At 45.7% G+C, this 114,220-nt stretch overlaps 3 protein-coding genes across 9 annotated transcripts; 1 reads left to right on the forward strand and 2 right to left on the reverse strand.

Moving 5' to 3' along the window:
* Window positions 1-17,988: 17,988 nt before the first annotated feature.
* Window positions 17,989-24,623, reverse strand: LOC102966150 (DLA class I histocompatibility antigen, A9/A9 alpha chain-like). Of its 2 annotated transcripts, none has more exons than XM_042985929.1 (8): window positions 24,487-24,623; window positions 23,932-24,201; window positions 23,460-23,735; window positions 22,582-22,857; window positions 22,360-22,467; window positions 21,895-21,927; window positions 21,703-21,750; window positions 17,989-20,297 (listed from the first exon to the last, which is right to left on the reverse strand). In XM_042985929.1, the coding sequence occupies exons 1-8, from the start codon at window positions 24,557-24,559 to the stop codon at window positions 20,221-20,223; spliced, it is 1,161 nt and encodes a 386-aa protein (XP_042841863.1). In that variant the 5' UTR covers window positions 24,560-24,623; the 3' UTR covers window positions 17,989-20,220. The 2 variants fall into 2 exon arrangements, with proteins under 2 accessions (XP_042841863.1, XP_042841864.1); XM_042985930.1 differs by lacking the exon at window positions 17,989-20,297 and adding an exon at window positions 21,200-21,572 and having other exon boundaries at window positions 24,487-24,619.
* Window positions 24,624-24,680: 57 nt separating this feature from the next.
* LOC107181244 (spliceosome RNA helicase DDX39B-like) lies at window positions 24,681-86,789 on the forward strand. Of its 6 annotated transcripts, none has more exons than XR_001512054.2 (5): window positions 83,204-83,423; window positions 85,636-85,743; window positions 85,859-85,987; window positions 86,129-86,274; window positions 86,616-86,789. XR_001512054.2 is itself a non-coding variant. In XM_042985942.1 (4 exons), exons 2-4 carry the CDS (start codon window positions 27,343-27,345, stop codon window positions 28,103-28,105), a joined length of 282 nt encoding a protein of 93 aa, XP_042841876.1. In that variant the 5' UTR covers window positions 24,681-24,908; window positions 27,286-27,342; the 3' UTR covers window positions 28,106-28,209. The 6 variants fall into 6 exon arrangements, 1 of the variants encoding a protein (XP_042841876.1); XR_006217549.1 differs by having other exon boundaries at window positions 85,862-85,987; XM_042985942.1 differs by lacking the exons at window positions 83,204-83,423; window positions 85,636-85,743; window positions 85,859-85,987; window positions 86,129-86,274; window positions 86,616-86,789 and adding exons at window positions 24,681-24,908; window positions 27,286-27,407; window positions 27,550-27,686; window positions 28,026-28,209.
* On the reverse strand, window positions 79,759-83,137 carry LOC122238582 (DLA class I histocompatibility antigen, A9/A9 alpha chain-like). The gene is made up of 8 exons (XM_042985931.1): window positions 82,998-83,137; window positions 82,442-82,711; window positions 81,984-82,259; window positions 81,127-81,402; window positions 80,905-81,012; window positions 80,440-80,472; window positions 80,257-80,304; window positions 79,759-80,127 (listed from the first exon to the last, which is right to left on the reverse strand). Exons 1-8 carry the CDS (start codon window positions 83,068-83,070, stop codon window positions 80,123-80,125), a joined length of 1,089 nt encoding a protein of 362 aa, XP_042841865.1. The 5' UTR covers window positions 83,071-83,137; the 3' UTR covers window positions 79,759-80,122.
* Window positions 86,790-114,220: the final 27,431 nt, after the last annotated feature.

Below are 114,220 nucleotides of genomic sequence, written 5' to 3' on the forward strand. Positions count from 1 at the left end.
AAACTCTATCAGTAGAACTGTCTCTGAGAAAGAACTGATGCAAACCTACTAGACAAAGACCTTAAGGCAACAGTCGTACAGACCCTCAAGCTGCAGGCAGGAGTGGAGACCAGGGGCTCCCAATGCTTGCCTTTCAGGAAAAAAACAAAACCAAAAAATCAAAAGTTAAAAATATGACATAAATAAATAAATAAAAAGTAGCGCACACCCCTTGCTTCTGTAAAATCACCAACACAAACAACTAAACAACCACAAATTGTGACATGGCCTTGGGAAAACCCTAGGCCATCACGAGGACACAGCACAACCCTGTGGAGCACAAGAACCATAGGTTGCTGCACAGAAAATCAGGGAAAACACTTCACCTGTGTCACCCCCTCCTTCAGTCTGGACCAACTCAGCACCAAGGAAGAAGCCATCAGAAGGATTTCACCTGCAGGGAAGGAGAACAGGAGGACTCCAGCCATCCTGGTCACCTGTGCACAACCATAGGTCAAAGACTAAATCAAAAAGGAAATTTAAAAAATCTTGAGAAAAACAAAAATGGAAACAAAACAGAGATATAAATCTCACAAGATGCAGGAAATCAGTCCTTAAGAGCAACGTTTGTAGCCATAAGTGCCTATGTAAAGAAAGTCACAAATAAACAACCTAACATTACACCTCAAGGAACTAGAAAATAAGAACAAACTAAGCCCAAAGTTTAGAAGGATGAAAATAACAAATATCTGAATGAAAATAAATGAAATAGCAAGTAAAAACACATCATAAAAAGATAAATGAAATGAAGAGTTGGTTTTTGTTAAGCTAAAAAAAAGCTCACAAACTGTTAGCTACACTAAGAAAAAATGGAGGTGACTCAAATAAAGAAAATTATAAACAAAAGTATAGAACTGTGGGATGCCTTGCTGGCTCAGTTGGTTGAGTGTCCGACTCTTGATTTTGGTTCAGGTCATGATCGCATGGTTCAGTTTGTGAGACTGAGCCCCATGCTGTCCTCTGCGCTGACAGCACTGAGCCTTCTTGGGATTCGGTCTCTCCCCCTTTCTCTTCCCCTCCCCCCTTTCTCAAATTAAATAAATATATGTTGAAAAAAAAAGCTACAGAACTGATTCCACAAATTTTCAAAGGTCATAATATTTACTATGACAATAAATGGCAACAAATTAGATCACCGAGAGATATTGGATACATTCCTGAAAACATACAAGTCCCCATGGGACTTGTACTGAATCATGTACTCCCACTGAATCATGGACAAAAACAGAGAATCTGGACAGACCAATTACTAGTAGCAGATTGAGTGAAGAATAAAAAGTCCCCCAACACAGTAAAGCACCCAGGTGGCTTTACTGGTGAATTCTATCACACATTAAGATGGATTAATACCAATCTTTCTCAAAATCTTTAAAAATATTAAAGAGGAAGAAATACTTCCAAACTCATTTAATGAAGCCAATAGTACCCTGGTAGCAAAACCAGACAAGGACACTACAAGAAAAGAAAATTACAGCCAATATCACCTATGAATAAAGATGCCAAAGTCCTCAACAAAATGCTCGCAAAATGAATTCAACAGCTTTTAAATTTATTTTAATGTTTATTAATTTTTAAGAAAGCATGACATAGAGACAGAGCATGAGCAGGGGAGAGGCATGGAGAGAGGGAGACACAGAATCTGAAGCAGGCTCCAGGCTCTGAGCTGTCAGCACAGAGCCCGATGCGGGGCTCAAACCCACCAACCATGAGATCATGACCTAAGCTGAAGCCAGACGCTTAAATGACTGAGCCGCGCTGGTGCCCCCAAATGCTTTTTAAAAGGAATATAAACCATGATCAAGTGGGGCTTATGTCTGGGGTCCAGTGATGGTTCAATACACACAAATCAATAAACGCACACCACATGAACAGAGAGGGTTACAAATCACAGGATCATCTCAATAAACACAGAGACAACATTTGACAAAGTTGAATATCATTTCATGATAAAAAGTCCCAAGGAGTCGCATATAGAAGGAATGGACATCAACATAATAAAGGCCATAACGCCAAGCCCACAGCTAACATCATCCTCAATGGTGAAAAGCAAAGGCCTTTGCTCCAAGATCAGGAACAAGACAGGGATGCTCATTCTCACCGCTTCTATTCATCATTGTACCAGAAGTCCTAGCCAGAGCACAAAGGTGAGGAAAAGAAATAAAAGGAATCCAAATTGGAAATGAAGAACTGAACATGTCTCTGTTTGCAGATGACATGATTTTTTCCTTTCAAGATTTACTCTCTTAGCAACTTTCAGATAGACAATGCAGTATCATTAACTATACTCACCATGCTGTACATGACATCCCCAAAGCTTCTTTTATAAGTGGAAATTTGTGCCTCTCAACCCCCTTCACCTGTTTCACTCACCTTCCCGAGCCCACCTCTGGCCACCACAGATCTGTTCACTGTATTCTTGAGCACAATGCTTTGTTTCTCTTTTTAGGGGTGCTGTTTGTTGGTTGTTGTTGCTGCTGCTGTTTTTAGGTTCCACATGTGAGATCATGTGGTATCCGTCTTTTGCTTTCTGACTTATTTTACTTAGCGTGGTGTCCTCAGAGTCCCTCCATGTTTACACAAATGGCAAGGTTTCATTACTTTACATGGCTGACTAATATTCCACTTTAGGTTTTTTCCATATCTTGACAAAGATATAATCATATATAGAAAATCCTAAAGTCTCCCACCAAACAACAACAACAACAACAACAACAACAACAACAAAACCAAACATTAGCACTAATAACAAATTCAGTGAGGCTGCAGGATACAAGATCAATCTATAAGAATACGTTATGTTTACACACCGACAACAAAATACCTAAAGAGGAATTCAGAAACCAAACCATTTACAGTGGCATCAAAACCAATAAAATACTTAGGAATATATGTAACCATTGAAAGACATGCACCTGCAAAACTATAAGATTTAGATGAAAAACATTTAAGAAGAGACAAATAAATGAAAAACTATCCAATGTCCTTGGGTTGCAAGAATTAATATTGCTAAACTATCCGTAGTGTCAAAGTGATCTACAGATTCAATGCAATCCCAAACAAAATCACAATGGCAGCTTTCAAAGCAACTGAAAACACCATCCCCAAATTCATGTGGAAGCACAAAAGACCCCAAAGGCCAAAATAATGTTGAGAAAGAACAACAGATCTGGAGGCACTACATGTCCTGATTTCAAACTATGTTACAAAGCCATAGCAATCAAAACAGTATGGTACTGGCATGAAAGCAGGATATAGAACAATGGAACAGGACACAGAGCCCAGAAATAAACCCCACGTGTATGGAAAACTCACCTTTGTCAAGGGTACGGACAACATACAATGGGCAAAGAATAGTCTCTTCGGTAAATGGTGATAGGAAACTGGATATCCACATGCAATCAGTGACAATGTAAGTTGCAGTGTAACTGTGTTACATCACTGACAAAGATTAACCTGAATGGGTTAAAGACTTGAATGTAAGAAGTGAAACCATAAAACTTCTAGGGGAAAAGATAGGGAAAAAGCTCCTTGTCGTTGGTATTAGCAATGATTTGGGGGATATCACAGCAAAAACACAGGGCAAAGGAGCTAAAGTAAACACGTGGGGCTACATCAACTGAAAAGTTTCTACACAGAAAAGAAAACTATTAATAAACTCTAAAGGAACCCTACATAATGTGAGAAAATATTGGCCACTCATTATCAGAAAAGAGTTTAATATCCAAAATATATAAGTAACACATAGAAATCAAGAAGAAACCAGATAACAAAATTCACAAATAGCAGACCTGAATAGACATTTTTTTCAAAGAAGACACACAAATTGTCAACAGGTACATGAAAAGGTGCTCGATATCACTAGTCATCAGGAAAATGCCAATCCAAACCCCAATGAGATGTCATCTTGCACCTGTTAGGATGGATATAAAAGAGGCCAGAGAACAAATGTCGGTGAAGGTGTGGAGGAAGGGAACACTTGTTGGTCACTGCTGGTGGTACGGAAAACATTATGGAGCTTTGTGAAAAAAATTTTAAGTAGAACTACCACATGATCCAGAAATCCCACTCCAGAGTACACATCATAGAGAGTGAAATATGAATCAAAACACACTTTATTTTTTAAAATGTTTAAGTTTATTATTTATTTTGAGAGAGAAAGAGCATATGAGCAAGTAAGGGAGGGTCAGAGAGAGAGGGAGAGAAAATCTCAAGCGGGGTCCACACTGCCAGTGCAGAGCCTGACATGGGGCTTGAACCCACCAACCGTGAGATCATGACCAGAGCTGAAATCAAGAGTTGGACACTTAACCAACTGAGCCATTTTGGCACCCCAAACACACTTTAAATAAAAAGGTTACAAAACACAAAGAAAATTACATACTAATACATCTTTCAATACAAGAAGATAAAATAATCATAAACTTTTACACACCTAATAACACATACTCAAAATATGTGAGGCAAAACCAGACAGACTAAAGGTGGAAATACACAGTTCTATAATAATAGTTGGAGGCTTCCATACCCCTATTTCAAGATGGACAGAACAACCAGACACTAGACAGAAATAGAGGACACAGAGGACATGAACCACATGCAATGATCCCGCTGGATGTAACCCCATACACACAACACTCTAAACCCAAACAACAGAATATACAGTATCTCAAATGCACCTGGATGTTCTCCAGTGTTGATCATATACTGGGCTACAAATTCATTCTCAATAGGTTTGAAAGATATCACACAAACTCTCCAATATATCACAAGGGAAAGTAGGAAGTATTTAAAGACAAACAAAAGTGGAAGCACCACACAACAACACTCATGGGATGCAGTGAATGCAGTGCTAATGGGGAAATTTATAGTTAAAATGCTTACATTAAAAAAGAGGAGAGGACTCTGGCGAAAGATGGCAGCATAGGAGGGCGCTTGGCTCACCGCATCCTGCTGATCACTTAGATTCCACCCACACCTGCCTAAATAACCCGGAAAACCACCAGGAGACTAGCATAATGGACTCTCTGGAGCCAAGCATAGATAAGAGGCCTAGGGAAGAGGGTGGAAGGGCAGAGAGGTGGTGCATGCTACACACACTGGCGGGAGGGAGCTGGGGCACTGGAGGGGCAGCCCACCCTGCAAGGCAGAGTCCCCAAGTCTGGCTTGCAAAAGCGGAGGGGCCGGACTCCATGAGTTCTGGCAGCCAGCAGAAATTAACATCTGGAATGTTAAAAGTCAACAGGTCTGCTCTGAGAGCAGTAGGGCGGGGGGACACCAGGAGGGAGAGTTGTTGAGCCCCAGAAGACAAAGCTCAGCTCTATGGGGAACAAAGATGCTGGCAAGCACAATCTCCCTCTCCCATCCCCAGCCGAAATCCCAAAAGGAACCAGTTCCCATCACCGAACTTGCTTGCACTGCGCAAACACCCAATGCTGTGCTTTAGTGGATCCATCCTTCAGACCTGTCGCCTTCCTCCTCGTGCTGCAGGGCCCCTCCCACAAGGGACCACCAATGGCAAAGCGAGCTAAGCCTGCCCGTCCCACCCCTGTGCACCTTGTGGATCCACACCAGCTAATACACCAGATCCCATCAAAGCAGCACCACAAGCCTGGCAGTGTGCAAGTAGCCTGGACAGGGGCCACACCACTCCACAGTGAGTCCTGCCCCTGGGAGGTGGGAAGATAAGGTACACACCAGTCTGACTGTGGCCCAACGGTGGGCTGGGGACAGACAACCAGTCAGACTGCGGCCCCACCCACCAATACAAGTTACTCCAGACAACACAGAGGAAGTGCCCTGCAGTTGGGCGCCACCTCAGGGATTACCCTTAATGACTAAACACAAGAACTCTCCTCAAAAGACACTCCAGGAAGTAGCGACAACTAACAAATTGAGCAAAAATTTTTAAATTTAAGATTTAAAAAGATTTAAAAGATTTAAAAGATTTAAAAGATTTAAAAAGATTAAAAAAGATTTAAGCAATATAATGGAACAAGAATTTAGAATAATAGTCACAAAATTAATCTCTGGGCTTGAAAAAAGCATAGAGGACAGCAGACAATCTATTGCTACAGAGATCAAGGGACTAAGAAATAGTCATGAGGAGCTTAAAAACACTATAAATGAGGGGCAAAATAAAACGGAGGTGACCACAGCTCAAATTGAAGAGGCAGAGGAGAGAATAGGTGAATTAGAAGATAAAATTATGGAAAATGAGGAAGCTGAGAAAAAGAGAGATAAAAAAAATCCAGGAGTATGAGGGTAGAATTAGAGAACTAAGTGATGCAGTCAAACGGAACAATATCCATATAATAGGAATTCCAGAAGAGGAAGAGAGAGAGAAAGGGGCTGAAGGTGTACTTGAACAAATCATAGCTGAGAACTTCCCTGATCTGGGGAAGGAAAAAGGCATTGAAATCCAAGAGGCACAGAGAACTCCCTTCAGATGTAACTTGAATCGACTTTCTGCATGACATATCATAGTGAAACTGGCAAAATATAAGAATAAAGAGAAAATTCTGAAAGCAGCTAGGTCCTTATACACTAATAATGAAGCAACAGAAAGACAAATAAAGAAACTGATCCCATTCACAATTGCACCAAGAAGCATAAAATACCTAGGAATAAATCTAACTGAAGATGTAAAAGATCTGTATGCTGAAAACTCTAGAAAGCTTAAGAAGGAAATTGAAGAAGATATAAAGAAATGGAAAAACATTCCATGCTCATGGATTGGAAGAATAAATATTGTCAAAATGTCAATACTACCCAAAGCTATCTACACATTCAATGCAATCCCAATCAAAATTGCACCAGCATTCTTCTCGAAACTAGAACAAGCAATCCTAAAATTCATATGGAACCACAAAAGGCCCCGAATAGCCAAAGTAATTTTGAAGAAGACCAAAGCAGGAGGCATCACAATCCCAGACTTTAGCCTCTACTACAAAGCTGTAATCATCAAGACAGCATGGTATTGGCACAAAAACAGACACATAGACCAATGGAATAAAATAGAAACCCCAGAACTAGACCCACAAACATATGGCCAACTAATCTTCGACAAAGCAGGAAAGACCATCCAATGGAAGAAAGACAGTCTCTTTAACAAATGGTGCTGGGAGAACTGGACAGCAACATGCAGAAGATTGAAACTAGACCACTTTCTCACACCATTCACAAAAATAAACTCAAAATGGATACAGGACCTGAAAGTGAGACAGGACACCATCAAAACCCTAGAGGAGAAAGCAGGAAAAGACCACTCTGACCTCAGCCGTAGCAATTTCTTACTTGACACATCCCCAAAGGCAAGGGAATTAAAAGCAAAAATGAACTAGTGGCGCCTTATGAAGCTAAAAAGCTTCTGCTGAAATGCCCAGAGTCTAAGAGACCCCCAAAAACGAACCACCAGAGTCCAGAGTCAAAGCTAAGCAGCAAGGGTCATTTATTGCAGGTTCGAACCTGAACCTCTGCGCCCTCGTTGCCGGTGACGCCGAGAGGTCCTGAGAGAGGTTTTTACACCCCTTTTATAGACAGGTACAAACAAGTCATGGGGAAATCAGGAATTTTCCACAGTTACAGAGCTGCGATTGGTTGGTGTTTAAAGTTGGACACTTAACAGTATTCGATTGGTTCCTGCCTTTAGGTCAGACCACAACCGGGGGTACGGGTATCACAATGATTGATCAGGAATACACGGATGTGCCAGGCAACAATGATTGATCAGGAATACATGGGCGCATCAAGCAATTGTACAGAAGCGGAACAAGCTGGTTAAGCTTGGTTAGGTTTCAGTTTCCCATAACTTAAGCTTTTAAGTTTTAATTTTCTCAGGCCTCTCGCTGCACTGCAAAGGAAACAACCAACAAAACTAAAAGGCAACCAACCGAATGGGAAAAGATATTTGCAAATGACATATCGGACAAAGGGCTAGTATCCAAACTCTATAAAGAGCTCACCAAACTCCACACCCGAAAAACAAATAATCCAGTGAAGAAATGGGCAGAAAACATGAATAGACACTTCTCTAAAGAAGACATCCGGATGGCCAACAGGCACATGAAAAGATGCTCAACATCGCTCCTCATCAGGGAAATACAAATCAAAACCACACTCAGATATCACCTCATGCCAGTCAGAGTGGCCAAAATGAACAAATCAGGAGACTATCGATGCAGGCGAGGATGTGGAGAAACAGGAACCCTCTTGCACTGTTGGTGGGAATGCAAATTGGTGCAGCCACTCCGGTAAACAGTGTGAAGTTTCCTCAAAAAATTAAAAATAGACCTACCCTATCACCCAGAAATAGCACTGCTAGGAATTTACCCAAGGAATACAGGAGTGCTGAAGCATAGGGGCACTTGTACCCCAATGTGTATAGCAGCACTCTCAACAATAGCCAAATTATGGAAAGAGCCTAAATGTCCACCAACTGATGAATGGATAAAGAAATTGTGGTTTATATACACAATGGAATTCTACGTGGCAATGAGAAAGAATGAAATATGGCCCTCTGTAGCAACGTGGATAGAACTGGAGAGTGTTATGTTAAGTGAAATAAGCCGTACAGAGAAAGACAGATACCATATGGTTTCACTCTCATGTGGATCCTGAGAAACTTAACAGAAACCCATGGGGGAGGGGAAGGGAAAAAAAAAGAGGTTAGAGTGGAAGAAAGCCAAAATATAAGAGACTCTTAAAAAGTGAGAACAAACTGAGGGTTGACGGGGGGTGGGAGGGAGGGGAGGGTGGGTGATGGGTACTGAGGAGGGCACCTTTTGGGATGAGCACTGGGTGTTGTATGGAAACCAATTTGACAATAAACTTCATATATTGGAAAAAAAATGAAAGCAGCTAGGGATAAACATGCTCTAACATATGAAAGGAGACCCATAAGACTAGTGGCAGACCTATCTACTAAAACTTGGCCGGCCAGAAAGGAATAGCAGGAAATCTTCAATGTGATGAACAGAAAAAAATATGCAGCCAAGAAACCTTTATCCAGCAAATCTGTAATTGAGAATAGAAGAAGACATAAATAAACAAACAAAAACTGAAGGAATTCATCGCCACTAAACCCGCCCTACAAGAGATCCTAAGGGGGATCCTGTGAGACAAAGTACCAGAGACATCACTACAAGCATGAAACCTATGGACATCACAATGACTCTAAACCCATATCTTTCTATACTAACACTGAATGTAAATGGACTAAATGCTCCAACCAAAAGACATAGGGTATCAGAATGGATTAAAAAAGAAAAACAAGACCCATTTAATTGCTGTCTACAAGAGACTCATTTTAGACCTGAGGACACCTTCAGATTGAAAGTGAGGGGATGGAGAACTATTTATCATGCCACTGGAAGTCAAAAGAAAGCTGGAGTAGCCATACTTATATCAGACAAACTAGACTTTAAATTAAAGGCTGTAACAAGAGATGAAGAAGGGCATTATATAATAATTACAGGGTCTATCCATCAGGAAGAGCTAACAATTACAAATGTCTATGCGCTGAATATGGGAGCCCCCAAATAATAAAACAATTACTCACAAACATAAGCAACTTTATTGTCAAGAATGTGGTAATTGCAGGGGACTTTAATACTCCACTGACAACAATGGATAGATCATCTAGACACACGGTCAATAAAGAAACAAGGGCCCTGAATGATACATTGGATCAGATGGACTTGACAGATATATTTAGAACTCTGCGTCCCAAAGCAACAGAATATACTTTCTTCTTGAGTGTACATGGAACATTCTCCAAGATAGATCACGTACTGGGTCACAAAACAGCCCTTCAGAAGTATACAAGACTTGAAATCATACCATGCATACTTTCAGACCACAATGCTATGAAGCTTGAAATCAACCACAGGAAAAAGTCTGGAAAGCCTCCAAAAGCATGGAGGTTAAAGAACACCCTAATAAAGAATGCATGGGTCAACCAGGCAATTAGAGAAGAAATTTAAAAATATATGTAAACAAATGAAGATGAAAATACTACAATCCAAACGCTTTGGGATGCAGCAAAGGCAGTCCTGATAGGAAAATACATCGCAATCCAGGCCTATCTCAAGAAACAAGAAAAATACCAAATACAAAAACTAACAGCATACCTAAAGGAAATAGAAACAGAACAGCAAAGACAACCCAAACACAGAAGAAGAAGAGAATAAAGATCAGAACAGAAATAAACAATATAGAATCCAAAAAACTATAGAGCAGATCAATGAAACCAAGAGTTGGTTTAAAAAAAAAAAAAAAAAAACAACACAAAATTGATAAACCTTTAGCCAGGCTTCTCAAAAAGAAAAGGGAGATGACCCAAATAGATAAAGTCATGAATGAAAACGGAATGATTACAACCAATCCCTCAGAAATACAACCAATTATGAGGGAATACTATGAAAAATTATATGCTAACAAACTGGACAACCTGGAAGAAATGGACAAATTCCTAAGTACCTACACACTTCCAAAACTCAAACAGGAAGAAATACAAAACTTGAACAGACCCAAACCAGCAAAGAAATTGAATCAGTTATCAAAACTCTCCCAACAAATAAGAGTCCAGGACCAGATGGCTTCCCAGGGGAATTTTACCAACATTTAAAGCAGAGATAATACCTATCCTTCTCAAGCTGTTCCAAAAAATAGAAAGGGAAGGAAAACTTCCAGACTCATTCCATGAAGCCAGCATTACTTTGATTCCCAAACCAGACAGAGACCCAGCAAAAAAAGATAACTACAGCCAATATCCCTGATGAATATGGATGGAAACATTCTCAATAAGATACTAGCAAATCGAATTCAACAGCATATGAAAAGAATTATCCACCGTGATCAAGTGGGATTCATTCCTGGGATGCAGGGCTGGTTCAACATTCGCAAATCAATCAATGTGATACATCACATTAATAAAAGAAAAGAGGGGCGCCTGGGTGGCTCAGTCGGTTAAGCGTCCAACTTTGGCTCAGGTCGTGATCTTGCAGTCCGTGAGTTCGAGCTCTGCGTCAGGCTCGTGCTGACAGCTCAGAGCCTGGAGCCTGTTTCAGATTCTGTGTCTCCCTCTCTCTGACCCTCCCCTGTTCATGCTCTGTCTCTCTCTGTCTCAAAAATAAATAAAGGTTAAAAAAAATTTAAAAAAAAAGAAAAGAAAAGAACCGTATGATCCTGTAAGTCGATGCAGAAAAAACATTTGACAAAATTCACATCCTTTCTTAATAAAAACCCTCGAGAAAGTCAGGATTGAAGGAACATACTTAAACATCATAAAAGTCATTTATGAAAAGCCCACAGATAATATCATCCTCAATGGGGAAAAACTGCGAGCTTTCTCCCTGAGATCAGGAACACGACAGGGATGTCCACTCTCACTGCTGCTGTTTAACATAGTGTTGGAAGTTCTAGCATCACCAATCAGACAACAAAAGGAAATCAAAGGCATTAAAATGGGCAAAGATGAAGTTAAGCTTTCACTTTTTGCAGATGACATGATATTATACATGGAAAATCTGATAGACTCCACCAAAAGTCTGCTACGACGGATACATGAATTCAGCAAAGTCGCAGGATACAAAGTCAATGTACAGAAATCAGTTGTATTCTTATACACTAATAATAAAGCAACAGAAAGACAAATAAAGAAACTGATCCCATTCACAATTGCACCAAGAAGCATAAAATACCTAGGAATAAATCTAACCGAAGATATAAAAGATCTGTATGCTGAAAACTCTAGAAAGCTTAAGAAGGAAATTGAAGAAGATAAAGAAATGAATAAACATTCCCTGCTCATGGATTGGAAGAATAAATATTGTCAAAATGTCAATACTACCCAAAGCTATCTACACATTCAATGCAATCCCAATCAAAATTGCACCAGCATTCTTCTCGAAACTAGAACAAGCAATCCTAAAATTCATATGGAACCACAAAAGGCCCTGAATAGCCAAAGTAATTTTGAAGAAGAAGACCAAAGCAGGAGGCATCACAATCCCAGACTTTAGCCTCTACTACAAAGCTGTAATCATCAAGACAGCATGGTATTGGCACAAAAACAGACACATAGACCATGGAATAGAATAGAAATCCCAGAACTAGACCCACAAAAGTATGGCCAACTCATCTTTAACAAAGCAAGAAAGAATATCCAATGGAAAAAAGAGTCTCTTCAACAAATGGTGCTGGGAGAACTGGACAGCAACATGCAGAAGGATGAAACTAGACCACTTTCTTACACTATTCACAAAAACAAACTCAAAATGGATACGGGACCTGAAAGTGAGACAGGAAACCATCAAAACACTAGAGGAGAAAGCAGGACAAAACCTTTGACCTCTGCCGCAGCAATTTCTTACTTGACACATCACCAAAGGTAAGGGAATTAAAAGCAAAAATGAAGTATTGGGACCTCATGAAGATAAAAAGCTTCTGCACTGCAAAGGAAACAACCAACAAAACTAAAAGGCAACCAACAGAATGGAAAAAGATATTTGCAAATGACATATCAGACAAAGGGCTAGTATCCAAATCTATAAAGAGCTCACCAAACTCCACACCCGAAAAACAAATAATCCAGTGAAGAAATGGGCAGAAAACATGAATAGACACTTCTCTAAAGAAGACATCCACATGGCCAACAGGCACATGAAAAAGTGCTCAACATCGCTCCTCATCAGGGAAATACAAATCAAAACCACACTCAGATGTCACTTCACGACAGAGTGGTTAAAATGAACAAATCAGGAGACTGTAGATGCTGGAGAGGATGTGCACTGTTGGTGGGAATGCAAACTGGTGCAGCCACTCTGGAAAACAGTGTGGAGGTTCCTCAAAAACTTAAAAATAGATCTACCCTATGACCCAGCAATAGCACTGCTAGGAATTTACCCAAGGGATATAGGAGTGCTGATGCATAGGGGCACTTGTACCCCAATGTTTATAACAGCACTTTCAACAATAGCCAAATTATGGAAAGAGCCTAAATGTCCATCAACTGATGAATGGATAAAAAAATTGTGGTTTATATACACAATGGAATACTACGTGGCAATGAAAAAGAAAGAAATATGGCCTTTTGTAGCAACATGGATGGAACTGGAAAGTGTCATGCTAAGTGAAATAAGTCATACAGAGAAAGACAGATACCATGTTTTCACTCTTATGTGGATCCTGGGAAACTTAACAGAAACCCATGGGGGAGGGGAAGAAAAAAAAAAGAGGTTAGAGAGGGAGAGAGCCAAAATATAAGAGACTCTTAAAAAGTGAGAACAAACGGAGTGTTGATGGGGGGTGGGAGGGAGGGGGGATTGGTGATGGGTATTGAGGAGGGCACCTTTTGGGATGAGCACTGGGTGTTGTATGGAAACCAATCTGACAATAAATTTCATATTTAAAAAAAAGAAAATGGTAATAAAGTGCCTCAGCAATGCTTCCCCCCCCCAAAAAAAAAGGAAGAAAGAAAGAAAGAAGAAAAGAAAAGAAAAGAAAAGAAAAGAAAAGAAAAGAAAAGAAAAGAAAAAAGAAAAGAAAAGAAAAGAAAGTGAAAGAAAAGAAAACGAAAGAAAAGAAAAGAAAAGAAAGGTGGGGCAGTAGAAGAGAAAATAGATTCTACACGCCCCGGTGCACACCTTGGGGAAGCACCTGCATGGTGGGGGTGGTTCTGGGAGGAGGGCAGGTCATATCTCCAAGGAGGGTTAGGGGGAGACTTCCCACCCAGGATGAGCAGGCTGGGAGAAGGCTTGCTGTGCGGAAAGGCTAGTGCTGACCACGTGGCTGGACAGCCAGTTTGGAGACCAGATGTCAGGAGTGAGGCCCACTGAGGTCGTGGAACCAAAGGATGGGATGAGGGCCAGAATAAGGGTAGCGGGACCTCGAGCAGTTTTCTGGTTGGTGGGAGAGAGGGGAAGGCAGGAGCCAGCAGGGGAGACTAGTGTTGAGGGTCTGGGAAGGGGGGGACTGAATGTCCCAGAACAAACTTGAATCAGAGGCTGACAAGAGAGGAGGGGACGTGGGCCAAGAGCCAGGAGGAGGGGGTGCTGATGGCAGGGTCCCATGGGAGGAGCTCCTGAGAGAGGAGAGCTTGGTGAGGGCCCAGCATGTGGGCAAGGGGTGTGAACAGGCATGGGGCCATAGGGGAGGGGTGCAGAGGGACCAGGGAGACTGGGATTCCTGCCCACAGGGAGAGTGGAGGCCACAAGGGAGTGAGGGTGGGATGAAGGAGAGGGGACAGGGCAGTGCGGGTGTTGGCCCCAGATGGAGGAGGGCCAAGAGCAGGTGCCTGCACTGGAGAGGAGGGACGAGGAGGGGCGCCAAGACAGCGGACAAGTCTGGACAAGGCTCTGAGCACCATGCCACAGCACTCCCCTTGGTGATGTCAGGAGGACAGTGGGAGGGAGAGTCTGGGCAAAAGACTCCTCAGAAAATTAGCATACTATGGAAGTCTTAGCTACAGCAATGAGACAACAAAATGAAACAAAAGGCATCCAAACTGGCAAGGAAGTATTCAAACTTTCACTCTTCTCAGAAGACATAGTACTGTGTGTAGAAAACTCAAAAGATTCCACCAAAAAATTGCTAGAACTAACACATGAATTCAGCAAAATAGCAGACTGTCAAATCAATGTACAGAAATCTGCTGCATTTGTAAACATGAATAACAAGGTAGAAAAAAAAAGAAACAAAGAACCAATCCTATTTGGGGTTGCACCAAAAACAATAAGATACCTAGGAATAAACCTAACTAAAGACGAACAAGTTCTGGACTCTGATAACTATAGAACACTTATGAAAGAAATTGAAGAAGACACAAAGAATGGAAAAGCATTCCATGCTCATGGATTGGAAGAACAAACATTGGTAAAATGTCTATCCTACCCAAAGCAATCTATACATTTAATGCAATCCCTATCAAAATACCACCAGCATTGTTCACAGAGCTAAGACAAATAATCCTAAAATTTGTATGGAACCACAAAAGACCCAAATGGCCAAAGCAACTCTGAAAAACAAAAAATGGGAGGCATCACGATTCTAGATTTCAAGCTACATTACAAAGCACTAGTCATCAAGACAGATTTCTGCGAGCATGTGGAGAAAGGGGTTGCAACCTCTTGCAGTGTTGGTGGGAATGTAAACTGGTGTAGCCACTCTGGAGAACAGTATGGAGATTCCTCAGAAAACTAGTAATAGAAATATTCTATGATCCAGCAATGGCACTACCAGGCATTTATGCAAAGGGTACAAAATACATATTTGTAAGGGTACATGCACCCCAATGTTTATAGCAGCATTATCAACAATACCTAAACGATGGAGAAAGCCCAAATGTCCATCCACTGACGAATGGATAAAGAAGAGGTGGTATACCCCCCACACACACACACACACTCTCACACACACACATATATAATGGAATATATATGATTTATCCTCAAGAAATCTCCACGTGCATTTAAAAATAATGTGTACTCTGTTGATGTCTGGAATGTTCAATAAATGTCAGATTTGTACTATTGGTTTACAGTATGGCTCAAGTCTTCTTTATGTTTATTGATCTCTGCATAGATGTTCTATCCATTATGGAAAGTGATATATTGCAGTTTCTGACTATTACAGTTGTATTATCTGTTTCTCAATTTCTGTCTGTTTTGTTTTCATGTATTTGGCGCTGAGGTGACCATATATTCAGAATTGCTTTATCCTTCTGATAGTTTGACCCTTTTGTCACTATGGAATGTTGCTGTCTCTCTTTACTAGCATTTTTTCTTTATGTCATATACATAATATTTATTCACATAACATATGTTTATATATTTATATCATATCCTGGTCATGTTATATTTTATGTCCTATGAGTGCAATATTGAAGTTTTATGACCTTCTTTTTACTACCTATTCTCTCTAAAGTTACTCGATCACAGTCTATTCCCGTTTGTACATTACATTTCATGCTACAATTTCTCTTTTTCTTTGTGCAATTCTTTGTGTAAATTTTTTTGACACACAGGTTAAATGTAGATTTTTTAAGAGAAATTTGTTTCTTTCTTATAAATTTGAGTCAATATCAGTCCAGGAAAATAATAAACTAAACTAATGACTTGAAGGTATTTTGACCCAAAATAGCAAAGCAAATTTGAACTACAAATCACAGAAGCGTTAGTCTGTGACTGGAAATTCTTTGAAGTAGCTGTTTGCTCACTTCGTGCTAGCTCCAAGCAAACCTCCTTAGAATAATATCTTCTTGTTCTTGAAGGTAGAGTTGATGTGATTCGTGTCACCCTTTCCTGAGGACATGAATCTATGAATCTTTTGTTCCCATATTTTCAGGGAGGGATGTTTCTCATGAAATAGAATAAGCTCTGGGCATTATTTCCTGTCTAGTAAGTTCATGAGCCTGAGAAGGCAAGCTAAGATTTTCTAGATTTGAAATACACCTTAAGTATCAGAGCAAACATCATCCCTGGCTTTTTGCCCATTATATTTTGGCCTAAATGATTATTCTCTTGATTGTTTTTTTGGGCGATATATATACACATCACCAAATATATGTATGAAATATATACATATATATAATACACACACACACACACACACACATATATATATATAATCATTGTTAGTCATTTTTATAAGAAGAGGCAGCTTTAAAACTTAGTCTACTGTGTTAATGGAAGAGGATCCCCATTCACAATTGTTTCATTTCTGCAATTTATCCAGCACCAGATGAGGTGGTAGAATACAAGTCTACCTAAACCAATGGTGATCTGTGTCTTCCGTGAGCCAGCACTAGTCTGTGAATGTGCATCAGCCCACAAACAGATAGAGACAGAAATGAAAGTGAAACCTTATCCTGTCTCAGACTGGCAATCAAGACAAAAATAAGCCTGTATATCGTCATTGGATCTGCTAAAAACAATTTGATTACTAGCTGTTCGTGGACCAGAGGTGGAGGAGCACAGTGTCTAATCTGGAATGATTTTGCAGACTTTTGTGGGGGTCTCATAAAACCTGGTAAATTTTGGATACTCTTCCCAGAAATACAGGCATGTACAAAGAAATATGAAGTGTCAGTGTATATATAAGGATCATCTGAAGTGTTACGGATCTGGGTAACTTAATCCCAGGAAGAGACAAAGGCTGCAGAAGACATTTTGAACATTTACTTCATCACCCGAAAGTGCTGCTCCAATTACTTGTGAATAGAACTGGAATAGACAAAAGCTGGACCCCATAACAACTATCAAGGGGAAAAGTTGAAAGATGCCATTTTTTAGTCACTCCTTCCTCTAATCTGACCTGAGTGCCTACAACGTATCATATCAAGTTGTAGTCTCAAATCACTGCTCCAAATATTGCAATTTGTCATTCCTTTCCCATTCTGGGCCCCCAATTTCCATGCCCAGAACTTGTGCCCTCTTCCCACATAAAAGATTTCCACGTTTAAAAATCTTGACTGAGGGCAGAGACCATGGAGAGGAGAACGCATTTTGCCAAACAGCCTTGCATTGGACGTGGCATGAAACTTCAGTCACGTGACCACCTGCCAGAATCTCTCTCAGGACATGGGACAGATAGGCTGGGACAGCACTACATGGCATTTGGCACAGGTGTTTGAGTGACAGTGGTGTCATGCAGTTGCAAGGGGCAGCAACAACAGCAGTCTCAGCCTCCGGATCCAGTGTCCTATGTCAGGGGACTGTGTTGTGAGGGTGGCATCTATACCCAGGAGCAGGACCCTGGTTACATGTAAGCCTCCCCCTCGGGTCCATTGTGGATTCTGTTCCCGTCTGTGTAGACTCAAGCCTGTTCTGTGACTTACCTTGAAATAGAACAAGGCCCCACATTCTCTTTCTCTCATCCCAGTCTGTAACTGTGCACATGTATCATAAAGAGGCAAAAGTCGATGTAGGGAATAGCGTTAGAGAGCATGATTTCAGACTCTTTTTTCCAGTTTTACTGAGACATAACAGACATACACCATTGTGTCAGTTTAAGGCTACAATCTCTTGATTTGATACATGTCAATGCTGCAAAATGCTTACAACCATAGCTAAGACCTGCACCGTGTCACATAGTTATGATTTACTTTTGTGTGGGGAAAACATTTAAGATCTACACTCTTGGTATCTCAGAGATTTTATGTTGAGCTGATAACCACTTCCTCAATCTGTCACCCGGCTCTGCCCCCTGGGAGAGAAAATATGCATCTCCCAGCAGGTCTTGCATTTTTCTTCCTAGAAAAAACAACAACTTTTAAATGTGGATGTAAGACCCCTTCCCACAATGAGGGCTCTCATCAATGACTTCACTGCAACTCTATCTGGTGGAACCCCAGGATTGCTCGTGGGTTCGTTACAAAACACTCAGGCCTCTCTCCACATACCCTGTTAGAGTGTTGGGCCTGGACCCAGGAATGACTACTTAATAAGCCCCACAGGAGAGGCTGAGGCACAGCCACGTGGGAACCCTTCATTATGTGCTTGCTGCTCAGTGTGTGATCTGAAGACCAGAAGGAGCACCAACCTTGTTATAAACCCAGAATCTCACACTCTACTCCAGATTGTCTAGCTCTTCGTAAGTTCAGGAAATTCCTGTGCACACTGAAAGCTGGGTCTCCCCAGAGTGTGTGCCTTCTAGGTGCAGAACCAGAACTGTGCAGTGTGCTCTGGGTGTGCTCTCATCAGCTTGCTTACCACTGAGGGGTCCAGGGTTTGGTCCTGTTCCTTTCTCTTCTATAGCCATCAACCCCTTGGTGACCTCAGATGCTGAAGGCTCTAAGCATCATTTATATGGGGTCACCTCCATATCTATTCCTCCAACCTAGATATTTCTCCCGCCCTGCACTCTATATCCAGCTGGATCTTCGCTTGCATTTCTAATAATCTCAGACTGGACATTCCTAAATTGGGTGCTTGTGATGCAACTTCCCCGAATGTCCTAATTCCAAAATCTTCCCTGTTTCATTGGAAGACACCCCTCCTTTCTTCTTGCAGTCTGAAGTATTGGGTGCTGTCCTTGATTCCTCCTCCTCACAACCCAGAATTAATACATTAGGACATGCTGCTAAGTTCATCTTTAAAAGTATCCAGAACACACACATGCGCACACACACACACACACACACACACACACACACAAAATAACCAGGGTACAGTCACTTCCTGTTATTTTCTCTCTTCAAACCCTGAAATAAATCCAACATCCCCCCTCCTGGAAACTGCAATGGCTTCCTACACTTTCCCTACTGGTCTCCCGCCCTTCACCTCCTGATTCTGCACACCAGCAAACAGATGCTTCTAAGACAAGTAGTACCACGTGGACCATTTGACCTAAACCATCCGGTGACTCCACATGTCACTCAGAGAAAACTCAAAAGCCTTCTAATCCTAAGGCCTACACATCTGGCCATATTTCACATGCTCTCTGCTCCAGCCACAGTGGCCTCTCACCCTTCCTTGAACAAGGACACGCTCCTGCCCTAGTGCATGTGCCTGGAGATTCCCCTGCCTGGAAAAAACTCCCTGAGACATTCTCTTCAACAATTCCTTGTGTCCTGCACACCTCTCCTGAGGTCAGCTTCCCAGTGAGGCTCACACTTACCACCCTAGTAAAGTAGCCACCTTCCCTGTCCCCACACAGGTAACTCTCTGGGTCACCTTCCTCAAAGCACCTACCAATTTCCAATTTAAACACTTCCCTTATTTACCACATTTATACAATATACAGTTGACTCTGAATTACACTGGTTTGAACTGGGCACATCCAACGATATGTGGACCTTTTTACAACAAGTGCTGTCAATGCACTTTCTCTTATGCTTTCTTACTATTTTCTCCAGCCTAATTTATTGTAAGAATACATGTTACATATACATGTAACGTACAAATATGTGTTAAATGACTGTTCCTGTTTTCAGTAAGACTTCTTATCAACAGTAGGTTATTATTAGTAGTAGTTAAGTTTCAGGAAAGTCGAAAGTTACACTTGGAGTTCTGACTGCACAATGGGGTCATTGCCTTCAGTCCCCACATTGTTCCAGGGTCAAGTGGAGTCTGTCCCTCACCTCTAGGACATATTCTCCACAAGACCAGCACGTTTGCCTCTTCTTAGTCACTGAGGTGTCCTAGATGAAAAAATAGCAGGTCCTGCACGTGGCACACGACATTATCAGTGGAACGATTGGTCAGCAGAGAGGACCTTTGTCTTCTGGATGAGCCTCAGGCACAGCCGGTCCGTGGCAGCTCCTGCACAAAGTGCCCCCACCTCACCATCAGTACCGCTTCTACTTTCCCTCAGGGCTGCTCCCCCCTCCCTCTTTCTGCTCAGCTCCCCCGTCCCACAGAGTTTCCCCTGCACAGCACAGCACACAGTTATAGTCCTGTCTTCAGAATCACTGTACTTAGGCTCCATGGGGCCCTTTCTCCAACTAAATAGAAATCTACATTAGAGCCTTCTTTATACATCCATGAACTTGGATGGGAGCAAGAACCAGGAACACTAGAATTAAGGGCAGGGAGAGGGGGCAGAGAGACAGGGAAGGGAGAAAGTAAATTAAGTTGAAGAAGGATGAGAAACTCCCAGTTTCCTCTCGACCTCCAGAATCTAAAGAATAATCCAGAAGACAGCTCTAGAGGGAGGAGATGGATCAATCTGAAAATTCATCTCTCCACACCCCAGAGACTCCTGTGTGCAGGGCCCACCAAGGCCTGTGAGAATGAGAGTCCAAAGAACTCTTGGTGCTGCAGCCACCGGGGTCACCTGGGGAGAATGAGACAGGAACTTGGACACAAGAGCAAGAATAGGCCTGATGCTCCATAGAAACAATGGGGGGGGGACACCCAAAGATGGGGCTGAGGTCACGACCCAGGATGGAGCCTAGGCTGACCCAGTCTCAGGAAGCTCTTGCTTCACAAGGTCCTGGTGACAGATGACGTCCACGTCCCTGTAGTCATGGTCCTGGTGAGACACAGTTCCACAAAAGGGGCAAGGACAAGGAGCAGAGACATGACCCAGCTGAGGAGGGAGCATGTCACACTAATTATGCACTGAGCACCGACTGGACCCAGGCCCCGTCCATGCTCGGCTCCTCCAGCCCTCTCCTGTCCACACCTGCAACAGACACGGCACAGGAAACATGCGGGTTCTGGAAGGTTCTCAGTGCTTTCATTTATTTTCTCTTGCAATTTTACAAATTTTCTCATTTATTACCTCATCATCCCCACATACCCAGAATTACAAAACACAAATTCATATCTGGATTCTTATTTTCAGTAGGGGAAGTAAGGTGTCAGTATTCAGGCCAACATGAAGTAAAGACAGGAATGGAGACAGAACACGAATCAGTATGGGAGGGGTCATGGTGGGTTTGGGGGCCAGTCTCCTGCGTCCTCACAATATGCTAATAGGAACACAGACACATCTGACACCATCTGAAGAAAGTCAGGGGACCTCGATGTCACCAAGTGGGAGTGTGAACAGCTCCTGCATCACTCAGTCCACCACAAGCAGTGGGTCTCACACTGTGACAAAAAGTCATCATGAACACATTTAGGTCAGTCACATAAGTGCCACACACTCAACAGCCCCCCCGCCTGCTCAAAGTGTCCCTAATGCCACCACTCCTCCCCACTTCACCCTCCAGAGTCTTACCTTTAGGAGCCATTAGAGACGAATCAGAGCCCTGAGTACTGTCATCGCCTGGGGTAGAACAAACAGGACACGATCAGAGCCACGGGAGATGAGACTAAAAGAGCAGCTATGGGCAGGGGGGCGGGGGTGAGCTCCCCATGGGGTCCTGTCTACACTATCCCAGGTTTCAGGGATCACCCCCTCCATACTTACGTGCAGCGTGAGAATAGCTTGGTCCTTTTCCTCCTGTGGAAGAAAATAGCATGTTAGAGACCTGGGACAGGTGGGCCATGTGATCCTAGAGCAACCTCCTAGTCCTTGTCCACAACGAAGTTTCCAGAATGTTGACTGAAGACCCAGGACAAGATTGGGACACATGAAGAAAGAGTTGTGGCGTCACAGGACCACCTGACTTGCTGGAGGTCTGGCCTCAGCAGGGACCTTCCTCTCTGTCCTGTCAGTGCTGGGAATTGGGTCCCTGTCCCCAAAATTACCAAGTGAAAATCTGTTCTTCATTTTCACAAGTGCTTTGCTACAAAGTGAATGTTAGTAACGGCTCCAGAGTGGGCAGGTCCATGTGTGTGGATGGAACCTCCCAGGAACCAGGCAGGACAATGTGCTACCTAGGAAACGCCCCAGCGGGACAAGAGAACTCAGATCCCCCCACTCCGTTCCTACCTGAGAACTTCTTCCTCCAGATCACAGCTCCAACCACCAAAGTGACCACAAGGACAACCACACCAGCAATGATGCCCAGAATGGTGATGGAGGGCAGAGAGGATGGCTCTGGAAAGGGAAGGAAGGTGAGGGGCCCAGACCTCTGGCTTCAGTCCTGACTCTGAAATTTCCAGAAGGGCCCTGCTTTCCCTAACATGGGGCTCTACCCCAAACCTTCCTTACCCCATCTCAGGGTGATGGGCTTGGGCAGTCCCTCGTGCTGTACATGGCACGTGTATCTCTGCTCCTCTCCAGAAGGCACCACCACAGCCGCCCACTTCTGGAAGGTCCCATCTCCCGCAGGCCTGGTCTCCACAAGCTCTGCGTCCTGGGTGTGGTCCTGCCCATCACGCTGCCAGGTCAGGGTGATCTCCGCAGGGTAGAAGCCCAGGGCCCAGCACCTCAGGGTCACCTCACGGTCAGAGATCTGGTGGCGGGTCACGTGTGTTTTGGGAGATTCTGAGGAAGAAGAAACAGAATCCACACTGTGGTTTAGCTTTATGGGCCACTGAAACTGCATCCACGTGACCATCCTGAGGTGGACAGGACAACTGGTCTGGATAGAAGAAGCACAAAACCCAGACATCAATCGAGCTTTTGGGATCTCCTGATCCTTGTTAAGTTCTGGAATAGGGAGAGAGCCTGGGTGGGAGGCTGCAGGTCTAAAGTGGGGAACACACTATAGTTCTGACTGTGGTGGAGGGTGAATGATTCCGAAACCCGGAGTCAGGTCTCCAAAGATGTTCTCAGGGAGATCAAGGCCTTGAGAGGGAAGGTCATGGTTCACAAGGTGGCTGCCAGGGTCAGAGGGAACTGCTGATGGGTTATTTCAGGGATGGTCTCAACCTGCATCCCAGGGAGAGACTGGATACCTGCCTGTGTTTTAGAGAAAAGCACCCTCTAGGGGAGTAAGCCTCTAGTAGGAATATGAACTTCGAGGCGGATCTCCCTCTTCCTACCCGTGGGAGGGGCGCCGTTCTGACACTAAGTCCATTTTCCCTTCCTCATGGGCAGCCAGCCCCAGTGGAGGGGAGATTAGGGAGGCCCCGCGGTCCCGGTACCTGCGCGCAGCAGCGTCTCCTTCCCCATCTCCAGGTATTTGGCGAGCCACTCCACGCACGTGCCCTCCAGGTAGTTCTTCCAGCGCTCGGCCTCGCCGGCCGCCTCCCACTTGCGGCGGGTGATCTGCGCCGCTGTGTCCGCCGCGGTCCAGGAGCGCAGGTCCTCGTTCAGGGCCATGTAATCCTTGCCATCATAGGACTCCTGACTGTACCCGCGGAGGAGGCGGCCGTCCGGCCCGACGTCACAGCCATACGTCCACTGGATGTTGTGCGACCCTGTCCCCGCCCCCAGAGCAGCAGTGATTAAGGTGAAACCGAAAGTAAACCCGCCTAAAAGTTCCCTCGGGCTCTTCCAGGGTCGTGGGACGGGGGTCTGGAGGCCTCGGGGCAGCGCTCTGAACCGGAGAATCGGGCGACCCCGGCCCGTCCGTGGGGTGGGGGTCGTGACCTGGACCCGGGCCCTGGCGCTCACCGGAATCGCTCTGGTTGTAGTAGCCGCGCGTGATCTGCAAGCTCACTGTTAAAGTCTGTGCGCTGTTTTTCGCGTTCCGCGTCTCCCGGTCCCAATACTCCGGCCCCTCTTGCTCCACCCACCGGGCCCGCGGCTCTATCCTCGGATTCGGGGCGTCGCTGTCGAACCGCACGAACTGCGTGTCGTCCACGTAGCCCACGGCGATGAAGCGGGGCTCCCCGCGGCCGGGCCGGGACACCGCGGTGTAGAAATACCTCAGGGAGTGGGAGCCTGCGGGCGCGGAGGCGCTGAGACCCCGCCGGACCCTCCTCCCCGCGCGGGGCCCGGGTCCCAGGGGGAGTCGGCCGGGAGGGCAGGGGGAGGAGGACCAGAGTAGGGGAGAGCAGGGCGGAGTCCGGGAGGGTCGGGGGAGGGCAGACCGGGTCGGGGCAGGAGGCGGGTGGGGGTCTGGGGTTGCGGCGGTGGACAGTCGCCTCCCCAGAGGTTCCGCGTCCCCCCGGGAGGTCTCCTCGCTCCTGCCCCACAGAGTCCCTTTCCTCCCGACCCCGCACTCACCCGCCCAGGTCTGGGTCACGGCCAGGGCCCCCGACAGCAGCAGGAGCAGAGTTGGGGGCATCACGACCCGCATCCTTGGGGTCTGGGTTGAAATGTGAGTGGCGGGTGCGGAAACTTGATACCCCGGAACCGCGGTGCCGCTGATTGGCTTCTTCGGAAATCAGACACTAATAGGAGTGTGAACCGAGGCCGCGTCATCAGTATCCAGGCAGAAGGACCTGACACAGGTTGTGACAGGGAGAAGTGAAACCAGGGCAGATGGGGACTCCCCAACACTGGGCTTCCCCGCCCCCGACGCCCCCCCTGGGGCCAGAGTCCCTGAGAGGCGGGCCTGGGGACCTGGGACTTGGCCTGGACGCCTCACCTACTGCACAGAGCGCTCTTTGTCACACTGTGTCCCTGAGCCGTGGACCGGGAGCTGTGTGAGTCACTGATTCTCCAGCATTTTGTTCTCAGGATATCTCTACAGTCTTACAATTAGTGAGGATCCCAGGGATAATTGTGTGTCTGTGGATTCTATCGATCCATATTTACCATAATAGGAATAAAACCGGTTCAAGTATTTATTAATTCATTTACAATTATATGAAAACAGAAATATTGTTTGTATGGAAAGTGACAATGTCCCAAATAAGAGGGGCAGTGAGAAGGGTGGTTTTCTTTCATTGGAAGTCTCTTTCTTGTCTGTCTCATTAGAAGACCACTGGATGTTCAGATTTGCTTCTGCATCTATTGTGTTGTTTTGTTCGAAGTATATGAAAAAATTTATGTCCTTGACCAAATAAATATAGGAGAATAGTATGTGTTATAACCTTTTCAGATAATGATGGATATTCATCTTTGATACTATATTAAATCTACACAATGTGTAGTTTCTCTGAGGTTATTTGCAAACTGGGACCTGAAACAGTATCATTGAGTGTGTCTTTCTGTGTTACATTAACTCCATAGGCCCATCTGCACATGGAACGGATCTTGTCCTAATGCATAATTGTTTTTAAGTAACGTGTTGTGTGTTGTTTCACTAAGTAATATAGATGTTCCAGCATTGATTAGAGTGGAATCAAATTATCAAAAGTCATTTGTTTGGAGGCACCTGGTTGGCTCAGTTGGTTAAGCATCTGGCTTGGGCTCAGGTCAAGATCTCACGGCCCATGAGTTCAAGCCCCGCATGGGACTCCGTGTTAACAGCTCGGAGCCTGGAGCCTGCTTAGGATTCTGTGTCTCCCTGTCTCTCTGCCCTACCCCTGCTTGCACTCTGTCTCTCTCTTTCTCTCAAAAATGAATAAACATTAAAAAAAAATTAAAGAAAGTCATTTGTTTTAATATTACCACAAATCCCAACAGACAAGGTGGTCAGTACTGAGAAGCTGTCAAGCTTCTGGGTGGGTCACAGGTTAAATGGGACGGGCTCATGGGTGATGGGTTCTAAGGAGGGCACTTGTGATGAGCACTGGGTGTTGTATGTAAGGGATGAATCACTCAATTCTACTCTTGAAACTAATATTAAACTGTATGTTAACTAACTGGAATTTAAATAAAAACTTGAGATAAACAAAGAAATGGTAAAAAGCAGTGATTGCTCAGTAACCAGCACAGGGACATGTTTGGTGTTTTGTGGGTCATACAGCGCCTTGTTTTTGTCTCTAGATAAAGTAATGTCATGGTTTCCGAGTCTCCTTGTGTGCTGTTTATGTTCCGTGAGATGACTGGCTCATGTCCCACAGGAATAATATGGCCCAGTGGTGGCATCAGTCAGCTTCTGACCACACTGAGGCCCAGCTGTCACTGTCAGACCAGTTCCCGATGTGGGGGCTGCTGTTTCTTCTGTCTTCAATTGCATATTTTAAAGTAGCTAACACCCATCAACAATAATTAAAGTGTCGTACTCCTGATTTCATGGCTTGTGAGATGGAGCCCTCTGTCAGGCGTGGAGCCTGCTTGGGATTCTCTCTCTTGATCTCTCTGTCTCTGTCTCTGCCCCTCCCTGCTCATACTCACTCTGTCTCTCTCTGTCTTAAAATAAGTAAATAAACTTTTTAAAAAAATCTGGAAGGACTTTTAAATCCTTAAATATTCCCATATACATTGGCCCTGTTAGGGTTCTTAAATATATTTATTTCTTCTTGTATCACACCCTGAGGAGAAGCTTTCTCTCAGCTTCCGGATTGTGCAAATTTTTCACACTAAAACTACTCCCAGATTTAGGGTAGGTCTTAGGTTTAATATTTCACAAACAGGAATATTGTTCATGGTCGTTCCAGACCCTAGTTCCAATACTTATCCCCTTGTCAATGGAGTATCTCATTCCTGTCTCCTAACATGTCTGCCAGATTTGGTTACTATTCTCTGTATCGCCTCAGAGGCCGATTTGCTGAGGAAAAACTGAAGCAAAGGAGAGAAAGGAAGAGTAATTGTCTTTAGAGGAAAAAAGGAATCATGTAGCAGGAAATAAGAGGGACTTAGTGGGATTTATGTGGAGGGTATACTTCCGGAAATCTCCCACTCTGGCACATTGTCACTCTCCCCTCCACACACACCCATGGGCCCACATCCCCCTACTCTCCACACACAGGCGAGATCTTTGTGAAGTCTGCTCAGGGTAGCATGGCATTGGCCCAGCTCCTGGTGGAGCAGAACTTCCCAGCCATTGCCATCCATTGTGGGACACCCTGGGAGGAGAGGTGAGTGAGAGATAGAAAGATGTCTTGTGTCGTTGGGAAGAAATGAGACCCCTGAGATAAAGGACTGTGAACATTTTTATGATTGTCTTTCTGACAAAAGCTTTCTTGGTCACAGTAGTTTAAAGGTCTTCAGTAACGAATTCTTGTGGCCAGCAACCTATGTGGCCAAGGCATGGACATTAAGCAGGTGAACTCTGCCATCAACTACCACCGGCCTGGCGATTCCAACACCTACCTGTAAGCTGCACACCCACACGGACCTCCCAGTGTCCTCTCCCAGCCCCTGATTTCCTATGTCTTCATACATTACACCCTCATCCCTCCTTTTGGGTTCTTCCTACTTTGGGGTCTTCCAGTGCTACCCTCTGTCTCCTTCCAGGAGGCCTGAGCAGGCCAGTTCCCCCAAGGGCTTGGCCATCACATTTGTGTCAAGTGAAAAGATCCTCAGTGAGGTGCAGGGTCACATTGAGGGCAATAGCAGTGAGCGGCCTGATGAGATGGACGTTTCCTCCTCCAGTGAGTATTGATCCCATGAAATTGGTTCCTCCAACTCTTCAGAGTCTCCTTGTTCCTTAGAGACTTTGTCTTGAACCATGTAGTGCAGGCAATGGTGCCTGATGCCTAATGGGTGCCTGACAAGTTTATGTCCCCCGACCTTGATGCCATGTTGGGATGTTTTGTTCATTTCTATGTCCAGTCCCTTTCCTCTCTCATCCAGTTAGTTGTTTTTGCATCCCAGTGTCTCCTCTGACCCCACACCCCACACGAACACCTGCGTGTATAGGGGTCTGTGTTTCTGCCAGTCTCACTTAGCCTTCCCATGCCTTATTGTAACTGTGCATGTTTTCTCTGCAGTTGCAGTCATGGGAGAGGACGCACCCATTCACAGAGCCGGATGCAGGTCTCACACCCAGGAACCAGGAGATCATACATGACCTGAGATGAAATCAAGAGTCGGATGCCCAACCAACTTACCTACCAAGGCACCCCTACAGTTATACTTCCTAATTAATTTCTTTTAAAAAATATTTTAACTTTGAATATAGCTGAAAGACACGATTATGTTAGTTTCAGGTGTACAACACAGTGACTCAAATTTTGTATACATTTTCTTTTTTTTGACAGAGACACAGCCAGAGCAGGTAAGAGAGGCAGAAAGGGAGAGAGAGAGAGAGAGAGAAAAAAAAAAAAGAGAGAGAGAGAGAGAGGGAATAAGAGAATCTCAAGCAGGCTGATTCCTGCAGGGCTGGATCCCATGACCCTGGGACTATGAGCGGAGAACCCACTGCCTCCCAGGGGACCTTCACCCTCTGTCTACACCATGCTGTGCTCACCAGAGTGTAGCTGCCACCTGTCACCAGACAGTGATGTTACAGTATCACTCATGATATTCCCTGTGCTGTGCCTTTTATTCCTAAGACCTGTTCCTTCCATACCTGGAGCCTGTGTCTCCCACTCCCCTCACCCACTGTGCCCATCCTCCCAACCTCCTTCCCTCTGGCAGTCATCAGTGAGTTCTCTGTATTTATAGGTCTGATTCTGCTGTTTGCTTGTCTATTTATTCATTTGTCTTGTTTTGTAAGTTCCACACAGGAGTGAGATCATGTGGTACTTGTCTTCTCAGTCTGATTTCTTTCACTTAGCAGACACACTGCCCTGTTTGTCCATCCACGTTGTCACAAGTGGCAAGATCTCATCCTTTTTGTGGCTGCATAATATTCTATCATGTGTGTTTGTATATGTGTGTATATACCACACATTTTCCTTACCCATTTGTCTATGGGTGGACACAGGTTTTATCAGTGGGACTTTTAGAAGAACCTCAAACGCTGAACATCATGTGGGATGAGGGCGCCCCCTGGTGTCCACAACACTGTCCAGGTGCTGGAGCTCAAGGAGACCTAGGGAGGGCCTGGCTGAGGAGGAGAAAGGCAGCTGGGTTTCTTTCCTTAGTCCTATGGCCGCACATGGGGTGGAAGGTAAGGGGACATCCCCCACTGCTCTGCTCTCAGGTGGATTCTGACTGAGAAGCCTGAGTGGGGTCTGGACTGTAAGTCTGGTAGACATGTCTGAGCAGAATCCTGGGCATCAGTGGGGAGAGGAAAAAGGTTCTGAGCAACCCTGGAGTCCACAGGGGTCAGGCTCAGGGATGAGGCAGGATTGCAGAAGAGGAGAGCTCAGGGCCAGTGCCATTGCTGAGGTGTCTGTGTCCCTGTGCACCTGGTCCTCCAGCCCCGTGATGGTGATACAGGGAAAACCGAAAAGTAGAAACACTTCTTTGGACTCCTATTTCTAAATGTTTCAAAACTCAGTGAAACAAAAATCATTTCTGATGTGGAAATAGCATCTAAATGTCTATACAATGCTTCATAGTGTGGACATGTACACTCACAGTTTGTAAGTTGACCCCGCATCAGGCTCTGGGCCGACAGCACTGAGTCTGCTTGGGATTCTCTCTCTCTCCCTCCCTTTCCCTCTCTCTTTGCCCCTCCCCTGCTCGTGTACTCTCTCTCTGTCTCTCAAAAAAATAAATAAACCTTAAAAATAAAAGAATTGGTGTTTTCACTTTTAGGGGGGTAAACACCCAAGAGTGCAATTATTGGATTATATGACGAGTCACTATGCTGTAACCTGAAAGGAATGGAACAGTGGGCGTAAACTACACTCAAATAATAAGAAAAAAAAAAGAGAATTATAAATATTAGAGAACACTTTGGAAAGGAAGACACGAAATGTCACACACCTATATTGGTAATAAATAAACACAAAGAAAATGAGAGTGTGGAATATGTAGAGAGACAGGTCCTAGAGGTGTGGTGATGAGAGGATTGCAAAGCAGGGGGCTAAGACTCTCCAGGAGCCAAAGCCTCAGTCCCCTGGCTCAAGCCACTTTTATTTTTGCAAATTGTTGACAACAGCAAGCACATACAACATAGTATTTGGCATCTTGACAGGTCATGTACCTGCAGTGTTTTCCATACTGGGTCATGAGTACATCTGGCACCAGATAAAACATTCTTATCCCCAGGGTGGCACCCGGATGATGTCCTTCTGGAGAGAACCATAACTCCCAGAGGCTTTCTGTCCTGGGATTGAAACTTCCTTCAGTTTCTTGCTGCTCTGTCCCTTTCCTTCAGGACATTCTTATGGTGCTTCCAGCCTATTCTCCAGCATCTCCCCCTTTCTGTCTGTATACGATGGACTGTAGGAGGACATTGCATATCCCGAACTGTTGGTTGATACATTGACAGGCTCCTCGTCTCTGGCACCAGACTGTACATGCAATGATAAATACACCGCATATTAATATAAACAGAATAGCAGTAGAGAAGCTAAAAATCTTAACATGCTCTATAGAGTTTAATATTCCTCATCCCTCTGATATACTTTCTAAGATCTTAGATCCAGATAACATGTCCAGATTTCTTTTGAAAGTCTCATATATCTGTGCTTGCAGATGTTGAATGTCCATAGACATGTTAGATTGTCCAAGCAAGTGTCTCTAACATCATTCCATGGAAATTTAGTGTTATTAAATGGTAATGGGGTTACACATATTGATGTAGTGTTCCAATCACATTGTAATGATACTTGTCTTTGTAGGCTCAGTAACTGATCTCCCAGCAGCATCACACAGCCTGTTTCAGGCCTGCAATCTCACTGGACTGTCTACTGTCAATATCCTGCTGTGTCTTCCAATGTTGGTGCGATTTCTCATGCCATTGTTGTAAAAATTGTACTGTCTGCACAGATTGGTGCAACGAGACAGCCGCAGTAGCTGCGGCCACAGTCACAGCAATAATGCCTATGAGAGCTGCAACAAGCATTCCAGCAAACTGGTCGGGATCGGGATCGATGAGGAACTCCCCTAGAGTGTGGTCCATCAGATACATTTCTGAACAATGTTGCCATGGTCAAGACACCTGAACCGGCAGCCACAGGCCAGGTTGTGCTCTAAATAAATATAAGCTTTCGGGTGACAGAGTAAAGGGTATAGAATTGTTAAGACAACATATATATGTATAATGAGCAGTTAACACAGATTATAAGGGCATCAGAATCAATCCCAACTCTCTGTCCTTTTAATAGTATGCATGGCAAACGGACACAAGCCCGTATGTACCAGGTACTATTGACCGTGAAAGATAAAGTAGAAATGTTGCTGGAGCTGTTGTTATCCTATGTGCCCTTCCAGGTATGGAAAGGGTGGGGGTCAGCAGTTAATTTCCATAGATGCTTTTGTAAGGGTCCTGGTTGTAAATGAGGACTGGGTGCAGAAAATCCCCCGCTGTGCCAAACAATTGAGCCATTAGGAGTGGTGACGATAGTATGATTATGAACACACCATTGTAGATTTTGTAATGAATTTTTAAGGCGAGCTGAGCCCATAGGGTTCCAATCAATGATGCTTCCATAGAAGTATTTAAAGGAACTGGCCCTATGTCCCCTCTACATGCTTCCTAAGTCACCCATTCGTCCCATTCTGACAATGTACAAGTAGCACGAGACGGAAACACCGGAGGAGTGTCATTAATTGTAAGATTGGAGCCAGTCAGAGAATGGGCTGATAGTATGAACATATGTTTGTGCCGGGTTCCATTTTTAATAATAGATAGCCATGCTTGAGGCTGACTTTTGAGGCTGTGTTTCCCATATCCAAAACATATAGGAGGACCTTCAATCCCTATAGTATAATCATCCATAACAGTACCTTCTTCATTTGGCCTACGTGGTCCTCTGCTGTCAAATGGCCCAGGTGTCCATTCAGTGTCATTTGTATACACCGGCATGGGAGAGTCATACCAATTGAGTCATATCCTGACTGAGAGGTGGATGAGGGATAGAAGCCCAGGAAGTATAGTTATCACTGCTTACAGTAGTAGTTATAAACGCAAGCATTGCAAGGAAAAGGTGAGCAGGAGTTTGTGGGCTGCAAGTCTGCATCAATATTTTTTCAGCATCATGTGTCAACCTGTTAACATGTCCCCAAGTAGGAGGTTACTGGTCCTCATGTGCCTCGGAAGAGGGTGTGGTGCATTGGGCACAATTATCAGTTTCTGAATGGACATTTTGTGAAACTCTTTGACTAGTGGAGTCATGGTGAACTGAGGTCGCTTGGATCGGCTCATGCTTGGGTTTTAAGCCATGACTGGGTAACCATTGGTAACCTTGATATGTGAAGACATAAGCATACCGTTTGCCCCACACAACAACCTCTCCCTTTTCCCAGTGTCCCTTCTCATCCTTCCAGTATACCAGGTGATAAACAGGGATGGCCTTTTGCTTGTGCCAGTGTACCTCAGCATCAGGACGTGTATGGGGTCCTTGTGCGTCCAAGAAGTTTAAAGTATATAAGGTACAATGTAATTGGTCCCGTGGTGTCGGTCTAAGTCCTTCTTCTTTTTCCCCTTTTGGTTTAATTAATATATTTTCAAGTACCTGATGAGTGCGTTCTATGATCCCTTGACCTTGAGGGTTATAGGGAATGCCAGTAAAAGGAGTAATTTGTTGGGCTGCAAAGAAGCGGGCTACCTTATGAGATACATATGCAGGACCATTATCAGTTTTAATGCATTGTGGGATACCTAGAATTGCAAAGGTTTCCAGAAAATGAGCAATAATGTGCATAGCCTTTTCTCTGGTACATTCCGTGGCCCAGATCTATCTGGAGAAGGTATCCACAGTAACACGCACGTAAGAGAGCTTACCAAAAGCTGGAATGTGGGTAACATCAGATTGCCAAAGTTCATTTGCCTGTAGTCCATGAGGATTCACTCCAGAGGTGTATGGAGCCACAGTGAGGGGCTCGAAAGAACGACGGGCACTAACAGTGTCTTTTGACTGAGAATGTGTTACAGCGTGTCTATGGGCAAGTCCTCTGGCATTACTATGGTGAAGCATATGCTCCTGTTATGTCATCTGTAAGGTGCCTTGTAATAAATCATCAGCAATGGAATTTCCTAAGGCTAATGGTCCAGGAAGGTTAGAATGACTGCGAATATGAGTGATATGTAAAGGGTGTTGCCTATGGAGTATTAATTCTTGTAAATGCAAAAACAGACGATGTAATCCATTTCATGGAACAATATGTGCGGTTTCAATATTTAGGACTGTGAGCCACACTTATTGTGAATCTGTCACAACATTGAGGGAGGCAGGTACAAGATGCAACAATTTATAAAGGCTGCTAATTCAGCCTTTTGGGTAGATGTATAGGGTGTCTGTCAGACCTTAGAAATAGGACCATGTATAGAAGCTCTACCATGACCATTTCCATCTGTAAAATATGTGTCAGCATCGGGTAAAGGCTGGTTTCAAAATCTCTTTGGCCAAATCCATGATGTAGCCTTGAGAAATGATAAAATTTTGTCCCTCGGATAGTGACTGTCTAACTTCCCTACGTAATCGGACAAGGCTATTTGCCTTTGTATATTAGTTTGGTAAGCCATATCAATTTGTTGATATGATAAAGGAATAATTATAGAGGAAGGATCACCACCATAAAGCACATGTAGTTGCGCTCAGCCTCTGCAAATTATATTCCCAATTTTATTCAGATATATGGTAAGAATTTTAGTGTCCTTTTTTGGTAAAAACAGCCATTCGATGATTCCCCCATCCTCCTGTAAGACCGCAGTTGGAGAACCTGGAGTAGGAAAAATCAGTAATTGAAGAGGAACATGAAGTCGAATCCAAGTGAGCTGACAATTCTAAATATGATTTTTAATCAATTGTAGTTCAGCCTCTGCCTCTCTTGTGAGGACTCTAGGGCTGTTAAGTTTGGGATCAAGGGCTAATGTTCCGAAAAGATGAGATAAGCTAGAAGTTGGGATTCCCAAAGCAGGTCGCAACCAATTTATATCTTCAAGTAACTTCTGGAAATCATTTAAAGTTTTTAAATTATCTCAGCATATTTGTACTTTTTGGGGAAGGATGGTTGCTTTGTGAATTTTTGCACCAAGATAAAGGAAGGGATCTTGGGTTTGCACCTTATCCTCTGCTATTATTAGGCCGTATTTGGGCAACAATAATCTAGCATCTTGATAAAGATCTTCTACCTGTGTAGGCATTTCTGCAGCAAAAAGAATATCATCCATGTAATGATAATCAACACCTGTGGAAACCAAATTCGTAATTGTGAAAGCAGCAGATTAACAAAATGCTGACACATAGTAGGGCTATTAAGCATACCTTGTGGAAGCACTTTCCATTGATAGTGTTGCACAGAAATCATATGATTGTATGAAGGTACAGAAAAAGCAAATTTTTCTCTCTCATCTGGCTGTAGTAGAATTGTGAAAAAACAGTCTTTCAAATCTACTATAATTAATGACCAGTTCTGAGGAATCATAGTAGCGGATGGGAGCTCAGGTTGCAAAGGTCCCATAGGTTATATAACCTTATTTACCTTCTTTAAATCTGTTAACATTCTCCATTTCCCAGATCTTTTTTTTATCACAACCACCGGAGAATTCCATGGACTAGTGGACATTTCTATATGACCGGCATCCTTGCACTAATTGCTCTAAAGCCTCTAATTTCTTTTTTGGAAGGGGCCACTGTTCCACCCACACCAGGACAGTTGTTAACCATTTTGATGGTAAGGCGTAACGTTGTTCAGGAACAGTGGCCCTTACATTAAATTTGAATTCTGTACAGGATATCCCAGTTCCATAGAAGGAGGCTGCATTTCAGCAGTGTTTGGCTTCATATGCCCATTTTTGTGTTGTTCAAGCCCTTTTACTGGATTATAATTCATTTTGGACATCATATTGGTTGCAGCAGGGGAAACATAAGGAATATTAATATACGCTCCCCATTGACTTCATAGGTCTCTTCCCCACAGATTAGTAGTGAAAGGGCGGACCTACGCCGGCCGACTCCATCTTGTTCTGTGTCCTCCACCTGAGTGACTATGTCCTCTACATGCCCCCTTTCTGGGAAAATCGCAGAAACCTCAGACCATGCCTCCACCCCTTGAGTAACCTCCCACTCACCCTTTCATACTTCCTGATCAAAACATGCCGGGGCGACCTGCATAACAGGACTCTGACCCTTCCCCAGCCAATCGGCTGAGGCCACAGCCATTACCTCACCAACTGCCCCTAGACCCCAATAAAACATTTGTGCTTTTGAAACTCGCTCTCTCTCCCCCTTATCTCACTGCTGCGTCAGTCCAGGTAGGGGATTGAGCTCGAGCTAGCTTGAATAAAGGCTCTTTTGCTTTTGCATCAGACTCGCCTCCCTGGTGGTCTTTGGGGATCACGAATTCTGGGCATAACAATACCCACCTGCTGATGGACAGAGAACCAAAGAAAGATGAGTCAACAAAGCCTCTGAGTGCAAATGTTCTGGATTGAACCCTGGTTCCACTACCTTCTTATCCTCCCTGAGTCTCCCTCTCCCTGTGTGTACAAAGGGATCCCCTAGGGGGTGCCTCATGGGTTTGCTTTGATGATTAACTTTGACCCCTGTGTACATCACATGGAGATAGTGCCTGAGATGTATTCCACTACTTATACTTATCGTTATCATATTGATTGTAGCACTTAGATATAGTTCCATTCTTTGTTTTTATAAGCCACAATTCAAGAAGCATCCCTGAAAATATAGTGTTAAAGTTTTTCTTTTAAATATTTTTTAAGGTTTATTTACTTTTGAGAGAGAGACAGAGAGAGACACACACACACACACAGACAGAGCACGAGTCAGGGGGCAGTAGAGAAAGAGGGGGGCACAGAATCTGAAGCAGGCTCCAGGCTCCATGCTGTCAGCACAGAGCCCTGATCGGGGCTTGAACTCACAAACCATGAGAGATTATGACCTGAGCTGAAGTCAGAGGCTTAACCTACTGAGCCACCCAGGCGCCCCTAGTGTTGAAGTTTTTTAATGTTTATTTATTTTTTAGAGGCAAAGCAAGAAAAGGGGAGGGGCAGAAAGAGGGAGAGACACAGAATCCAAGGCAGGCTCCAGGCTCTGAGCTATCAGCACAGAGCCTGAACGGGGCTCACACTCACAAATCTTGAGATCATGACCTGAGCCGAAGTCCGGCACTTGACCGAGTCACCCAGGCGTCCCTCTGAAAATATACATTTGAGAACATATGTGATTATCTCCTTAGGATACACTCCTACCGGTATGGCTTAGTGCTGTAAGCATGAGCCTCTTGATTTCACCTCAGCTCATGATCTCTGGGTTCCTGAGACCCAGCCTGGTGTCCAACTGCTTGGGATTCTGTCTCCTCTCTCTCTTTGCCCCTCTCCCCGCTCCTGCGTGCACTCTTTCTCATTTTTCTCAAAATAAATAAATAAATTATTTTTTAAAAAGGATAAACTCCTAAAAGAGAATGTCTATGTCACAGTATCAGCACACTTAAATTGTGGAGACATTTTGCAGAACCCTTGAAAATTTTTATACCAGTCTTCACTCCCATTATCCTTTATGACAGTGTATTTTCCCGACCCTCTGTTGGACACTCTCATCGCCTACTTTCACCTTTGCCAAGTTGAAGATACTAAGTTTTATACCCATTTTTATTCTGTTGGAGAACAAGAAGCAGGAGGCACCATAAGAATGTCTGGAAGGAAAGGGACAGAACAGCAAGAAACTGAAAACAGTTCCATTCCCAGGACAGAAGGATGCCGGGACTGCTTGCTCTCTCCAGAAGGATATAATACCGGCATCAGGCCTGGGATAAGAATGTTTTGTCTGGTGCCAGATGTACTCATGACCCAGTATGGAATACCCTGCAGGTGCACGGCCTGTCAAGATGCCAAATACTACGTTGTATGTGCTCGCTGTTATCAAACAATTTGCAAAAATAAAAGAGGCTTGAGCCAGGAGACCAGTGCTTCTGCTCCTGGAGAGTCAGCCCCCTGCTGACTCACGGCACCTTCAGGCCCTGTCTCTCTACAGCTGGCACCAGAATAGGGACCTGAAGGTGGACGTTTGCCACACTGCTGAAGAAGTGCCACAGGAACCGAAGGGAACTTTGGAGCCGGGAAGCTCAGCCTTCAGGATTTCTGCAGGGTAAGTATGGGGAATTCTACCTCTTGTAGTTAGGACTCATGCCTTCAGTGAAAGGAACAGCTTTGAATCCAAATGACAGCCCTGCCTTAGTTTAAAGCTAGGTTCTTTTTTCTGCTTATTATGGATCTTTGATAAGAAATACAATTGCTGAGAAGTCTGTTTTGCTTGCTGTTTGCTATGAGCATTGTGAGACCTTTCCTGATTGTAACCCGCTGTAGAATGGGCTGTAAAACTTCCTAAATGTAGTCTGATATGTAATGGAATGAGTGATTGTATACAAACTAACCGGCATTTCTCGCTTCTGTAAACCTGCCTGCTTAGCACATTCCTCACCTACCCCCTTCCCCCTTTCTTCCTCCCGCCACAAGTAAAAAACCGCCCCTGTGCTATTTGTCTCTGTCTATAAAAATGCTATACCAACCCTATTCGTGGCCTCTTGTGTCACCGGCGTCGAGTGCGCAGAGGACCAGGTTCAAACCTGCAATAAACGACCCTTGCCGCTTGGCTTTGACTTACGACTCTGGTGGTCTTTTGTGGGAGGTTTTGGAACTTCAGGCATTACATTTGGAGGTCCCACCGAGATCTCCCCCGAGCCCACCAGACTTCTGGTCAACGGGTCGTATTTGATTCCGATCGGTAAGTAAGCCGGCTCTAACGTTCTTCCTTTTCTCTCTGATCTGTGTTTCTTCTCTGGAGAACCGGTTCTGTCTGGAAGCTGGTGTGACCCTGGCGGACGCGCTATAGGGCACCCAGCCGGGGTCAGTTGGAGATGTCCACTGACATCTGGGGGCCTTCTTGGCCCATCTGGGGACCTTCTTGGTCCATCAGGGGACCTTCCTGGTCCATCGGGGGGCCTTTTTGGCCCATCAGGATTCTTTTCTGTGGGCTGCTTACGCCCAACGCGCCTGCGAACTAAATACTTTCATTTTCTCTATGAACTTCCAGAGTGCTAAGAAATATCTCTAGGCGTCTAAAAGAAAAAACCATCTAGGCATGCCAATTGTTACCCGTATTTTGATGTGATGTGTGTCTGTGTGTCTGTCTGTTAAATCGACTGGAATGATTGTTGGGAGTCAGGGGCACGCGCCTGACTTACCCTATGTGTAGTCCCACGGCATAAGCTATGGGATTCGAGTGGGCTCTAACCCGATTTCCGCGGTGATCCTCATACGGCTTAAGGCGGTCAAAATTTATTTTGATCCAAGCAGGGGGTTTATACCTGCCCGCCCATGCTAAGAGGCACCTAAGTTCCCGCGAGGGACGCGGACGGGCGAGTACGCGAGTGCTTCTATGTCAGTCTAAATGTATTGTCACCCCTGGGCCCTTGTAATAACCGCCGTCCTAGCCATAACCCTTTCTGTTGGGCTGGCCGAGACGGCCCCAGAAAGTTGAAACCACTGTCAGAGATTCTTGTTGGCTCTTGTTTTTCTTTCGTGCGTCGGATGTTTTATTGGAATTAAGTGTTTTTTCGGCTGATCAGAATTAATTATTCCATCCTTTATTCCTCTTTCCTCCTTCCTCAGCTGCCTGCGGCTTTCCCTCCCGCCCCTCCCCCCGGGGCCCAGCCAGGCCGCCAGGGGTCTCACCCTCGGAGGTCGCCTGTGCGAACTCCATCGCTGATTTCAGCCGCTTCAGGGCCCCCTCCGTGCCGCCCCCTTCTCTTCTCCTCTTCCTCAGAATCATAACATGGGCCAAACGCAGAGCACCCCTCTCTCCCTCCTTCTCGCCCACTTCAGGGATGTAAAAGCTAGAGGACACAACTTAAGCCTAGACATTCGCAAAAGGAAGTTGATCACCTATTGCCGCTCTGCATGGCCCACCTTTGGGGTCAATTGGCCTACAGAGGGAACCTTCTGCCTCCCTGTGGTCCTTAAAGTAAAATAAAAAATTTTCCTACCAGGGAAAAAAGGTCACTCGGATCAGATTCCCTATATTCTGGTGTGACAAGATTTAGTAGAAAACCCACCTCCTTGGATGGCCTCTTCCTTAATAGCAGAGTCATGCCAAATCCTAGCGGCTAAACCTATCAACCCTCCCAAGCCGCCAACTCCAACTGCACCCCCTGTTCTCCCCAACAACCAAGATTTACTTTCCCTTGACCCTCCCCCTTACCAGATTCCTCCTCTTATTCTGAAAGCTGCCCCTATCCCTGCTGCGCCGGCAGAGCCTCCCGTAGCCCAGCCCATAGGAGAACTAGAGAATAGGGAGGCTCAACCCGCGCCCAAGCCTAGTGGGGGCAAAGTCCAAGGGCTGCCGGACGTACCCGTAGGCGGGCCCCACATGAGCCAGGACTCCGCCTTCCTGACTCCACCGTAGCTTTACCCTTACGGGAAATAGGGCCTCCCGATGAGACGGGGAACCCCCGACTTCAATACTGGCCCTTCTCTACCAGTGACCTATATAACTGGAAAACCCAGAATGCCCGATTTTCTGACAACCCTAAAGATTTAATAAGTCTCTTAGACAGCGTTATGTTTACCCACCAACCCACCTGGGATGATTGTCAGCAGCTCCTCCGAATCCTGTTCACCACTGAGGAGCGAGAAAGAATTCAATTGGAAGCAAGAAAGCTGGTTCCTGGAGATGACGACCAACCCACTGCTAACCTTGATCTCATTAATGCAGCTTTTCCCTTGACCCGACCCCCACAGGATGGCTGGGACTACAACACGGCAGAAGGTAGGGGACGGCTACGCATTTATCGCCAGACTCTAGTGGCGGGTCTCCGGGCTGCTGCATGCAAGCCCACTAATTTGGCAAAAGTGTATTCAGTGATACAAGGTAAGACAGAGAGCCCTGCCGCTTATTTAGAAAGATTAATGGAAACCTTCAGACAGTATACCCCCATGAACCCCGAGGCCCCCGAAAATCAAGCTGCTGTTGTAATGGCCTTTGTAAATCAGGCAGCCACTGATATTAAAAAGAAACTCCAGAAACTAGAGGACCTGGAGGGAAAACAGATTCAGGACTTACTCTGCATTGCCCAGCGCGTCCTTAATAATAGAGAGACTCCAGAGGACAGGCAACTTAAAGCCACCGAGAAAATGACCAAAGTCCTGGCCGCTGTTGTCCAAAAGCCCCTAGATAAAGACCAATGTGCCTATTGCAAAGAAAAAGGCCATTGGGCCCGAAAATGCCCTAGAAAGAAAAAGCCACGTCATGATCAAAAACCATGGCAGCCACAAACCACACCCGCCCTCTTCACTCAAGATGCAGAATAGGGGGGACGGGGTTCGGATCCCCTCCCCGAACCTAGGGTAACGCTACAAGTGGAGGGGAACCCAGTTCAATTTCTAGTTGACACAGGAGCACAACATTCGGTCTTGATCAGGCCCCATGGAAAAATTTCTCAAAAATCTTCCTGGGTCCAAGGGGCTACCGGAATAAAAAATATCCCTGGACCACCCAGAGGACTGTGGACCTAGGAAATGGAAAGGTCACCCATTCCTTCCTAGTCATCCCCGACAGCCCATGCCCCTTATTAAAAAGAGACTTACTCACTAAAATGGGGGCCCAAATTCATTTTACGCCAGGGGGCCCCCAAGTGACTGGCCCTCACAACCAACCCATTACCACACTTACTCTAAGATTAAAAGATGAATATCGACTCCACCAGGGGCCACCCTCACAAAGTCAAAACATAGAGCCCTGGCTCCAACAGTTTCCAGGAGCATGGGCTGAAACCGGGGGTTGGCTAAACATCGCCCAGCTCTATTCATAGAACTGAAACCGGGGGCAGATCCAGTTCGGGTCCGACAATACCCAATGTCAATGGAGGCCAGAAATGGCATCACGCCACATATCTGTTGCCCCCTAGACTTAGGCATCTTGCGTCCCTGCCATTCAGCCTGGAACACCCCCCTGCTGCCTGTACGAAAACCTAACAGTGCGGACTATCGTCCGGTACAAGATCTGAGAGAAGTTAACCGCCGAGTCATGGACATACACCCAACAGTACCCAACCCCTATACCCTCCTAAGTGCCCTCAGCCCAGAAAGACAATGGTATACTGTCCTTGATTTAAAAGATGCTTTTTCAGCCTGCCTCTGGCCCCCAAAAGTCAAGAGCTCTTCGCCTTCGAGTGGTCCAATCCTGAGAGAGGCATAAATGGGCAACTCACCTGGACCCGGCTCCCCCAAGGATTTAAAAACTCACCCACCTTGTTCGATGAGGCACTTCACGAGGATCTGGGTGAGTACCGGAATCAAAACCCCAAAGTGACTCTCTTGCAGTACGTTGACGATCTTTTAATTGCCGCTGAGACTGCCGAAGCTTGCTTGCAAGGCACCAAAAATCTCCTCCGGACACTTGGTGCCCTGGGGTACCGGGCTTCAGCAAAGAAAGCCCAAATTTGCAGATCCGAGGTAACCTACTTGGGGTATCTGTTAAGAGAAGGCCAACGATGGCTCACTGATGCACGGAAGGAAACCGTCCTCCGCATCCCCCGACCCACAACGCGAAGGCAGACCCGGACTTGGATACCCCCCTCCATGACTGCGCTGAGATATTGGCACAGGTTCATGGAGTTCGGGAAGATTTACAGGATCACCCGCTGCCAGACGCCGAGGTTACCTGGTTCACTGACGGCAGCAGCTTTGTACATCAAGGTCAAAGGTACGTGGGGGCAGCAGTCACAACTGAAACTGAGACTGTTTGGGCAGAGCCTTTGCCAGCTGGCACCTCTGCCCAACGAGCTGAACTTGTGGCCTTAACCAAGGCAATGACTTTGGGAAAAGACAAGAAACTAAACGTGTATACCGATAGCAGATATGCTTTTACTATGGCCCACACACATGGAGATATATACAGAGAGAGGGGACTGTTAACTGTAGAGGGGAAAACTATCAAAAACAAAGAAGAAATATTGGCTCTTTTAAAGGCACTCTGGCTGCCTAAACGACTAGCCATCATACATTGCCCAGGCCACCAAAAACTGGTCACACCGGTGGCCAGAGGAAATAATTTGGCTGACCAGGTGGCCCGAGAGGCAGCCTTACAGGTGGACTGTGCTTTAATGACCACCCTACCAGACCCCGGTTCAGCTAGTTTACCAGAAAATCCCGCCTACACTAAAGAAGACCTAAACTGGATCCAAAAATTACCTTTAACTCAGTGCCTTAACGGATGGTGGAGAGCAGCAGACTGTAGCATAATCCTCCCAGAAGAAATGGGAAATAAAGTCTTATCCAAGATGCACCGAGCCACTCATATGGGCACAAGAAAAATGCAAGACTTAATAAGACATGCTAGGATCACCATTAAAGACTCCAGGACAAAAATTGAGCAGATAGTTACTAGCTGTAAAGCTTGTCAATTAACTAACGCCACCAACCACGGGAAAAACCCTGGCTCCAGAACCCGCGGAACCAGGCCGGGAGCCTATTGGGAAGTAGACTTCACCGAGGTAAAGCCTAAAAAATATCGATATAAATATTTGTTAGTGTTTATAGATACCTTTTCAGGATGGACAGAGGCCTTCCCCACCAAGCATGAGACTGCGCAGATAGTAGCAAAAAAAATGTTAGAAGACATCATACCCAGGTACGGATTCCCTACCCTAATAGGATCAGACAACGGACCAGCATTCATTTCAAAGGTAATACAAGGGATAGCGCAGTTTATTGGGGCTGATTGGAAACTACATTGTGCATATAAACCCCAAAGCTCAGGACAGGTAGAAAAAATAAATAAAACTCTAAAAGAGACCTTAACTAAATTGACCATAGAGACTGGCGCTAATTGGGTAGTCTTACTCCCCTACGCTCTGTTCAGGGTGCGGAACTCCCCTTACAAACTGGGATTAACCCCCTTTAAAATCATGTATGGAGTGCCCCCCCCCTATAATTCCCAACCTACAGTCTAATGTGTTAACTGAATCTGATGATCATAAACTTATTTCCCTGAGGGAACTCCAGCACACCCACCAGGAAGTTTGGCCTAGATTGAAAGCCATTTATGAGAACGGGCCCCCTCCTGAGCCGCATCACTACCGACCCGGAGATTGGGTATACGTGCGGAGACACAAGCAAGAGACCCTCCAACCACGGTGGAAGGGACCCTACATTGTGATCCTAACCACACCCACTGCTCTCAAAGTCGACGGGATTGCTACCTGGATCCATTACACCCACGCCCGACCAGCTGATCCCTTTGCGGTTCGAGAAGACTTCGTGCCGGAAGCCAACACTGCCTGGACGGTTGACCAGAGTAAGACCCATCCTTTAAAATTGACTCTGCGTCGAAAACCTGACCCCGAAAACCGGCTGAGACCAAAGGCCTGGGTGTCCCATACCAAGACTGTTGCTGCAGCTCTGGACCCACAATGATCGGAGGAACACTCATTAGCGTGCTCCTGTTCACCTCCTACAGACTCATAAGTATTGCAGGCAACCCCCACATACCCTATACTTTAACTTGGGAGGTTTCTAATTTAGAAACCCAAGAAGTCTATAATACTATCCTGCTCTCCGCTTTACTTGGGCCTCTGGCCATTCTACTTCTCACTCTCACATTGGGCCTCTGCATCATAAACAAAATTATTAATTTTGTCCAAGACAGGTTCAATGCTGTACAATTAATGGTCTTACGAACTCAGTACCAACCGCTCGAGACATTACAAATAGAAAACTGAAGATCCAAGATTGGCTCTTTAGGCACAAGGAAAAGGGGGGAATGAAAGGAACAGCTTTGAATCCAAATGACAGCCCTGCCTTAGTTTAAAGCTAGGTTCTCTTTTCTGCTTATTATGGATCTTTGATAAGAAATACAATTGCTGAGAAGTCTGTTTTGCTTGCTGTTTGCTATGAGCATTGTGAGACCTTTCCTGATTGTAACCCGCTGTAGAATGGGCTGTAAAACTTCCTAAATGTAGTCTGATATGTAATGGAATGAGTGATTGTATACAAACTAACCGGCATTTCTCGCTTCTGTAAACCTGCCTGCTTAGCACATTCCTCACCTACCCCCTTCCCCCTTTCTTCCTCCTGCCACAAGTAAAAAACCTCCCCTGTGCTATTTGTCTCTGTCTATAAAAACGCTATACCAACCCTATTCGTGGCCTCTTGTGTCACCGGCGACGAGTGCGCAGAGGACCAGGTTCAAACCTGCAATAAACGACCCTTGCCGCTTGGCTTTGACTTACGACTCTGGTGGTCTTTTGTGGGAGGTTTTGGAACTTCAGGCATTACATCAGCTCTTGCAGACTTTATTAAAGAGCTCAGGCATAGAAGTGAGCCGTTAGCGTTTGAGGATTTGTTTTATTTGGTAAAGAAACATTGTTACTGGTTACACCCTCTGGCAAAAATGCTTTGAATCAGAAACTATGGAATTAGTTTTAGGTACTGTGGGCAGAGCTCATCAACAAAGAGAAGTAATCCCTCTCTCCTTATGGTCTTTATGTAATTTAATTTCCCTGGCTTTGCAGCCCTTGCAGTCAGAATCCTGGGAAGAAGGGGGCATTAGTTCTTGCAACCCCTCACTGGCTGAAAGTGATCATGAGCTTGTGGATAATGAGGACTGGGAGCCCAGCCCCTAGGCCCACCACCAGAGGGACAGAAACCTATGGGGGTCCCGGGTTAATGGCCCAGAGATAGTTACATCTCAAGCCTCCGGACACCTGCCTCCCGCACTGCCCCATGGTCCTGAGCCGGCCGATCCTGTTGAGGAAACTAAATGTTCTGCTTATTCAAAAAACCTATTTCTTGATATGTCTGCTGGGAGCATCGCAGTTCTTGTTTCCCCCATGATGCAGATGCTTCAACAAGCTAAGCCTGCGGGGGACACTGAATTAATGGCGAGTATAGCTGCAGTTTATCCTGTCAACATTACCCAAATTCCTCCACGTCAGCAATATCCTCAGGGAGGGCAATGACTTGATCATCATTACCTTTAAGTTTTAAGGTCATTAAGGATTTGAAACGGCCTTGCACGCAATATGGTGTTATACATTGGGATTGGTGTCTGCTTTAGCGAAATCAGAGTGACTCATTCCGTGGGACTGGGGGGGGGGGGTCCTAGGTCGCATTGTTCTAAGTGCTTCTGAATTTTTGCAGTTTAGAATTTGGTGGGATGAAGAAGCACAGATACAGGCCTGGCATGATGCCACCGCCAATGCTCCTATGCCCATTACCCAAGAACAACTTAACGGACCGGACAATGGTTTGGCATACAGGTTCAGCTTCAGTATGATGATCAAGCCGTGATACAAGTTAGTTGTGCTGCCTTGGTGCCTGGGAGAAAATGGCTACCCCAGGACAGGCTACAACCTCTTTTGTTCAAGTTAAACAGAGTCCTAAGGAACCCGATGTAGATTTCATGGATGGGCTAAAGGATGTTATTATAAAAACCATTTCTTGGGAGGGCTTATGGGATCTCCTCTTACAGCTGCTGGGTTTTGCTAATCTAATAAAGAATGGCAACAAGCTTTATGCCCAGTGAGGGCTCAAGTAGGTGATTTAACTCATTATTTAAAGGCCTGTCAAGATATCGGCTCAGAGGTCTATAAAATGGGGCTACTGGCAGGGGCTATTCAAGGCACTGGACCCCACAAACAGTCCAAGTGTTTTCGCTGTGGCAGATTGGGACATTATAAAAGGGATTGTCCACAGCCCAGTTCTAACAATTCAGGTGATCCACCTTGACCAACAGAAGGAAATACCAAACCTCCTGGGTTATGCGCCCCCCACCCCCATGCAATAAAGGCTATCACTTTGCAAATCAATGCAGATCTAAATTCCATAGAATGGAGCTCCCCTGTCCTCTCCCTGGGGAAACCTGATAAAGCCCCCCACCGCAGGGCCCCAAATGTAAACAATATGGGGAATCAGATTCTACATTGTTATCCTGTGAGCAAAGGGACTCATCACGCAAATCTGTCCGTGATCCCCTCCAGGCCACAGGAAGGAGCTCTGCATCAGATATCCCAGCCGCAGATTCCCTGGTCCTCGAATCTGCCATGGCAATTTATAAGGTTAAAACTGGGATTTATGCCCCTCTTCCTTCAGGGTCCGTTGGCCTTCTTATTGGACGAAGTAGTCTTACATCTAAGGGAGTTCATGTCCACATAGGAATTATAGATACTGATTTTAAGGATGAAATTTTAGGAATGGTTAGTACTTCTGTTCCTTACTGTGTCATGGCAGGAGATCACTTTGCTCAACTAATTATTGTTGCGTTACATTGCTTTAAATTCCATGCTGATAGAATGGCAGGGAGGGTTTGGGCCTATCAGCAAACAGGTATCTTGGCAAACATTTCTAAAGGACAGAAGGCCTGAGATGACATTACAAATTAACGGAAAATTGTTTACTGGCCTGGTAGACTCAGGAGCTGATGTCACCATCATTGCTTCTGAGTCTTGGCCCAAGAATTGGCCACTTTGACCTGTATCTGCAGTCTTTACAGGTGTAGGAAAAGCTACTGATATCCAACAGAATGTTGAAATTTTTCTATGTAAAGGGCCCGAAGGCCAGGCTGCTACTACCCAGCCTTATGTTACGGATAGAGCTACTGTTATGCCCAGAATTCGTGATCCCCAAAGACCACCAGGGAGCCGAGTTCGATGCAAAAGCAAAAGAGCCTTTATTCGAGCTAGCTCCAGCTCAATCCCTTACCTGGACCGACGCAGCAGTGAGATACAGGGGAGAGAGAGAGAGTTTCAAAAGCACAAAGGTTTTTTTGGGGTCTGGGGCAGTTGGTGAGGTAATGGCTGTGGCCTCAGCCGATTGGCTGGGGAAGGGTCGTGGCCTCAGCCAATTGGCTGGGGAATGGTCGGAGTCCTGTTATGCAGGTCGCGGGGCGGGCGTGTTTTGATCGGGAAGTTTGAAAGGGTGAGTGGGAGGTTACTCAAAGGGAGGAGGTGTGGTCAAGGTGAAGGACACAGAACAAGATGGAGTCAGCCAGCATAGGCCCGCCCTTTCATTCCCCCCTTGTCATGTAGCTTGCGGACCCAATCATGGGACCGGCTGCATTTATGGTGACAAGGGGAACAGAGTTTGGAGGTTTATGCAAAGTTCTGGGAACCAAGTGTCCCTGGGGTGGCTCTGAGGTCTGATTAAGTATTGTCCCCGAGCTGGTGTCTATGATCTTCCAGGTGATGTTTTGGGGGGCATGGAGACTCCCAGCAGCATGAGCAATGACAAGTAGAGTTAACAGAGTTACCAATATTAGGTGGGTCAAATGCGCTGTAGCTTGAGGTTGAGCGGGTTGTGTTGGTCCCCATTGACGGCCCATCGCATGACGAAGTCCTTCTGGATCAAGGAGGGGTCCGCTGGCCGAATGTGGGTGTGATGGACCCAGGTTGCAATGCCGTCTACTTTGAGAGCGGTGGGGGTTGTCAGCACCACGATGTAGGGTCCCTTCCAGTGAGGCTCGAGGGGCTCTCAGTGGTGCCTCTTGATGTAGACCCAGTTCCCGGCCTGTACTGATGAGGTGTCGGGGTCGGGCCAGCCTCGTAGATGGCACGGAGGCATGGCCAAATGTCCTCGTGCTCACTCTGGAGCCCTCTCAAGGAAAGAAAAAGTTCTTGATCTTTAAACTTAGCAAGAAGGTTGGGAATAATAGGGGGTGGCCTGCCAAACATGATCTCGTAGGGAGTAAAACCCAGAGTGTAAGGAGTGTTCTTAACCCGGTAAAGGGCATACGGTAGGAGAGTCACCCAGTCCCCGCCAGTCTCCATGGTTAATTTGGTAAGGGTCTCTTTTAGGGTTCTATTCATTCTTTCTACCTGTCCTGAGCTCTGGGGCCTATAAGCACAATGTAATTTCCAGTTTGCCCCCACCGCCTTGGCTACTGCCTGCATTACCTGCGAGATAAAAGCTGGTCCATTGTCTGATCCTATCATGGCAAGAAAACCATACCTGGGTAAGATGTCTTCTAGTAGCTCCTTAGCCACCATCTGAGCTGTTTCATGCTTGGTTGCGTATGCCTCCACCCAGCCAGAGAAGGTGTCTGTAAATACTAAAAGATATTTATAACCATACTTTCCTGGTTTGACTTCAGTGAAGTCGACTTCCCATTGGGCTCCTGGTCTGGTGCCTCTGAGCCTGGTTCCTTTTTTATTTGATGTGGCTCTTGCATTGGTGAGTTGGCAGGTCTTGCAGGCAGATACAACTTGCTCTATTTTGGTGTCCTGTTGGTGAATCTTGATTCTGGCATGTCGGATTAAGTCTTTTAATTTTCAGGCCCCCATGTGAGTAGACCGATGCATGTGCTCTAATATTGAGACTCTGAGCCGGTCTGGCAGCACGAGCTCCTTGTTAGGTGTATACCACCATCTCTTTATCTCCTGGGCCATGGGGAGTTTCTTGATCCACTGTAACTCCTCCTGGGAGTATTTTGGCTGATCTGGTAAAACTGGGTCTCCCAAGTCCGGTAGTTGTTAAGCCGTTTGTCTAGCTCCCAACATTAGCGCCTGGGTAAGGGCGACGAGCTCTGCTCCCTGGGCAGAGGGTTCCGGAAGGTAGAGCCTCCGCCCATATGGTGTCTGTTTTGGTGACCACCGCTGCACCCACAAAGCTCTGTCTGTCTCGCACAAAGCTGCTGCCATCAGTGAACCAAGTAGCCTCAGCATCGGGGAGGGGCCAGTTGGTCAGGTCCATCCGGAATCCAAGTACATGTTCCAGGATTCCCGCACAGTTATGTAGTGGAGCACCTAGGTCAGGGTCGGGCAGCAGGGTTGCAGAATTGAGGGCTGCACTAGGGTGGAACTGCCCCTGTGGTGGGTTGAGTAGGAAGCTCATACGTGTGTTGCTCATCCATCTATCAGGAGGCTGTTTCAGGACCCCTTCAACGTTGTGTGGGGTCGTGATCCAGATCTCCTGTCCTAGGGTCAGTTTGTCTGCGTCCTTGACTAGGAGTGCTGTCGCCGCAATAACTCTTAGGCATGGCGGCCGGCCAGCAGCCACTGGGTCTAGTTTCTTGGACAAGTAAGCCACCGGGCCGTTCCAGGGGCCTAAGGCTTGAGTTAGAACCCCTTTTGCTATTCCCTTATGTTCGTCTACAAAGAGGTGGAAGGGCTTCGTAATGTCTGGTAGGCCCAGGGCTGGGGCACTTATGAGGGCCTTTTTTAACTGATTAAAGGCAGTTTCTTCTTTTTCAGCCCATTTAAATGTTTTCCCCTCTTTGGTAGCTTCATATAGGGGCCTGGCGATCTCAGCAAAACCTGGAACCCAGAGGCGGCAGTAGCCAGCTGATCCTAGGAATTCCCTCACTTCTCTTTGGGAGGTGGGAGTAGGGATCTTTAGGACAGTTTCTTTTCTGGCATCTGATAACCGCCGCTGTCCGCCCTCCAGGATATATCCCACGTAACTTACCCTCTCCCTGCATATCTGAGCCTTCTTCATGGATGCCCAGTACCTTAAGGCCCCCAGGGTAGCCAGCAGGTCCTGGGACCCTCGCTCACAGTCTTTGGCCGTGTCGGCAGCAATCAGGATGTCATCTACATACTGTAGGAGGGTGAGGCCAGGGTGCTCCCTTCTGTACTCACCCAGGTCCTCGTGTAGTGCCTCGTCGAAGATGGTGGGCGAATTTTTGAATCCCTGAGGTAGCCGTGTCCAGGTGAGTTGCCCACTGTAGCCCTCCTCCAGATCATGCCACTCGAAGGTGAATAAGGGTTGGCTCTGGGGTGCCAGCGGCAGACTGAAGAAGGCATCCTTTAAATCTAGTACAGTATACCAGACCCTGGAGGGCGCCAAGGAGCTCAAGAGAGTATATGGGTTGGGAACAGGTGGGTGTATGTCCGCGACGCTCTTATTTACTTCCCGGAGGTCTTGTACCGGTCGGTAGTCATTTGTGTGAGGCTTTTTGATCGGCAGTAGGGGGGTGTTCCAGGGAGACTGGCAAGGAACTAGTACCCCTAGGCTTCGTAGTCTCCGGATGTGTGGCTGGATCCCCTTCTGGGCCTCTTGAGACATGGGGTATTGTTTGATCCTTACCGGACTTTCTCCTGGCTTGAGCTCTACCAGGACCAGGGTCCTGTGAGCGGCTAGTCCTATCCTCCCCCCCCCGCCCCCCCCGTCTCTGCCCAAACCGAGGGGAATTTTTGTAGCCATCTGTCAATATTATTCTCCCTCGGGAGCGCCTCCTGGTGGAGGCGGTATTCATCCTCCAGTTTCATAGTCAGGACCTGGATGGGGTGGCCCTTGCCATCGGTGACCTGAGGCCCCCCCTTGTCTGAAAGTTATCTGAGCTCCAATCTTGATCAGTAAGTCCTCACAGTGAGTAGGGGCATTCTGGTATTACCATAAAGGAGTGGGATACCTGGCCCGTTCCCAAATCTACTGTTCTTCGGGTAGTCCATGAATACTGGCTCATACCAGTTGTCCATTGTACCCAGGACTTCTTGCTGGCTAGTTTTCCTTGTGGGGTGCGGAGGACCGAATGTTGTGCTCCGGTGTCAACAAGGAAGTCAACGGGGGTCCCCTCCACTTTAAGAGTTACCCTGGGTTTGGGGAGAGGGTCCGAACCCTGACTCCCCTAATCACTTAGTTCATCTAGCTCTAGGACTTTTACTCCATCAGTCTTGCTTCCCTTCCCGCCGGCCCTTTATGGACAATCTCGGGCCCAATGCCCTACCTCCTTGCAGTATGCGCACTGATCTTTCTGCAGCCTCTGCTTCCCCTCCTTGGTGGTTCCTTTACCTTTTCTTGCATCGTCTGCCAGCTGCTGGAGATGGCGGTCTCGTTCCTCGGGGGAGTCAGCAGTGGTAGCTAGTAGTATTCTGGCCAGGTCTTGAGTCTGCTTACTGCTGGCAGCCGCCATGGCGCGAGCCTGCTTGTCCTCAGAAGGATCCTGGTTATTATATACATTTTTGGCTACCACCAGTAAGTCCTGCAGACTTTTTCCTCCTAGTCTATTTTCTGTAATTTTCTCCTAATGTCTATGGCCGATTGGTTTACAAAGGCCATGATAACAGCTGCCTTGCTTTCCAGAGCCTCTGGATCCATGGGGGTATAGGTACGGAATGCCTCCATGATCCATTCTAAAAAGGCAGCCTGAGGGGGATCCTGGGAAGATGGCAGCGTAGGAGGACGCTGGGTTCACCGCGCGTACTGCTAATCACTTAGATTCCACCTACACCTGCCTAAATAACCCAGAACACTGCCAGAAGACTAGCAGAACGGAGTCTCTGGAGCCAAGAGCAGACGAGAGGCCCATGGAAGAGGGTAGGAAGGGCCAAGAGGTGGTGCGCGCTTTACGGACTGGCGGAAGGGAGCCGGGGCGGAGGGGCGGCCCGCCGGCCAAGCAGAGCCCCAAGTCTGGCTTGCAAAAGCGGAGGGGCCGGACGGAGTGTGTTCCGACAGCAAGCGGGACACCTGAAAGGTTATAAATTAACAGCTCTGCTCTGAGAGAGGGAGGGCTGGAGGACAACGGGAGGGAGAGTTGCTGAGCCCCGGATGACAGAGCGCAGCTTGGCGGGGAACAAAGGTGCTCGCCAGCGCCATGTCCCTCGCCCATCCCCCAGCCAAAATCCCAAAGGGAATCAGTTCCTGCCAGGGAACTTGCTTGCACCGCACAAACACCCAAAGTTATGCTTCTGTGGATCCATCCCTCCGGCGGGTCTGACTCCCTCCCGGTGCCACAGGGCCCCTCCCGAAGCAGATCTCCGAAGGAAAAGCGAGCTGAACCTGCCCCTCCTGCCCCTGTGCACCTTGCCGATACACCCCAGCTAATACGCCAGATCCCCAGCACCACAAGCCTGGCAGTGTGCAAGTAGCCCAGATGGGCCACACCACCCCACAGTGAATCCTGCCCCTAGGAGAGGGAAAGAGAAGGCACACACGAGTCTGACTGTGGCCCCAGCAGTGGGCTGGGGGCAGACATCAGGTCTGACTGCGGCCCCGCCCACCAACGGAAGTTATTCAAGACAGCACAGGGGAAGTGCCCCACAGTCCTGCACCACTCCAGGGACTATCCAAAATGACAAAACAGAAGAATTCCCCTCAGAAAAACATGAAGGAAATAACAACAGCTAACGAACTGATCAAAAATGATTTAAACAATATAACAGAAAGTGAATTTAGAATAATAGTCATAAAATTAATCGCTGGGCTTGAAAACAGTATAAAGGACAGCAAAGAATCTATTGCTACAGAGATCAAGGGACTAAGGAACAGCCAGGAGGAGCTAAAAAATGCTATGAATGAACTGCAAAATAAAATGGAGACAACTACAGCTCGGATTGAAGAGGCAGAGGAGAGAATAGGTGAACTAAAAGATAAAATTATGGAAAAAAAAGAAGCTGGGAAAAAGAGAGATAAAAATATCCAGGAGTATGAGGGGAAAATTAGAGAACTAAGTGATGCACTAAAGAGAAATAATCTACACATAATCGGTATTCCAGAGGAGGAAGAGAGAGGGAAAGGTGCTGAAGGTGTACTTGAAGAAATCATAGCTGAGAACTTCCTGGATCTGGGGAAGGAAAAAGGCATTGAAATCCAAGAGGCACAGAGAACTCCCTTCAGACATAACTTGAATCAATCTTCTGCACGACATATCATAGTGAAACTGGCAAAATACAAGGATAAAGAGAAAATTCTGAAAGCAGCTAGAGATAAACACACTCTAACTTATAAAGGGAGACCCATAAGACTCATGACGGATCTCTCCACTGAAACTTAACAGGCCAGAAAGGAATGGCAGGAGATCTCCAGTGTGATGAACAGGAAAAATATGCAGCCGAGAATTCTTTATCCAGCAAGTCTGTCATTTAGAATAGAAGGACAGATAAACGTCTTCCCAAACAAACAAAAACTGAAGGAATTCGCACCACTAAACCAGCCCTACAAGAGATCCTAAGGGGGATCCTGTGAGACAAAGTACCAGAGACATCGCTACAAGCATGAAACCTATGGACATCACAATGACTCTAAACCCATATCTTTCTATACTAACACTGAATGTAAATGGACTAAATGCGCCAACCAAAAGACATAGGGTATCAGAATGGATAAAAAAACAAGACCCATCTATTTGCTGTCTACAAGAGACTCATTTTAGATCTGAGGACACCTTCAGATTGAGAGTGAGGGGATGGAGAACTATTTATCATGCCACTGGAAGTCAAAAGAAAGCTGGAGTAGGCATACTTGTATTAGACAAACTACACTTTAAATTAAAGGCTGTAACAAGAGATGAAGAAGGGCATTATATAGTAATCACAGGGTCTATCCATCAGGAAGAGCTAACAATTACAAATGTCTATGCGCTGAATACAGGAGCCCCCAAATATAGAAAACAATTACAAACATAAGCAACCTTATTGATAAGAATGTGGTAATTGCAGGGGACTTTAACACTCCACTTACAGAAATGGATAGATCATCTAGACACACGGTCAATAAAGAAACAAGGGCCCTGAATGCTACATTGGATCAGATGGACTGCATCCCAAAGCAACAGAATAGACTTTCTTCTCAAGTGCACATGGAACATTCTCCAAGATAGATCACATACTGGGTCACAAAACAGCCCTTCAGAAGTATACAAGACTTGAAATCATACCATGCATACTTTCAGACCACAATGCTATGAAGCTTGAAATCAACCACAGGAAAAAGTCTGGAAAGCCTCCAAAAGCATGGAGGTTAAAGAACACCCTACTAAAGAATGAGTGGGTCAACCAGGCAATTAGAGAAGAAATTTAAAAATATATGGAAACAAACGAAAATGAAAATACAACAACACAAACGCTTTGGGATGCAGCGAAGGCAGTCCTGATAGGAAAATACATCGCAATCCAGGCGTATCTCAAGAAACAAGAAAAATCCCAAATACAAAATCTAACAGCATACCTAAAGGAAATAGAAGCAGAACAGCAAACAGCCTAAACCCAGCAGAAGAAAAGAAATAATAAAGATCAGAGCAGAAATAAACAATATAGAATCTAAAAAAACTGTAGAGCAGATCAACAAAACCAAGAGTTGGTATTTTGAGAAAATAAACAAAATTGATAAACCTCTAGCCAGACTTCTCAAAAAGAAAAGGGAGATGACCCAAATATATAAAATCATGAATGAAAATGAAATGATTACAACCAATCCCTCAGAAATACAAGCAATTATCAGGGAATACTATGAATAATTATATGCCAACAAACTGGACAACCTGGAAGAAATGGACAAATTCCTAAACACCCACACTCTTCCAACACTCAATCAGGAGGAAATAGAAAGCTTGAACAGACCCATAACCAGAAAAGAAATTGAATCAGTTATCAAAAATCTCCCAACAAATAAGAGTCCAGGACCAGATGGCTTCCCAGGGGAGTTCTACCAGACGTTTCAGGCAGAGATAATACCTATCCTTCTCAAGCTATTCCAAAAAATAGAAATGGAAAGAAAACTTCCAGACGCATTCTATGAAGCCAGTATGACTTTGATTCCTAAACCAGAGACCCAGTAAAAAAAGAGAACTACAGGCCAATATCCCTGATGAATATGGATGCAAAAATTCTCAATAAGATACTAGCAAATCGAATTCAACAGCATATAAAAAGAATTATTCACCATGATCAAGTGGGATTCATTCCTGGGATGCAGGGCTGGTTCACCATTCGCAAATCAATCAATGTGATACATCACATTAATTAAAGAAAGATAAGAACCATATGATCCTGTCAAACGATGAAGAAAAAGCATTTTACAAAATTCAGCAACTTTTCTTAATAAAAACGCTCGAGAAAGTCGGGATAGAAGGAACATACTTAAAGATCATAAAAGCCATTTATGAAAAGCCCACAGCTAACATCATCCTCAATGGGGAAACACTGAGGGCTTTTTCCCTGAGATCAGGAACACGACAGGGATGTCCACTCTCACCACTGTTGTTTAACATAGTGTTGGAAGTGCTAGCATCAGCAATCAGACAACAAAAGGAAATCAAAGGCATCAAAATTGGCAAAGATGAAGTCAAGCTTTCACTTTTTGCAGATGACATGATATTATACATGGAAAATCCGATAGACTCCACCAAAAGTCTGCTAGGACTGATACATGAATTTAGCAAAGTTGCAGGATACAAAATCAATGTACAGAAATCAGTTGCATTCTTATATACTAATAATAAAGGAACAGAAAGACAAATAAAGAAACTGATCCCATTCAGAATTGCACCAACAAGCATAAAATACCTAGGGATAAATCTAACCAAAGATGTAAAAGATCTGTATGCTGAAAACTATGGAAAGCTTAAGAAGGAAATTGAAGAAGATATAAAGAAATGGAAAAACATTCCATGCTCATGGATTGGAAGAATAAATATTGTCAAAATGTCAATACTACCCAAAGCTATCTACACATTCAATGCAATCCCAATCAAAATTGCACCAGCATTCTTCTCGAAACTAGAACAAGCAATCCTAAAATTCATATGGAACCACAAAAGGCCCCGAACAGCCAAAGTAATTTTGAAGAAGACCAAAGCAGGAGGCATCACAATCCCAGACTTTAGCCTCTACTACAAAGCTGTAATCATCAAGACAGCATGGTATTGGCACAAAAACAGACACATAGACCAATGGAATAGAATAGAAACCCCAGAACTAGACCCACAAACATATGGCCAACTAATCTTCGACAAAGCAGGAAAGACCATCCAATGGAAGAAAGACAGTCTCTTTAACAAATGGTGCTGGGAGAACTGGACAGCAACATGCAGAAGATTGAAACTAGACCACTTTCTCACACCATTCACAAAATAAACTCAAAATGGATAAAAGACCTGAATGTGAGACAGGAAACCATCAAAACCCTAGAGGAGAAAGCAGGAAAAGACCAGTCTGACAGCCGTAGCAATTTCTTACTTGACACATCCCCAAAGGCAAGGGAATTAAAAGCAAAAACGAACTACTGGGACCTTATGAAGATAAAAAGCTTCTGCACGGCAAAGGAAACAACCAACAAAACTAAAAGGCAACCAACGGAATGGGAAAAGATATTTGCAAATGACATATCAGACAAAGGGCTAGTATCCAAACTCTATAAAGAGCTCACCAAACTCCACACCCGAAAAACAAATAACCCAGTGAAGAAATGGGCAGAAAACATGAATAGACACTTCCTAAAGAAGACATCCAGATGGCCAACAGGCACATGAAAAGATGCTCAACGTCGCTCCTCATCAGGGAAATACAAATCAAAACCACACTCAGATATCACCTCACGACAGTCAGAATGGCTAAAATGAACAAATCAGGAGACTGTAGATGCTGGAGAGGATGTGGAGAAACGGGAACCCTCTTGCACTGTTGGTGGAAATGCAAATTGGTGCAGCCACTCTGGAAAACAGTGTGGAGGTTCCTCAAAAAATTAAAAATAGACCTACCCTATGACCCAGCAATAGCACTGTTAGGAATTTACCCAAGGGATACAGGAGTACTGATGCATAGGGGCACTTGTACCCCAATGTTTATAGCAGCACTCAACAATAGCCAAATTATGGAAAGAGCCTAAATGTCCATCAACTGATGAATGGATAAAGAAATTGTGGTTTATATACACAATGGAATACTACGTGGCAATGGGAAAGAATGAAATATGGCCCTCTGTAGCAACATGGATGGAACTGGAGAGTGTGATGCTAAGTGAAATAAGCCATACAGAGAAAGACAGATACCATATGTTTTCACTCTTATGTGGATCCTGAGAAACTTAACAGAAACCCATGGGGGAGGGGAAGGGAAAAAAAAAAAAGAGGTTAGAGTGGGAGAGAGCCAAAGCATAAGAGACTCTTAAAAACTGAGAACAAACTGAGGGTTGATGGGGGCTGGGAGGGAAGGGAGGGTGGGTGATGGGTATTGAGGAGGGCACCTTTTGGGATGAGCACTGGGTGTTGTATGGAAACCAATTTGACAATAAATTTCATAATTTGGAAAAAAAAAAAAAGGTGCCTTGTTCAACCCTGAGGTTATTTGTCCTTCCTGTCTCATCCCCTAGGCTAGCTAAGATTAACAGAGGTGGTGCCTCAAGTCTGCTGTAAAAAACCTTCTGCCCAACTGCCCAGCGCCAGGATTTTTTTTTGTATTAACCTAAACCCCTAGCCCCAGATATTGTCAAGACCCCCTTTCCCTCACGTCCTCAAGTTAATGTTCACAGATTGATTGTCTCTGTGCATGTCCATCGTCATGTTTGTAAGCCTTCTGATCCTAATGAAAACGGAGCATAGATCCTTATTCAGGGCTCTTGTCTTTTCCTGGACGTTAGCGATCTCTCGCTTTTCATCCTGCGTCCCGCTCTCTTGCTGACCAAGAGAGGACTTTAGACTTAGAGTCTACAACAGCTTCGTGAATTCAGAGAGAAGTACCGTTGTGCTGGGTTCCGAGTCTTGTGATCACATGGAGATGCCCATGTGGATGAGTCAGCAGGGTTCAAACACAGGGAAGGTGAGCACGAGAAAGTCAGGGGACTGCTGCTATTATGTTCCTGCATGTGTGTATTCCTTCTGGTTCTAAACATCCCTGTTAACAGTCTGGATTAGAAACTCTGAATTCCCTGAACCCTTCACTCTGAGTTGTCCCACGTGTCCACCTTGTCATCTCCATTTTATCTTATGTCAGATATTCAATGAGTCAACAATACTGCAAGCAAACTATATATTAGACAAGGATATTATTGAAAAACATTTGAGCACCAGTACAATAATACAATGTATAAATAAAAAGATGTAAGTTATACTGTTTCTATGTTCTAAATAAACCATGTATTAGAAAACTGCTCACAAATGATGTAAGTTATAGTCTATTTTATTTCTTAAACTATTATAAAAAGTTAGTTGTTGAGATTTAAAAGTATTTTGGGGTGGCACCTGGGTGGCTCAGTCGGTTAAGTGTCTGACTTCAGCTCAGGTCATGGTCTCATCATGGTTAGAGGGTTTGAGCCCTGCATGGGATTTTGTCTCTCCCTCTCTCCTACATCCCTCTCTCTCTCTCAAAATAAGTAAATAAACTAAAAAAAATAAAAGTATTTTGGACTGATTTTTTTTTATACAGTTGTCATTAGCAAAATGATATGCCATTGTGAGCCCTGGTTGGACAAGCGAGCCCATAAAAAGTTTTCAATGTGTTCCCATTGAATTGTCTTTAATGTAACAGCACATAAACATTATGCTGCTCACGGTACTAGATTCTCTCTCACTTTAACTATTACATTAAATATTTTTTCCATTGTAATACTGTCTGAAGTTCTTCATATTTAATATCTCTGTAGTTAACTGAGGCACAAAAATCACGTGTTATAATGACATATTTGATTAAGTGAGATTAATTTTATTCATTTAATAAATAAAATCTATATAGTTTGGTAAATAATCAGGGTAAATTAAATTAAATTTAAAACTTCTGAATGTGTTTATTTCTTTCAAATGACAAGTGAAATCACATATATTATTAAATAATTGTCTTTCACTTGATATGGGATTTTTCTTTCAAATGGTATGTCCTATTACTTTTTTCGAAACATAGTATTATCTAGTTTTTCCCCTTTGATTCCATTACTAATTTTGTAAGTTAACTACTTCTTCTTTTCTCAGATTAATCCAGCCTCTGTAATAAGTAACAAATCTCTCTCGTAAGGCTAAAGGCAGTAGTGACCTCACTGTTCACAGACAAGTTATTAACACCAACTCTCTGAAAAAATGTTTATCTTCCAAACCTTTACCTACTCCAATTGCATGGATGCTTATAAAGTGACCCTAACAGGTTTGATACTATTTCCAGCTGCTGTTGCCATCTTAGCACTGCAGGAGCCCAGATCTGCCCAGTGTCCTGGTTTCCACCCAAATATTCAGATATTATTTAATCTTCTTAGTGTTTATTTATTTACCTGTTGTTTTTATAGCTGACTTTGTGGAAGATAGATACCATCATTATACGTTTTATATATCAATTCTCATACCCAAGATTAGAATTTGTTATGCACATTCACTTCATTTAAAATGTTGGGATGCATGGGTGGCTCAGTTGGTTCAGCTCAAGTCATGATCTCGCAGTTCCTGAGTTCGAGCCCCCTGTGGGCTCTGTGCTCACAGCTCAGAATCTAGAGCTTGCTTTGGACTCAGTGTCTCCCTCTCTCTCTGCCCCTCGCCTGCTAACACTCTGTCTCTCTTCCTGTCTTAAAATAAGTAAACGTTAAAATAATGCCAAAACAGGGGCCCCTGGGCGACTCAGTCGTTTAAGCATCGGACTCTTGATTTCCGTCGTGTCGTGATCTCAGGGTCGTGGGATCGAGCCCCAATTCTGGCTCTGTGCTGAGCATGGAGCCTGCTTAAGATTCTCTCTCAAAATAAATAAACACTTTTTAAAAAGTCAAAAAGCTACCAAAATTGTAATAGAGTCATTTTAAATAGTTTTTAAAATTTGAGTAGAGTTGACACAGAATGTCACATTGGTTCCAGGTGTACAAGGTAACGTATGACAAGTTCACACATTGTGCTCTCTCCACCACAGGTGTAGCTGCCCCGACACATCCTGTTACAGTATCAGTGACTGTTCCTCATGCTGTGCCTTCTATTCAGTCACTTCTTTATTCCCTAACTGGAGCCTGTGTTCCCGCCCCCCCCTCACCCACTGTCCCAACCCCCACACCCTCCTCTCTGGGAACTAACTCAGATGTTCATTTACTGTATATAATACGTGTGAATAAAAAGTATCCTGAAGTAAATATTTAAAGTGATTTATTTGAATTCACATTTCATTGCATCATCCTGAAATCACTGAATACATGACTTACGCAGTACCAAGTTAGAATATCCAGAAATTTCTCTAAAACTTTGTGTGAGACCCTGAACTTTGTGGCTACACTGGCACCATGGGTACACGTGTAACCGTGTCACATCTTGTTTCAGCACTGATGACTACCTTTGATGCACTGGATTCTCAGATTAACAAAAACCCTCCTTCTTACACGTCTTCAATTTAGTATTTAAGTGATGAAAACACATTCTCATGACATAGTTGAAACGACATTGATAATGATTTTTTGCTTGATTTATAAGTTGTCCAAATACTTGTCTTATTCTGGCAGACACACGGTTTGCAGCCAGCAGCACAGTGACAGGGACCGCAGTCACATGTCTGCTCACAATCTGGTCACAGCCTTCGTTCACCATGTAAAATACTCTGCTTCACTGCACAGTAGATAGTGTGACTTCTGATGGCATTTTCCCCATGTTGGTTGCTCTTACCAAACCTGTAAAGACTATTATGCAGAGTTTTTCTATTTCAAAGACTTTACTGTGTGAAGTTCATTTATAATGTTCTTCACACTTTTTTTCCTGATTATTGCTAATTGTTCATTGCATTCTGAGCACTGACAGCATGTGCTTAGCACGTTAACATTCACACAGCTTTGGAGCATGATTTGCACGTAATATCACATGGTTAGCAAGAGTAAGACATCAGTGAGTTCTGACAAAAATAACAGAGATCTTTTTTTAATATTAGAAATGTCAAACAGTGTTTTCTTTGAACTAAATCATACACAGTCTAGAAGCCATTCCCAAGCGTTATAAGGTTTGTACAGTATTAGATGCTCTGTGACACAGCAGGTTGCGATTCATTGCTGGTGTTATGTCTCCCTGTTCCCTCTCAGATCCAGAAGATTCACGATTAGTATATTTCAAACAATGTTAAAAGGCACTGAAGCTTTGTCACTTCATTCTGTTTATTCTTAGTATTGTATTTATGTTCTTGAATCTGTATCTATTATTTCCACAACAGTTGTGGCAGACTGACACTGAAAACAAAGGAAAAGTTGTGCAACATGAAGGTAATGATAAATTGAAAACTCTCCTAATCTCAGAGGGAAGAAACACAATCCAGATCGTTGTCCAAACTGCCTTCAGATCACATCTGCCACGTCAGCTCTTCTCGCACACCCAGCCTGCCAGCCTGCCCTACATTTTCAGACTTCCAGCCCCACCCCAGTCCCATGAGCTGCTTCCTTAAAATACACCCACCTCTTCCTTGATGCACGTATCTTATTGTGTCTGTTTCTCTGAGCACCCTGACTAACACAGTACTGTGACAGGCACTAAGGATAGGGACCTACAAAAAAGAAAACTCGCCATTGTCATGGAAAGTACAGTGGCAGGTGGTGAACATGCAATCATGTGATGCTCACTGGCCACGGCTGCACGTGAGCAGGAGCTACTCACCTTCCCTGGGGTGCAGCTGGGGTGAGGGGAGGGGGCAAACTGTCCCTGAGGACTTCTGGGCTGAGGGGACAATAAGGGACTTCTCTGTGATGGGGAGGCTGGGGGCTTCCTCTGTTGCCTGACACCCACCTTCCTGGTTCAGTTTTCTGTCAGAGGGTCCATGGCCTCCCTGGACTATTGACACTAGGGGGGTGCATTTCCATCCCCACCTGCTTGGTGTCTCTATCCAGAGGCTGTAACAGCACAGGTGGGTCATGGTACCAGGGGCCAACAGAACATATGTGCATCCCATAGGACAGGGAAGATTTCCTTGGACAGGGTTGTTGGGGGAGGTCAATGGGCCTGGGGGAGGGGAAGGCCCCGCACCAGGGTTAAACCTGTTCTGCCCAGAAGTCCATCCAGGATTCTAGATATTTCTGCAGGCTGACACAAAGCTCTCCCTGCACATAGGCTGAGGAAGCCTGGTTTGAAAGCCATCTGCATCATGATTTCCTTAGCCAAGGTCTGCGCCGAGGACCAGGGAACTGGCCATCCACGGGTCTTTGGGTCATAGGGGAGGAAAGAGCTCCCATCATAGCGGAAATGACCGAAACCCCTGGTGCTGTTGTCCTCTCGGATCTCCCAGCCTCAGATCTCCTGGAGTGAATAGGAGCCTGCCCCCAGCCAGCAGTGACAAATCCCATCCTGTGTTCCTCTGCCTTCCCCACACCAGTGACAGACTCCAGCCAGAAGGGCCCCTCCCTCCTCTCCTCCACGTCTTCCCTGTGCTGAGTAATGGCCGCCTCTGGGCTGAAGTCCACAGACTCTCAGTCCTCACCTCCACTCCCAGGTAAATCCACTGGAAGGAGAACAGGTCTCTGCTCTTGGTCATGAACTTCCCTGGGAAAGGCCTCTCATCACTCTTGCCCCCACTCCACTATCTCCTACTTTCTGCACCCACAGGGCCAGGGGGTCTGCCAGAGTCATTCTGAGGCCCGTCCTGCTCTCTCTCAAGTCCTTGGTCTCTGTATCCCATGTCTGCGGTACCAGGACTTCTGCCCACAGTCCCTGTGCCTCTGCCATGTCTATCTCACTGTCATCTGCAGGAAGGCCTGACCATCCATGCGTCCCTCAGTGAAAAATCTCTGATACACAGATCCATCCTGGGACAGCACCGTGAGGTTATAACGAAGACTGAGGGATCCTGGCAAGGAGGAGACTACAAATGAAACTGCCTCCTGGAAGTAACTGCTCGTCAAATATTTCTCAGGAAAGCTCTGCTGTCCTGAGCTGCTTGAAGTCTTGAGGATGCAGAAAACGCACATGTACAAGGGACAGAAAGGAGGCTTTCCAGTACAGGAAGATAGGCAAGGGGCGTGAAGGAGAGGGAAGAAGGAATGTCCGTGGGGGGTGGGGGTGGAGGACAGGAGCCAGGAGAGGGAGCCAGAGGCAGGGTGGGGACAGTGACACAGAGGGCCTGTGGGGTGGATTGTGACCACAAGGGAGTTGAGGGTGGCCCAGTGCCCTGGGGGTGAGGGGGGAAGGTGTGGGCCTAGGCCCAGAGTGGAAGCGTGGCAGGGTGAGGCCCCCAGGTGGGGAATGGGATGGACCTGCCAGTGTCCCTGGGGAGAGACAGTCAGAGGGTCTCTGAGAGAGAGGGCAGCCAGCCCAACGTAGTCTATATTAGAAAGGAGGGTCAGTGGAAGAGAAAATAGACCCTACACACCTCGGTGCACACCTTGGGGAAGGACCAGCATGGTGGGCGTGGTTCTGGGAGGAGGGCGGGTCGTCCCTCCAAGGAAGGACTTCCAGCCCAGGACTGGCAAGCTGGGAGAAGGCTGGCTGTGTGGAAAGGCGGGTGCTGACCACCTGGCAGAAACAACAAGTTTGGAGACCACGTGTCAGGAGTGGGGTCCACTGGGGTCAAGGAACCAAAGGAGCGGGTGAGGGCCAAGGATCTGGGCAGCTGGACCTCAAGAAGTTTTCTGGTCAGTGAGGGAGCAGGCAAGGCAGCAGGCAGCAGGGGAGACTAGTGCTGAGGGTCTGGGAAGGGGGGACTGAATATCTCAGAACAAACTTGAGTCAGAGGCTGTCAGGAGAGGAGGGGACTTGGGCCAAGAGCCAGGAGGAGGGGTGTGGATGGCAGGGCCCCATGGGAGGAGCTCCTGAGAGAGGAGAGCTTGGTGAGGGCCCAGCATGTGGGCAAGGGGTGTGAGCAGCCATGGGGCCATGGGGGAGGGGTGCAGAGGGACCAGGGAGACATGGAGTCCAGTCCACAGGGAGAGTGGAAGCCTCGAGAGTGTGAGGGTGGGATGAAGGAGAGGGGACAGGGGGGTGTGGGTGCTGGCCCAGGATGGAGAACGGCCAAGTGCAGGGGCCTGCAATGGAGGGGAGGGAGGAGGAGGGGAACCAAAACAGGGGACAAGTCTGGCCAAGAAGCTGCACCCCATGCCGCAGTGCTCCCCTTAGTGATGGCAGGAGGGCAGTTGGAGGGAGACGCTCTGGGCAAAATACCCCCTCAGAAAATTAGAGTGGAGGAAAGTTAGGGAGAGGGAAGTAGGCCAGAAGTTTCCTTGCAGGCAATGGCCCATGGGAGGAGTGAAATTGGCGGGGGTGAGGAGGGGTGAGGTGAGGGACCCAGAAGCGATTCAGAGAAAGAAACTAAGGAGAATGTCAGGGAAAGGGTGAGGGACATGGGGGACCCCGATGATAGGTGAAGAGATTAGAGAAGCGGGCTTGAGCTTTGAGGGCAACAGGCCCCCTCCTTCCCTGGGCGGTCTGACGGATGATGGGGCCCCCACAACATTCACTGAGGCCTCTGCCCCTCCAACTACCACAGTGAACCCCAGGCAGCAGTGGCGCTCCCCAGCAGAAAGGCAAAAGTCACAGCAGGGCTCAGAGCAGTGGGACAAGCTGTCCCATGTCTGCAATCGTGCCCACCTCCAGGTGGGTGATGGGCACCGGGCTCAGCAGAGCAGTCGAGAATCCTCGGAGAAAAGTACAGTCCAAAGGAAGCCCTAGGCCGCTACCCCCCACGCCTAGAATAGACTACCAGTCAGGAGCAGGACGTGAGCCTCGCAGGTGACCACGGAAGTCCCCTAAGTCCAGGGCTGAGGGAACACACACCAAGACCACCAGAAGACCTCAGCAGGCTAGGGCTGGTGGCACAGGGAAACCCGGAGAAGCTGGAAAGCCTGCGGTTCGGGATCCCAAGCAGGGTTAGGCTGCAGGGCAGTGCAGCCAACTGGTGCAGGGACAGACTCTGAGCAGGTGGGTGTCAGGGCCCCAACCTCAGGAGCTCCAGACCACTGCTGCCCAGAGCAGCACAGACCTCCCCTCACTCCTGTAGAAACCAAATTCAACAGTGTTATGAAAATAATGATTCACCACAATCAAGTGGGATTTATTCCCGGGTTGCAAGGGTGATTCAGTGTTTCCAAATCAATCAACATGATGCATAACATCAATAAGAGAAAGGATAATAACCATATGATCATTTCAATGGATGCAGAAAAAAGCACTTGACAAAGTACAATATAAATTTGCGGTAAAACCCCTCAATAAAGTAGGTTTAGAGGGAACACACCTCAACGTAATAAAGGTCATATATGACAACCCACAGCTAACATCATCCTGAATAGGGGACAAACTGAGAACTCCGCATCACTCATCATCAGAGAAATACAAATCAAAACCACACTGAGATATCACTTCATACTTGTCCGAATGGCTAAAATCAAAACACAAGAAACAGGTCTTGGTGTGGATGTGGTGGAAAAGGAGGCCTGTGCACTGTTAGTGGGAATGCAAATGGGTACAGCCACAGTGGAAAACAGTCAGAGGTTCCTCAGAAAATTAAAAATACAATTACCAGATGATCCAGTAATTCCACTACTGGGTATTTTTCCAAAGAATATGAAAACACTAATTTAAAAAGATATACACCCCAATGTTTATTGCATCATTCTTCACAGTAGCCAAATTATGAAGGTAGTCCATGCGTCCTTCCAGAGATGGATTAAGAGCCTGTGGTATATTATGTTTTAAAGTTTATTTATTTATTTTGATAGAGAGCACAAGCGAGGGAGGTCAGAGAGAGAAGGAGGCAGAAAACTGCAGGCTGGCTCCCCACTGTCAGCACTGAACCTCATACGGGGCTCGATCCCATGACCTGAACCAAAATCAAGAGTCATAGGCTGAACCAAATGAGACACTCAGGTGCCCCCAAGATGCGGTTATATTTATGCAACGGACTGTTACTCAGCCACAAAAAAGAATGAAATCTTGCCATTTGCAGCAAAATGAATGGATCACGAGAGTATAATGCTAAGCGAAATAAGTCAGTCAGAGAAAGACAAATACAGTATGATTTCAGTCATATTGGAACATAAGAAATAAAACAAATGAACAAAGCGAAAAAGAGATAAACCAAAAACCAGACTCAGAACTATAGAGAACATATGGATGGTTACCAGAGGGCAGGTGGGGGGGGGGGGGGGTGAAACAGGTGAAGGGGATTAAGAATACACTTATCCCGACAGGCAGAGAGCAATGTATAAAATTGTGGACTCCATATATTGTGCATCCAACACTCATATAACACTGCTCATTAAACCACGCTGGAAGTAAAACAAAAACAGGAGGAAACAAAAACAAGATTAGTAAGTGGGTGCCCTTCACGTAGGTCCTGGGCACTTTTCAAACTACTGTTTAGCTGAGTCCTGAGGGGTGTGAGGCCGGACACAGGCCTTGTAAGAGTGGGTTCTTGGGGAGGAGTTCAGGTGGCAGAGGAGGAGGGGGACCCTAAGTTTGTCTCATCCCTGGAACTCGGCCAGATAGTTATCAAATCACTTTGAACACCAGAGAAATCAATTGGAGTTTGGAGAGAACAAAAACTCTAAGTCTACAAGTGGAAAAGTGACCACCTTCTGGAAGGTAGGAGGCAGGAGATTTGATTTGGGGGAGCCAAAGCTGCAGTTAGGGCAGCAGGCAGGGAGCCTGCTTACAGAGATACCACAAGAATTATAAGCAGCGCACAATCTGAACTTTAGCCCGCTGCTGTGGGGGTGTGCCTGGCTTACAGGTGCTCAGGTGGCAAAATGGGAGGAGTCCCAGGAGTGACAGTCTGCTCTGAGGATCCCTGGGTCACAAGAAGGACAGGGGCACCCACGTGCTCCATTGCTCCCAAGTGTAGGAGCAGGGCCTTGAGCTCAGGGGAGAGAGCTGTGGTGCCGCATTCTGCTCTGTTTTGCCAGAAACTCGGAACAACTGCATGGTTGTGCCACCGCTTTCCTGGCATCGCCCGCAAACAGCAAAAGTGACGCGAGATCCTCTCCTAGGGAACAGCGCTGGTCCGGGCCAGGGGAGGCCCTAAAACTTGGAGTTTTGAAACTCAATCACATGCTTGTGGTAAAAAAGGTCAGACCTAGAGCTATAAAGCTTTACTATAAAGCTACAGAAATCAAAGCGTTATGGTACTGGCATAAAAACAGATATACAGACTTATGGAAAAACAGGGTCCAGAAAATAACCTTTGGGTATATGGCCAAGTGATTACAGACAAGGGTGCCAAAACAATTCATGGGAAAGGACAGTCGTTTTAGCAAATGATATTGGGAAAACTGGATAGCCACATGCAAGAGAAGGGAAACGGGACATAAGCGAAGTAATTGCTTGCTTTTCTGTGAGGGATTTCTGAAAAATTGGGGGCGCAATCTTTCAGCTCCAGGGCTGGAGAGTGGGAGCTTCCGCATTCATCAGCCCATCAGCCCTGAAAGGCTTCGGGAAGCAAAACAGCGCCATCTAGCGGACGCGAGAACTGCTTACCCCAAGCCCTGACCACTGTGCTATGAAGTCACATTTCTACCTGAGAATCAGCACAACAGGCCCCTCCTCCAGATGGCCAGCACTTGCTCCCACCACCTCTACTGATCATAAAACACAGCAAAGCTTCAGCTCTCGGGAAAATAGGATCGAGCTCCTCTTTTACTTTTATTCTTTGTTTTTTAAATTATTTTTTCATTTATTTTCTTAGTTTTAAAAATTCCTTTTTTATGTTTTATTTTCATTTTCTTAATTTATATATATTTTATTTTGTGTATTTGTGTATTTTCATTTTATTTTATTTTTATTATGATTATAATTTTTGTTTTTTGGATATAGATTATTTTAACAAACAGACAAAAACACACCCAGGATCTCACTTTTTTGATAGTCTCTGTTTTGCTTTGTTTTTTTCTTTCTTTTCTGTTCTGGGAAAAATGACAAGAGAGAGGAATTCACACCAAAAGAAAGAGCAAGAAATAGATCTCTCAGTCAGTGATTTAATCAATACAGATATAAGTAAGATGTTTGTACTAGAATATAAAACAAAAATTATAAGAATACTAGCTGGTCTTGAAATATACATAGAAGACACTACAGAATCTTTTCTGCAGTAATAAAAGAACTAAAATCTAGTCAGGTCAAAATTAAAAATGTTGTAACCGATGGCACAAAAATAGACACTCAGATCGATGGAACAGAATAGAGAATCCAGAAATAGACCCACAAACGTATGACCAACTAATCTTTGACAAAGCAGGAAAGAACATCCAATGGAATAAAGACAGTCTCTTCAGCAAGTGGTGCTGAGGAAACTGGACGGCGACATGCAGAAGAACGACCCTGGACCACTTTCTTACACCATACACAAAAATAAACTCAAAATGGATGAAAGACCCCAATGTAAGACAGGAACCCATCAAAATCCTCAAGGAGAAAGCAGGAAAAAACCTCTTTGATCTTGGCCACAGCAACATCTTACTCAACACGTCTCCAGAGGCAAGGCAAACAAAAGCAAAAATGAACTACTGGGACCTCATCAACATAAAAATCTTCTGTACAGAGAAGGAAACAATCAGCAAAACTCAAAGGCAACTGACAGAATGGGAGAAGATATTTGCAAACGACATATCAGATAAAGGGTTAGAATCCAAAATCTATAAAGAACTTGCCAAACTTAACACCCCAAATCAAATAATCCAGTGAAGAAATGGGCAAAAGACATGAATAGACACTTTTCCAAAGAAGGCATCCAGATGGCCAACTGACACATGAAAAAATGCTCAACATCACTCATCATCAGGGAAATGCAAATCAAAACCACCATGAGATACCACCTGACGCCTGTCAGAATGGCTCACATTAACAACTCAGGCAACAACAGATGTTGGCAAGGATGCAGGGAAAGAAGGATCTCTTTTGCATTGCTGGTGAGAATGCAAGCTGGTGCAGCCACTCTGGAAAACAGTATGGAGGTTCCTCAAAAAATTAAAAATAGAACTACTATGAATCAGCAATTGCACTCTTAGGTATTTATCCAATGGATACAGGTATGCTGATTCGAAGGGACACATGCATCCCCATGTTTATAGCAGCACTAACAATAGCGGAAGTATGGAAAGAGCCCAAATGTTCATTGATGGATGAATGGATAAAGAAGAAGTGGTAAGTATATACAATGGAGTATGACTCGGCAATCAAAAAGAATGAAATCTTGCCATTTGCAACTATGTGGATGGAACTGGAGGGTATTATGCTGAGTGAAATTAGTCAGTCCGAGAAAGACAAAAATCATATGACTTCACTCATATGAGGACCTTAAGAGACAAAACAGATGAACATAAGGGAAGGGAAGCAAAAATAATATAAAAACAGTGAGAGGGACAAAACAGAAAAGAATCATAAATATGGAGAACAAACTGAGGGTTACTGGAGGGGTTGAGGGAGGGGGATGGGCTAAATGGGTAGGGGGCATTAGGGAATCGACTCCTGAAATCTTTGTTGCAGTATATGCTTACTAATTTGGATGTAAATTTAAAAAATAGTTTAAAAAAATGCCGTAACTGAAATGCAAACCCAATTAGAGTTCATAAAAAGGAGGATGGATGAATTAGAGGAATGAATCAATATCAAGGTTTATTCAAACAAATTATATTTGAAAGTTTCCCTAATCTGTGTAAGGACACAGACATCAAAATCCAAAAGCACAGAAAACTCCCATTAAATTCAACAAAAGCTGATCATCACCAAGGCATATCATAGTGAAATTCACAAAACACACAGACTAGGAAAGAATCCTGAAAGCAGCAAGGGGAAAAAAAGTCCTTATCATACAAGGGAAGACAGAACAGGTTCTCAGCAGCCCTGTCCACAGAAACTTGGCAGGCCACAAAGGAGTGGCAGGACACATACAATGTGATGAATGGGAAAAATATGCAGCCAAGAATTCTTTACCCGGCAAGGTTGTCATTCAGAACAGAAGGAGAGAGAAATAGTTTCCAAGACAAACAAAAACTAAAGGAGTTTAAGACCAGTCCTGAAGGAAAAAATATTTTTTTGAGAGAGAGAGGGTGCAAGGGAGCAAGAGAGAGAGAGAGAGAGAGAGAGAATCCCATGAGGCACAGAGAGACAGACAGAGAGAGAGAGAGAGAGAGAGGCCAGGCTCAGCTGAACCAAGGCCCCAGCTCACCCTATGCAGGACTCAAACTCAAACTGTAAGATCATGACCTGAGCTGAAATCACATGCTTACCCAACTTAGCCACCATGGCTCCCCTTGAAAGAAATTGTAAGAGGGAGTCTTTGAGTGGAAAAAAAAAGGAACAAAAGCACAAAAAACTAGAAAGGACCAGAGAACATCACCAGAACACCAACTCTACAGGTAACATAGGGCACTAAAGCCATATATTTCAATAATTATTCTGACTGTAAATGTACTAAATGCTCTAATCAAAAGATTTATGGTATCAGAATGGACAAAACAACAAGATCCATCTATATGCTTCCTACAAAGTGTTCATTTTAGACGTAATGACACCTGCAGATTGAAAGTGACGGTTGGAGGACCGACTACCATGCTAATGGACGTCAAAAGAAAGCCAGAATAGCCATACTTATATCAGATGAACTATATTTTAAACCAAAGACTGTACCAAGAGATGAAGAAGGACATTACATCATCATTAAGGGGTCAATCCAGAAAGAATATAAAACAATTGTAAACATTTATGCCCCCAAATTGACAGAACACAAATATATAAATCAACTAATCACAAATATAAAGGAAGTCATTGATAATAATACAATCATAGTAGAGGACTTTAACACCCCATTTACATCATTGGACTGACCATCTAAGCAGAAAACCAACAAGGAAACAATAGCTTTAAATGACACACTGAACTGGATGGACCTAAAATATATATTCGGAACATTTCTTCCTAAAGCAGAAGAATACACATTCTTTTTGAGAGCACATGGGACATTCTCCAGAAGAGATCACACATGGGGTCACAAATCAACCCTCAACAAGAACAAACAGATTGATGTCATACCATGCACATTTTTAGACCACAACACCATGAGATTTGAAGTTAACCACAAGAAAAAATTTGGAAAGCCATCAAATACACAGAGGTTAAAGAACATCCTACAAAAGAATGAGAGGGTTAACCGGGAAATTATAAATTACCCAGATGCAAATGAAAATGAAAACACGACGGTTCAAAACCTGTGGGATGAAGCAAAGGCAGTCCTAATAGGAAAGTATATTGCGATAGAGGCCTATCTCAAGAAGCAAGAAAGGTCTCAAATACACAACATAATCTTACACCTAAAGGAGCTAGAAAAGGAACAGCAAATACAGCCTAAAGCCAGCAGAGAAGGGAAATAATAAAGATTAGAGCAAAAAGAAACCATATAGAAACAAACAAACAAACAAAACCCTAGTAGAACAGATCAACAAAACTAAGTCTGGTTTTTTGAAAGAATAAAACTGATAACCCTCTGGCCTCACATGTCAAAAAGAAAAGAGAAAGGACCCCCAAAAGATAAAATTATAAATGAAAGAGGAGAGATCACAACCAACACCACAGAAATACAAACAATTATGAAAGAATACTATGAAAATTATATTCCAGAAAACTGGGGAATCTGGGAGAAATGGAAAATTACTAGAAACTTACAAACTAAAAAAACTGAAACAGGAAGAAATAGAAAATTTGAACAGATATATAACAAGCAAAGAGATTGAAATGTATTCAAAAAACTCCCAACAAACAAATGTCCTGGGCCTGATGGCTTCCCAGGGGAATTCTGCCAGATATTTAAAGAATTCTTCTCAAAGTGTTCCTATTCTTCTCAAACTGTTCCAATAAATAGGAATGGAAGGAAAATGTCCAAACTGATTCTACAAAGCCAGCATTACCTTGATTCCAAAACCAGAGAAAGACCCCATCAAAAAGGAGAATTACAGGTGAAAACCCCTGATGAACAAGGATGCAAAAATGCTCAACAAAATACTAGGAAAATGAATTCAACAATACATTAAAAGAAGTATTACCATGATCAAGTGGGATTATTCCTGGGCTGTGGGTTTGGTTCAATGTTGCAAATCAATCAACATGATACCCCACATTAATAAAAGAAAAACAAGGACCATATGACCCTGTCAATACATGCAGAAAAAGCATTTGACAAAATACAGCATCCAAGCTTGATAAATACCTTCTACAAATAGGGATAGATGGAATATGCCTCAACATCATAAAGGGCATTTATGAAAAACCCATAGATAAAATCATCCTCAATGGAGAAAAACTGAGAAACTTTCCCCTATGGTCAGGAACAAGACAAGAATGTCCAGTCTCACCATTACTATTTAACATACTACTGGAAGTCTTAGCTTCAGCAATCAGATAACAAAATGAAAGAAAAGGCATTCAAACTGGCAAGGAAGTACTCAAACTTTCACTCTTCACAGAAATCATAATACTCTGTGTAGAAACCTGAAAGATTCCACCCAAAAATTGCTAGAACTAACACATGAATTCAGAAAAGTTACAGATTGTTAAATCAATGTAGAGAAATCTGTTGCATTTGTATACACCAATAACGAGGCAGGAAACAAAAAAAGAAACGAGGAATCAACCCTGTTTGGAATTGCACCAAAACCAATAAGATACCTAGGAATAAACCTAACTAAAGAGGAAAAAGTTCTGCACTCTCATTGATAACTATAGAACACCTACAAAGAAATTGAGGATACAAAGAAATGGGAAAGCATTCCATGCTCATGGATTGGAAGAACAAATATTGTTCAAATGTCAATACTACCCAAAGCAATCTATAATTTAATACAGTCCCTATCAAAATACCACCAGCATTTTTCACAGAGCTAAAACAAACAATCCTAAAATTTGTATGGGGCCACAGAAGACCCCAAATAGCCAAAGAAACTCTGAAAAACAAAAAAACTGAAGGCATCACAATTCCAGATTTCAAGCTGTATTACAAAGCTGTAGTCATCAAGTCAGTATGGCACAAAAGCAGACACGTATCAATGGAACAGAATAGAAAATTCAGAAATGGACCCACAACTATATGGTCAACTAATTTTTGACAAAGCAGCAATGAATATCCAATGGAAAGAAAATAGTCTCTGTAACAAATGGTGTTGGGAACACTGAACAGCAACAGGAAGAAGAAAGTAATGGGACAACTTTCTTACACCATACACAACAGGAAATTCAAAATGGATGAAAGACCTAAATTTGAGATAGGAACCCATCAAAATCCATAACAGCTTCTTACTGTACAAATTGCTGGAGGCAAGGGAAACAAAAGCAAACATGAACCATTGGGAGTTTATCAAGATAAAAACCTTCTGCACAGGGAAGGAAACAACCAACCAAAGTAAAAGACAATCTACAGAATGGGAGAAGATATTTGCGAATGACATATCTGATAAAGGATTAGTTTCCCAAATCTATAAAGAACTTAGCTAAAGAAGACATCCAGATGGCTAACAGACATGTGAAAATATGCTAATGTCATGAGAAAGAATGAAATCCTGCCATCTGCAGCAACGTGGATGGAACTGGAAGATATTATGCTAAGTGAAATAAGTCAGTCAGAGAGAGACAGATATATGTTTTCACTGATATGTGGAACTTCAGAAACTTAACAGAAGACCATGGGGGAAGGGAAGGGGAAAATATAGTCACAGAGATGGAGGGAGGCAAACCATAAGTGACTCTTAAATACAGAGAACAAACTGCGGGTTTATAGGGGGTAGGGGAGAGGGGGAAATGGTGATGGGCTTTGAGGAGGGGACTTGTTGGGATGAGCAGTGGGTGATGTATGTAAGTGATGAACCGTGGGAATCTACCCCCAAAACCAAGAGCACACGGTATACACTGTATGTTAGCCAACTTGACAACAAATTATATTAAAAATAAATAAATAAATAAACACAAATGTTTAAAAAAAATGGAAGAAAATATGCTCACATTTTGCTGCCAGGATGTCTAAAATGAACAGCACAGGACATAACAGATGTTGTCAAGTATGTGGAGAAACGGGAACCCTCTTGCAGTGTTGGTGGGAATGTAAACTGGTGTAGCCACTCTGGAGAACAGTGTGGAGGTTCCTCAGAAAACGAATAATAGAAATACCCTATGATCCAGCAATGGCAATACCAGGTATTTACGCAAAGGGTACAAAAATACATATTTGTAGGGGTACATGCACCCCAACGTTTATAGCAGCATTATCAACAAGAGCTAAACGATGAAGAGAGCCCAAATGTCCATCTAGTGATGAATGGATAAACAAGAGGTGGTATACACGCACGTGCGCGCGCGCGCACACACACACATTAACATGCAGACACACACACGTATAATGGAATATATATGATTTATCTTCAAGAAATCTCCAAGTGCATTTGAAAGAATGTGTGTTCTGTGGATGACTGGAATGTTCAATAAATGTCAGATTTGTACTATTGGTTTGCAGTACGGCTCAAATCTTCTTTATGTTTATTGATCTCTGCATAGATGTTCTATCCATTGTGGAAAGTGATATATTGCAGTTTCTGACTCTTACTGTTGTATTGTCTGTTTCTCAATTTCTGTCTGCTTTGTTTTCAGGTATTTGGCACTGAGTTATTAGGTGACTATATATGCAGAATTGTTTCATCCTTCTGATAGTTTGATACTTTTATCATTATAAAATGTTGCTGTTTGTCTTTACTAGCATTTTTTCTTTATGTCATATACTAATATTTATTCAAATAACATATATTTATATATTTATATCATATCCTGGTCATGTTATATTTTATGTCCTATGAGTGCGATATTGAAGTTTTATGACCTTCTTTTTACTACCTATTCTTTCTAAAGCTACTCAATCACAGTCTTTCTCCCGTTTGGACTTTACATTTCATGCTGCGAGTTTCTCTTTTTCTTTGTGCAATTCTTTCTGCAAATTTTTTGACACATAGCTTAAATGTAGATTTCTCTAGAGAAATTTGTTTCTTTCTTATAAATTTGAGTCAATATCAATCCAGGACAATAATAAACTAAACTAGTGACTTGAAGGTACTTTGACCCAAAATAGCAAAGCAAATTTGGATTACAAATCACAGAAGGGTTAGTCTGTCATTGCAAATTCTTTGAAGTAGCTGTTTTGCTCACTTTGCGTTAGCTCCAAGCAAACCTCCTTAGAATAATTTCTTCTTGTTCTTGAAGATAGAGTTGATGTGATTCATGTCACCCTTTCCTGAGGATATGAATCTATGAATCTTAACTCCCATATTTTCAGGGAGAGATGTTTCTCATGAAATAGAATAAGCTCTGGGCATTATTTCCTGTCTAGTAAGTTCCTGAGCCTGAGAAGTCAAGCTAAGATTTTCTAGATTTGAAATACACCTTGAGTATCAGAGCAACGATCATCCCTAGCTTTTTGCCCATTATTATATTTTGGCCTAAATGATTATTATTCTCCTGATTTTTCTTGTGGGTGAAATATATACAATATATATTTTATACATATTATTTTATACATATATGTATAAATCATGATTAGTTGTTTTTATAGGAAGAAGCAGCCTTAAAACTTAGTCTACTGTGTTATTGGAAGAGGATCCCCATTCACAATTGTTTCATTTCTGAGATTTATCCAGCACCAGACGAGGTGGTAGAATACAAGTCTACCTAAGCCAATGGTGATCTGTGTCTTGTGTGAGCCAGCACTGGTCTGTGAATGTGCATCAGCCCACAAACAGATAGAGACAGAAATGAAAGTGAAACCTTATCCTGTCTCAGACTGGTAATCAACACAATAATAAGCCTGTATATCAAGTCATTGGATCTGCTAAAAACAGTTTGATTACTAGCTGTTCGTGGACCAGACGTGGAGGAGCACAGTGTTTAACCTGGAAAGATTTTGCAGACTTTTGTGAGGGTCACATAAAATCTGGTAAATTTTGGATACTCTGCACGGACAAAGAAATATGAAGTGTCAGTGTATGTATAAGGATCATCTGAAGTGTTACAGATCTGGGTTACTTAATCCTAGAAAGAGACAAAGGCTGGAGAAGACATTTTGAACAATCACTTCATCATCCGAAAGTGCTACTCCACTTACTTGTCAGTACAACTGGAGTAGACAAAAGCTGGACCCCATAACAACTATCAAGGGAAAAAGTTGAAAGACACCATATTTAGTCACTCCTTCCTCCAATCTGACCTGAGTGCCTACAATGTATCATATCAAGTTGTAGTCTCAAATCACTGCTCCAAATGTTGCAATTTCTCATTCTTTTTCCATTCCTGGCCCCCGGTTTCCATGCCCAGAACTAGTATCCTCTTCCCACATGAAAAATTTCCACATTTAAAAATGTTGACGGAGGGCAGAGACCATGGAGAGGAGAACCCACTTTGCCAAACACTCTTGCATTGGACGTGGCATGAAACTTCACAGTCACGTGACCACCTGCCAGAATCTCTCTCAGGACATGGGACAGATAGGCTGGGACCGCACTACATGGCATTTGACACAGGTGTTTGAATGACAGTGGTGTCATGCAGTTGCAAGGGGCAGCAGCAACAGCAGTCCTAGCCTCCGGATCCAGTGTCCTATGTCAGGGGACTCTGTCGTGAGGGTGACATCTATACCCAGGAGCAGGGCCCTGGCTATATGTGAGCCTCCCCCTAGGGTCCATTGTGGATTCTGTTCCCATCTGTGTAGCCTCACGCCTGCTTTGTGACATTCCTTGAAATAGAACAAGGCCCCACATTCTCTTTCTCTCATCCCAGTCTGTAACTGTGCACATGTATCATAAAGAGGCAGAAGTCGATGTAGGGAATAGCGTTAGAGAGCATGATTTCACATTACTTTTCACCAGTTTTACTGAGATATAACTGACAAACACCATTATGTCAGTTTAAGGCTACAGTTTCTTGACTTGATACATTTCTATGCTGCAAAATGCTTACAACCAGAGCATTGGCCTAGACCTGCACCTTGTCACATAGTTACCATTTCCTTTTGTGTGGTGCAAACATTTAAAATCTACACTCTTGTTATCTCAGAGATTTTATGTTGAGCTGATAACCACTTCCTCAATCTGCCTCCCGGCTCTGCACCCTGGGAGAGAAAATATGTATCTCCCAGCAGGTCTTGCATTTTTCTTGCTAGAAAAAACAACATTTAAATGTGGATGTAAGACCCCTTCCCACAATGAGGGCTCTCATCAATGACTTCACTGCATCTCTATCTGGTGGAACCCCGGGGTTGCTTGTGGGTTTGTTACAAAATGCTCAGTCCTCTCCCCACCGACCATGTTAGAGTGTTGGGCGTGGACCCAGGAATCACTACTTAATAAGCCCCACAGAAGAGGGTGAGGCACAGCCATGTGGGAATCGTGCTTTATGTGCTTGGTGCTCAGTGTGTGATCTGAAGACCAGAAGCAGCACCAAACTTGTTATAAACCCAGAATCTCATACTCTATTGCAGAATGTCTACCTCTTCCTAAGTTCAGGAAATTCCTGTGCACACTGAAGGCTGGGTCTCCCTGGAGTGTGTGCCTTCTAGGCGCAGAACCAGAACTGTGCAGTGTGCTCTGGGTGTGCTCTGATCAGCTTGCTTAGTGCTGGTGAGTCCATGGTTTGGTCCTGTTCCTTTCTCTTCTATGGCCATCATCCCCTTGGTGACCTCATCTATGCTAAAGGCTCTAAACATCATTTATATGATGTCAACATCCATATCTATTTTTCCAACCTAGATATTTCTCCTACCCTGTGATCTGTATCCAACAGCCAACCTCACTTGTATTTCTAATCATCTCAGTTTCCACACTCCTAATGGGATGCCTGTGATGCTGCTTCCCCAAATGTCCTACTTCCAAAATCTTCCCTGTTTCATTGGAAGACAACCCCCCTTTCTTCTTGCAGTCTGAAGTATTGGATGCTGTCCTTGATTCCTCATTCTCACAACACAGAAATAATACATTAGGACATGCTGCTAAGTTCATCTTTAAATGTATCCCAGAACATACACTCACACACACACACACACACGCAGACACTAACCAGAGTACAGTCACTCCCTCTTATTGTCTCTCTTCAAACCCCAAAATAAATCCAACATCCCCCCTCCTGAAACGGCACTGGCTTCCTACACTTTCCCTACTGGTGTCCCGCCCTTCACCTCTCGATTCTGCACAGCAGCAAACAGATGCTGCTAAGACAAGTAGTACGACGTGAACCATCTGATCTAAACCATCCGGTGACTCCACATGTCACTCAGAGAAAACTCAAAAGCCTTCAAATCCTAACCTAGACATCTGAGCGCATTTGAGCACCTGAGACATGCTCTCTGCACCAGCCACAGTGGCCTCTCACCCTTCCTCGAACAAGGACATGCTCCTGCCCTAGTGCATGTGCCTGGAGGTTCCCCTGCGTGGAAAGAACTCCCTGAGACATGCTCTTCAACAGTTCCTTGTGTCCTGCACATCTCTCCTGAGGTCAGCTTCCCAGGGAGGCTCACACTTACCACCGTAGTAAAGTAGCCACCTTGAGTGTCCCCACACAGGTAATTCTCTGGGTCACCTTCCTCAAAGCACCTACCAATTTCCATTTAAACACTTCCCTTATTTACCACATTTATACAGTATACGGTTGACTCTGAATTAACACTGGTTTGAACTGTGCACATCCACCGATATGTGGTCTTTTCTACAATAAGTGCTGTCAATGCAGTTTCTCTTAGGGTTTCTTGCTATTTTCCCCAGCTTAATTTATTGTAAGAATACATGTACCTATCTATGTAATGTACAAAACATGTGTTGAACGACTGTTCCTGTTTTCAGTAAGGCTTCTTATGAACAGTACATTATTAGTGGCAGTATTTAAGTTTCGGGGGGAGTCAAAAGTTATACTTGGATTTCTGACTGCTCAATGGGGTCAATGCCCTCAGTCCCCACATTGCTCCAAGGCCAAGTAGAGTCTGTCCCTCGCCCCTAGGACATATTCTCCACAAGACCAGCACATTTGCCTCTTCTTACTTACTGAGGTGTGCCAGATAAGAAAAATAGCGGGTCCTGCACGTGGCACACGACATTGTCAGTGGAACAGGTGGTCAGCGGAGAGGACCTCTGTCTTCTGGATGAGCCTCAGGCACAGCCGGTCCGTGGCAGCTCCCACACAAAGTGCCCCCACCTCACCATCAGTGCCGCCTCTACTTTCCCCCAGGGCTGCTCCCCCCTCCACCCTCTCTGCTCAGCTCCCCCCTCCCACAGTGTTTTCCCTGCACAGCACAGCACAGCACACAGTTATAGTCCTGTCTTCAGAATCACTGTACTCAGGCTCTATGGGACTCTTTCTCCAACCAAATAGAAATCTGCATTAGACCCTGATTTATAAATCCATGAACGTGGATGGGAGCCAGAACCAGCATTACCAGAACTAAGGGCAAGAAGAGGGGGAAGAGAGGCAGGGAAGGTAGAAACTAACTGAAGTTGAACAAGGATGAGAAACTCCCAGATTCCTCTCTGTCTACCTCAGGATGTAAAGAATATCCAGAAGACAACTCTAGAGGGAGGAGATGGATGAATCTGAAAATTCATGTCTCCAAACCACAGAGACTCCTGTGTGCAGGGCCCATCTAGGCCGGTGGGAACGACAGTCCAAAGGACTCCTGGTGCTGTAACCACCAGGGTCATCTGGGGAGAAGGAGACAGGAACTCCGACACAAGCAAGAACAGGCCTGATGCTCCACAGAAACAAAGAAGAAAATACACCCAAAAGATGGGGCTGAGGTCATGACCCAGGATGGAGCCTGGGCTGACCCAGTCACAGGAAGCTCTTGTTGCACAAGGTCCTGGTGACAGGTGATGTCCAAGCCCCTATGATCTCAGGTCCTGGTGAGACAAGGTTCCACAGAAGGGACAAGGACAAGGAGCAGAGACAATGACCCAGCTGAGGAGGGAGCACGACACACCAAGGACGCACTGAGCACCGACTGGACCCAGGCCCCGTCCACGCTCGGCTCCTCCAGCCCTCTCCTGTCCCCACCTGCAACAGACACGGCACAGGAAACGGCGGGTTCTGGGAGGTTCTCAGGGCTTTCATTTGTTTTCTGTTCCAACCATACAAATCCTCTCTTTTATTACCTCATCATGCCCACATACCAAGAATTACAAAACACAAATTCCTATCTGGATTCTCATTTTCAGTAGGGAAGTAAGGCGTCAGTACTCAGCCCAACATGAACTAAAGACAGGGATGGAGACGGAACACGAATCAGTACGGGAGGGGTCATGGTGGGCATGGGGGCCAGTCTCCTGCGTCCTCACAATATGCTAATAGGAACACAGACACATTCTGACACCATCCTCAGAAAGTCAGGGGATCTTGATGTCACCAAGTGGGAGTGTGAACAGATCCCAGTTCTCCACAGGCAGCGGGTCTCACACTGTGAAAAAAAATCATCATGAACACATTTAGGTCAGTCACATAAGTGCCACACACTCAACAGCCCCACGCATGCTCAAAGTGTCCCTAGTGCCCCCACTCCTCCCCACTTCACCCTCCAGAGTCTTACCTTTAGGAGCCATTAGAGATGAATCAGAGCCCTGGGTACTGTCGTCGCCTGGGTAGAACAAACAGGACATGATCAGAGCCATAGGAGTTGAGACTAAAGGAGCAGCCAAGGGGGAAGGGGGGTGACCCATGGGATCCTGTCTACACTATCCCAGGTTTCAGGGATCACCCCCTCCACACTTACGTGCAGCGTGAGAATAGCTTGGTCCCTTTCCTCCTGTGGAAGAAAATAGCATGTTAGAGACCTGGGACAGGTGGGCCATGTGATCCTAGAGTAACCTCCTAGTCCTGGTCCACAATGACATTTCCAGAGTTCTGACTGAACACCCAGGACAGGATTGGGACACATGAAGAAAGAGGTGTGGGGTCACAGGACCCCCTGACTTGCTGGAGGTCTGGCCTCAGCAGGGACCTTCCTCTCTGTCCTGTCAGTGCTGGGAATCAGGTCCCCGTGACCAGAATTACCAAGTGAAAATCTGTTCTTCATTTTCACATGTGCTTTGCTACAGAGTGAATGTTAGTAACGGCTCCAGAGTGGGCAGGTCCATGTGTGTGGATGGAAATTCCCAGGAACCAGGCAGGACAATGTGCTACCTAGGAAACCCCCCAGCGGGACAAGAGAACTCAGATCCCCCCACTCCGTTCCTACCTGAGAACTTCTTCCTCCAGATCACAGCTCCAACCACCACAGTGACCACAAGGACAACCACACCAGCAATGATGCCCAGGATGGTGATGGAGGGCAGAGAGGATGGCTCTGGAAAGGGAAGGAAGGTGAGGGGCCCAGACCCCCGGCTTCAGTTCTGACTCTGAAATTTCCAGAAGGGCCCTGCTTTCCCTGACATGGGGCTCTACCCCAAACCCTCCTTACCCCATCTCAGGGTGATGGGCTGGGGCAGCCCCTCATGCTGCACATGGCACGTGTATCTCTGCTCCTCTCCAGAAGGCACCACCACAGCTGCCCACTTCTGGAAGGTTCCATCTCCCGCAGGCCTGGTCTCCACAAGCTCTGCGTCCTGGGTGTGGTCCTGCCCATCACGCTGCCAGGTCAGGGTGATCTCCGCAGGGTAGAAGCCCAGGGCCCAGCACCTCAGGGTCACCTCACGGTCAGAGATGGGGTGGCGGGTCACCCGTGTGTTGGGAGACTCTGAGGAAGAAGAAACAGAGAATCCACACTGTGGTTTAGCTTTATGGGCCACTGAAACTGCATCCACGTGACCATCCTGAGGTGGACAGGACAACTGGTCTGGATGGAAGAAGCACAAAACCCAGACAGCAGTCTAGCCTTTGGGATCTCCTGATTCTTGTTAAGTTCTGGAATCAGGGAGAGAAGCCCGGGTAGGGAGCTGCTGGTCTAAAGGGGGAACACACTGTGGTCCTGACTGTGGTGGAGGATGAGTGACTCAGAAAACCCGGAGTCAGATCTCCAAACATGTTCTCAGATGTAGACAAGGCCTTGAGAGGGAAGGTCAGGGTTCACAAGGTGGCTGCCAGGGTCCGAGGGAACTGCTGATGGGTTATTTCTGGGATGATCTCAACCTGCATCCCAGGGACAGACTGGATTCCTGTCTCTCTTTTAGAGAAAAGCACCCTCAAGGTGAGTCAGTCTCTAGTAGGAATATGAACTTCGAGGCGGATCTCCCTCTTCCCACTCGGGGAGGGGCGCTGTTCTGACGGGAAGCCATGCCCAGTGGAGGGGAGATCGAGGAGGCCCGGTGGTCCCGGTACCTGCGCGCAGCAGCGTCTCCTTCCCCATGTCCAGGTATTTGGCGAGCCACTCCACGCACGTGCCCTCCAGGTAGTTCCTCAAGCGCTCCGCCTCACCGGCCTCCTCCCACTTGCGGCGGGTGATCTGCGCCGCTGTGTCCGCCGCGGTCCAGGAGCGCAGGTCCTCGTTCAGGGAGATGTAATCCTTGCCGTCATAGGACTCCTGCCTGTACCCGCGGAGGAGGCGGCCGTCCGGTCCGACGTCACAGCCATACATTCTCTGGATGTTGTGCGACCCTGTCCCCGCCCCAGAGCAGCAGCGATTAAGGTGAAACCGAAAGTAAACCCGCCTAAAAGCTCCCTCGGGCTCTTCCAGGGTCTTGGGACGGGGGTCACGAGGCCTCGGGTTTGCACTCTGACCCGGAGAATCGGGGCGACCCCGGCCCGTCGTGACCTGGACCCGGGCCCGCGTCGCTCACCGGACTCGTTCTGGTTGTAGTAGCGGAGCATCGTGTTCAGGTCCACTCGGGAAATCTGTGCGTTGTTCTTCTCGTTCCGCGTGTTCCGGTCCCAATACTCCGGCCCCTCCTGCTCCATCCACGGCACCCGCGGCTCCATCCTCGGATTCGGGGCGTCGCTGTCGAACCGCACGAACTGCGTGTCGTCCACGTAGCCCACGGCGATGAAGCGGGGCTCCCCGAGGCCGGGCCGGGACACCGCGGTGTAGAAATACCTCAGGGAGTGGGAGCCTGCGGGCGCGGAGGGGCTGAGACCCCGCCCGACCCTCCTCCCCGCGCGGGGCCCGGGTCCCAGGGGGAGGGGGACGGGAGGGCAGGGGGAGGGGGACCCGAGTTGGGGAGAGCAGGGCTGAGTCCGGGAGGGTCGGGGGAGGGCAGGGCAGGGCGGGCTCGGAGGCGGGTGGGGGTCTGGGGTCGGGGCGGAGGACAGTCGCCTCCCCGGAGGTTCCACGTCCCCGCCGGGCGATCCTCTCCCTCCTGCCCCGCAGAGTCCCTTTCCTCCCGACCCCGCACTCACCCGCCCAGGTCTGGGTCACGGCCAGGGCCCCCAACAGCAGCAGGAGCACAGTTTCGGACATCACGAACCGCATCCTCGGGGTCTGGGGACAAATGTGTCTCAGGAGGCGGGTGCGGAAACTTGATACCCCGGAACCGCGGTGCCGCTCATTGGCTTCTCCGGAAACCGGACACTAATAGGAGTGTGAACCGAGGCCGCGTCATCAGTATCCAGGCAGAATGACCTGACACAGGTTGTGACAGGGAGAAGTGAAACCAGGGCAGATGGGGACTCCCCAACACTGGGCTTGCCTGCCCCCGACGCCGCCCTGGGGCCAGAGTCCCTGAGAGGCGGGCCTGGGGACCTGGGACTTGGCCTGGACGCCTCACCTACTGCACAGAGCGCTCTTAGTCCCACTGTGTCCCTGAGCCGTGGACCGGGAGCTGTGTGAGTCACTGATTCTCCAGCATTTTGTTCTCAGGATATCTCTACAGTCTTACAAATTAGTGAGGATCCCAGGGATAATTGTGTGTCTGTGGATTATATCGATCTTTATTTACCGCAGTAGGAATAAAACAGGTTCAAATACTTATTAATTCATTTTCAATCATATGAAAACATAAATATTGTTTGTATGGAAAGTACCAATGTTCCCAAATAAAAGGGGCAGTGAGAATAGTGGTTTTGTTCCATTGTACATTTTTGCAAGTCTCTTTCTTGTCTGTCTCGTTGGAAGACCACTGGATGTTCAGATTTGCCTCTGCATCTATTGTGTTGTTTTGGCTGAAGTATATGAAAAAATGTATGTCCTTGACCAAATGTAGGAGAATAGTACGTATTATAACCGTTTCAGATAATTATGGATATTCATCTTTGATACTATATTAAAACTACACAATGTGTAATTTCTCTGAGGTTCTTTGCAAACTGGGCTTGAAACAGTATCATTAACTGTGTTTTACTGTTACATTAAATCCATAGGCCCATCTGCACATGGAATGGATCTGTACTAATGCATGAATGTTTTTAAGTAACGTGTTGTGTGTTGTTTCACTAAGTAATGTAGGTGTTCCAGCATTGATTAGAGTGGAATCGAATTATCAAAAAGTCATTTGTTTTGGGGCACCTGGGTGGCTCACTTGGTTAAGCATCCGGCTTGGGCTCAGGTCATGATCTCAGGGTCCATGAGTTCAAGCCCCGCGTGGGGCTCCGTGCTAACAGCTCAGAATCTGGAGCCTGACTAGGATTCTGTGTCTCCCTGTCTCTCTGTCCTACCCCTGCTTGCACTGTCTCTCTTTCTCTCAAAAATAAATAAACGTTAAAAAAATTTTTTAAAGAAAGCCATTTGTTTTAATATTACCACACATCCCAACAGAAAAGGTGGTTAGTACTGAGAAACTGTCAAGCTTCTGGGTGGGTCACAGGTTTATGGGATGGGCTTCATGGGTGATGGGTTCTAAGGAGGACACTTGTTGTGATGAGCACTTGGTGTTGTTTGTAAGTGATGAATCACTCAATTCTTCTTGAACTAATATTAAACTGTATGTTAACTAACTGGAATTTAAATAAAAACTTGAGATAAACAAAGTAATGGTAAAAGCAGCGATTGTTCAGTAACCAGCACGGGGAGATGTTTGGTATTTGGTGGATCATACGGTGCCTTGTTTTTGTCTGTAATTGGACAAAGTTTTGTCATGGTTTCAGAGTGTCCTTGTGTGCTGTCGATGTTCGGTGAGATGACTGGCTCCTGTCCCACAGGAATAATATGGCCCAGTGGTGGCATCAGTCAGCTTCTGTCCACACTGAGGCCCAGCTGTCAGTGTCAGACCAGTTCCCAACGTGGGGGCTGCTGTTTCTTCTGTCGTCAATTGCATATTTTAAAATACGTACAACCCATCAATAATAATTAAAGACTTGGTGTTTTGGGGAGCCTGGGCGGCTCAGTCGGTTAAGGGTCAGACTCCTGATCTCATGGTTTGTGAGATGGAGCCCTGTGTCAGGCTCTGTGCTAACAGTGGGGACCCTGCTTGGGATTCTCTCTCTTGACCTCTCTGTCTCTGTCTCTGCCCCTCCCCTGCTCATACTCACTCTGTCTCTCTCTGTCTTAAAATAAGTAAATAAACTTTCAAGAAAATCTGGAGGACTTTTAAATCCTTAAATATTCCCACATACATTGGCCCTGTTAGGGTTCTTAAATATGTTTATTTCTTCTTGTATCACACCCTGAGGAGAAGCTTTTTTTCAGATTATGGATTGTGCAACTTTTTCACACTAAAACTACTCCCACAATTAGGGTAGGTCTTAGGTTTAATATTTCATAAGCAGGAATATTGTTCATGGTCGTTCCAGACCCTAGTTCCAATACTTATCCCTTTGTCATGGAGTATCTCATTCCTGTCTCCTAACATGTCTGCCAGGTTTGGTTACTGTTCTCTGTATCTCCTCAGAGACTGATTTGCTGAGGAAAATCTGAAGCAAAGGAGAGAAAGGAAGAGTAATTATCCTTAGAGGAATAAAGGAATCATGTAGTGGGGAATAAGAGGGACTTAGTGGTTTCATGTGGAGGGTGTACTTCCAGAAATCTCCCACTCTGGCACATTGTCATTCTCCCCCCATACACACACCCATGGGCCCACATCCCCCTACTCTCCACACACAGGCAAGATCTTTGTGAAGTCTGTGCAGCGTTGCATTGCCCTGGCCCAGCTCCTAGTGGAGGAGAACTTGCCAGCCATTGCCACCACTGTAGGCGGCCCCGAGAGGAGAGGTGAGTGAGAGATGGAAAGATGTCTTGTGTCCTTGGAAGGAAATGAGACCCCTGAGATAAAGGACTGTGAACATTTTTATGATTGTCTTTCTGACAAAGGCTTTCTTGGTATCAGTAGTTTAAAGGTCTTCAATAACGAATTCTTGTGGCCAGCAACCTATGTGGCCAAGGCATGGACATTAAGCAGGTGAACTCTGCCATCAGCTACCACCGGCCTGGCGATTCCCACACCTACCTGCATCAGGTAAGCTGCACACCACACAGACATCCCAGTGCAACTCCCAGCCCCTGATTTCCTATGTCTTCGTACATTACACCCTCGTCCCTCCTTTTGGGTGTCTTCCTACTTTGGGGTCTTCCAGTGCTACCCTCTGTCCCCTTCCAGGAGGCCTGTGCAGGCCAGTTGCCCGAGGGGATTGTCCATCACATTTATGTCAAGTGAAAACAATGCCAAGATTCTCAGTGACGTGCAGGGTCAAACTGAGGTCGATGGTACTGAACTGCCTGATGAGATGGACATTTCCTCCTCCAGTGAGTATTGATTGAGTATGAAATTGGTTCCTCCAACCCTTCACAGTCCCCTTGTTCCTTAGAGACTTTGTCTTGAACCATGTCGTGCAGAGAATGGTGCCTGATGCCTAATGGGTGCCTGACAAGTTTATGTCCCCCAACCTTGATGCCATGTTGGGATGTTTTGTTCATTTCTATGTCCAGTCCCTTTCCTCTCTCATCCAGTTAGTTGTTTTTGCATCCCAGTGTCTCCTCTGACCCCACACCCCACACGAACACCTGCGTGTATAGGGGTCTGTGTTTCTGCCAGTCTCACTTAGCCTTCCCATGCCTTATTGTAACTGTGCATGTTTTCTCTGCAGTTGCAGTCATGGGAGAGGACGCACCCATTCACAGAGCCTGATGCAGGTCTCACACCCAGGAACCAGGAGATCATACATGACTTGAGCTGAAATCAAGAGTCAGATGCCCAACCAACTTACCTACCCAGCCACCCCTACAGTTTATACTTCCTAATTAATTTCTTTTTAAAAATATTTTAACTGTGAATATAGTTGAAAGACACGATTACATTAGTTGCAGGTGCACAACACAGTGACTCAAATTCTGAATACATTCTCTGTTTTTGAGAGAGAGACAGCCAGAGCAGGGAAGAGAGGCAAAGAGGGAGGGAGGGGGGGGGAATAAGAGAATCTCAAGCAGGCTGATTCCTGTGGGGCTGGATCCCATGACCCTGGGACCATGAGCGGAGAACCCACTGCCACCCAGGGACTTCACCCTCTGTCTACACCATGCTGTGCTCACCAGAGTGTAGCTGCCACCTGTCACCAGACAGTGATGTTGCAGTATCACTGATGATATTCCCTGTGCTGTGCCTTTTGTTCCTATGACCTGTTCCTTCCATACCTGGAGCCTGTGTCTCCCACTCCCCTCACCCACTGTGCCCATCCTCCCAACCTCCTTCCCTCTGGAAGTCATCCGCGAGTTCTCTGTATTTATAGGTCTGATTCTGCTGTTTGCTTGTCTATTTATTCATTTGTCTTGTTTTGTAAGTTCCACATAGGAGTGAGATCATGTGGTATTTGTCTTTCTCAGTCTGATTTCTTTCACGTAGCAGACACACTGCCCTGTTTGTCCATCCATGTTGTCACAAGTGGCAAGATCTCATCCTTTTTGTGGCCGCATAATATTCTAGTGTGTGTGTATATATGTGTGTGTATATACCACACATCTTCCTTAGCCATTTGTCTGTGGGGGGAACACAGGTTGTATCCCTGTTGCTTTTGAAAACAATGTCACTCACTGAACATCATTTGGGATGAGGGCGCCCCCTGGTGTCTGGGCCCCTGTCCAGGTGCTGGACCTGAAGGAGACCCTAGGGAGGGCCTGGCTGAGGAGGAGAAAGGCAGCTGGGTCTTCTCTCCTTAGTCCTGTGGCCGTACGTGGGGTGAAAGGTAAGGGGACATCCCCCACTGCTCTGCTCTTGGGTGGATACTGACTGAGAAGCTTTAGTGGGGTCTGGACTGTAACCCAGGTAGAGATGTCTGAGCAGAAGCCTGGGTGTCAGTGGGGAGAGGAAGAAGTTTCTGAGCAGCCCTGGAGTCCACAGGGGTCAGGCTCAGGGGTGAGGAGGGATTGCAGGAGAGGAGAGCTCAGGAGCCCGTGCCATTGCTGAGGTGTCTGTGTCCCTGTGCACCTTGTCCTCCAGCCCCGTGATGATGATACAGGGAAAACCGAAAAGTAGAAACATTTCCTTGGACTCCTACTTCTAAATGTTTCAAAACTCAGTGAAACGAAAATCATTTCTGATGTGGAAATAGCATCTCAATGTCTATACAATGCTCCTTAGTGTGGACATGTGCACTCACAGTTTGTGAGTTGACCCCACCTCAGGCGCTGGGCTGACGGCACTGAGTCTGCTAGGGATTCTCTCTCTCTCCCTCCCTTTCCCTCTCTCTCTGCCCTTCCCCTGCTTGTGTACTCTCTCTCCATCTCTCAATAAAAATAAATAAACCTTAAAAATAAAAGAATTGGTGTTTTCACTTTGGGGGATAAATACCCAAGAGTGCAATTATTGGATTATATGACGAGTCACTATGTTGTAAACCTGAAAGGAATGGAACAGTGTGTGTAAGCTGCATTCAAATACTAAGAAAAAAAAAAAGATTATTAGAAATATTAGAGAACCCTTTGGAAAGGAAGACACGAAATGTCACACAGAAAACACACAAATGGTACCTATATTGGTAATAAATAAACACAAAGAAAATGAGAGTGTGGAATATGTAGAGAGACTGGTCCTAGAGGTGTGGTGATGAGAGGATTGCAAAGCAGGGGGCTAAGACTCTCCAGGAGCCAAAGCCTCGGTCCCCTGGCTCAAGCCACTTTTATTTTTGCAAATTGTTGACAACAGCAAGCACATACAACATAGTATTTGGCATCTTGACGGGTCATGTACCTGCAGTGTTTTCCATACTGGGTCATGAGTACATCTGGCACCAGATAAAACATTCTTATTCCCAGGGTGGCGCCCGGATGATGTCCTTCTGGAGAGAACCATAACTCCCAGTGGCTTTCTGTCCTGGGAATGAAAGTTCTTTCAGTTTCTTGCTGCTCTGTCCCTTTCGTTCAGGACATTCTTACAGTGCATCCGGCCTGCTGTTCTCCAGCATCTTTCCCTTTCTCTTTGTATACGATGGACTGTAGGAGGACATTGCATAACCCGAACTGTCGTCGGTCGATATGTTGACAGGCTCGTCGTCTCTGGCACAGACTGTACATGCAAAGATAAATACATCGCATGTTAATGCAAACAGAATAGCAGTAGAGAAGCTAAAAATCTTAACGTGCTCTACAGGGCTTAGTTTTCCTCATCCCTCTGTTATACTTTCTAAGACCTTAGAACAGGATAACATGTCCAGATTGGTTATGAAAATCTCATATATCTGTGCTTGCAGATGTTGAATGTCCATAGACACATTAGATTGTCGGAGCAAGTGTCTCTAACATCATTCCATGGAAATTTAGTGTTATTAAACAGTAATGTGGCTACACATATTGATGTAGTGTTCCAATCACATTGTAATATTTGTCTTTGTAGCTCAGTAATTGATCTCCCAGCAGCATCACACAGCCTGTTGTAGGCCTGCAATCTCACTGCACAGTCGACTGTCAAGATCCCGTTGTGTCTTCCAATGTTGGAGCGATTTCTCATGCCATTGTTGCACAAATTGTACTGTCTGCACAGATTGGTGCAAAGAGACAGCCGCAGTAGCTGCGGCCACAGTCACAGCAATAATGCCTATGAGAGCTGCAACAAGCATTCCAGCAAACCCTTGGTTTCGGTGAAGAACTCATAGAGCAGGGTCCATCAGATACATTTCTGAACAATGTTGCCATGGTGGAGACATGCGAATCAGCAGCCACAGGCCAGGGCGTGCTCTCAGTAAATATAAGCCTTTGGATGAGGAAGTAAAGGGTATAGAATTGTTAAGACAACTGTATAATGCGCAGTTAACACAGATTATAAGGGCCTCAGAATCATTCCTTTTAATAGTATGCATGGCAAACGGACACAAGCCCGTATGTACCAGGTACTATTGACCGTGAAAGATAAAGTAGAAAATGTTGCTGGAGCTTTTTTATACTATGTGCCCTTCCAGTATGGAAAGGGTGGGGGACAGCAGTTAATTTCCATAGATGCCTTTTGTAAGGGTCCTGGTTGTAAATGAGGACTGGGCGCAGAAAATCCCCCACTGTGCCAAACAACAGAGCCATTAGCAGTGGTGAAGACGGTAAGATTATGAATCTCTGAGATTCAGGATGTGGGGTGCGCAAGGAAGATTGGGGACACCTGACTTGACCTCAAGTACTGCAGGAGTATTAGAATTTTTAAAACTCTGTGCCTCTATCATTTGCTAAAGACAACATGGTGGGTGAGAAACAGAGTGAGGAAAGTTCTGCACGGAGGCAATAGAGATGGGGCAGGAGTTGGCGGAGTCATGTCAACATGTTGGATTTTTAGGGGAGGATTTTGTTTGCATGTATTTAGTTGTGTTTCATGTTTTTGCATAGGAGTCAGGACAGCGTGTTTGTATGGGGAACGGCTGAGCCAGCAGAGAGGGGGAAATGGATGATGCAGGTGCCCAAATGGAGGGGCAGCCCGAGACAGGAGGGGCGCCTCCACCCTCAGTAGAAGGTGAGGACACAGGTGCAGATGGGCGAGAGGGTAGGGAGGAGGTGCCCTTCTCATGAGAGTGAGAAACAAAGGAGCTCATCACCTCAGAGAGGGGAGCAGGGAGGGGTGCAGGAGACTGAGGAGGGGAAGGAAGTGAGAAGCAGCCCTCTCAGGGGGGGACAGTGAGCTGACTGGGGAAATGGCATCTGGAGAGAGCAGGGCTGGGACCCCTGAGCTCTGTCCTCATCACCTTAGAGACAGAGAGAGCTCCAGCAGCAGGAGCATCTATCATACACTAGGAGAAAATGCAACAAAGTAGCTCAGGTGTGAGAATTACCATCCTTTCTACTTTGTCCTCATTCGCTTTTCTCATTTTTAATTTTTCTACAGGGAATATACATCACCTCATATATATTGTACATCATACGTACACATCATAACCAGTTTATACATGTTTCTTTACACTTTAGAAAGGAAGGAGATGGTAGGAAAGTCAGCAGCTCAGGCCACTGAGCTGGGGGCGGGGGGGGGGGGGGGGGGGGGCTGGGCCTGCCTGTCTGTGTCCTGGGCAGGGGACTCACAGAGACTTTGCTCCATTTCTCAGGACCCTGTTCTCTGGGGGTGGGAGGGCGGGGGCAAGCACGATCTTTCTCGTGCTTCTGGGGTGTGCTCCTTTATTCATTTATTACTATCTTGTCAGTTTAAATACTTTCTAGATGATGGATTTTGTATGTTACATGGCATATTAAGCTATTCTCATGGGAGTACTTGTTCATACAATGAAGCCCACCTGCTTCAGAAATGAAAATTCAAAGGCAAAATAGTTCAGGGAAAAGATGATTGGTCCTAAAGTAGAAGATCAGAACCCGAGTCTTGATTAATGGTCTGAGGATGATCTGTCATGTGTTAGGGATTTTAAAGTAGTTTATGTTTTGAAAACATCACTCCAGCACATACGAGGGAATCCAGCAGATAACCACAGATATCCAAAACGAAAGATGTCATCTGGTAATCCCTCATCCCCCAGTCACCCAAGTTCTCTCCCCAAAATACATCACAATGAGTCATTTCTCCTACCCCCCCCCAAAAAAAAATACATCCGTGCATATACGTCTACTGTTAGTTCATAAAGAAGTTCAGGGCAGAGACTGGGAGAAGATATTTGCAAATCACATGTGTGATAAAGGACTTGTTTTAGAACACCCATAAAACCCTTAAAAAGCAACAATAAGCCAAACTCATTTTAAAAAATGAGCAAATGCCTGATCAGACAGCTCACCACGTAGATATACTCCTGGCAAATAAGCACATGAGCAGGTGCTCACAGAAGATGTCATTAGGGAAATGCAAAGGGAACAACAGTGATCTGCCATCGCACTCCTATCAATGGCGGGAATCCAAACACTGATAATATCAACTGCTGACCAGGACTTGGAGCAACAGAAAGCCTCAGTCACTAATGGCAGGAATACAAAGTAACACAGTCACTGTGGGCGTCAGTCAGCAGCTTCTTATAAAGCCAAACACAGACTAAGCATGGGAGCTGCTGATCCCTCTCTGAGGTGTTTACCCAACTCATTAGAGAACTCCTGTCTGCACAACAAGCTGCATGCACATTCTCATAGTGGGACAGCCCATATCTCTGGGCTGCACGTCCTGACTTCCTTCTAACACTACTTCGTGGAAAGGGACAAAGCATAAAGAAGAACTTCACGGGGAGAATCTGGGCAAGACGACCTTAGCCGGGGGGTGAAGGGTCACTTCATCAGTGATGACCAAGTGATCACTGTATGCTCTTGATATGTTGTGTTGAGAATGGCCCGTCCAGTTGTGGTCTTCCCAAACCCATAGCCTGTGGCAGCCTAATTCACAATGAGGGATAGTCTAAAATGTACCAGGAAGTTCTCCTCAAACATCAAAAAAAAAAAAAAGGGAAAGTCTGAGAAATGGTCACAGCCTGAGGGGCCTGAAGGATATGAGTGGACTATCCTGGATGGGATCCTGGAAGAGAAAACAAAACCAATGAAACAAATCCCGTGTGGGGTTCAGTGGTAGGAATGATGACTATTGCGTCATCATCTGTGGTAAATGCATGAGGCTGAGTGAGGGTGGTGTTAACAACAAGGCAACCAAGTGTGGGGCATACAGGGACTCAGCGCTGTGTAATTCTCTGTAAATCTCAAACTATTCTAAAATAAAACCGTTTCTTTTTTACAGTAGCCCTCAAACAAGTACTAGGTCCAGGAGGAAAAACTGTCTACTTTTCAGTTTTCCTGGGGTTGTTCAAGGGCCTGGAGAGAGGGGTTGTGGGGAGGACAGAGGGAAACTACAGACACAGGACAGGGCTCAAGGATCTCCTCTCCTCTGCTCCCTGCCCCACCCCTGCACCTGCCCCCAGGGCTGCCAAGAAGGCACCTTCATTCCCCCTTTCCCTGCTTGCTCAGCCTGACTGAGGTCAGCCCAGTCCTCTCCCCTGGCCTTGCAGAACCGGAGAGCGACAGCGCCCCCGTGTGGCCACAAGGATGACGACAGAAAACCCGAGTGCCCTTTGGGCTTCTCCCCAGGTTCCCACTGGGACCTTGACCCTGGAGTCCCTGTCAGGTGTTCCTGCTTCTGCTTCCAGGGCTACAGGATCCTCCTCCAGGGAACCAAGTCTGGATTGTCCACTCCTAAGATGTGGTCGAAGAAGGGGAGGAGGAGGAGGTGGGTAATGACCTGGAATCTGAGGAGGCTCCCGGAGAAGTGAGCAGAGGTAGGAAATTGTGACATTAGGGGATGAAGGCCAACAAGAGAACAGGAGGAGGAACCAGGGGTCAGAAGTAGGGGAAGGGTCATCTTAGGGGACCCTCGTGGGGAGACGAGTGGTTCTGGAAGGGGCACAGGGGTATCTGGGTGGGGCCCTGGTGGATGTCCCTGTTTGGACCTGATGGTTATTCACAGGAGTCAGTTCTGTAATTGGTCAGGAAACTGTACTTAGGTTTAGGCCTTTTTCCATACTTACAATACGAATAGTTCCAAAATCCCGGAATGAAGGAGAAAGAAGAGAGAGGGGAGGTGGTTAAGGGGCTCCCTTTCTTCCAGAGCAAGACCCCCTTTTGCTGGGGAGGCAGAAGGAGGCAAGGAGCTGAGAGGAGGGACAGCAAGGTGTGTGCACCCTGAAGGGTACTGGTTCTAATTCTGGAGTTTCCGGATCCCACTCCCTGGGCTAAGATTTCACAGCCACCTGCAGTCCACCCCTGTGTCACCTGGAGACATTCTCTCTTTGTGAACACGGGAAACACTCCTCCAGGAGGAGCAGCCCCATGGCCTCCAACAGGGAGGTTCCCAACAGCTGGGGCCCTGGAGGCTGCGTTCCTGGAGCTCAGAGACAGGACGTGGGGTGGAGGCTGGACACTGCAGGGGCTACAAGGACATGAGCCATGAGTCAGGCCCAGGCTTCTGCCTACCATTTCCCCCAGGACCCAAATGTGTCCCCTCCCTGCTCCCCAGGCCTGCAGGACCCAGGCATCTCAACACCATGCCCAAGATTGACAAGGGGGAAGCCCCTGTGCCAGGGGGTCAGACCCCCACATTTGGAGCCTGGAAGGTGGCCCCCTCCCCCACCTGGAAAGCGCAGGACCCTGGCATGCTGCCTCTTCCTCCCCTTGGTGCACCCTCAAAACAGGGTCTTGGTGCACCCTCGAAACCCAGACTGCTGTCTGGGTCCCTCAGGCTTGGCTTCCTGTCCCTGCAAACTGTGAAATCACAACCTCTGTTTCTGTTGCATCTACAGACCTCACATTGTCATTTCTGTACATTGTCACTCAGGTACAGACAATTCTGACCTCCCTGTGATTGTCTCTCTAAGCCATGACGACCCAGGGGTTTGAGGCGTGTTCTAACTTCCAAATATTTGGGGATTTTCCAGAGATACTCATGTTACCAATTTAGTGTCACTATGGTTACAGAGTGTACTCTATAATTTCCATGCCTTCACGTTTATTTAGGGCCAGTCTGTGGTCTATTTTGGCCCATGAAATGGTTGAAGTCATGTAATCCCTACCTGTTCTATTAATGAGAGAAGAGTATTGATCTTCAAATATAATAGCTAATTTCTCCATCTCTTTACCTGACTTCCACTTTATGTGTCACCTGTTTTAGAGCTCTGTACTGAGGGTCTTCTCCATTCATTGCTTTGTTTTGCTGCAATGCTGACCTTTTGTCCTTACAGAAAGTCCTTCTTTGTCTCTAGCGATGCTCCCTATGTGACAGCCTATTTTGCTTCAGGTTAATGCAACAGTCCAGACTTCTTATACTTTTTACTCCCATGGGATATTCATTCCTTCACCCTTTAAGTTTTAACTTATCTTTGGGTTTGTAGCTCAAGTGTTTCTATTCTACACAGTGTATAGTCCTCTTGATAATTATGCACTCGGATAACATCAACCTTTTGATTGGAATTTTACTTGGTTTATATTGAATATGATTCCTGACATGGTAGGACTTGGGTCTATCATTTTGCTCTTTGTTTCTGAAGTGTGTCATGTCTTTTCCATTCTTGTGCCTCTTTTCTACCTTCCTTTGTTTCAAGCAATTAGTTTTTGTTTATGCTTCGATTCCTCTGGTGGCTCTTCAGCCACACTTATTTCCGTTAATTTTTATTGAAGTTGTAGGGATTGAAACCTGCATCTTTCACTTTTCACAATCTACTTAAGGCAACATTGAACTCCATCCAGTACATACAGGGATAGAGTTTCACTTAGCCCCCTCAGTGCTAGTATTGTTACATGTGTCACCAGCATACATTGTCAGTCAGATAATATCATGTACCTCTTAGTGTTTGCAACAGTCGTATGTCTTTTAAAGAAGTTAGGAAGAAAATGTACATATACGGAATAACACCATTCCTGGTGTTAATTACTCCACTCTGTTTATGAGTTAACATCTGGTGTCATTTCTTTGTGGCCTGCAGGACTTCCTTCAAAATGAGTTCATGGCGGGGAGCTTGCAATGAATTCTCCTAGCTTCTATTTATCTATAATACATTGACCTAAAACTTACTTCCTCACTTATACTTACTAGTTTAAATGTATCTTTCCTGTGTCATTTCCTCCCTATTGTTTTATTTTTGGAGGTTTCCAGATGAGATAAAATGCCCCAGGTGTGAATGCACAGTTAGAGGAATGTCACCAATGGTTTAGACCCATGGAACTAGTAAGATGAGGGCAATAGAGACAGGTCCCTTATCGTGAGTTTCCTGATGCCCCTTTGCATCTGGTCCTCATCCCAGCCCCCAGCCCTGGGTGGCCACTGGTCTCCTTTCTGTCTGCACTTGTGACATTTCTCATTCTATTACATTTCTCACCAGGAGACTCTCCTTATCTCCAGCAATGTGTTCCCTTTTCAAATCTCTTTTGCCCCTGATGTTAACATATCAGCCTCCTCGTGTCACAGTTTGCCTGGCACAGCTGTTCCATCAACTTACATTCCGCCTGTCTTCTCATACTGAAAGTGCACGTATTTTTTTTAATGTTTCTATCTTTCTTTTTGAGAGGGAGAGAGCGGGGTGTGGAGAGGAGGGAGACAGAGAATCCGAAGCAGGCTCCATGCTGTCAGCACAGAGACTGAACTGAGGCTCAAACTCACAAACCATGAGGTCATGACCTGAGCTGAAGTCAGATGCTTAACCAACCTAGCCACCCAAGTACCCTGAAAGTGCACGTTTGTACACAGCACGCAGTCGGACATGTGGCTGTGTCTACAGGGCGTAACATCTTCAGCCTACTTCTCCCCAGAAGAATTGTAGGGCTCCAGAGGACTCTGTTCCTTTTCTACGTCTCTGCTCCTTTCCTTGAACATTTCCAGCATTTCTGCTCATCTCTTCCTCCTAAACTCTCACCTCACAGTCCTTCTGACTCCACCCTGTCCCGCTCCTCAGCACCTGCCTCGTGTAAAGTGTCTGTGATGCCAGCACCCATGTCCAGTTTCCAAGGTCTGTGTCATTATCCATTGTGATGCCACAGATTATAACATGATTCTGCAGCTTCGTATGACATCATTACAGCAATAACAATAATAATAAAATAATATAAACATAATAATAGTTAAAGTGTAAAGACAGGGGATGAGGACAGCTCCAGCTAAGCTGTCTCATTAGGTTGCAGCCAAGATGCAACTAGAATCGCAGTGATGCGAAGGCGTGACATGGGCTGGAGGGTCAAGGTCACGCCCCCCGTGTGGCTACTGGCAGGGAGCTTCAGTGTCCGTGGGCTCTCAGGGGGAAGCCTCAGCTCCTCACTCGTGGGCCTGTCTGCAAGTGAGGATCTTTCTGGCAGGGCACCTGCCTTCTTCCAAATCCAGGATCTGAGAGAGGGAAAGAAAGAGAAGAAGGGGGAGAAGAAAACCACAGTCCCTTTGAGACCTGATCTCTGAAGTCACACACTATCACGTCCCCCTTATTCTGTCCATGAGAAGTGAGCCACTGATTCCAGTCTGCACACAAGAGGAGGAGAATTAGTTCTACCTCTTCATGGGGGGAGTATCAGTGAATCTGTGAACATTTTAATACCACACGTCCTGTGTGGAAGGTATTGTCAACTTTGAAGATTTGCCTTTGGTTTTTCTTTTTTTTTCTTTCTTTTTTTTTTCTTTCTTTTTGCTTTGTTTTTAAATGTATATTTATCTTAAGACAGAGAGAGAGAGTGCATGAGCAGGGAAGGGGCAAAGAGAGAGGGAGAGAGAATCCCAAGTAGGCTTCATGCTCAGCAGGGAGATCCAACCCAGGCTCCATCACATGACCCAGAGATCATGACCTGAGCCGAAATCAAGAGTCAAGACACTTAACAGACTGAGCCACCCAGGCGCCCCTGTCTTCTTTTTGATTCTCTCCTGTGGACATGAAGAGCCTCAGTGCAGTTTTCTTTTGCTTCTCTTCACTGGTGAGTGATGAGCTTCTCAGATCTATATGCTCTAGCTTTTTGCACTAAATTAGAGGACTTTTCAAACAAGATTTCTTCAAATATTTTTCTGCCCTTTTCCTCCTTCCCATTTTTGGAGTCTGATCATCTGTTTGCTTTTTTTTATTCTTTGTGGATTTCTGAGGTTTTATAAGTTTCTTTTCAATCTTTTTTTTTGATGTTTTGGATTGGGTAATTTCTATTGATTTATATTAAACCTCATTGATTCTTTACTCTGCCTTCCCAGGCCTTCCGTGAAGTTTACCCATTGAACTGTCATTACATTTTTTTCCCCGTTCAGTTCTAGAATGTCAATTTGGTCTTCTTTGTACAGTCTACTTCTTCATTCAGATTTCCTTTCTGTTCACCCTTTGATTACTCGATTTTCTTAAATTCTTTCAACATATGTTTGCTCATTCTTTGATGCTCGTGGCCAGTTTGGTGTGATTGCAATATCTGGGAATCGTCATACAGGGAACACTGTTGTGTTGACATATGCATAGTCACACATTTCTGTTTCTCTGCATGTCCTTTAAAATATGTCCTTTGTGCATTTTAGTTTAGCAAATCTGAAAACTATTGTCTCTCTCTCTTTTTTTTTTTTTTTTTTGACAATTGTGTTTTTCCTAAAAGTGTTTCACTAGCATGGACCCCAATATGACATGAACATTGTTGACTGGTGTTATCTGTACCCAGTTTTTCCCACCTCCAGGGCTTGCATTTTATCCCGGGTCTTGAGCGAGCCTCCCTCCAGTGTGTGGTTTGGGGGTCAGTCAAGGTTTGTGCAGGTTCTCCTCAGAGTTTGGTCCTCACCTCCTCTGTGGTCGTCTTGTTCCTGGTATTTCCCCCAAACTTCTAAATGTCCTCCAGCCACAAAGTCTGTCCATCCTTCAACCATTATGGTCTTATCTTTTAAGTCAACTCTGTGCCCTATGTGGGGCTTGAACTCATGGTCCCAAGATCAAGAGTTGGATGCTTTATAAGAGACTCTTAAATACTGAGAACAAACTGAGGGTTGATGGGGGGAAGGGGGGGTGGAAAGTGGGTGATGGGCATTGAGGAGGGCACCTGTTGGGATGAGCACTGGGTGTTGTATGGAAACCAATTTGACAATAAATTTCATATTAAAAAAAATAATGGCAATTATTAGATAAACTTCTATATCTTGTTATAAAAAATAAAATAAAAAATAAAACGAGACCTCCCTCTGGTTCCTCCTGCATTATCAGCACTGTCCCCTGAGTGTCCCCAAGCCATGAAGAGTGCAGTGCTCATCTAGGTATTTAGACCAAGATTCTATTCAGATTTCAGATCTCGACCCTCTGCTGCTCCCTCACTTTCAAATTTCCCCTTTAAATGTCCAGCTCCTTGGCACTGTGACTGCTGTCATCTGCCCCGTGAGCCACTGGGCTGCAGTTACAGTAGGGAGGGGAGCAGCCAGAGGGGAGAAAGCTCTGAACTTGTGGCTCTCGTCCATTGTAGTGATGGTTTTTCAAGATTAAAGTTCTCATGTTTCTGCCTGCCTGCATTTACTTTTCATGGACTTCAAGTATTTGAATTAACTCCACTTCCTCCTCTTGCCATTCCCAAAGTCTCACCTGAGAGAGGATTTGGGGTGAAAAGGTCCCAGCCCATGATCTGATCTTGTGAGAACAAGGTGGATTCAGGCACCTGAGGTTCCGTGTTCAGGCTTCTCCAACTGAAATACAGGGAGGCCCGGGATCTGGGCACAAGCTGACTACATATAACCCATAGTGACATAGAAGGATGCCGCCGTGCCACCTCTCATCCACTGCTTCTATAGTATTAGCAAAAATACGCTCTGTACATGAGAAGTTTCTTACATTATCTGCAATGAGTCACCAGAAAGGCAGCAAAGTTTGAATGGAGGCCTTGGAAGGGGTTGAGTTAAATCTGAAACAAGCTCCGCCTTGTCCTCCATCGTCCTCAGAAGCTGCAATGACCATGACTCTCGCCATCTGACGGCTGCTTGTAGCCTTCATCAGGGAGACGCCCGTATTCCTCCCTGTGCTCTGGGCATTTGAGCTGGAGGCTTCTCTCCGGAGAAGGGCACCAGCCCTCAGAGCTGTAAGTGCATTGGCGTCATCAGATCCTTCTGAGTAACAAGTGTTATCCCCCCAAAGAACAACGGAGGATTTCTCATCTCACTAGGGGTCTTCTCACGTCACCAAGGTATGAAAAGTGTATGGAATCCTCCCTGGGAAGTGGACATGGCACAATTTCTTGAGGGCCAAGCTCAAGCACCCACTTACAGGATCAGGATCTGCATTTTTAACAAGATCCTCACAGAATTTGCTACGTGCTGGAACGTCAGAAGCACAATTCCAGGACCATGTTCCGCAGGGTGTGGTCTCCAAGCACCTGGGGCACCGCTCAAGAGCACATTCACAAGCTCTGTCCCATAGGTGGTGGGTCTGCTTCTCTGTCGGTAGATGCACCCAGGAAGGTGCCTTGTCAACAAGCACCTAGGTTCTTGTGCACTTGAAGCTTCAGGACTGCGCTGTAGATGGTAGGAAACCTGGGCACTCCTGGGCTGTGGACTGTGGGCTGTGGGCTGTGGGCTATGGATGGGACGATGATGTGAGGCACCTGGAACACACCCACCAAGTCTTTTCCCAGCAGCCAGTGCGGCAGAGACGTCTGATACGTGGACAACGCAGATGTCATGCTCTCCTTGAGAGTCACCTGATGTGATGGCAGGGAGTCTATCACACTTGTCTCCTCGTGGATGCCCAGTATGGGTGCAACATGGTTCTGGTAATGAACACACTTCTGTGAAGGTGTCATGAGAGGCCGTGGGGAAGCATGTCCAGTTCAGGGATACAGGGTCTGCTGATCCTTGGTCCACTGAAGGTAAAAAATGAGACTATTTTCCCTGTGAAGGAGTCCTGAACAGTAACATGGTGACCTCTTGAAAAGATACACCCTGGGCTCCCTGGGGTGTCGTTATTGTGCTCCTGCCTGGTCCCTGCTGAAGAGTCATGTGGAGATGGCTCTCAATCCCTGTCCTGTGCCTCATCTGTATGACTTCTGTCACAGGACAATGCCAGTGGACGTGGGCCCTCAGGGAGGGAGGGCACAGTCTGGGCCCGCCCCCTCCCAGGACGTCCCCTCTCCCAAGCCTGGTGCTGTGGTGCCTGCTCTGCATCTGTGGGCCCATGCGTCACCTGGACACCAGGCTGGAGGGCTGTACAAGCAGCAGGGTGGGCTGGGAGAGCAGACCTCAAAAGCAAAGGGCAGCCAGAGCCCGGATGGATTCTGACTAAACAGCCTATATGCTGTGTGATCTGAACATGTGAAAGATTTTGCCTGAGTATCTGCTGCCTCATCATGAGTTCTGTATGCTAGAATCGTCCTTGGATGCATCATCATTAGGAGGATGCACAATCATACATGGAAGACCTGGATCCCTGAGTCTCTTGGTACATTCTCATCACTCTCACATGGCCACATAGAAGTGTCACTATAGCTGTCCTTCCTTGTCCCTGGTGTGGCTGTCTGTGCTGTCTATTGCTCAGGTCAAGTGCACCCTGGAAGCACGTGATCCTCCTTGTGATATAGGGTTGAAGGTCAGTAGTAAGCCTAACCTCACTCACCTCCCTTATGTCCTCATGCAGGCCTCTTATCATCTCACATCATCACAAGAGGCAGAATGAGCACCGTACATCAGATTAGTTGGGGGCAGTTATGCAAAAGTTTGACTACAGTATACTCTTAGGCTTGTTCTCTTTTTTTGTAGTTATTGTTAATTTATTACTGTGCCTAATTCATAAATGAAGCTTGATCATGGGTGGGAACGTACAGGAAACCTCATAAGACACATAGGGTCCGGTACTATCCGCCATCACAGGCAGCCCCTGGGGTCTTGGAACATACTTCCTGCAAAGAAGGGGACTACTTTAGTTCAGTACCTTTGCAACCTCCCACAAGCCTCTATGTAGTCTCCATTCGTGGGGCCCCTGAGTGGCTCATTTGGCTGAGTCTCTTAATTTCAGCTCAGGTCGATCCCAGGTTGGTGGGATTGAGCCCCAAGTCAGGTTCTGCGCTGAGCTTGGAGCCTGCTTGAGTTTCTCTCTTTTCCTCTGTCCCTCCTTCTCACTCTGTCTCTCTCATATAAATAAATAAATAAATAAATAAATAAATAAATAAATATTCTCCTTTCAGTTCATCTTTGACTTTGGTCGCATTATTAGACTTTGAAATGTCCCTGGATCTGATTGTGCCCATGTGTTTCTTTGTCAGTCTGTCAGGTTGGAGTCCCTCATGTTCTGGCTGGAAAATAACGGAGAAGGTGTTAGGTGCTAACTGAGTTTCAATGAGACGACATCTTCCAAATCTCTAATCTCTCACAAAGTTTTCCAAACTCTAGTTAATCAAACTCCAGAGAAGTAACCAAGATGCCTTTTGGTGCAAAAACCATGAGTCCCTCTCCCTGGACCCTGAGCATGATTCTCAGGAGTCCTTAGGACCTCGGGAAAGCTCCTGTCTCCCCGGACTGTGGCAGGGCAAGCGCCAAGGACCTTCCACAAAGTGGGGAGGAGGAGAAGGTGCTGAGGAGCTGGCCGTCTCTCTTACACAGAGTGGGAAGGATAAGCACCTCCTCATTCATGATACGCAGTGTAAACTCCCTCTCTTCGGTGCCACAATGGTCTTCACCTTGGCTTGTCCTATATGCTTCCTCCCAGTGCTGTGATGGGTCCCAGATCGCCATGCTGCTCCAAATCAGCTGACACGGGCTCTGGAAGAAGAAATGGAAGACAATTTGTTCACCATGGAGTCAAGTTCATTTAAAAGAGGAAGAAGGACACAAAATGTGACCTTCAGCCAGTCCCGCCATGAGGTGAACTCATTCAGGGCATGTCTTCCTCAGAGGTCCTTGAATTTGAGGGATGTGTGTTGTTTGTTGGGTCACTTTGAGAAGCTGTCAAGTGAACTGCAGCAATGAGCAAGACATTTCACATGAAGGGACATGGGTTTGATCCTGATTTTGTGTCCAAGTTGTGCAACATGAAGAGATGATAGAAATTCTTTAGGTTCGGTTTTATCATGACTAAAAGAATTGATCATAAGTGATGTGAGTAGAAAACAGTGCTCCTTTAGTTTCTCTATAATTTTCCCACATTTTAATGACCGTAAATGACATGTCTGTGAGTTGGATTCCCAGTATAGAACTTGCTCTCTTCCTTCCCCTGTAGGGCAAAGACCCATAATCTCACACTACATTATAACTTCTGCACTCTTACAAGGTAGACGGGACAACAAGTGTCTACATCAGATTCCCTTCTGAACTCTGAAATGCTCCAGACTCTGCAGCACGTCCGTCTTCCTTGTGATTTCAGGAAGTCTGTTTTCAAGGGCTGGGGACACAGCTGCAATGTGCACCCACTTCCTCCTGGAGGAAAGGAAAGGACCGTGGTTCCAAACCCCAGACATCTCTCTGAGAGTGAGAGGCTCCTCCAGCCAGAGAGACCAGCACTGTAGTCATCTGTGAGGGGCCTCGATAAATGGCCTCTCTCCTCACCAACAACTAGAGAGAGCAGAATAAGGCAGCCGGAGGTCCAGTGATCCTTTCTGGCCCAAGAGCATGGAAGTTGTCGGGCATAGCTCAGTGTGAGAGCCACATGGCTTCTTCACAAGGAAACCCGGATCAGTCACACCCTCACTCCATAGTGGCAGCAAGGCACAGGACAGCCCTTGGCTTGAAAGGGAAGCCCTGGTGCATTACTATTATGTTTAGAATTGAACAATTTACTTTTCTGTAATGTTCTGTCCATGCGAAATGAAAAAAACTTTCAGAATTTTGAAAAAAGTGGAAGGGCGTTTTATTCAAGCCATAGTGAGGACAGCTGCCCGGGATACACAATCCTCACAAAGAAGATAGTGCTTCGAAGGAAGGAATATTTGTGCAGAGAATTTGTGTTTTTATGAAAAGAGTCAGACACCATCACAATGAAAGACATTCCAGAAAATTACAAACTTCAACTGTGCTTTCTGTACATGCAAGTTTGCAGGCTTCCAAAATATGGGGGCAGAACTTAGGAAGAATTGTACTCTTCTTTTAGTTTGATATGTGTCTTTTAGGTTCTTTGCTAATGAAGCAGAGGCACAATGTGTGCTCAGGGCAGAAGTAGAGCCCATGCTTTCCAGTTTGGGGAAGTCATTCTGATCCTGGCAAGTGTTAAAGTCTAGCTTCCCTGGGAGCCCACGAGCAGGTCCCACAAACAGCGAAAGCTGAAAATGTCCTTATCAGTTCTAAAGTCAATAATTGTGCAAGCGTCCAAAGATCATCCCAAGTTACACAAGACAGCACAGGGTTTCTCTACCTCCTGAGGCCGGGCACCTCCTCCCTCCTCAGCACCGAGGGGAATTCTGCTCTGTGAGATATTGCAAACCACATGCAGGAATTGAGGATCCTTCTGGCAAGAGCAGAAGGCCCCTTGCTTATGCTGCTCACAGAAGCAAACTGAATCCACACCCCACAGCATTCATGCGGTTGAAGCTAGCAGAACATTTAGAGTTCGTTTTTCAGAGGACTGTTTCTCCTCACTCAGCTATGGTTTCTTTTCAGATTCCTGTCCCTGCAGGAGCCTGGGATCCAGGTCAGGTGCTGTGGCTCCAGCCTGTGAACAAGTGAGGTCCTGCATTCTTTATCAAGATAATGAGCCAGAGACCCCATCCCCTTTATACCGGCTCTCAGAGCGTGCCCAGTGCCTCACTCCTTGTCCCAAGACAACCTCGGGAGATCAGGAGCTACATTTATCCTCCTGCTGAAGCTGGTTCCACCCCAACGGGAACACAGGCTGTATGTGACACGTATGGTTGTTTGATGTGCACGCTCCATCTTTCCTCATCAACAGTTACATGTCCCGCCCTTTCCATCAATATGTACATAATCTCATCCCTTATGATTACAGAAAAAAAAAAAAAAACTTGTTCCTTCCCCTTCAGGGAGGATATTTAGCCTTGGCCTCCTACCTTTCATTAGGCTGCTTCTCAAATAAACCCTTTCCTTGCTGCACCCTGGGGTCTCAGTCATTGGCTTTGCTGTGCATTGGGCAGAGGGGTGTGGGTGGGTTTGGTGAGAAAACTTCCTGTGCTGGATTCCCACTCCTGGGCTCCAGGGTTAGGAAGCTGACACCACACTGGCAAGTGTCCAGTCGGGCCTGATGTCCCCTGCTGAAATGGCTTTGTTCAGGATGGACAGCCCATGGCTCCTTGGTGGCTCCGAGAGTGACACAGCACGTGGTGATGTGGGTCTGGAGAAGCTGTGTCCACAAAAGATGCTCCCAGGGTCCTTCCAGTTCACCAGGTAGATACTACAGGTCACCTCTTCCAAAAGGTTCCATATAGTTGGCCCGGTCACCATGACTGCTGCCCAAGGTGTGATCAATAATTCTTCTCACCCGAGGCTGACCTGTGATGGGAGGATGATGAGGTGAGGAGTGTGAAAAGGAGTAGAGATGGCACAGGGGTGGTTTAGGAGACACAGGGCTGACATGTGCCACTAGTGTGGCCCCCACAGTGGCCTTCTGACAGGTCCCCGCATATCCTCTCCTCCTCTCCATCACTTCCCTACACTGCACCTGAGTAGCCTTCCTCCACATGGACTTTCACCCTCACTGTGTTTCCCATGCCAGGGAGGGAGGGCTCCAGGGCCCGGCCTCTCTCCTCAGCCTCCCCTCTCTCCACCTTGTTTCCCTCCAGCCATGAGAGCAAACAGTGCTCGAGCATCAGCCGTGTGCCAGGCACTGTTCCGAGCCCTTCACAGGTGTCATCTCATCTCTAGAGCATTAGCTGTGGTACAGGGAGGAGGCTGATGCGTCCCTGGGTGAGGAACTTTTTTGGGTCCCAAGCTAAGTAGCCGGTGGAGGACATCCTGGGATCCAGGTGGGTCAGGTCCAGGCTCGCACTCTTCAGCTCCAGGCTGCAGCCGCCGGCGGCTTCCCTGCACTTGGTCAGACCCGAGAGCCTGCCACACCGGCCACCAGCCAGGGCTTCTCCCCAGCTGCTCTCCTAGTGACCCATTCCTCCCGTGTCAGCTCCTGTTCGTCCTGGGGGCTCAGGTTAATGTCACCTGCTCAGGGAGGATGTCCTGAGCTGCTCCCAGGATGGTGCCCCTGCTCCATAATCCAAATGACTGTCTCTTCAGGCCGAATATTTAATATATAAACACACAAGCCTGTTTTACCTGCTCACTGCTCTATCCTCAGTGCCCAGCAGAGATCAGGCCCCAAATATGTATCATCAGAGTTAATCAATTAATCAACCTCATCAAAAAGACTTAGGGAGAACCTCACACTTCCAGTAATGTTGGGCTGGAATAATTGCATCCACCCTCCTACTGAAAACAGCCCACTTTTGTTTATTTTTGTTTATATTGATGCGATATACCTTGTCTGTGACATGAGTTAAAGTATTTGAAGGGTGTCATGTGAAGACTTACATTTATTCTCTTTGACTTACAGGGTTCAAAAATCTGTCATTTCTCTTTTTTTTTTAGTAGTTTTAAAAATGTTTATTTATTGAGAGAGAGAGAGGATGGGGGCGGGGTGAGAGAGACAGAAAGAGAAAGAATCCCAAACAGGCTACTTGCCTTCAGAACAGAGTCCAACGTGGGACTCGTGATCAGGAACCCTGACATCATGACCTGAGCTGAAATCCAGAGGCAGAGGCTTAACTGACTGAGCCACCCAGGTGCCTCAGAAATCGATCATTTCTAAATTATTTTATTTTATTAAGTAAACTCTACACCCAACGTGGAGCTTGAACTCACGACCAAGAGTCATATGCTCTAAAAACTGAGCCATCCAGGCTCCCCAGAAATCATTCATTTTTTCTTAAGTAGGCTCGATGCCCAAAGTGGACCTTAATCTCCAAACCCTGAAATCAAGACCTGAGCTCAGATCAAGAGTCAGCTCCTTAATCAACAGAGCCACTCAAGTGCCCCAGAAATCATTCATTTCTGTAGAATCTTCAGGGAGACAGAATTGGGCATCATCATAAGGTTGTTTTACTTTTGTTTTCAAATCAGACATAACACAGGAATGCGCTTCTGTAGTAGGATTAGGTTATAATCCTCCATCATTGAAAAGGTCCCACTCTGTGGTGTTGACATTATACAGGGAACTGTGGCATCATGACGTGACAAGTGCAGGCCCTCTGAGCCCCTCCCTCATGAAGTTGCCACAGGAGACAGAGCCCTGGGGCTGTTGTCACAGGCTTGGGCTCCAGCAGCTCTGTCATCTGGCACTTCTACCCCCTATCCTCACATTGGATAGTGACGCTGTGACAGTAATATGGCACTGACTTCGCGGAGTCACAAATGGTTTAAACTCCGTAACATGTGTAAATTCGTGTGTAAATCCCGTGCTCAGCCCGGGAGAGATGGCGACCCGAAAGCACAAGCAAACAGTCCTCTTCCAGCTCAGACTTTAAACTGTCCTCAGGGAACTGCAGCAGACATGCCCCACCCCCTCGCTCCCTAGAGGGTTAGAGGTTCAGGGAGTGATTGGTGTTGCCTGTGTGCATGCTGAGCCCTGGGGGCAGGTCAGCCAGGGCACCCTCTCCTCCTATCCCCACCATCCTCCTCACCTCTTTCAAGCAGGGTGGGGCCAGCAGGGAGAGGAGCACATTCTGGGGGTCAGGGGGCTCCTGCAAGGACTGCAGGACAGCTGGACTGTGGGATTGGATGGCGCCCCTGTCTGCCCCTCTTTGGGGGAGTGCTCTGACCTCACTCTCCCTTCCTATGTGGGAGCCCGTCCAGACTATGCCACCCGAAGATGAAAGTTTCTTTTCCCCCCACAGACAGGAAGTGATTCCTTTCCTAACTGGTTCTGGCTAGTCCTAGTAACCCTGAGTCAGCCCTTGTTAGTCAGTTACTCGGGAATCCCCAGCCACCCTTCCCTCCATTGGGAGCTGCTGGGGGAACTTAGATTTTCATGAATCCTGCCCACACGTGTGCAGCCCTACAGCACAGTGAGCGGGGGCCACCAAAGAAACCAACAAGGTCCTGGCTTCGTGAATTCAGAGAGAAGCACCGTTGTGCTGTGTTCCGAGTCTTGTGATCGCATGGAGATGCCCATGTGGATGGGTCAACGGGGTTCAAACACAGGGCAGGTGAGCACGAGAAAGTCAGGGGACTGCTGCTATTATGTTCCTGCATGTGTGTATTCTTTCTGGTTCTAAACGTCCCCGCTAACAGTCCGGATTACAAATCTGAACTCCCTGATCTCTTCACTCTGAGTTGTCCCGCGTGTCCACATTGTCATCTCCATTTATTTCTTATGTCAGATATTCAATGAGTCAACAATACTGCCAGCAAACTATATGTTAGACAAGGATATTATTGAAAAACATTTGAGCACCAGTACAATAATACAATGTATAAATAAAAAGATGTAAGTTATACTGTGTCTGTGTTCTAAATAAACCATGTATTAGAAAACTGCTCACAAATGATGTAAGTTATAGTCTATTTTATTTCTTAAACTATTATAAAAAGTTAGTTGTTGAGATTTGAAAGTATTTTGGGGTGGCACCTGGGTGGCTCAGTCGGTTAAGTGTCTGTCTTCAGCTCAGGTCATGGTCTCATCACGGTTAGAGGGTTCGAGCCCTGCATAGGGCTCTCTGCTGTCAGCAGGGAGCCTGCTTGGGATTCTGTCTCTCCCTCTCTCCTACCTCCCCTCCCCCCCCCTCAAAATAGGTAAATAACTAAAAAAAATAAAAGTATTTTGGACTGATTTTTTTATACAGTTGTCATTAGCAAAGTGATATGCCATTGTGAGCCCTGGTTGGACAAGCGAGCCCATAACAAGTATTCAATGTGTTCCCATTCAATTGTCTTTAATGTAACAGCACATAAGCATTATATTGCTCACGGTACTAGATTCTCTTTCACTTTAACTATTACATTAAATATTTTTTTTCTGTTGTAATATTGGCTGAAGTTGTTACATATTTAATATCACTGTAGTTAACTGAGGCACAAATATCGTTTGTTATAATGACATTTTTTATTGAGATTAATTTTATTCATGTAACAAATAAAATCTATATAGTTTGGTAAATAATCAGGGTTAATTAAATTAAACTTAAAACTTCTGTATGTGTTTATTTCTTTCAAATGAGACGTGAAATCACATATATTATCAAATAATTGTCTTTCTCTTGATATGGGATTTTTCTTTTTTTTATTTTTATTTTTTAATATTTACTTATTTTTGAGACAGAGAGAGAGCATGAACGGGGGAAGGTCAGAGAGAGAGGTAGACACAGAATCTGAAGCAAGCTCCAGGCTCTGACTGTCAGCACAGACCCCGATGCGGGGCTCGAACCCACGAACTGCGAGATCATGTCCTGAGCCGAAGTCGGACACTTAACCGACTGAGCCACCCAGGTTTTTCTTTAAAATGGTATGTCCTATTACTTTTTTTGAAACATAATATTATGTAGTTTTTCCCCTTTGATTCTGTTATTAATTTTGTAAGTTAATTACTTCTTCCTTTCTCAGATTAATCCAGCTTCTGTAATAAGTAACAAATCTCTCTGGTAAGGCTAAAGACAGTAGTGACCTCACTGTTCATAGACAAGTTATTAACGCCAACTCTCTGAAAAAAAGTTTATCTTCCAAAACTTTACCTACTCCAATTGCATGGATGCTTATAAAGTGACCCTAACAGGTTTGATACTATTTCCAGCTGCTGTTGTCAGCACTGCAGGAGCCCAGACCTGCCCAGTGTCCTGGTTTCCACCCAAATATTCAGATATTATTTAATCTTCTTAGTGTTTATTTATTTACCTGTTGTTTTTATAGCTGACTTTGTGGAAGATAGTTACCATCATTATACATTTTATTTATCAATTCTCATACCCAAGAGTACAATTTGATATGCACATTCACTTCATTTAAAATGTTGGGATGCATGGGTGGCTCAGTTGGTTAAGTGTCCGACTTTAGCTCAAGTCATGATCTCGCGGTTCCTGAGTTCGAGCCCCCTTTGGGCTCTGTGCTCACAGCTCAGAATCTAGAGCTTGCTTTGGACTCAATGTCTCTCTCTCTCTCACTGCCCCTCCGCTGCTAGCACTCTGTCTCTCTCTCTGTCTTAAAAATAAGTAAACGTTAAAATAATGCCAAAAGAGGGTCACCTGGGTGACTCAGTCATTTAAGCATCGGACTCTTGATTTCGGTCGAGTCATGATCTCAGGGTCGTGGAATCGAGCCCCAATTCTGGCTCTGTGCTGAGCATGGAGCCTGCTTAAGATTCTCTCTCAAAATAAATAAACACTTTTTTAAAAAGTCAAAAAGCTACCAAAATTGAAATAGAATAATTTTAAATAGTTTTAAAATTTGAGTAGAGTTGACACAGAATGTCACATTGGTTCCAGGTGTACAAGGTAACGTATGACAAGTTCACACATTGTGCTCTCTCCACCACAGGTGTAGCTGCCCCGACACATCCTGTTACGGTATCAGTGACTGTTCCTCATGCTGTGCCTTCTATTCAGTCACTTCTTCATTCCCTAACTGGAGCCTGTGTTCCCGCTCCCCCTCCCCTGCTGTCCCAACCCCCACACCCTCCTCTCTGGGAACTAACTCAGATGTTCATTTACTGTGTATATTACATGTGAATACAAAGTGTCCTGAAGTAAATATTTAAAGTGATTTATTTGAATTCACATTTCACTGTATCATCCTGAAATCACTGAATACATGACTTATGCAGTACCAAGTTAGAATATCCAGAAATTTCTCTAAAACTTTGTGTGAGACCCTGAACTTTGTGGCCACACTGGCACCATGGGTACACGTGTAACCGTGTCACATCTTGTTTGAGCACTGATGACTACCTTTGATGCACTGGATTCTCAGATCAACAAAACCCTCCTTCTTACAAGTCTTCAATTTAGTATTGAAGTGATGAAAACACAGTCTCACGACATAGTTGAAACGACATTGATAATGATTTTTTGCTTGATTTATAAGTTGTCCAAATACTTTCTTATTCTGGCAGACACACGGTTTGCAGCCAGCAGCACAGGGACAGGGACCACAGGGACATGTGCTGCTCACAGTCCGGTCACAGCCTTCGTTCACCATGCAAAATGCTCTGCTTCACTGCACAGTAGATAGTGTGACTTCTGATGGCACTTTTCCCATGTTGGTTGCTCTTACCAAACCTGTAAAGACTATTATGCAAAGTTTTTCTATTTCAAAGACTTTACTGTGTGAAGTTCATCTATAAGGTTCTTCACACTTTTCTTCCTGATTATTGCTAATTGTTCATTGCATTCTGAGCACTGACAGCAAGCGCTTAGCACAATCACATTCACACAGCTTTGGAGCATGATTTGCACATAATATTTACATGGTTAGCAAGAGTAAGACATCAGTGAGTTTTGACAAAAATAGCAGAGATCTTTTTTTAATTTTAGAAATGTCAAACAGTGTTTTCTTTGAACTAAATCGTACACAGTCTGGAAGCCATTCCCAAGTGTTATAAGGTTTGTACAGTATTAGATGCTCTGTGACACGACAGGTTGTGATGCATTTCTAGTGCTATGGCTCCCTGTTCCCTCTCAGACCCAGAAGATTCATGATTAGTATATTTCAAGCAATGTTAAAAGGCACTGAAGCTTTGTCACTTCATTCTGTTTATTCTTAGTATTGTATTTACGTTCTTGAATCTGTATCTATTGTTTCCACAACAATTGTGGCAGACTGACACGGAAAACAAAGGAAAAGTTGTGCAACATGAGGGTAATGATAAGTTGAAGACTCTCCTAATCTCACAGGGAAAAAATACAACCCAGGTCCTTGTCCAAACTGCCTTCGGATCACGTCTGTCGTGTCACCTCTTCTAGCACACCCAGCCCCCCGCCTGCCCTGCACATTTTGGACCTCCAGCCCCACCCCAGTCCCATGAGCTTGTTCCTTAAAATACACCCACCTCTCTCTCGATGCACGTATGTTATTGTGTCTGTTTCTCTGAGCACCCTGACTAACACAGTACTGTGAGGGGCACGAAGGATAGGGACCTACAAAAAAGAAAACTCACGGTTGCAATGGAAAGTACAGTGGCAGGTGGTAAATATGCAATCATGTGATGCTCACTGGCCATGGCTGCACGTGAGCAGGAGCTACTCACCTTCCCTGGGGTGCAGCGGGGGTAGGGGGGCAAACTGTCCCTGAGGAAGTAACGTGTCCACAGACACCAGAGGGAGGCCAGACCAAAGGTTGTGGCAGGGAGGTGGGGAGAATGTGCTGCATGAAGGAAGAAGGAGGGATCATAAGTCCTGGGGTGGGATAGACTAGACTGGGGACAGAACAGGAGCAGGGACTCTGGGGCAAGAAGAGCTGAAGGCTGTGCCTTCTCTCGGGGCGTCCCTCCTCCACCTGCACCTCCTCCTACACACTCATCACCTGGATCCTGGGTGACTTCCAGGGCCTTACAACTGTCACATAGCAGAGCTGGGAGGCCCCAGGCCTTGTAGCCTCATGGCTTTGTTCTAGAGATAAAGGAGCTGAGGCCACAGAGGGGAGTGGCTTCCCCAGGAAACAGAGGGTGTGGTGGGGCCGGAAGCCCCTGACTCTGGGGCCAGTGCCTTTTCCACAGTGACAGGGAGGGTGATGTGAAGGAAGCGGACCTTGGTCAGGAGAGCGGTGGGACTCGCAAGGGTTGAGATGCTACAAGATCACACAGGGGACCTGGGGAAGGTCCCATTCCAGGCTCCTCACACTCACTCTGAGCCATAAGAACATTTCTAAATGTCCCCCACTCCTCCTGATGCCTCCACGTCTTCAAGCCCTGCTCAAGATTAGCCTCTTCAGGGCACTTTTCAGATATGGAGGAAGGTTTCTTTTTAGTTCTCTAAATTATACCAGTGCACGATGGGTGTGAGATTTGAATATCACAATCACTTGTGTGAGGAGAGGGGGTCTGGAAGAGTGTTGTGTAATTGTCTTCCTATTCTTTTATGTTGTGTGCCCTACTCTCCTATTACACAACACACACGCACACACGCTCACAACCCTTCCCCACACATGGATAACTAGGTCCTCACTAAGTACTGGAGCTTCCTCTGAACGCACTGGTTCCTGCTTCAGGAATGCACTGTGTGCAGTATTTCTCCTCAGCTGTGTCTCAGTCACCTCCAGGAGTCCCTGCATTTAGTGCCTTGGGCTCCATGGGTGACCAACCCTTCATCTGCCATGACAGTGAGAAGATGAAGACAAAGTCTTGAGTCCAGGGGTTGATGGAGGAGCCAAGGCATTTAGACGACAAGACCAAGTTCTTCACAAGCCAGAGGAAGAGTAAGCACTTAAATCTGAGAAATGTGCAGCGATACTACAACCAAACCACAGAGCATAGTCTGAACAAAGAGCACCCACGAAAGCAGGCAGGTTGGTGCCAGTCAGAAAGCAGAAGGCGCCGTGCAGACATCAGCCCAACCCCCAGGGACCTGAGACCCTCTCGTCAGGAACTCCCCTAGTGGCAGCTGGGGCAGGCAGGTGTGCACAAGCTGTCACTGGAGAGTGAAGGCGGCTACAGTCTGGTCAGAGGGGCAGGGTCTTTGTATCATTGATTAATTAGCTAACTGACTAAGCCGACTCAGTGGGTCAGGGACACTTCTTTAGGTCACTGTAGGTTGGGCACCAGAAAGGATGACCTACTGTTTGACCTCATAGAGCTTACAATTAAGATGGGGAAGCAGCCATACTTCTGTGATCGCGTTATTGAGCTTGTGAGGCACACTGAGAGATCCTGAAGACAGGTACCTCCTTAGATGTCAAATGAAAAGCAGAGAAGTGGTCACAGAGTTGACAGGCCAGACACCTCATTGAGAAGGGAAAGTGTGATGAATGATGTGGAACTTCGTGTAGAGTCTGATGTGTGTGTATGATTTGAGTTGATGGGAGAGGGGTGGGGTTCCAACAAGGAGAGGTTAGGGTGGGCAAGGTGTGGGGTGAAAGTGGACAGAGTGATTTCAGGGCATAGGTTATAGTTTAATAATTTCCAGTTAGTGTCATGAGAACTTAGCATATGAAACAGTTAGTGAAGGGCCTTGCATGCTGAGTCAAGGCATAAACCAGTGAGAAGCACAACTAAAGCTGAAGAGGGAGGCTGCTCAGATTTTACCACAGATCCGTACAGGATCGTGAATTCAACAGTTTGCCAGATGGTTTTGTTACAGGCACCGAGAGTCCTGCCTTCTAAGGGCTCGCAGCATAGGAGGAGAGAGACATTGTGCAGTGAAGTTTGGTACTGTGTGTAAGTAATGGACCAGGATCTTTTGTAAAGCTTTCCAGAAAGTGAGAACAAATCTAAAAAGAGATGCTCCTATGATTCTCATCATGTAAGAAATGACAAACATTTTACGAGCTGTGTGCAGGAACTGTTGGAGGACCAACGTATATCCTTCTTTTATATCACAAGATCATAGTCTACAGGGTGAATGTTCCCTGCAGAGCAGCCCGGTGGGGCGGTGCAGGGACAAAAGCTGGAGGGCCTCAGCTGGCATGCTCTGCCCTGACTGATACTGCCTAGTCCTGGAGAGGAGTTGGGCAGGCCCCCAACCCTGCAGTTCACTGTGACTGGGGGCTCCAGGGGGACACAGGATGGTGGGCGGTGGCAGGATGGCTAGGACAATGACAACCACCTGAGTTTGGACATGGACCTCTGCCATCTGTGGTCGTCTCATCATTGCCCGCTATCCTGGCACAGATGGGAGGCCAGTAGGCATCATGGTTTGTAGTAGATGCTTTAGAAGGCCTTGCCTTAGCCCTCCCTGTTTTGTCTACCACAGACCCTACCAGAACACATGTGACCCACCACCC

This window comes from Panthera tigris, chromosome B2 (assembly GCF_018350195.1).
Source record: "Panthera tigris isolate Pti1 chromosome B2, P.tigris_Pti1_mat1.1, whole genome shotgun sequence".
In the NCBI taxonomy this organism is placed as follows: domain Eukaryota; kingdom Metazoa; phylum Chordata; class Mammalia; order Carnivora; family Felidae; genus Panthera; species Panthera tigris.

Excerpts from the sequence above, each read along its gene's own strand:
- LOC102966150 (XM_042985929.1), bottom strand. The coding sequence starts at position 24,559 with ATGCGGGTCGTGATGCCCCCAACTCTGCTCCTGCTGCTGTCGGGGGCC. Across the intron at positions 21,928-22,359 it reads CTGGAGGAAGAAGTTCTCAG|GAGGAAAAGGACCAAGCTAT; the intron begins GTAGGAACGGAG and ends TTTCTTCCACAG. Across the intron at positions 20,298-21,702 it reads GTCTCTAATGGCTCCTAAAG|GAGCTGCCACGGACCGGCTG; the intron begins GTAAGACTCTGG and ends CACTTTGTGCAG.
- LOC122238582 (XM_042985931.1), bottom strand. The coding sequence starts at position 83,070 with ATGCGGTTCGTGATGTCCGAAACTGTGCTCCTGCTGCTGTTGGGGGCC. Across the intron at positions 81,403-81,983 it reads GGAGACGCTGCTGCGCGCAG|AGTCTCCCAACACACGGGTG; the intron begins GTACCGGGACCA and ends CTTCTTCCTCAG. Across the intron at positions 80,473-80,904 it reads CTGGAGGAAGAAGTTCTCAG|GAGGAAAGGGACCAAGCTAT; the intron begins GTAGGAACGGAG and ends TTTCTTCCACAG.
- LOC107181244 (XM_042985942.1), top strand. The coding sequence starts at position 27,343 with ATGGACATTAAGCAGGTGAACTCTGCCATCAACTACCACCGGCCTGGC. Across the intron at positions 27,408-27,549 it reads GGCGATTCCAACACCTACCT|GAGGCCTGAGCAGGCCAGTT; the intron begins GTAAGCTGCACA and ends GTCTCCTTCCAG. Across the intron at positions 27,687-28,025 it reads GATGGACGTTTCCTCCTCCA|TTGCAGTCATGGGAGAGGAC; the intron begins GTGAGTATTGAT and ends TTTTCTCTGCAG.